Genomic DNA, 144,179 nt, shown 5'->3' with positions numbered 1-144,179 from the left:
TACAGATTTTTTTCAATAAATACAGTACCATCCTGTAAACATATTTTCTCTTCCTTATGATTTTCTTTTTCCTCTTGTTTTTTTTTTTTAATTATTCATTTTGGGAGCGTGAGAGAGGACAGAGCACGTGAGTAGGGAAGTGGGGGCAGAGAGCGAATTTTCATCAGGCTCCACACTGTCAGCGTTCAACTCAGGAAGTATAGATCATGACTTGAGCCAAAGTCAAGAGCCTGACCCTGAACCGACAGTGCCACCCAGCACCCCTTCCTTACGATTTTCTTAGTAACCTTTCCTTCAGTTTATAGTGTAAAAATACAGTATGTAATACATATAACAGGGAAAGCATGCATTAATCGACTGTGTATATTGTTGGTAAGCTCAGCATTCCGTTATCCTAACCCTGACCTCCCACGCTCAGTTTACAGAGTCAATGGCCAAATTAGGCCGAAAAGGTAGATTAGACCTAGAGAGCATATACAAGCGATTCTGCTTTAATGTTCTGGTTTTCAATACATATATACTTTTTGATTTTTAAGTGTGATTGCTTTTAAAGTAGGAAATTCAGTAGGAATTTTTGTTTTCTTTGATTTGGTTTTGAGGTTTCAAAAGATATTTGTGGATTGTCGAGGGCATGGCCATCAGAGCCCGTAACCCTTGCTTTGTTCAAGGGCCAACGGTATAGTGATTGGGTACTTTTGAGATCTTCTCAGTGAGATTAGTGTAAATGTTTTGACCTTAATTAATTGGTCCTTGTATACTGAGTACGTACCAAGCAGTTAGCTACTGAGTGTACAAGTGGAGGGTTTAGGTTGTTGTGGTCGGAGCAGAAAAGTAAGTCAACAGCAGTCTGTTAGAAGTCACTATAAAGGCTTCATCGATAGGAAATGGACAATGTTAGTTGAGAGAATATTGGGGGCGTTTGTAGTGAGGATGAGGATGAGAGTGGGAGTGGGAATTTTGGTAGCCAGAAAAGATCTGAGAGTGGCAAAAGGTGCCAAGTGAAAGATGAGAAGGCCCAGTCGTGTAGACCGTGGCGAGGGACATTCTGGACAGAGAGGACCACGGATCATCATTTTACTCCAACGCCTTAGAGTGACCAAGCTGTAGGAAGGCTCACTCCATCATCATAATCATTATTATTATTGTTGTGTGTAAAAAAGAAAATGTGCATAGTGAAATGAGTGCTTGGCACATTTTAGGTGACTGAGACATACATGTTCTTATACTTGCCGTTTGAATGCTTACTACACATTCTGAAGAGTTCCATACCTATATCTACATTGTTTCTGCTACTAGTTCATCACAATTTTAAGAAAAGTTTCTCTTCCAACTTTGCCGTTCGATCCAACCCTTCTTTCGTCAAGAAAAAGGTCAAGCCTATGTTTACCTAAACGAAGCAGCAGCTACGACAGTGTTTTGTTGATACACAACATGATATACTCCAAAGTTTCTGATCATGTGAGGTATGAATTGACACTGAAACAAATGTCGGCCATTTTATTAGAAGCAGTTTTCCTTTATAGCAAGTACACTTTTAAAGATTTTGTTTCAAAACTTATTTCAAGTGTCCTTTCATTTTGGTCAGGAATGCAAAGGAAGGGATTTTTGTTAGTTCCTTTTTGAAATCTGCATACAAGCCAGGCTTCTGCCTTTGAAAGTATTTATTCTGGCCTTCCATGATCCGTTTAGAGAGTCAATAGCCAAATGAAGATTCAAAGGGACGCTGAATCAAGAGAGCATATATGAGGTTTTGTATTTAAATGTTTTGGTGTTCAATACGGTTTTCTTATTTGTAAGTCTGATTGTTATTAAAGTCATAAATTCAGATATTTTCTTGGAAAAGGATTAGGAAGTCTTCACGCAACTCATTACTGATGCTACTTTTAACAGAGTATGTCTGAGAAGCCCAACAAATATGTTCTTCATTTCTCTGGTGCTGCGGATCAGAAAGTGCAAAGTATATTAAATGGACAAGTAGAAGGTAAGACCAGTATTTTATTCAAAGGTTATTTGACAGAATGTTGATTTAAAACAGGAACACTGATATATTCTAATATCTAAAGAAAACCGCCTGTTAAGTGCATAGGAAAGAGAAAGAGATGCGAAAAGGAGATAAGTTGCATATATGTGATGTCAGCAACAGATTAAATTGAGAGTGCCACCAAAGGAGCTAAATGACTAGTTCCCTTTCAAGACACTGGAAGGCCTAAGGAACCTCAGGAAAGAAGAGACGAGCCAAACAGGGAATGATGTGAATGGCGGAGACTACAGGGAGTAAATGAAGGAAAGTAAGCCGGTGTGTATTGTGTTCCTACTGGAAGGTGGTAAAATACACTAGTTCTTTAAAGGGAAGAGCAGACTATTTAAAATGCAGCAACACTATCAGGTGAGCTTCTCGTACCAGAATTTGCCAGAGTAGTATCCCCAAATGTTCCCACTCTTACTGTGATCCTCACTGTTGGCAAGACATTAAGGACTGACCTAGCTGATGATGCAGAGTTATGTCCTAACTACCATGGGTGAACATAAGCATTTGTAGTCAGTGATAAATGTATATACGTTAATGCCATATAAAATGGGTGTACTTCATACGGTAGTATCATTTAGGGCAAAATAAGAGAATTGGAAGGAGGGTCAGATAGGGAGACATCAAGATAACTCATCTGACATTTTGGATGCCGTATTTGTGGCTTTTGATTATTTTGGCAATAACTGCCTTTAATAGGTGAACTATATTTTTAATGTTCTAGGAACATAAGGGAAAGAAACAAAAGAACACTATAATCAGTAGTATGTTTTCATATTCTGTCTGACAGTTCTGATTGTTGTAGAATGATCCCTGTTACTTCTTTGATTCCTACCTGCCAGAAAAATGAACTAAGTCCTAGGTAGTTGGAGAAAATTAACTGATTTTTCATATTTCAGAGAACTTTTATATGGTAGAACATAGGGGCAATCACCAGGATTTGCTCTCTCCCTCTGTTTTTTTTTTTTTTCAGAGTAAAATAAGATCGTTGCTTGTTTCACACTTTCTGACATCATGATTTCATCTATTCCTTTTAAACCTTTCTTCAAATGGATAAATAGGGATGTAGGAATTTTCAAGGCAAATACCAAGAAAAGAGATTCCAGGAAAGGTATTCTGTGACATAACCTTCTGACTGTAACCACGTGAAAGACATCAACCGAAATAATAAAATTTCATATAATGCAGTTGTGTTAGAGGCATCCCAATGACACCCAGATTTGATTATTCACTAGAAGAGCTCACAGGACTCAGCATATAGTTGTAGTCATGCGTGTGGCTTGGTATGGGGACAGGCTAGAAAGGCCAATGAGCACCGAGCAATGGTGTATGGGGTGAAGGCCAGAGGAAAGCAAGCGCAGGCTTCCAGGAATCCTTTCTCTATGGAGTTAGCAGGATGTGCTAAATTCCTCCAGCATGAAATTAGGACAGCACAAGTGAAATGTTGTCTGCCAGTACGAGGCTTACGGATACTCAGTGCCCGAGGTTTTCATCAAATGCTAATCACATAGGCATCTTCTCCTTAGCATGTCCCAAAATTCCAGGTTTCCACCAAGGAAATCAAGTGTACAGCCTTAAGGACATTGCTTGTACCAGCACTTAGGCACAGGGAACCACTCTTAACCAGCTAGGGAATGGTGGGAACCCTCCTGAAATCCAAGATCCCAGGGAACAACCAAGGGCCAGTCATTCAAGTAGGATGTTGTGAGGGTAGCCATCTTTGGCCTGCTGGATGAAATCTGTTCTGCATAGGAATTATAGCCCTGACGTCATTTTTGGTGGTGTCTTCAAATTTTGTTTTGCTAGCATGTAACATGATGGCTACCATGGTACTGGTTTCAGTTTCATCATCCATATGAAGTAGGTATTTGTATAAAAATTACTAGGGCAATATGAGGTCATTATAATCTTTTTTTTTATGTGATTAAGCTTTCATTATGATTCTTACGTATGATCAACATAATGATTTTTGATTTAAAATTAGAATGAAAATCTCGTAATTATATGGAAAACCCAGGTTTGATTCCTATGGTGCTGAACCCCTGTTTATAGGTATAAGATTTTGGATCATATTCATCAATTGTTTTGTTGCCTAAGTACACAAATAACCGTTGTATTTTTGTGTTTTGTGTATGTATTTTCATACACTTCCAAATGGGAGACAGTACCCCTATTGTGTTACTTTGATCTCTATTTTAATGTTCAAGGTGACTGTATCATGAGTTAGTATATGCTAAGAGTAGCTTCAATGGAAACCATATTTTGTTGTTTTTGCTGTTTCATACATTTAATAAGCCTGATGTTTTACATCAGTTTTAAGTTCACAGCAAAATATAATAGGAAGTACAGAGAGTCTGCATATACCATACCATGCTCCCGGACACGCCTAGCCTCCCCTGTTGTTAACATCTTGCACGACAGTGGCCCATTTTTAGTAGGAATTTTTTTTTCAGTTCCTTGGTTTAGTTTTGAGTGAGAGAGCATGCATGCGTGTGAGCAGCCAAGGGGCAGAGGGAGAGGGGGGAAAGAATCCTGTGCTGTCAGCCCAGAGCCTGATGCAGGACTTGATCCCATGAACTGTGAGATCATGACCTGAGCTCAGATCCAGAGTTGGACGCTGAACCGACTGAGCCACCCAGGCGCCCTGACAACAGTGGTGCATTTTCTATGGACACGAACTCTTCATTTGGAGGCCAAGTCTCTAACTTGCATTAGTGTTCAGCCTTGGTGTCATACGTTCTATGAGTCTTAACAAATGTGTAATGATGTGAATCCACCTTTGTGGTATCGTGTGAAAGAGTTCCACTGCCTTAAAAGTCCTCTGTGCTGTGCCCGTTTCTCCCTACATTCACCCCAACCCTTAGCTCCATAGCCTTGCTCTTTCCAGGTGTCATATAGTTAGAATCATAGAGTGGATGTCTTTGAATGTTTAGAAAGTGAAAATATCCTGGTAATTGAATGTAGGCATTCAAGATATTCTTTGCCCTTTGTTTTGTTTAGTTGCTCATCAGTAGAGGATCTGATGACCTCTGCCTTCCATGACAAAAAGTATGATTTCTCTAGATGTGTGTCACCTAATGGGGAGGGTTGAGAAAAATGACCTCATGAACCACTACAGAGCACTCACATTGGGATCATCCTCCTCTGTGATGTGCGGCGGGTCTAGATAGACTCTCTAGCAATGGAAGGAGACAGCCTCAAGAGGTTAGAACTATATCAAAGTGGAATGCCAAATCTTTCCTTCTTACCTTGCCATTGGAAACAAGGCCAGGGAGAGGCTGTTTGCTATTGTTTGGCCACGCTGCCAAGTACAATAGCTATAGAGCACACGTTGTGAGGGGGTGTTTCCTCCTAAAACTGAAGAGTGTCTGCTGAAGAGCTGGGGAAGTTCTGCCGTGTTACAGCAAAATAAAGATATTCTCTTTCAATTCCTCTAGTAGTGGAAGTCCAGAAAAATCATGCTAGCTTCAGTCTGACATTGTCAGCTCATGATAATCATTCTCCGAACGATACCCGTTTCCTCCAGTGTCACAGTGTCGGTCAGCGATGGCCATTGTAAACATCAGTTCCCCTGTAGGTGTCAAATTCTGATAAAACCCATTCTTGGTTTTGGTCAATATAGAGGAGAAAGTAAGATTTCTTAGTGCTTTAAGCCTACGAATGGTATAATTACCATTCAGTGTAGTGTGGTTTCCAGGTGTGGTCCGAAAGCAATACTTTTTGACAAATCATAAGCCGTACACTTGTAATTTTCCTCTATTTTTCGATTGTTGATTTAACATGTATTTTGCTTTCTTCTTTAGGAGCAGATAAGAATGCTGAGGAAGATTCTAGAGCCAGGTAGGATTTTTATGGATTTGTAAAAATGACATTTGCTGGGGCACCCGGGTGGCTCAGTCGGTTAAGGGTGTGACTCTTGATTTCAACTCAGGTTTGTGAGTTCAAGCCCCACGTCGGGTTTCGCGCTGACAGCCTCCTTGGGATATCTTTCCCGATTTCTGTGGGCACTCACTCTCAAAGTATAAAGGAATGAAATGAAATGAAACGGATAATGAAAGGAAAGGAAAGGGAATGAATGAACTGAAAATTATGTGTCTCCTAAGGGAACGCAGAGAACAAAAGCAGTTGTTGCGTGTTCTACACTGGACCAGACACTATATCCTATGGGTAACATCTGTTCCGTTATATAGTCATTGTATAGCTTTGCCAAGTAGCTGTGCTATTGTAGCCTACATTTTATTCCTTTGTCAACTGTGGTTCAGGGAGGTTGATGACTCGACCATGATTCCATAGTTCACGGGTTGCTGAGGGGCTTTGCCCATCAGCCCGTGAAGCTTCCACATCCATTCCCTGGTTCCTCAGCAGCACTGAGATGAAGATACAGATCCTAGGGCAGATCAACTCAGAATGTCAAAGGTAATGATGTCGGAACACTAATTTAGGGTTTGCTTAAGAACCCAGGTTAGTCCAAGCATTTGGCCTCATATATTTGACCACTAGTGCCAACAAAAGTCATTAGTGCAGTGGTAACTAGTCCCTTGTTTTTACCATCCGAGATTTTAGGGTGGATGTCAGCTATGGCCATGGTGTCAAGGCTTTTACATAAAAAGCAAGATGTCGTCAGGCAACTCCTTAGATGCAGTGATATCCCCTCTTCTTGAGACAAATGAGTTTTCTGTAAGGGAAGGATATCTAGTTGTAGACCATGTTACATTAATTAAACTCACTCTCTATTTCGAGGATATTCCTATATGATTCTCTGTTGCCTAAGTTCCCAGGCTGGTTTCCCTTTGGGCTAGTATCCTTGTCTAGTTCTAGGAAGCTTTTCGGTTTTTTTGGAGTTGTTTTTTTTTTTTCCAATGACTTTTTGTACTGTGTTTTTGCCTTTTGACTTTGTTCTCTTTTTTTCCTTGGTATTTCTTCTTCTTTTTTTTTTCCAATAATTTCCCCACTTCTTCCAGCTAAGGACTCTCCATTTTTCCAGAGGCCAAATCAAAAGCACTTAGAGTCTCCAGATGTAGGGATCCTCAGAGATTAATTCTTCAAAACACCCTCTGGTGTGTCAACCTATGTTTAACCTCCTTGCCCAATGGTTGTTTCCCCGGAGAATTTGAAACTCAAAAGAGATTGAAGTGACCTATTTGGATATGATAAGTGACAGAAATGCGACTTAAATTCTGGTTTTCTTTCTTTCTTTCTTTCTTTCTTTCTTTCTTTCTTTCTTCCTTTCTTTCTTTCTTCCTTTCCTTCCTTCTTTTTTTGTCTTGATCTTGCAGGCAACTGTTTTAATAATAGAAGCCTGGGGAGTGGGTCTAATGAATACAATGAAGGAGGGTAAGAATCGAATTAGCAGAGGAGACCAGGTTTCCAGGAGAACTACACTGAGTTGGTTAGGAATACGAGTTTGAGAAAAGATGTCAGAATATGGGGGGTTATGCCAAGTGAGATAAAGGTGAATGACAGGAATGAAGGACCCAGGATTAGGGGAGTTGTTTATTAAGACATATTCAAATAGAGAGTTCAAGGGGGTCGTGACCAAGTTTCTGCTTTTGCGTGTGTTGGTTTCATTGAAGGTGCGAGCATACCTCAGATTTTCTGATGAGAGAGATTAAAAATCATTTGAGCTTCTGGGCAGAGTCTGTTTACAGCAGATAGAAATATGATATCCCCTACTTCCACCCCAACTGAGGGAGGATAGCTTAGATCCTCTCAAGGAATTGGGGGTGGGGGTGGAGATTCCGAACATCAGAGATGTATGGCCCAAGGCAAGCTGTCTCCTCACTCCACCTCTTTTCCTCAATCTGTGATGCCCTTCCCATGTACTTGTAGGGCTGGGCAGGGGTAGGTCTGACTTGTCAAATCAGTAAGGGAGCTTCATCTGGATCGGTGATAACATGCCTCTGTTGAGGTGACTGTGTGGATGAGTGAGACTCCCAATTCGCTTGTTCTCCAGGAGCAGGACATGGTTCCTACCCTCGGTCATTGGAGCCCATCCTTGTTGTAGGAGTGTATGGCTTCATAGGCTAAAGATTGAAAGGTTGGGGAATGCCACACAACCGTGCCGAAGAGTGATGTAGGAGTGGGAGCTCATAGGGAAGAAAATATTCAGGCAGCGTATAGAGAAATAGAGGCACAACTACCAGGACCATTTTGATCACAATCTCCCTCCTTGGGTAGCTGAATGCCCCTGAAGGCTTGGAGTGTCTTGCTAGTTATTATGGACCTAAATAAGGCAAGACCAGTGTGGGAACAAAGTTGGCCTTGGGAACTTTGAGTCTGTCAATCTCTAGTTAGTACTACCACTCATAACATAGAAGCCTAAACTTTGATACGTTTACTTAAACGGAGGTCTACGTGACACACAATGTAATATGTGATGCAACAACTCTGGATGTTTCACCGTGATCGCCATAAGCGTAGCTCCCATCTGTCAATGTATGAGGCTATTAGGATACCACTGACTAGATTCCCTATGCTGTACCTTTGAGCCTTGTGATTTATTCATTCTATAACTGGAACCCTGAACTTCCCTCTCCCCTTCCCCCATTTTGTCCATCCCCCCACCTCCCCTCCCTTCTGGCAAGAGTCAAATCTCTGCATTTATGGGTCTGTTTCTGCTTTTGCTCTGTTTGTTCATTTATTCCCCTTTTTACATTCTGCACAGAAGTGAAATCATATAGGATTTGTGTTTCTCTGTCTGACTTATTTCACTTACCCTCATGCCATCTAGGTACATCCATGATGTTGCAGATGGCAGGATCTCATTCTCATTTAGAGCTGCATAATATTTCATTGTGTGTGTGTGTGTGTGTGTATGTATGTGTGTGTGTGTGTGTGTGTGGTCTCTTCATGTATTGGTGGACACTTGGGTTGCTTCCATATCTTGTCTATTGTAAATAATGCTATAATAAAGATAGGGGTGCGTATATCTTTTCAAATTAGTATTTCCATTTCCCTTGGGTAAATAAATAGCCAGTAGTGGAATCACTGGATCCTATGGTATTTGTGTTTTTAATTTGTTGAGGCCCCTCCATACTGGCTTTCACTGCGGCGATACCAATTTACATCCCATGACCGGTGCACAAGGGTTGTTTTTTCTCCACACCCTGAGCCACCCTTGTTGTTTCCTGTGTGTGGAAACTGAGCCATTCTGACAGATGTGAGGTGAGACGTCATTGTGGTAACGTTTACACATTTAATTTTCAACCATTTCAGAGCAATCCCTGCCTGTCATATTTGGCTATGGAAACTGAGACTGGGTCTTTCCTGGAGATTTCACAGGTTAGGAGAGGTCGAGGCCAAATAGAGAACAGAAAGCTTTTTTTAAAACAGGGTCCAAATTGTGAAAGACCTGTACTCTGGAAACCGTAAAACACTGATGAAGGAAATTGAAAGTGACGGAAAGAAAGAGAAAGACATCCGATGCTCACAGATGGGAAGAATACATATTTTTAAAGTGTCTACACTACTCAAAGCCATCGACAGATGTCATGCAATCCCTGTCAACATACCAACAGCATTTGTCACAGAGCTAGACAAACAATCCTAAACGTTGTATAGAACCACAAAAGACGTTGAATGGCCAAAGCAATATTGAAAACGAAGAAACCTGGAGGTATCACAATCTCAGCTTTCAAGTTCTATTCCAAAGCTGTAGTATTCCAAACAGTATGGTGGGTACTGGCGTACAAAATAGCCTCATCGCTCAGTGGAATAGGACCGCAAAGCCAGACATAAATCCACCTCTGTATGGTCAGTTCATCTTCCACAAACAGGAAAGACTATCCAGTGGGGAAAAGGCAGTCTCTTCACCAAATGGTGTGGGGACAACTGGACAAGCCACATGCCAAAGAATGAACCTGGACCAATTTCTCTACCATACCCACAAATAAACTCAAAATGAATTAAAGACCTAAGTGTGAGACTTGAAACCATAAAAAAAAAATCCTTGACGAGAACACAGGCCGTCATTTCTCAAACTTTGGCTGTAGCCACATTTTACTAGTTATGTCTCTTGAGCCAAGGGAAATAAAGCAAGAATAAAGTTTGGGGACTATATCAACCTACGAAGCTTTTGCACAGTGAAGGAAACAGTCAAACCTGAAAGGCAACCTCTGGAATGGGAGAACAAATTTGGAAATATTTGGCAAATCCAGTAAAGGGTTAGTATCCACAATGTCTAAAAACTTGACACATGTCAACATCACCCCCCTCCAAAAAAGCCCAGTTTACCAATGAGCAGTACACATAACCAGACACTTTTCCAACGACAACATACAGATGGTCAACAGACACATGAAAAGATGCTCCCCCAAACTACAACGAGATACCACGTCACACCTGTCAGAATGGCTACACTCCAAGACACAAGAAGCTAGTGTTCGCGAGGATGTGGAGACAAAGGAAACCTCTTGCACCGTTGGTGGAAATGCAAATGGGTGCGGCCCCTGTGGAAAACAGTATGCAGGTTCCTCAAAAAATTAAAAACAGAACTCTCCTATGATCCAGTAATTGCACTACTGGATACTACCCAAGAGAATACAAAAACATGAATTCCACGGGACACACGCACTCCTGTGTTTATTGCGGCATTATTTCCAACAGCCAGCGCAAGCGTCCATTGACAGCTGAGTGAACGAAGAAGAAGCCCTATATGAATGTATGTGTGTGTGTATATGTATATCCATACACACACACACACGCACACACACGCACACACACATGCACACACACACACACTGTAATATTACTCAATCATAAAACAATGAAATCTTGCCATTTGCAATCACCTGGATGCAGCCTGAGGGTAGTATGGTAAGCAAAGTCAGGGAAAGACAAATACCATATGATTTTACTCATGTAGCACTTAAGAAACAACAAACGAGCAAAGGGAGGAAACAAAAGGGGAGACAAACCAAGAAATAGGCTCTTAACTACAGAGAAGAAACGGATGGTTGTGGAGAGGAGGTGAGTGGTGGGAAAGGTGAAAGAGATGATCGGGATGAAGGAGTGCCCTTGTCATGATGAGCACGGGGTGAGTATGGAGTTGGTGAATCACTATATTGTACAACTTAAACTACTATAACTCTGGATGTTTCTATTACTGGAATTAAAATAAAACTTAATGACAAAACCAGAGGCCAACTTTTCATTATACCAAGAAACTTCGTGGAATAAACAGATAGGTGACCTTTCCCTTAACTTTTTTAAATTTTGTTTTTAAATGAATGAACATGTTTTTGTTGTATTTTTTTGCTCTAAAGGCTTTCTGACAAACCTGGTCCTAACGATTCATGGTCTACCTCATCTAGCGAAGACTTAGATTTTGGTACCAAGGTAAAGTACCGTCCCGTGAAACTCACTTTCCTGCTCTGAATTGAGTTTTCTCCCTTATTCACTCTGAAAATTTAAGAGGAGCCTGTGTATCATCATTTTATGTGTGTCATGGAAAGTTAGCAAGGACAAACCACATTACAGATACATGACGCGTTGAATGTTTTGTTTTGTTGTGTTGTACTTTGGTAAATCCTACAGGTGGAGGCTGATAAATGAATGGGCTGGAAAATATATAATGACCGTCAAATTATATTGGGAAAAGCTTTCCCACAATGGAGGCAATATGACGTTTGCTTAAGGATAAGGATTCTTACTGTGATCATAACATGACTGATAATACTCATGCCTAAATGAAACCTGATTGGGTCCAAGTATCTATTGTAGGTTGCCCCCCGCCCCGGGCACGTTTTATTTTGGTGAGATACAGCATTTTCCTTTGGCTCTATCCTTTGTTCTCCATTTAGAATAAAATCATATTAGAAAATGTAGAAATTTACGGGCGCCTGGGTGGCGCAGTCGGTTAAGCGTCCGACTTCAGCCAGGTCACGATCTCGCGGTCCGTGAGTTCGAGCTCCGCGTCAGGCTCTGGGCTGATGGCTCGGAGCCTGGAGCCTGTTTCTGATTCTGTGTCTCCCTCTCTCTCTGCCCCTCCCCCGTTCATGCTCTGTCTCTCTCTGTCCCAAAAATAAATAAAAAACGTTGAAAAAAAAATTTTAAAAAGTAAATGTAGAAATTTAGATGTTTACATTATTTCTCAACATTTACCTTACAAAGGTGTTCCCCTGTAGTTTTGAAATAACTCCATGAAGAGTAAGTTAAAATTGTGCATCTCCCCGAAGAATACGTATTTTGCTGAAAAGAGTAGCTCTATGGGCAGAGGCTCTTCATAGCCAAGGTGTCAAATTTCCAATTTCAGAAATCTGGCCCATTCTAGCTTTGAACACTATCTCCTCCTAGTCCTTGTGTCAGATTCTAAAATTTAAAGTTTCAGACATCTGATATTTGTTTCAGTATTCATTTCAAAGCCCCTAAATCATGATAAGCTCCTGGAGGTTAGGGAACGCACTGGTTTGACTCCTGGAGCTCCTAAAATAAAGTCTTGCTTGGAAGAAGCAATGTCATGGTTTTTGAATGTGAACAAATGAGTAGGGAAATGGAATTCCGTAGAATGGAGTTTGAAAAGTAACCAAATACGCATGATATATCACAATTAAATATGTGAATTTAAAAAGTCAGGCTTCAGTTTATATTCCGTTTTAGTGTTTAACATGTATACACGCAAATGAATTCTATTGAGGAAATCAGGAGTTACATAAGAAAGAAGGTTACAGTCTATTTTTAGTATCCTCCCATTGTGAGCTTAGAATTGCAGAGAAAAAGTCCTCAGCCTTTGTTTGTTTAACCCCATCTGTGTCCCATTACCTACATCCTTTAAAGGTTCCCATTTCTTCCTAGAATTCTCATTCCCAATTCTTTCTCCATAGTGGATGTTGACGTGTTAGGAACCTCTCTTTTTCTGTTCTTTTGTTAGTCTAGTAATAATTTCTAGCTTTTCGGAAGCGAAAGATGCCAGGAATTGAACAATGTATTTATAGTGAAAAAAATTATATTCTTTATTACAGTATTTATAACCAGATAACTGTAGAGTGATAAGAGTCAGTATTATTAGGGATATACTGTGAGTCAAAGCCTCTCTTTTACATAAATATTATATAGACAGATACATAGGTAGATGGATATGGATATAGATAGATAGATAGATAGATAGATATAGATAGATATAGGTAGAGATATATATAATATACACATATATACACATATATATTTACACATATATAAATACACACTTATATGTATACATATTTATGTACACCTAAACATACACACACACACACACACACACACATATATATATATATATATATGTATATATCACACATATATAAAGACATATATTTTTAAAAGGTTAAAAGGGACTATTTTTCATAGTATATTCCCAATCCTACTCATGTACCTGTTGAAAAATGTATGTTGTTTCCACTTGCCTTCTTTGGCTCACATTTTTCCTTTTCTTTTTTGTCTTAAGCTCATGCTTGATTGATTGGTCATTTGTTTTTGTTTTTGTTTTTGTTTCCTTTTTCCCTCTTCTCACCCCGTGCTTTTTACGGTATTTTCAAAATTTTTTCAAAGTTTATTTCTTTTTGAGACAGAGACAGACACAGAGTGCAAGCGGGGTAGGGGCAGAGACAGAGAGAGACACAGAATCCAAAGCAGGCTGCAGGCTCCGAGCTGTCAACACAGAGCTCAACGTGGGGCTGATAACCACAAACCGTGAGATCATGACTCATGAGCTGAAGGTGGATGCTGAACTCACTGTGCCACATATGTGTTCCCCGCACCAGGCTCGTTTTTAATGGTTTACCCCTACCCTAATTTGTCCTTGCAGAAACGATTTCTTTAGTGTCTGTTCTTTTAGTACATCACTTTCTGTCAACTCCATTGTCAACATATTGGTTATGGAATTCTACTGTCTGTGTGTGGTTTCCATCCAGGACTCGTTGCCCCACAAGGTTTATTATTCTTGTTTTTTCTCTTTCTTGGAAGGGGCTGAGCTAAATGTTTTTGAAATGTTTGCATTTCTCTTGGAAAGGGAGGGAGAGAGAGAAAGAATGAGCAAGTGCTCGTTGTTGTGATCTGACAATATGCAAGATATGATCTCAGTCCTTTTATATTTGTGGAGGGCTGTTTTGTGACCCAGGATGTCACTTGGAGACATTGGAGAATGTTCTATGTGCACTTAAGAAGAATGTGCGTTCTACTGCTGTTGGGTGAAAAGATCTTAATATATCGGTGTTGATACCCATGTATATAAATGTATATATATGAGGCCAATATAGATCTATGTATATCTGAATACATCTGGTCCAGTGACACATTGGATCTGTGTTTCCTTACTGATTTTCTGCCTTGACGATCCGCCTTTTGCCATGAGTGGAGTCTTAAAGTCGTCTACAATCATGGTATTTGTATGTATACATTTAATCATGTTTGTGAGTAATCGATTCATATGTGTGGGCGTTTCACTTTGGGGCCATAAACATTTGCAATTGTTAGCTCCTCTTGATGGATAGACCCCTTAATTACGACCCAATGCCCTTCTGAATCTGTTACTACAGTCTCTGGTTTAAAATCTAGTCTGTCTGGTGGAGGTGTGGCGACTCCAGCTTTCTTTTGACTTCTAGTAGCATGATAGGTGGTTCCCCATACCTTCACTTTGAACCTGGAGGTGTCCTGGGGTCTAAAATCAGTTTCTTGTTGACAACATATAGATGGATCTTGTTGTTTGGTTTTGTTTTGTGTTTTACCCATTCTGATTCCCTGTGTCTTTTGATTGGGGCATTGAGTCCATTCACATTCAGAGTGATTAGTTAAAGATATGGATTTAGTGTCCTTGTGTTATCTGAAGGTTTCATGCTTTTGGTGAGGCCTCTGGTCCTTTGTAGTCTCTGCTGCTTTCCACTCACAGAGTCGCCCGTTAGGATCTCCCGCAGGGCTGGTTTAGTGGTCATGAACTCCATGAGGTTTTGTTTGTCTGGGAAAGCCTTTCTCTCTCTTTCTATTCTAAATGTCAGCCTTGCCTGGGAAGGGATTCTTCGCCGCAGATGTTCCCATTCAGCACATTGACCGTTTCCTACCCCTCCCTTCTGCCCTGCCAAGTTTCTTTGGACAGGCCTGCTGCTAGCCTTACATGTCTTCCCTTGTCGATAGTGAGTGTTCATGTCTTCTTGAAATTGCAACATGTAAAAGTAGTTTCCTATAACTATGTAGATAGTGGGGTTTTTAAAAGTTTATGTCTTATTAGTCTCTTAGTTTGCTCTTGCCGTTTACAACAGATCACGATCAACACAGCGCCTTAAAGCCACACACATTTATCTCACATTTTTATGGGCCAGAAGCTAAGCAATGGCTTAGCTGGGTCCTTTGTTCAGGTTCTCACAAGGCTGTAGCCAAGGTGTCTGCTAGACTACGCTTCCCCATTTGGGTGCTTCAATGGGGAAGAATCTGCTTCCAAGCCCATTGAGTTTGTTTTTAAGAGAATTTCCTTGTGACTGTATGACTGGACTCATTTCCACAGCTCTTTGCTAGTTGGAGGCTAGTTGGAGGCTTAGGTCCTAAGCGTTCCCAGACACTTGTCTTAGTCCTTTTGGCTGCTCTAACAAAATGCCATAGGATTATGAAAAAGAAAGTTTTATTTCCACCCTTCTGGAGGCTGGGAAGTACAAAATTAAGGCACTGGCAGATTCAGTGTACAGTGACGGCCTGCTTCCTGGTTCATGGACTCTGGTCTTCCTGCTTGGCGCAGGGCCAAGGGAGCTCTCACAACCCTCCTTCATAAGGGCACTAATCCCATTCAGGAGGGCTCCACCTTCGTGACTTCATCATTTCCCAAATCCCCCACTTCTAAATACTATCACGATGAACATTAAGAGTTAACACATGTATTCGGGTGAGTGGGGACACAAATATTCAGCCTAGAGCAAGGCTGTTCCTTGTTCTTGGCCACGTAGACTTCCTCAATACAGCCACTTAGTTTAGGAGGCCAGCAAGGAGAATGTCACTTCAGAGAAGGCTCAGTCCTCCTTGGAGGGTGTTCACGTGATTAGAACAGGTTTGCCTAGCATAATCCTCTTTTGACTGACTCTGAATTAACTGAATTATGTCTGCAACCTTCCTTTACATTTGCCATATTCTAAATTTTTTTCAACGTTTTTTATTTATTTTTGGGACAGAGAGAGACAGAGCATGAACGTGGGAGGGGCAGAGAGAGAGGGAGACACAGAATCGGAAACAGGCTCCAGGCTCCGAGCCATCAGCCCAGAGCCTGACGTGGGGCTCGAACTCACGGACTGCGAGATCGTGACCTGGCTGAAGTCGAACGCTTAACCGACTGCGCCACCCAGACGCCCCTACATTTGCCATATTCTAATAGCTAGAGTCAAGTCACAGATCTTAAGAGAAAAGAATTATAAAGAAAAGGTGACAACACTAAAGGACAGATATTATGGGGTCACTTGGGGTCTTTCTGCTACAAGTATATTAAGCAAGTTCCCTTATAATACTAGTTTTCTAAGTTCTGTCATGAATGAATATGGAATGTTAAAAGATGTTTATTTCACATCTATTGAGATAATTATTTTTAACTGTTTATTTTTAAGAGAGACCAAGGAAGCCAGCAGGGCAGGGGCAGAGAGAGAGGGAGAAAGGATCTGAAGCAAGCTCTGCACTGACAGTGGTGAACCTAATGCGAACAACACGTGGGGCTTAAACTCATATACTGTGAGATCATGACCTGAGCCTAAGTTGGATGCTTAACCGACTGAGCTACTCAGGCACCCTGAGATAAGTTTTTAAAATATTTGTGAATGGGGGGAGAGGCCAAGATGGCGGAACAGCATGGAAGTTTTGTGTGTGTCTCCCATCCATGAAATACAACCAGGCCAACACGAAACCATCCTACACACCTAGAACACTGATTGGAGGACTAACACAACAGTCTGCACAACCCAAACCACAGAATTCAGTAGGAATTTACCCCAAAAGAAAGAGCATGAATAAACGACAGCCAGGGATTTAACCAACACAGGTACAAGCAAGATGTCTGAACCAGAATTTAAATTCACGATAATAAGAATATTATCTGGGGTCGAAAATAGATTAGAATCCCTTTCTGCAGAGATAAAAGAAGTAAAAAATAGCTAGAATGAAATTAAAAATACTATAACTGAGCTGCAATCACGGATGGATTCAGTGGTGGCAAGGATGGACAAGGGAGAACAGAGAATCCGCGATATAGAGGACAAAATTATAAAGAATAATGAAGCAGAAAAAAAAGAGGGAGCTTAAGGCAAAAGAGCACAATTTAATCAGAGTAACCAGTGACTCATTAAAAAGGAACAACATCAGAATCATAGGGGTACCAGAAGTGGAAGAGAGAGATATAGGGGTATTAGGTTTATGTGCGCAAATCATAGCGGAAAACATTTACGAAACCTGGGGAAAGACACAGACATCAAAATCCAGGAAGCATAGAGGACCCCCATTAGATTCAACAAAAACCGACCATCAACAAGGCTTATCATAGTCAAATTCACAAAATACTCAGGCTAGGTGAGAATCATGAAAGCAGCAAGGGAAAAAAAAATGTTCCCTGACCTGAAAGGGAAGACATATCAGGTTTGCAGCAGACCTATCCACAGAAACTTGGCAGGCCATAAAGCAGTGGCGGGATATATTCAGGGTGCTGAATCAGAAAAATATGCAGGGGCACCTGGGTGGCTCAGTCGGTTAGGCATCCGATTTCAGCACTGGTCATGATCTCGTGGTCTGTGAGTCCGAGCCCCGTGAAGGGATCTGTGCTGACAGCTCAGAGCCTGGAGCCTGCTTCGGATTCTGTGTCTCCCTCTCTCTCTGCCCCTCCTCTGCTCATGCTCTGTCTCTGTCTCTCTCTCTCTCTGCAAAAATAAACATTAAACAAATAAAATAAAAAAATAAATGCAGCCAAGAATTCTTTATCCAACAAGGCTGTCACTCAAAATAGGAGAGAGAAAAAGTTTCCCAGACAAACAAAAATTAAAGGAATTTGTGACCACTAAACCAGCCCTGCAAGAAATTTTAAGGGGGACTTTCTGAGGGAAGAAAAGTTGAAAAAATATATACATACATACATATATATGCATATATATATATATATATATATATATATATATATATATATCTCAAAAGCAACAAAGATTAGAAAGGAGCAGAGAACACCACAGAAACTCCAAGTGTACAAGCATCATAATGGCAATAAATTCATATCTTTCAGTACTCACTCTAAATGTCAGTGGCCTCAATGCTCCAATCAAAAAGCATGGGGTAACAGAATGGATAAGAAAACAAGGTCCATCTATATGCTCTTTACAGGAGACCTAGTTTAGACCTAAAGACACCTTCAGATTGAAAATAAGGGGATGAAGAACCATTTATCATGCTAATGGTCAACCAAAGAAAGCTAGAGTAGCCATACTTATATCAGACAATCTAGACTTTAAAATAAAGACTGTATCAAGAGATGCAGAATGGCATTATGTCATAATCAAGGTGTCTATCCACCAAGAAGACCTAACAATTGTAAACATTTATGCGCCAAATGTGACAGCACCCAAGTGTGTAAATCCATTAATCACAAACATAAAAAAACTCATCGATAGTAATACCATAATAGTAGGAAACTTCAACAGCCCACTCACAGCAATGGACAGGTCATCTAATCAAAAAAAAAAAATCAACAAGGGAACAATGGCTTTGAATGACACACTGGACCAGATGGACTTAACAGATATATTCAGAACATTTCATCCTAAACAAGCAGAATATACTTTCTTCTCCAGTGCACATGGAACATTCTCCAGAATAGACCATATACTGGGACATAAATCAGTCCTAAGTAAGTACAAAAAGATTGAGATCATATCGTGCATATTTTCAGACCACAACATTATGAAACTCGAAATCAACCACAAGAAAATATTGGGAAAGGTAACACATACTTGGAGACTGAAGAACATCCTACTAAAGAATGAATGAGCCAACCAAGCAGTTAAAGAGGAAATTGAAAAGTATATGGAAGTCAATGAAAGGGATAACACCACAACCCAAAGCCATTGGGACACAACAAAGGTGGTTATAAGAGGAAAATATATAGCAATCCAGGCCTTCCTAAAGAAGGAAGAAAGATCTTAGATACACAACCTAACCTTACGCCTTAAGGAGCGGGAAAAAGAACAGCAAATAAAACCCCAAACCAGCAGAAGACAGGAAATACTAAAGATTACAGCAGAAATTAATGCTATCAAAACAAACAAACAAACAAACAAACAAAAAACAGAAAAATACCAGTAGAACAGATCAATCAAGCCAGAATCTGGTGCCTTGAAAGAATTAACAAAATTGATAAACCACTAGCAAGTCTGGTCAAAAAAGAAAAAAAGGAAAGGGTCAAAATAAATAAAATCAAGAATGAAAGAGGAGAGATCACAACCAACACAGCAGAAATAAAAACAATAACAAGAGAATAGTATGAGCAATTATATGCCAATGAAATGGGCAATCTGGAAGAAATGGACAAATTCCTAGAAACATATACACTACCAACACTGAAACAGGAAGAAATAGAAAATTTGAACAGACCAATAACCAGTAAGGAAATTGAATTAGTAATCACAAATCTGCCAAAAAACAAGAGTCCAGGGCCAGATGGCTTTCCAGGGGGATATTCTACCAAACATTTAAGGAAGAGTTAGCACCTATTCTCTTGAAACTGTTCCAAAACAGGGGCGCCTGGGTGGCGCAGTCGGTTAGGCGTCCGACTTCAGCCAGGTCACGATCTCACGGTCCGTGAGTTTGAGCCCCGCGTCAGGCTCTGGGCTGGAGCCTGGAGCCTGTTTCCGATTCTGTGTCTCCCTCTCTCTCTGCCCCTCCCCCATTCATGCTCTGTCTTTCTCTGTCCCAAAAATAAATTAAAAAAAAAAACGTTGGGGAAACTGTTCCAAAACATAGAAATGGAAGGAAAACTTGCAAACTCTTTCTATGAAGCCAGCACTACCTTGATTCCAAAACCAGTCAGAGACCCCACTAAAAAGGAGAACTATAGACAACGTTCCATGAGGAACATGGATGCAAAAATTCTCAACAAGATATTAGCTAACTGGATCCAACAATACATGAAAAGTATTACTCACCACGACCAAGCGGGATTTATACCTGGGATGCGGGGCTGGTTCCATATCTGCAAAACAATTAATGTGATTCATCACATCAACAAAAGAAAGGGCAAGAACCATATGACCCTCTCAATAGATGCAGAGAAAGCATTTGAAAAAATACAGCATCCTTTCTTGATAAAAACCCTCAAGAAAGGAGGGAGAGAAGGAGCCTACCTCGAGATCATAAAAGCCATATATTAACAACCCAATGCTAATATCATCCTCAGTGGGGAAAAATGGGAGTTTCCCCTCTAAGGTCGGAACAAGAGAGGGATGTCCGCTCTCGCCACTGTTACTCAACATAGTATTGGGAGTCTTAGCCTCTGCAATCAGACAACACAAAGAAATAAAAGGTATCCAAAACAGCCGGGAGGAGGTCAAACTTTCCCTCTTCGCAGATGATACGATACTCTATATGGAAAACACCAAAGATGCCACCAAAAAACTGCTAGAATGGATTCCTGAATTCGGCAAAGTTGCAGGATATGAAATCAATGCGCAGAAATCGGTTGCATTCCTATACACCAACAATGAAGCAACAGAAAGAGAAATCAAGGAATCGGTCCCACTTACAGTTGCACAAAAAGCCACAAAATACCTAGGAATACATCTAACCAAATAGGTGAAAAATGTATATACTGAAAACCATAGAAAGCTTATGAAAGCAATTGAAGAAGACACAAAAAAAATGGAAAAAAAAGATTCCATGCTCCTGGATATGAAGAACAAATATTGTTAAAATGTCGATACCACCCAAAGCCATCTACATATTCAATGCAATCCCTATCAAAGTAACACCAGCATTCTTCACAGAGCTAGAACATATAATCCTAAAATGTGCATGGAACCACAAAAGGCCTCGAAGAGCCAAAGAAATCTTGAAAAAGAAAACTAAAGCAGGAGGCATCACAATCCCAGACTTCAACCTATACTACAAAGCTGTAATCATCAAGACAATATGGTACCGGCACTTGAACAGACAGTCAGAACAATGGAACAGAATAGAGAACCCAGACATGGACCCACAAACGTATGGCCAACTAATCTTTCACAGAGCAGGGAAGAATATCTAGTGGCATAAAGACAGTCTCTTGAGCAAGTGGTGCTGGGAAACTGGACAGCGACATACAGAAGAATGAACCTGGACCACTTTCTTACACCTTTCTTACACAAAAATAAACTCAAAATGGATGGAAGACCTCAATGCAAGACAGGAAGCCATCAAAATCCTCAAGGAGAAAGCAGGCAAAAACCTCTTTGATCTTGGTCGCAGCAAATTCTTATTCAATACGTCCCTGGAGGCAAGGGAAACAAAAGCAAAAATGAACTAATGGGACCTCATCAGACAAAAAGGCTTCTGCACAGAGAAGGAAACAATCAGCAAAACGAAAAGGCAACTGACAGAATGGGAGAAGGTATTTGCAAATGACATATCAGATAAAGGGTTAGTATCCAAAATCTGCAAAGAACTTGTCAAACTCAACCACCCAAACAACAAATAATCCAGTGAAGAAATGGGCAAAAGACATGAATAGACACTTCTCCAAAGAAGACATCCAGATGGCCAACTGACACATGAAAAAATGCTCCACATCACTCATCATCAGGGAAATAAAGATCAAAACCACACTGAGCTACCCCCTTATGCCTGTCAGAATGGCTCACATGAACAACTCAGGCAACAACAGATGTTGGCGAGGATGTGGAGGAGGATCTCTTTTGCACTGTTGGAGGCAATGCAAGCTTGTGCAGCCACTCTGGAAAACAGTATGGAGTTTCCTCAAAAAACTAAAAATAGAACTACCCTACGACCCAGCAATTGCACTACTAAGCATTTATCCACGAGATACAGGTGTGCTGTTTCGACGGGACACATGCACCCCATGTCTATAGCAGCACTATCAACAATAGCCAAAGTATGCTAAGGAGCCCAAATGTCCATCGATCGATGAATGGATAAAGAAGATGTGGTATCTAGATACAATGGAATATTACTCGGCAATCAAAAAGAATGAAATCTTGCCATTTGCAACTACATGGATGGAACTGGAGGGTATTATGCTAAGTGAAATTAGTCAGTCATAGAATGACAAAAATCATATGACTTCACTCGTATGAGGACTGTAAGAGACAAAACAGATGAACATAAGGGAAAGGAAACAAACATAATATAAAAACAGGGAGGGGGACAAAACAGAAGAGACTCACAAATATGGAGAACAAACTGAGGGTTGCTGGAGGGGTAGTGGGAGGGGGGATGGGCTAAATGGGCAAGGGCACTAAGGAATCTACTCCTGAAATCATTGTTTCACTCTATGCTAACTAATTGGGATGTAAATTCTGAAAAATAAAAAAATAAATTTAAAAAGTAAAAATAAAAAAATAAAAGAAAGTATTTGTTAATGTGTGGAATTACATTATTTGCTCATGTTAAACCAACTTTGCATTTCTCAGATTAACTGAATATAGTTGTGATTTCATTCATTTTTTTTCTTTTCATGATTTTATTTTTTTATGTTTATTTTTGAAAGAGAGAGAGACCGAGTGTGAGCAGGGGAGGGGCAGAGAGAGAGGGAAACACGGAATTTGAAGCAGGCTCCAGGCTCTGAGCTGTCAGCACAGAGCCTGACGCAGAGCTCAAACTCATGAACTTCGATATCATGACCTGAGCTGAAGTGGTCAACCAAGTGAGCCACCCAGGTGCCTCTAGTTTATTTTATTTGGGAGAAAGAGAGAGAGAGAGAGAGAGAGCGCACACAAGAGTGGAGGGGGGCAAAGGGAGAGAGAGAGAGAATCTTAAGCAAGCTCCAGTCTCAATGCGGAGCCAGACGCAGGGCTCAATCCCATAACCCTGGACTCCTGACCTGAGCAGAAATCAAGAGTCGTATGCTTAAACCACTGAGACACCCAGGCACCCCTCAGGGCCTACATTTTCATTTGGCACTGGGCCCCACAAATTTATCACTGCAAAGTTCCCACCAGGGCACGTCCCCCCTCCCCCCACCCCACCCAACCTCCTCCCACAAGACCCTCCCCTCGACCCCACCGCACACTAGTCTCCCTCAGAATGAAATCCAACCTCCTCTCTGGGCCCACAGACCCCACCAATCTGGTCCTCAAATCTTTGCTGCCCTCGCCGCCCTCGTCCACTCGGCTCCAGTCACAGTCTCCACCTTTCCGTCTCAGTGTCCTCCCACTGGCTGCTCCTTGGCCTGGAATGTGGCTGCCTGCTCAGAGGGGCCCTCCTGGCCCTCCAGCTACAGCGGCTGTCCCCTGCCCAGGTCTTCTGCTCCCCAGCACTCACAGCGGAAGCTAGCAGTCTCCTTGTTTACCTGTTCGTGGTCTGTCTCCTCCACCCACACCCTGGCGCTCAGAGTGTCAACAGAACAGGGTCACCTTAAGCCTGCCAGCCTCAGTCAGCGGTCACCGGTCACAGTGGAGCCCCACCCCCTAGAACAAAGCCTGGCCCCGAGCAGACACTCCCTAAACAACTGGTGTCTGAAGACACACCTTGCCTGAGAAGTGATGACAAGTACCATCTAGTGTGGGGTGGCAGGCCCGGCCAGTGCGAGCCCATACATGGCAGGGTGTTCTCCCCTGATCCCAGCCCCAGAGAACCCGCACCCCCCCCCACTCCCCGCACTCCCCATCTGGATCCGCACTGCCACTGAGATCAGCACAGGGTGTCTGGCAGTGCCAGCCCCTCCCACCAGGCTCCCCCATCCTCCAGGGGGACAATGTACAAAGGGCCACTTCAGCACGGAGCTTCAGCTCCATCTCTAGCACACAGGCCTGAGGTGGGAGAGGGGAGGGGAGGGTGGGCCCCAGCCCTCTTCTGTCCTCTTGGAGCCTGCTCCAGCACAGGGCCAGGAGGGTGACAGATTCAAGCTGTAGTGCGGAGAGGCTTTGTTCCAGGAGCTGAGCCTTGCGGCCTGGGGGAGATGCCCTTGCACAGCGAGTGGATGAGACACATCAATGCACAGGGTCAGCGTGCTGGGGCAGAGGACAGTCCCTGTGTACCCAGGCAGCAGGAGTGGAGTGGCGCTCGCCCATGTGTACAGGGCACAGTTGTGAAGTGCAGCCGTGCACTCAAGAGGCTAAAGTGCCTGTAGGGTGAAGGGAGAGAGAGGAGCAGACCAGGCGGGGTCTGGGCCAAGCTGGAGGGCAGAGGCCTGGGCTCAGAGTCGGCTCCCATCCTGCCTGGGACCCTCCGCCGCAAAACCAGGCACAAAGAACTCGCTCAAATACTGTTTCCCAAAACCTGAGCTGATAACCCGAGATGTGACCATCCACCCAGTCTCCCAGGCCAGGAGCCCGGCAGTCATCCTGAATCTGGCTTCTCGTTGACCTCGAGCTCCCCATCGCCAGGCACATCTCTTCGATGCCCAGGTACTTGTCATCCCACCCGGCCCCCTGTGCCACTGTCCCATGCTGCCTGCGCCACCATCCCCGCTCACCTGGACAACAGCAGGAGCCTTGCCAGGGAAGGGGCTCCTGGCTTCAGCCCCAGGAGCCAAGCAAAAGCCACATCTGATGTTGTCCCTCTCAGCTTGGAACACCTGCTCCCAGGATAAAGTCCAAATCCTCTAGGAGGCTCCAAGTTTCTGTGTAATCTTTCACTCCCTGCCCAGGTAGGCTCAGCTGAACTGCACTTCCCCCAGACTGACGAAGGACTGAGCTCCCTCACCCCTGGCCTGCACATCAGGGCTCCTCACCCTAAACTGTACAGTGCTGACCAACTCTCCTGGGGCCCCAGGACAGACCCTGATACAAAGGAGGTGCTGACGACAGCCCCCCCTCCGCCCCCAAATCCACATACCTGCACCTGCAGTCAGTGCTGCTGGGCTCTCACAACTGGTCGGGGGTTGTAAAAAGTCTAGTCCTGCCTGGGCAAGGCACACCCCGATGAGGTGGCTCATGTACAGGAACTCGACAGGTCCCCCACAATGGGAGGGAAGTGGTGGAGAGCGGAGACATGGGGAAGGGCTCCAGCCTTCAAAGCGCTCTGAGCAGGACGGCTGATGGTCCGGAGGAGACCGGCAAGGAAGGAGGGGAAACAGGAAGGGATCTCAGTTCACCTCTGGGTGCTCAGTTCACCCCTGGTTCACCCCATCAGTGCCTGGCACCATGCCCGGCTGCTGCTGGCTCAAAGGATGGGCTGGGACCCTTGCTCTGCCCCCCGCCCCCAACTCTGGAATCCTACTCTCTTGGAGGCAGAAAAGCGGGGGCTGGTAATGCCGCCTCACGGGGATCTGGGGAAGTGACCAGGCTGCTCCTGGCCCAGATCCTACAGCTCCGGCTCTCTGGGAGCCCGATCAAGGTATTCCACCTCCTTCAGGAGAGGTGGCCTGGAGCAGGTGCGCCTGGGGAGCCTCCGTGTAGCTGGAACAATGAGCCCTTTCTCTTTTCCCTTCCCAATGCACCTCTGCCCACCCCTGCCTTCGAGGGTCCGTGGTGCCCTTGGCTCAGGACCCGACTGTCTCCACCGGGGGACACTCAAGAAGCCCTCACCAAATGGCACAGGGCACCATGCAGGGCTGTAGGTACCAGGGCCTGCTCCTTCATATGGAGCCGCCAGTCTGTTCTTGCTCCTCTGATTAGTCTTTTCCCTCTGCTAGATCCCGAGAGCATTCCAGAAAAGGGCTGCAAGTGCCCAAATGTCCCACTGAGTGTGAGAAAGAAGAGAAAGGAACAGCAGTGACCAGACCATCACCACAAGGGGACAGAGTCATTCAGGAGTCAAGTGGCCAGGGTCCAGGCCTTAGCAATGCCACTAAGCTTGCCGGGAGAGCCTGAGCACCAGGTGAAGTGCTCCATCTTGTCTCACCATCACGTGACCATTTCACAGAGGGGGAAACTGAGGTTTTCAGAGGGGACAGGACTCGCACCAGGTCAGGCAGCAGCGAGCTGTGGAGAGGTCCTGGCTCAGCAGAGACCACGTGCATGCCACTGCAGCTCACCAATGCTCAAGACCTCCCCGTTCTTGCCAGACCTCAGTTTCCCCCACTGACCATCAGGGGCACAGACTGGATCTTCCAGCTTCTGGCTGACTTGAGTGTTCCAGGTTCTAGAAGGCCCACATTCTAGGTCTGCTGCTCCATCTTCCTCCTCTGAGTTCCGTGATCCCGCTTCTCTGGTCTGGATCATGGGGTGCTACTTTCCAGGTGCTGTGTTCTGGTGCCTGGTCCCCAAGTTCGCCTCTCAGAAAGGTCTGCAGCCCAGGCAGTTTCTCCAGCCCACATGCTTCATTTTCATTCCCTGTATTCTCTCCCAGCCCCCAGCAGTCGGGGCCCACAGGTCACCACCTGAAGCTCCAGTTCCGTCGGCCTTCAGGGCTGCTTTAGGGCATGAAAATAGCTGGGGAGGCCTGTCCCAGGCCCCAGGTCACTGGGCTGAAGGGGATACTGGAGATCATACTCACAGCTGGGCAGGAACACTCTTCCCCACTCTTCCCTGTGTCTCCAGGACCACGTTTCTGACCACCCCCAGCCCTGCTGGCTTCTGCCCCCACGAGTCCGCACGGCGACAGCCCCCAAGATGGCACTTCCCGAGGACAGAGACCTTGGGTCATTTTTCTTTGGGGTCAGAGCCTGGTACTTCCTTAGTGGGTGTCTGTTAAACACTTGCAGAATGAATTAACCAGGTGTGCCCAGAGTCCCAGCAGGATTACACACTGTCACAGCCTCAAAGACAAGAGTTCACATATGACAGAGATGCTCACGCTGTGTGTGCGTGCAGGTGATGTGCACAAAACACGTGCTCAAAAACACAGACACGTCACATCCTCAAGTTAGCAGATCTGTGCCCCTGGCACCTAGCCTGGGCCCTGGCACTTGGCTGAATAATAGCTGATCGAATGAATGGGTGCTCTGTACTAGGTATATGGGGGAGATGGAGATCGAATCCTCACCCAGGATCAAGGCTCAGCTGTGATTCCAAAGACCATTTCCACGAGGTCGAACTTGACTACATTGTAGGAAGACCCCCTGGAAAGGCACTTCGGGGCCGGAGTCAGTAAGGAAGGCAGTCAACAGTGCTACACACCCACCTGGGCACCCAGATGGAGGTGAAGCAAATAGCCTTAGGGCCACCTCTGGCTGGGAGGGGCAGAGGGCAGCCTGGGGTGGGGTGGCTTTCCAGGTGGAGGTGGGAAGGCGAGGGCCCTGAGGCCTAACCCACACGACAGAAAGGACAGCAGAGGTTTGAATGGAATTCTGGGTGTGCTACATCCCAGTAGTCCCAGGTCTGGACTCTCTCTGACCCCAATTCCGAGAAAGAGAGACACATAGGCTAAGCTGTCTGCCCCAGGCACGCCTGTTCTGGGGGATGGGCCCGGGGCCAGGGTCCCTCTGGAAGCCACTGACACTTGGTGACCCCAGAGTCTCATGAATGGGGAGCTGGCTGTTCTCAGGGCACCTTTTCTTAGACCACTCTCCTTTACATGGTAACTTCATTTTTCTGGCTATAAAGGTTTCACCTACAACCTAGGAAATGTGAAAATCACAGCGAAAGAAGGGTAATATCACCCACCATCCCTGGCCTAACATTTGGGCCTAAGTTCTCACAGGCTTTTTTTCCCGTGCACCTTCTTGCTAGAATGAGCTATCGATGTGGATTTCCTGCCAGCTTTTGGACAGCAAGCCTTTTCTCTAAGGAGCTTTCTCCTCCACATGGGAAGACCTAGTGCAGACCTGAGCCCTGGGGACTTTGCTCTCCTGGGCTTCTTCCCATCCCCCTTAGACCTGACCTGGATCCTGCAGACAAATGTTCCAGCCGGGGACTGGAGTGGGGGAGGGGTACGGCCACATAGCCCTGGGCTCTCCTCTTACAAGCCACAAAGGGACTACCAACCACTCCCCAGGGTGCTCTGGGTCAGTCCCAAGCACCTCGCGCCTTCAATGTTTCCTCTGTGAAATGGACGTGTTTGGCTAGCTCCCCAGCGTGGTCTCCTCTCTGGGCTGCAGGGACAGTTGCCTGAACTGGGCTGCGCCTTACAGCTGTTTTCCCTGTCCACTCCACTGGCATCTCAGACCAGGCCCTCAAGGTTCTCAGCATCTTGTGGAGCAGCCAGATGGAAATCCTGTCAGGGTGGGTCAGCCTGGCCCTTGGGGTTGGAGTCAGGCAGGGCTTCCTGGTGGGGTCTTAAAGGATGATCCAGCACCTGCCAGGAGAGGAGGGGAAGGCCACTGCAGACAGAGGGATAGCAACTGCAAAAGCCCAGCGGCGGGGCGGGGCGGGGCGGGGCGGGGGTGGCGGAGGTGTGTGTGGGGGAAGCCAGCACCTGGATTCTAGTCTGGATGGGGTGCTGGTGCATTTCACCCTCCCCACATGACAGTGCCTGGAGGCAGACCACAGAGTCTGTTACATTCCCCACTGGTGGCTGTAGGACCACTGCCCCTACTCAGGTATGGCCCTGAACTTCCGTGACAGCAATAATATGCCAGGCCCCACAGCAGTCCTGGACACCCCTGAGAGGGGGTTTGCCTGGGGGCCCTTTGGGGCCAGGCTCTGTGGTTTAATGGCTCTGACAGAGGTCATCCCGCACACACAGAATGCCCCTGCCCCATTCCCTGGACCTCTCCGCCTTGGTGGAGGAGCCTCACACCCTCTGCTCTAGTCCTTATGGCAGGTATAACCTTGGACCCGTCATCCACACCCTGTGGGCCTTGGCTCAAAGACTGGAGACTGATCTGGGCTGTTCCAAGGTCCAGATGGGACCAGAGCTGGCTCTGCCTGAACTGACCACAGGGGTTCCCAAACACCTACTATGTGCCAGAGCCCTCAACACTGCCTCTTTGGTTTCTCTCTCCTGCCAGCCCGGAGGCAGGATCTCTTCCCACCACCACCCCTTACAGACACAGAAGGCCCCTGGATGCAGGTTTTCTGACCCTGGGATGTGGGCACAGGTGAAAATGTAGAGCCACACCTCCAAGCCACAGCTAGAACCAACTGAGATAATGTGTTACTGCTTCAGAAACTGTAGAGTGCAGACTCATTTATTTTTTTTTTTCACACAATGGGCAAGGCTCCGTTCTGCAGGACCCCTCCCAGCTGTGTGACCCTACTAAGTCACCTGTCTAGGGCTCAGTTTCCATTGAACGAAATAAGGATTACATCAGTACCCCCTCCCAGGGCTCCTGAGATACTGAAATGAAATCAAGCAAGAAAGCACCAGCCCCTCACTCCCATCCAAGCCATAAATGAGTTCGGACCATTAATATTCACGGTCCTCAGAGATGGCCCGGAAGGCACCTTCTCCATCTTTTGCCTAAACCGGCCAATCTGCACTGCTTCTGGAAGTGGCCCTCACCTGTCTCACGACCCAGCACCATTCATTAAGCAGTTAAGAAACAGTCATCAAATGCCTTTTGCATGTTAGGCAACGTGCCGGCCCCCAGAGAGTGCCTGTGTGCCCAGCCTAGAAGCCCCACGTGTCATGGGCAGCCCTCCCTTGTTCCGCCTTCCCCGGCCACCATCGCTCACCCACCATGATTCCCCCAGGCTGTGTGCCAGGCCCGGGTTAGCAAGAGTGGGGCCACGATCGACCTGCCCAGAGTATTAAACAAGCTCTGTGGGGTCTGTGGCCAGCTGCGACCTGTTTCCAGAAGGGAACAGCAGCAGCAGCAGGTGCCTGGATAAAGGCAAATTGGGGCGTGGGGGGTCAGTGTGGTGTGGTGTGTGCAGAGCTGGGTTAGGGTAGCAGGGGGCAGAGGCTGAGAACACAAGCGGGGGCAGGGTCATACGGATCTGGGTTAAGGGCAAGGGAGTCTCTTAAAGCAGCCTGAACTCCACTGGGCCGGGCAGTGGTTCTGGGAGTCTGCAAGCCTCTGTATCCCCAGGACAACATTTTAAAATCTGGGTTTCCAGCCCCCTCTCCCGTAGTGGGACTCTGACTCAGCGGGGTGTGGCAGGGCCTAGGAAGTCTGTATTTTCCCCAAGCCACCCAGGTGAGGCTACATGGGGCTTCCATAGACAGAGCCCAGGACTATGGGGAAGAAAGGAGTGGCAATCAGGGCCACAAGGAGGGTGGCCTGGAGGCCAGGACACCAGTGACGTGGTTGTCTTGGGCGTCCAGGCTTCAGAGACCGTTCCCTTTTGAGTGACTGAGGCGCCTATCCAAGGGGCCCCATCGGGCTATGGGGGTCCTTTAGGCTGGATACAATCCCAGCCCCACCACTTCCCGGCCCTGTGCCCCGGGCCCCAGGCACACTCAAACTGCCAAAAGGGGAGAATAATAGTACCTGCTTCAAGGGAAGTTAGCAGGCATAGCTGAGATGATGCCGACAAAGTGCTTGGCCCAGCGCCGAGCACATAGTAAGTGCTCGATAAATAGCAGCAAATTATTATGACTCAGAGGTTGAGCCTGGGAAGTCATCCTTTATGGGCCCCAGTCAACCAGAATCCTGGAGTCTGCCTCTGGCCACCCTCCCTTGCTCAGACCCCCATCTGGGTTGCTGCTTCTGGGAAGTTCCCAGCCTGCTAAGAGAGGGCAACTGGAGGGCAGACCCCGAGGAGGCCCCAGCATCAGAGCAGGCTCTGGTCTCCTGCCTTGGCCCTCACCCTGCCCCTCCCAGGGGATTCCTCCTTCAGCAGGAGCCAAAGTCTAGAACCAAACAGGCTCTAAATTCGTAAAGCAATGGAGTAATTAGGGTGTGTGAATGATTGTTTCCAACTTTATTTTTCTAGATAAAACAAAAATAAGTGGGCCAACAGGGGAATTTCCACATGGGGTGGTGCAAGAAAACGTATTTTGGGACCCCGTTAACTTCCTGGGTTACAGGCAGTGCTGTGGGCCCATGTCAGCCCCACTCGAGACCACAGGAGGGTGGTCCACTACCCTTCTACCATGCCTGCTTTCAGCCCCGCCCAAAGCCTCACTTCCCCGTCCCTTCTGGCAGGTGTGGCTAAGCAGGGTCCCTGTGACCATCCCTCCATGGTGTCAGGATGCCCTCTGGAGGGTCAGTCTCCTCCCACAGGGATGGAAAGGGAGGAGGAATGGGTAAAAGAACAGGGATGCTCCCTGGGGCTGAAAGTCATTCACTCATTCATTCATTCTTTCATTCATTCAAGCTCCCATAGGATAGGGAACTCACGGCCTAGTGGAACACGCCACAGCAAACACACTGAAGAAAGAGAAGTGGTGCTCTGCCCAGCCCACAGCAAGGAGCCTCTCTGCACAACGAATGGCTGCTCAAGCCGAGAGGCAAAGGATGGGTGGTCGATAACAAGACAGAGCCTCCATTGCCCCATCTGCAAAAGGGATTATCACAGTACCTCTATCACAGGTTGTTGTCCAGATGCAACGTTAGCTACTAATATTTTTATGGGCAGGCAGGGTGCACACGAGAGGGGCTGTAAGGCCAGAGAAACAGCAGAAGGGGAGGAGGGTCTGTGGGATTTGGGGTGGAGGCTTTTGAAGGGTGACAGAGTTTCAGGGCACATAGGAAGAAGTGGGTGGAACAGACATTCAGGCAGAGGGAACAGCATAAGCAAGGGAATAGAATCTGACATTTGAGACCCGTCTGGACCCTTTCTCAGAGCTCTGTCAGGTTAATGCTTGGGATCCAGTTAGGTCATGCTGTGCAGACAGCCCAAACCAGGCTAAGGTCAAGAGGATCCAGAACAGAAGTGACGCAGGGTCAGAGGTGCAGAGGTTCCCAGGAAGGGAGGCCACCAGTCCTCCTTCCCCTCTGCCCTCCATCTCACCATGGGTTACTTATTCAGAGTGGTCTCTTTTCCTGGCCTCAGCCTGTCGGATGCCTCCCTCTCTCAGCTACAGTATGGCCTGGCAGCTCTCCAAGTCTCTGGAGCCTTCTCTCCTTATTCAACCATCATTTATTAAGCACCTACTGAATGCCTGGGTGCTAAAGCTGGCATGGACCAGCTCCCACTGCGAGATGGTTAAGCTGTTGGTAACCTCAAATAGGCCTTGCTGGAAGATTTACACCATGGAAACCTGCCAACGCTGTTTATCAGGTACCTTTTTCTCCCAGAGGGCCTGTTGCCAGCACACCATTGCCCCCTGCCCAAGCAACGGACACAGAAAGGCAAGCCCCCGCCTATAGGGACTCACACACAAGAGGGAGATGATAGCCTACTGGAGCAGGCTGTGTAATCTTCCTGGACGCAGGGGTGAACTGGGAGACCCATTCTGGAAGAGGGGGCATAAATGCCCACTAGAAACAGAACCAAGCTGTTCAAATAGCACTAGTGTGACTTGTTCCCATTTTACAGGCAAGGAAATAGAGGCACTGAGAGGCAGAGTCACCAGTCCACATTCACACAGTAAGAAGTAGCAGAGTTGAGATTTGAACCTGGGCCACTGGATCTGGAGTCCTTGCTTTTAACTTCTGCCCTTGACTGTCCCATGGTGCAATTATTGCAACGCCCAGTCCCCCATCCCCCCAATCCCGGCCCCCCACACACACCCCTAAGCAGCCAGCACAGGGCCACGCAAGACCATGGAGGCCCGACTGGTTTTGCTGCCCAAATAGATTCCATTCTCCTGGGGCTAAGGTCTGTGTCCTCTCCACCCGGCTGCCCATGACAGTGCCCCTCGCAGGAAGATATTGTGTTTGTTGGTCTCAGTGTCTGAAGATCCTTCTGGAAGGGAGCTCTGGTCCCCCATGTGCAGGCCTAGGGCTGACTAGGAGGAAGGGGTGCATCGTGCAGCATGGAGAAAAAAGAGGCTTTGGCCTTGGGGAACACAGCAGGGTCCATTGAATGCCATGGCTAAGGTGCCTATAGGGGCACAAGGAGGGCCACCCCACCCCGGTCGCCGCCCACTGCTTCTCTCTTCTTCCAGAATAGCATGAGCACACGGACTTACAGTGCCCCCAGCCCTGGCTTCCCTGGATCACATCCAGCCCTCACAGGATCCTCATCGCCACAGGGTAAATTGAGACTGGCCCACCAGCTGACATCAATGCCCCCATTTTCCAGGTAAACATACTGGCACAGCGGCCAAGGATTTCCCGAGGCCTTCTCAGGGGCTGGGCTCCCTACACTCATCACCTCATGCAGATCTCCCCACAACCTTGTGGAGGAGTCTCCCCGTTTGACAGATGTGGACACTGAGACTCAGAAAGCAGACTTGCTTGGGGTGGTCCAGCCACCAGCAGATGTGGGCCAAGCAGCCCTGACCACAGCAGGGACCCTGGGCAGACTCCAGAGGGGCTGCTGAGCCAGATGGCAGCACTGCCGCCCCATCAGTTCCTCGCTGTCCTTGGGAGCTTGCTTGTGCCAGATCGCTGGGATGGCCTGACACCTCACCTCCACTTGGCCCTCCTTCCCTTCGTTCACATGGGTCACTCCCATACCTGACTAGCCCCCCCTTCCACAACTCTCCACCCCGACCAGGCGCTCACATCTCACAGCCTCTGTTCCAGCCATTCCCTCTACCTAGAGTGCCCTTCCCTTTAGTTCTGAGCAAGCCAACTCTTCCAGCAACTTCTCTCTCCTCCCTGGGCTGGCAGAACCTCTTCCAAACTTTCCCAAGACCCTGTGCCTATCTCCTCAGCACCCAGAGGCCTGGATCTTCAGTACCTGCCCTGCCCGGGTAGGTGACCCGCCAGTATCCACAGCTCCTCATCAAGGCAGGTCAGGACTGGTGTCCCAGGAGTGGCAAGGAGTGCTATGGGGATGGGGCAGTGCCAGTTCTGGGGGGCCATGGAGGGGTCTCTCTGGGGTAGTATTCCTGCCCACAGGCCTTCTAGGGAGTCTTCCAGAGCCAGGAGAGTCACGTGACCTCCAGCTACTAGGGCTGGCTGAGACTCACCTCTGCTTCTCATGGCACTCCAGCTCAGGTGTCATCATTCTGACTTACATCCAAGCTTCCCTCCCCAACTCAGCTTCCAGAACTCACTATTTGCAGATATTGATAGAGCCCTCCTCCGGCCAGGTTCCCTTCCCCACCCTTTGCAGTGCAGTGAAAAGCAACTGAGCCTCGCCACGCCCCCCCAACCCCAACGAAAGGACTAAGGGTGCCCTCTCCACGCCCCTCTGCCTGGTCCAGACGAGCAGCCACAGTCCCAGCCTCCGCCTCGCCCTGTTCCACGACCCCCAAGCTGGAGGCTTGGGGAGTGGGGGGCACAGCTCACAAAGAGCCTTTTGAGCCCAGCGCCTAGGGGACGCCCCTGCCCAGGCCTAGGGAGGGGATCTAAGGCATGAGGCTTTGCCCTCCAGGGCCTGGGAAAGGTCCTAGGGCCAGCCTGGTTGGGTGAGGGGGCATCAGAGCCCAGTAGTCTCCCTGGAATCCCGCCCCCACATCCTTGTCTCTATGCCCCCAATCCCTGTTTCTGGGGATCCCATTCCCTCCCATAGGGTGACGCTCAGGGAGGGAGTGGGCTGTGTGAGCCCTGAGGGCTTGGCGGGGTGGGGGTTGGGCCGGGAGCCCAGAGATGGAGGCGGAAGGCCAGGAGTGCGGGGATGGAGGGACTGCGGCTAGGGTTACCCTGGACGCCAGGGTCAACTCACCCATCTCCAGCCTGGTCTCGGCAGCGGAGGCAACAGCAGCAGCGTCGGCGATGGCTGCGCGGCACTCGAGGCCCCAGCGGGGAGATACTGGCGTCTGCTACAGCCTCTCACCCCACCTCGAGCTCCTGCAGAGTCTAGGGCGAGCGCAGGGCATCGTGGGCCTTGAGGCCCCGCGCCCGGCCCACATCCCCGCCTCACGCCCCCACTTCCACCACTTCCGCCTTCCAGGCACTGCCGCCAGGCTGCACCCTGGGACGCGGCGCGGGGGAGGGGCCCCCCCGGGAAGGGTGTGTGGGGCGAGAGGGGTGCCAAAGGGAGGCCGGAGCTAGGCGAGAAGAGGTGCCAGCTCCTGCCAGGCTCCCCGGCTCCGGACCCCACCCCATTCCCCCACCGGAGCCCCCTGCCTTTTGTTCGCAGTTCCCCTGTAGGCCCGGGGCCCTATAGTCTCCCTGGCATCCAATAGTCTCCCTGGCATCCGACCCTCACCTCTCTGTCTCCACGCCCGCAACCCCCGGGCCCGGGGCTCCCACTCTTGCCCCAAGGGTCACGCTCAGGGAGGGAGTGGGCTGTGGGAGCCCTGACGCTGTGGGAGGGTGGTTGTGCCGGGAGCGCGGAGATGGAGGCTGAGGGCCAGGAGGAGGGCATGGATGGAGGGGCTGCGGAGCGGGTTCCCTGGGATGCCAGGGTCAACTCACCCATCTCCAGCCTGGTCTCAGCAGCGCAGGCAACAGCGGCGGCGGCGGCGGCGGCGATGGCTGCGCGGACCTCGAGGCCCCCGCGGGGAGATGCTGGCGTCTGCTGCAGCCTCTGACCCCATCCCGGGCTCGGGTGGAGGCTGAGGCATGCGCCCGGCATCGCGGGCATCGCGGCCCCGCGCCCGGCCCATAGCCCCGCGTCCCGGCCCCACCTCCACCCCTTCCCGCAGTCCAGGCACGGCGGACAGGCTGCACCCTGGGACGCGGCGCGGGGAAGGGGCCACCTGGGACGGGCGTATGTGGCGAGAGGGGTGCCAAAGGCAGGCCTCAGCGCGGCGAGCAGAGGTGCCAGCTCCCGCCTGGCTTAGCAGCTCCGGACCCTGCCCCACCACCCACCGGAGCCGCCCCCCCTCCGTTCACAGTGCCACGCTGGGCCTGGGCGTGGGAGTGGGAGCCCAATAGTCTCCCTGGCATCCGGCCCCCACCTCCCTGTATCGAAGCCCCCAACCCCCGGGCCCGGGGTTCCCGCTCCCGCCCCTAGGGTCATGCTCAGGGAGGGAGGGGGCTGTGGGAGCCCTGAAAGCGTGGGGGGGGGGGGATTGTGCCGGCAGCGCGGAGTTCAAGGCGGAGGGCTAGGAGTGCGTGGATGGAGGGGCTGTGGCGCGGGTCCCCCGTGACGCCAGTGTCAACTCACCCATCTCTAGCCTGGTCTCAGCAGCGGAGGCAACAGAGGCGGTGGCGGCGGCGGCGGCGGCGTTGGCTCCGCGGCCCCCGGAGCCCCAGGCTGGGAGATGCTGGCTTCCGCCGCAGTCTCTCGTCCCATCCCGGGATCCGGTGGCGGCTGCAGCGGGCTCCAGGCTTCGCGGGCGTCGCGGCCCCGGCCCGGCCCCTATCCCCGCCTCACGCCCCACCTCCACCCCTTCCCGCGGTGCAGGCACGGCCGCCTGGCTGCACCCTGGGCTGCGGCGCGGGGAAGGGGCCCCTCGGGAGGCGCGCGTGGGGCGAGAAGGGTGCCGAGGCGAGACCCGAGCGTGGCGAGCAGAGGTGCTGGCTCCCGCTGGGTTCCGCGGCTTTGGACCCCGCCTCACCCCCCACCGGAGCCCCCTCCTCTCTGTTCGCTGCGCGGCGCTGGGCCTGGGGGGGGGGTGGGGGGCATCGGAGCTTTGGTTACCGTTGACAGTTAGGCCTCTGTGCGCATGCGCAGTGGATGCCTCTTCTGAAGTGCGCAAGCGCGCTTGTGTCTGGCGGTATTGCTTGTTGCCGGTTACTGAGAAGTGGCAGCTACCAAAAGGCGGATCCTCATTGCTGGGGTGTTGTGGCCAGGCGGGTTTGGCCTGTCTCCGGCGCTAGTGTTGGGCTCGGGGGGTAGTGGAAAGGGAGGGCGGGGTGAAGTCTCTGTGGAGCCCGCAGGCTTCACAATGAAGAGGAATTGGGGGTTCGGGAGGGAGAAGGGCATGTCGCCCTTGGGCTCCGCTTCTGGCTTGCAGAGGCAGGGCAGGGGCGTTGGGCAGAAGAACAATGGAATTGACAACTTGCTGCTGGGTTACCATGTCCAAGACAGAGATCTCAGAAAGATCCACAAGGCTGCCTGTGTGGGCAACGCAGCGCAAGTGCAGCAGATTCTGTTCTTCGCGGAAAATGGCGTGGATGATAGAGACAAAATGAACAGGTAATAGGGGCTTGGAGGCTGGCAGGGAGGAGGCGGGACGGACCTGGGAGAAGAGCACACCTGGCCTAGCTCTACCTGTGCATCCGAGCCCTCCCTCGGGGAGCTGGGTTCTCTTCCCTCCTGAGGTCCCGCTGCCCCTCGGTCGTGGGAACCCTATGTGGTCTAGCACCAGGCCAACAGCGTGAGCGGCAAAAACAGAGTCTTCAGCTGCCCTGGCACGTACCCCGTAATTCCTGAATAGACCACTTGACTCTCAAATTTGACGTGATTTACCCAAATTTCAATAGTAATACACACGAAATTAAGTGTCGACAACATGTTGTTTGTAATGGACTCATTTTCATACCATAACGTCACAGAAAAGTGCATAATGGGAGAAATAATTCCTGTAATCAACTTCTGGGCTAGAAATTCTTGGGACAAAATCCAGTATCCAGTTTATGTCTGTGTACACTTAGGTATGTGTGCTATTTCCTGAGGGACCTTGGAAGGACATTTTGAAGTGGAAGATGGCTCTGAATAGGAGGACTCCTTTTTCTCAAAATGTGTGCCCTTCCTGTATTTGTCAGTGTTAGGTAAAGCAAATGAAAGCATCCTGGTTTTAAGAATTTTGAGCTACACATGCTCTTCTTGTGATGTCATTAAGGAAAGTTTTGGACTCACTATCTTGTACATCTGAAATTTATAGAACACTGTATGTTAACAAACTGGAATTAACCTAAGAACTTATGTTTTTATATAGGAGGTAGATTTGCCCTTCCAGATATCAAAATATACCTGAAATTTCCACAAATTATTCATTTACACACAGCTGAAAAGACAGATAAAGGAGTGGTGCAGAGTAGAACATGACCAACGCTCAAATATACATAAGACTTTAGAATTTCATACTGGTGACATTTCATATTAGTAGGAAAAGGTGAACTATTCGTAAGTAGTGGAGAAACAGCCGATTTGGAGAAAACTTGTTAGAATTTTATCTCCCTAAATTAAGTTCCAGATGGGATGTCAATTTAAAAATTTTAATTGGCAAAATAAGAAAAGTAACAGAAAAAAATCCTACAAATGCCTATTTACCCATCCTAAGAATGACTTGAAAAGCAAGACTTTTGGGGGGTGCCTGGGTGGCTCAGTCAGTTAAGCCTCTGACTCTTGATTTCGGCTCAGGTCATAATCTCATGTGTTCGTGTTTTCAAGTCCTTCGACGGGCTCCCTGCTGTCAATGTGGAGCATGCTTGGGATTCTGTGTTGCCTCTCTCTCTCTCTCTCTCTCTCTCTCTCTCTCTCTCTCTCTCTCTCTTTCTCTCTCTCTCTCAAAAAAAAAATGGGGCCCCTGGGTGGCTCAGTCGGTTAAGTGGTCTGACTTTGGGAGTCATGATCCCGTGCTTTGTGGGTTCGAGCCCCGCTTCAGGCTCTGTGCTGACAGCTCAGATTCTGTGTCTCCCTCTCTCTCTGCCCCTCCCTTGCTTGCACGCTGTGTCTCTGTCTCCCAAAAATACATAAATATTAAAAAATATTTTTTTATATCAAGAATTCTGGAGATTGATTTAGCAACATAAAAAACTAAAAGCCTCTATCAGAAAATAATATTATTAAAATAAAAGACAATGCACTTGCAAATATTTACAACATATTTGTATCAGACAACAGAATCTATCTTCGTTTTACAGAGAAGTCTTTGAAATCAAAATGAACAAAAACCTGTAATTTGAAATCGTGCAAAGTATTTCTTTGCATATCTACAAGGGACCAGTGGACATAGGGAAATATAGTGTCCCTGGGAAAAAAGAAATTTAAGTGAAAAAGCGACTGAAATACAGTTTTCCATCTACAACCTTTGTGAAAATAGAGTGATGGTGCTTATACTGCCGCTAAAGTTTAAGTTGTTTTCAACTTTCCAATAGACAATTTCGTGTAAGTACCACATTTTAAAAATATGTATTCCTTTTACCCATCAATTTTATTTCTACTAAAATATCTTTAGGAAATCACTAGAGATAAATGACATACATTTTGCTTTTCTCAGCACTATTTAAAATAGCAATGTATTAAGAAGAACTCGTATAATGGCTTTTATAAGTAAATGTCATTACATCCATAAGATGGATATGTGATCATTGAAAGTGGCATAGATAATAGATATACACAGAGATGCAGAGCTGTGCTTTAGTTGATCATTAAGTGAGAACAAAAATCAGTGTGATCATAGGTACACACAAGCAGACTACGGTTTTATGTTAAGCCCAAATATGCACAAAATGGGATGACATTTGTTATTTCTGAGCCTTTGTATTTACATGCATTTTTCTTTGCCTTCAAAGAAAATCTGTGCTTTCTACAGGAAAAGGTGTATAAAGGTCCTATTAAAAGTTTATTATCAACAGAAAGGGTTTATTGTCGTTGAAGTAATCCTGGAGAAGAGCAAGAATATTGATCTTATATACATAAAAATAATTTCTCACTTTGTGTTAAAAAATATTTTTGGATGTAAAATAAGAAAAGTGAGTTAATTAAAATGATTTTTGAGGATTGGCATATTTGGACAACTTTTGGCCTCTTCAGAAGTAAAGGGAGTATTTTTATTTGCACTTGTAGATTTTATTATGCATATATTAAGCATATACATATGTTTTCTGTTATAGGTAGCTTTATTACGAGTAATAGGTAAATGGTTTATATTAATCATGAAAATAAAATATATTAGTTGTGTGCTTATGAAAAAAATAAGACTTAGCAGATATAAGTGATTATTTACTGTTTCAGAAGTATGCTTTCCTTTATATACCTTTTCTTTAAAAATATTGAACTCTCCAAATGTATTTATCCACTCTTTCCATCCATTTATTTATCACCTAGAACCTGCACATATATTATTTAGCGGACATACTCTACCCAAGATCCTTTTGTTCACAAAGACTTCATTTTGCACAGTATGAGCAAGATGAGGAATTTTATTTATTTATTTTCTAAAGATTTTATTTTTTTAAGTTTATTTATTTATTTTTTGAGAAGGATGGGGTGGGGGTGGGGATGGGGACAATGGAAGGACAGAGAGAGAATCCCAAGCAGGCCCCGTGCTGAAAGCAGGAACTTTTCCAATACACTTTTCCAAGAGTCCCAGCATGGGGCTTGAGCCAGTGAACATGAGATCGTGACTTGAGCCCGATCAAGAGCTGCACGCTTAACAGACTGAGCCACCCAGGTGCCCCAGCTTTTATCTTGTTTACTTTATGTTTTAAGTGTTATTTATTGTTGAGGGTGAAAGCATGAGCAGGGGGAGGGGGAAAAGGAGAGGAGGGACAGAGCATCTAAAGCAGGCTCTGCACCAGATTTTATTTTTAAGTAATCTCTATACCCATCGTGGGGCTCAAATTTACAACCCTGAGATCAAGGTCCTATGCTCTACTGACTGAGCCGGCAAGGCACCCCTAAGATGAGAAATTTTACATTGAAGTATTAGGATTTACTCTCAATGGGAAGTTTTCCTCTTTCCTGTCAAAGTTTCTGAATATAGGAAATTGTAAAAGATAACCTTTACCTGCCCTTCTGAAATTTACGATAGTAGTAGGTACTAATATTGATCACTGGAAATACTTGATTTTCGTACAATCTGTAGACCTCAATACCTAATAAAATGAGCTGTTCCTAGTCATTGGAATCCTGAGTTTCCTGTGGCTTAAACTTTCTTGAGAAGCAAAGTAAGGAGTCCTTAAAAAATGTTTTCCTTTTGTTAATTTAGTCCTCTTTTCCTATAATGCTTTTCAGAACTAAAATTTATTTAAGTGCCAATCATATGACTAGAACTGCAATAGACCTATTGTATATACCATCATTTCACATAATGGAAGGCACCAAGATTCTATGGTGTCCCACTATTTTATATGCCAATTATTTTTTTAAAGTCCTGCCATTTACAGTTGTAAGACATTTTGAGTTATAAATTGCATTCCAATATCAGAGATATTAAAATGTGACAAAATGAGCATCTTAGAATCATTGAAACGCAGTATTCTTGCTAATCCTTAAAACATATCTGCAAAGTAGGTGTAATTGTATCAAGGTACCTAATTGAAGTGTTGTTTATGTAAAGCAGTAGTAATGGTAAAAATTATATTATCCAACAACTATTGAGATGTTATTTAATTATATTATCCAACAACTATTGAGATGTTATTTGTGCTAGGAAATGTTCTAAATACTTGCATAGATCCTCATTTAAGCATCACAACGAGGTCTTGTGAGATAACTACTCAGTATTTCATTTCATTTCATTTCATTTCATTTTATTATCTTTTTTTTTTTTTTACTAATCTCTGCACCTACGTGGGGCTTCAAACTCACGACCCTGAGATCAAGAGTTACATGCTTTTCAGACTGAGCTAGCCAGATGACACGAGACAACTACTATTTTTATCCCCTTTTGTTGAGGACATTGAGGATAAGTCTAAGCAATAACTAGTGAGTGACAGAGTTAAACTAGGATTCAAACCCAAGTGGAGCTGAATCCCCAGGTCATGCTCTTTCTCTTCAAACAGGCCACTCTTTTATTAGTGTGATGAGTAATCACTACTAAATATTGTACTTTCTCCAGAGGAAAACTGAATCTTTGTTTTGGAGGCATAGGAATAACATGCTACTTAATGTTTACAATTTCCTGAATTAACTGCAAGTTTTGAGAGAGTGCACTATCATTTCCTAAAAAGTCCTCTCACTTTTTTAGGACTGCTCTCCATTTGGCCTGTGCCAATGGCCATCCAGAAGTGGTGAGCCTCCTAGTAGAGAGGAAATGTCATCTTAACCTCTGTGATCATGAAAACAGGACAGCTCTCATGAAGGTATGTAGTACCAGCTATGTCTGCCTGAGATAGATTTGATGTCATTACTTAGAATGAAAATGAAATTATTGCCTTGAAACAAAACGAATTGGTGAAACCTGTGGCATGCTTACTTTAAATTCTCAGAATTTACACTCTGTTTCTTGGCATATCACTGACAGGCCGTACAGTGCCAGGAAGAGAAATGTGTAAACATACTATTGGAAAATGGTGCCGATCCAAATATTAGGGATGTGAGTGGCAACACTGCTCTCCACTATGCGGCCTTTGGTGATAATATATCCATAATAGAGAAGCTGCTGCTATACAATGCGAATACTGAAGCAAGAAATAAGGTAAAGAACTAATTTATACATTATTTGAAATTTTATATATACACGTGAATATTTTAGCCACAAAATGTTTTATTTCACACACACACACACGCATGCACGCATGCACACACATACTCACTCACTGAATTCTATATATCAGGCCCTTTCATCATGGAAATAACTCCAATGCCAAGTCAGGGAGGGCTAGAAAAAAGTAGTGCCCACAGAAAGGGCAAAGTTGTATCTCCCAGCCACCCTTCCACCCCAGAAAGAAAATGTTTCCATTAGTGCCTACAAGTGGATGGTAGTCTCAGAGCCCATAAAGGACTAAAGGTCTAGAGGGGAGTGAGGCGACGATGGAGGCTGGGTGCTATGCAGGGGCTTAGGCAAGGGGTGCTGCTGGGGATAGGTGGGAGGAGGAATGGAGACCCAGACCCAGCAGGGAGAGCTTGGATGTGTGCAAGCGGGAGGAGAAAGCAACAGGTTGCAGGTGCTGGGCACTGCAGGCCCCGGTGCTCTGAAGATGAGGACATTGGGGTCAGGTCATGTCTGGACATCCAGCAAAGGCATCTACTTGTGTTGGTAGCCACTCGGCCAGCCATGTACCATGTTGGGGTGTCCCACTTCAGAGAGTAGCTCCTGCTCAACCTTGTGTAGCTCCTCAGCAGGGTTGTAGCTGTACATGGGGAGTAGATGATGGCCACACTTGCTGGCCCACCTTCCTTTTCTTTGACATGCATTACCTCTCACTGCTGAAGCCCCTAGAGGAACACCCTTGGTTGACATGGGCAGGGTCAATTTTACGTATTCGGAAGTTCAAGGGTTCCCTGAATGAAAATATTTGGCAGTAACTTATTTATCTAAGATTTCTTTCTTTCTTTCTTTCTTTCTTTCTTTCTTTCTTTCTTCCTATTATTTTTTATTTATTTTTGAGAGAGAGAGAGAGAGAGAGAGAGAGAGAGAGAGAGAGAGAACAAGAGGGGGAGAGGGGCAGAGAGAGAGAGGGAGACTCAGAATCTGAAGCAGGCTCCAGGCTCCCAGCTGTCAGCACAGAGCCCAATGCAGGGCATGAACTCATGAGCCATGAGATTAAGACCTGAGCCAAAGTTGGATGCTCTACCAACTGAGCCACCTAGGCACCCCTACGATTTCATTTTAAATAAGGATACTTCTAAAGAAACAGAGAATACTGCTTTGTTTTATGTATTTATGGCAAATATTTATGAAAACAATATATTTGTTAAAGGTAAAACTTATTTTTTTTCAAATATTTTTCCCATCCAATTTTTTTTATTAGTGAAAAACAACACAGGAAAGCAAAATTTGCCCTAGGCTTTGTCTTAAAACTCAAAGAAAAGAAATGCATTTTACAATAAAAAATATTGCTGCTGTTGACAAGTTCCTATTTGATAAAAAAGTGATTTATAAAAATGGGATTTATCTTTTATTGGCCAAGGCTTAAGAGAAAAAAGGGGAAAGGAGGGAGCAGTCAGAACTAAGTGGGCCAATTTGGAAATTTGACAAGTGAGAGAAAATATCAAGAAGAGGTTGTTTGTTTTATTGTTTTTTTTTCCCCTTCAGTTTATACGTTTAGTCAAGGAGTCTTCAATGTTTGAGGGGAATAATTGTTACTTAGGGAAAGAGTGAGTTGCAAACCTGCCTAGAGACCAAGTGTAGGAGGACTCAGAGGAAATCAGATTGGCAGTGAACAGGTGGTTGATTAAGTGGTCAAGGAGAAAAAAGAACAAATAATTCACTGTCATATAATCCTATTCTGGCAGAAACAGCCACTTAGGTAAGAGTCTAAACTCTGCTCTGAAATCTAGAATATCTTGATTGGAAGTAAGAAGTTTAAAAGTAATGCAATCAAGTTGCATTTGGACTTTACATTTAGTCCCTGTTCTACCTCTGCTCAGGGAAATTAAATGCAGTTTTGATAAGTCATTTTTTTGGCTAAATATTTAAATGATAGAGGGAGTTGGCCACATAGATGAGACTGATGTGATTGTCTGCTGCACCACCTCTCAGCTAGAATTGTGGTGGTGAATCCCCGTGCCCTGGGGAAGTTTCAATTTTTTTTTAACAAGCCTAAACTCTCCCCTGAAGAGTTTGAGTAAATCTAGTAACATGTATACATAGACATGGATATTTAGAAATATTTTTTTTGAGACTGTGCTACAACTCTTGGTTAAGAACTACTGGGGTGTGTGGGTGGCTCAGTCGGTTAAGTGTCTGACTTCAGGCTCAGGCATCATCTCACAGTTCACAAGTTCTAGCCCCGTGTTGGGCTCTGTGCTGACAGCTTAGACAAAGCGTGGAGCCTGCTTCATATTCTGTAGTCTCCCTCTCTTTTTGCCCCTCCCCTGCTCGTGCTCTTTCTCTCTCTTCCACAAAAAGTGCACATTTAAAAAAAATTAAAAAAAGCTAACTATTGAATGCAGGGGTACACAGGTTTTTCGGTTGATTAAGTGACCGACTTCCACTCAGGTTGTGATCTCATGGTTTGTGAGTTTGAGCCCCACATTGGGCTCTGCACTGATGGTGCAGAGACACATGAGAATCTCTCTCCCTGCCCCTCCCCCACTCGCTCATGCTTGCTCTCTCTCTCTCTCTCTCTCTCTCTCTCTCTCATATTCATAGCCATTTGGTTATTACAAGCAGTGTTTTCCTGATTGCAATAGGATAAAATCTTCAATCTTCTTTATTAGTTGAAGCTATGTGACCGACTGTCTTATGATGTCTGTTAAATTCATATCGCCCTGGTATAATCCAAATGGTAGTTTTAAACATGGAAATGTAGTTAGTGACAATGCAGTTGGGAATTGTTTTCATAATTTAGTTTCGGCATAGTTGTGAACTAATTTGTCTATTTGATTAACAGTCTGGGAGAATTAAACACAGATAGATTGCGGTTTTAAGAAGCGTTGGAAAAATTCTTAAAGTGGGTGTTACGAGTCTTTTTGTTGTGATTCTTTTAGACAGAGAGAGTGTGAGTGGGGGAGAAGGGCAGAGGGAGAGAGGGAGAACCTCAAGCAGGCTCCAAGCTCAGTGCCAAGCTTGATGCAGAACTCAGTCCCACAACTCTGGGATCATGACCTGAGCTGAAGTCAAGCGTCAGATGCTCAAGTGACTAAGCCACCCAGGCTCCCCTCTTATGAGTCTTTTTTTTTCTTGTTTTTTATTTATTTTTTTATTTTTATTTTTATTTTTTTATTTTTTTTTCAATGTTTTTTATTTATTTTTGGGACAGAGAGACACAGAGCATGAACGGGGGAGGGGCAGAGAGAGAGGGAGACACAGAATTGGAAACAGGCTCCAGGCTCCGAGCTGTCAGCACAGAGCCCGACGCGGGGCTCGAACTCACAGACGCGAGATCATGACCTGGCTGAAGTCGGCCGCTTAACCGACTGCGCCACCCAGGCGCCCCTTTTTCTTGTTTTTTAAAATATTTTTTTAACATTTATTTATTTTTGAGACAGAGAGGGACAGAGCATGAATGGGGGAGGGGCAGAGAGAGAGGGAGACACAGAATTGGAAGCAGGCTCCAGGCTCTGAGCCATCATCCCAGAGCCTGACGCGGGGCTCGAACTCATGGACTGTGAGATCGTGACCTGAGCCGAAGTCCAACGCTCAACCGACTGAACCACCCAGGCTCCCCTACCCTCTTATGAGTCTTAATAGCAATTTTTATTACATGTCGGGGCCTAAGTTTTTGCTAAAACGTGATACTGATACTTCAGGAAAGATTTACATACAAATATTTGCTTTATGCACAACCAAAATACCCGTGGGCTATTGACTAAATTTGTCCCCTGGATGTGTTTCGTTTCCTCCATAAATTGAGTCAACATTTAAAATTATGACACTCATGCAGAAATCTGGATCAGACACTTCTTATAGAATCATACCTGGTACTTTGAGCCCATACTACTGTTTGGTATGCATTTCAGCGGCTGACCTTTTTATATGAGGTATGTGTGTCTCCAGTTTGCTACTGTCCCCACTTAGGTTCTTCACTTACTCAAGTCACCTACTTTGCCTCCATAAGCAATGCGTTTACAATTACTGTTTTATTATATATATGTATATATATATGTATATATATATATGTATACATATATACACATATATATATCATATATTTCTGTGATATACACAAAAACATACACACATATATTTATACATATATATATATATATATATATATATATATATATATTAGACTGTGCTAATCAGATCTCTTTTGGACACAAAGAAATCTTGGTAATTTTTTTTAAAGTTAATTTTGAGAAAGAGAGAGACAATCCCTAGGAGGCACTGGGTTTGAACTCATGAATCATGAGACCATGTCTTGAGCCAAAGTCAGGAGTCAGATGCTTAACTGACTGAGCTACCCAGTCGCCTCTGTTTTATGGTCTATTTTGATAAAGATTTCAAGGGTTTCAAGGCAATCCATATTAATTTATAATATATATTTTGTATTTTATGTTAGTGTCTTCGGAATAGGATTGAATTTTCCAGGTTAGACTTTCTAAGTTGTTTTTGTATTCTATTCATTTTTTTTAATGTTTATTGATTTTTCAAAGAGAGAGAGCACGTGCATGAGTGGGGGAGGGGCAGAGAGAAAGGGAGACACAGAATCCCAAGCAGGCTCCAGGCTGAGCTGTCAGCATAGAGCCCAATGCAGGGCTTGAACTCACAAACCATGACATCATGACCTGAACCGAAGTCGGCCTTTTAACTGACTGAGCCACCCAGGTGCCCCATAAGTTAGTTTGAAAACAAGACACTTTTTCCTTCTGTATACTATAAATAATCGTATTCCTGGGGCGCCTGGGTGGCTCAGTCGGTTGAGCGTCCGACTTCGGCTCAGGTCATGATCTCGCTGTCTGCGAGTTTGAGCCCCGTGTGGGGCTCTGTGCTGACAGCTCAGAGACTGTAGCCTGCTTCGGATTCTGTGTCTCCCTCTCTCTCTGCCCCTCGCCAGCTCATGCTCTGTCTCTCTCTGTCAAAAATAAATAAGCATTAAAAGAAACAAAATTTGAATAATCATATTCCTATTGGAATATTTGCAAACTGTATTAGATTAATCATGGTTACAGTTGAATAGGTTATGCCTATTGCAGACAATATTCTCTTTCTCCTCAGCATTGTTCCCTAAAAATGCAAATAATGTAGTCACTTTCATTATGCTAAAAATGATCTGTATAAATCAGTGTTTGAGTTTTTATTGATAAGCCGTTATATTTTTATTTCCGATTTATAGTTTGCCTAAAATATAAAGTAAGTAGCTATTCCAGTGGAAACTGGAATACAACTAGAATACAAACAATTTTTTTAGAAGTAGATACATATTAGGGTCCCAGGATTATTATAATTGACAATAAAATTTCATATGGAGCTTCCTAACAGTTAAGATAAAAATTTAGCATTTTATAATAGGAGAAAGACCATGGGCTATTTAATATTAAGTAATCAAAGTTCATTTGAGGCTTAACTCTTGGAGTTCTGAGCCCATCTCCTTAGTGACCCATTTGGAGCAGTGATGCCTTATGTTGACATCTCGGATGTCAGTGGATCCTGATACCACTGACAGAAGACAAGCAAGTTTGTATAACTTGGGGAAAAGCTTCACCTTTATCGGAAATCTCTCCAAACTATATCCCTGAAACTCTGATTCCTCAAATGTGAATGTTTGCCACAAAAAGGATTGTCAAATGGGGACTGAGCAGATTTACATGGATTTGTCTAGCTCTGTGAGTTTCATAGTGTTCATAGTGTTGTGGTCTGAAAATATGCACGGTATGATCTCAATCTTTTTGTACTTACTTAGGGCTGATTTATGTCCCAGTATATGGTCTATTCTGGAGAACGTTCCATGTGCACTGGAGAAGAACGTATATTCTGCTGGTTTAGGATGAAATGTTCTGAATATATCTGTTAAGTCCATCTGGTCCAGTGTGTCATTCAAAGCCATTGTTCCCTTGTTGATTTTTTTTTTTTGATTATATGATCTGTCCATTGCTGTGAGTGGGGTGTTGAAGTCTCCTACTATTATGGTATTACTATCGATGAGTTTCTTTATGTTCGTGATTAATGGATTTACATATTAAGGTGCTGTCACATTTGGCGCATAAATGTTTACAATTGTTAGGTCTTCTTGGTGGATAGACACCTTGATTATGACATAATGCCCTTCTGCATCTCTTGATACAGTCTTTATTTTAAACTCTAGATTTTCTGATATAAGTATGGCTACTCTAGCTTTCTTTTGTTGACCATTAGCATGATAGATGGTTCTCCATCCCCTTATTTTCAATCTGAAGGTGTCTTTAGGTCTAAACTGGGTCTCCTGTAAACAGCATATAGATGGACCTTGTTTTCTTATCCATTCTGTTACCCTATGCCTTTTGATTGGAGCATTGAGGCCACTGACATTTAGAGTGAGTACTGAAAGATATGAATTTATTGCCATTATGACGCTTGTACACTTGGAGTTTCTGGTGGAGTTCTCTGCTCCTTTCTAATCTTTGTTGCTTTTAGTATATATATATATATATATATATATATATATGTATATGTATACATATATACATATATGTATATGTATATATGTATGTATGTATGTATGTATATATATTTTTTCATCTTTTCTTCCCTCAGAAAGTCCCCCTTAAAATTTCTTGCAGGGCTGGTTTAGTGGTCACAAATTCCTTTAATTTTTGTTTGTCTGGGAAACTTTTTCTCTCTCCTATTTTGAGTGACAGCCTTGCTGGATAAAGAATTCTTGGCTGCATTTATTTTTTTTATTTGTTTAATGTTTATTTATTTTTGACAGAGAGAGAGAGAGAGAGAGAGAGAGAGCATGAGCAGAGGAGGGGCAGAGAGAGAGGGAGACAGAGAATCCGAAGCAGGCTCCAGGCTCTGACCTGTCAGCACAGAGCCCGACAGGGGGCTCGAACTCACAAACTGCGAGATCATGACCAGAGCCAAAATTGGACGCCTAACCGACTGAGCCACCCAGGCGCCCCTGCATATTTTTCTGATTCAGCACACTGAATATATCCTGCCACTGCTTTCTTGCCTGCCAAGTTTCTGTGGATAGGTCTGCTGCAAACCTGATCTGTCTTCCCTTTTAGGTTAGGGAACTTTTTTTTTTTCCTTGCTGCTTTCATGATTCTCTCCTTGCCTGGGTATTTTGTGAATTTGATTATGATATGCCTTGTTGGTCGGTTTTTGTTGAATCTAATGGGGGTCCTCTGTGCTTCCTGGATTTTGATGTCTGTGTCTGTCCCCAGGTTTTGTAAATGTTTTCCGCTATCATTTGCTCACATAACCTTAATAACCCTATATCTCTCTCTTCCGCTTCTGGGACCCCTATGATTCTGATGTTGTTCCTTTTTAATGAGTCACTGGTTTCTCTAATGCTTACATCATGCTCTTTTGCCTTCATCTCCCTCTTTTTTTTCCTGCTTCGTTATTCTCTATAAGTTTGTCCTGTATATCATGGATTCTCTGTTCTGCCTTGTCCATCCTTGCTGCCACTGCATCCATCCGGATTGCAGCTCAGTTATATTATTTTCAATTTCATTCTGGCTATTTTTTACTTCTTTTATCTCTGCAGAAAGGGATTCTAATCTATTTTCGACCCCAGCTAATATTCTTATTATCGTGATTCTAAATTCTGGTTCAGACATCTTGCTTGTACCTGTGTTGGTTAAATCCCTGGCTGTGGTTTCTTCATGCTCTTTCTTTTGGGGTAAATTCCTGCTGAATTCTGTGGTTCGGGTTGTGCAGATTGTTGTGTTAGTCCTCCGATCAGTGTTCTAGGTGTGTAGGATGGTTTCGTGTTGGCCTGGCTGTATTTCATGGATGGGAGACACACACACAAAACTTCCATGTTGTTCCGCCATCTTGGCCCCTCCCCCCATTCACAAATATTTTAAAAACTTATCTCAGGGTACCTGGGTAGCTCAGTCGGTTAAGCATCCAACTTAGGCTCAGGTCATGATCTCACAGTATGTGAGTTTAAGCCCCACGTGGGGTTCACATTGGGCTCGCCACTGTCAGTGCAGAGCTTGCTTCAGATCCTGTCTCCCTCTCTCTCTGCCCCTCCCCTGCTGGCTTGCTTGGTCTCTCTCAAAAATAAACAGTTAAAAAAATTATCTCAATAGATGTGAAATAAACATCTTTTAACATTCAATATTCATTCATGACAGAACTTAGAAAACTAGTATTATAAGGGAACTTCCTTAATATACTTGTAGCAGAAAGACCCTAAGTGACCCCATAATATCTGCCCTTTAGTGTTGTCACCTTTTCTTTATAAATCTTTTCGCTTAAGATCTGTGACTTGACTCTAGCTATTAGAATATGGCACATGTAAAGGAAAATTGCAGACATAATTAATTCAGTTAATTCAGAGTTAATCCAAAGGAGGATTATGCTAGGCAACCCTGATCTAATCACGTGAACACCCTTCAAGGAGGACTGAGCCTTCGCTGAAGTGACATTCTCCTTGCTGGCCTCCTAAACTAAGCGGCCGTATTGAGGAAGTCTGCGTGGCCAAGAACAAGGAACAGCCTTGCTCTAGGCTGAATATTTGTGTCCCCACAAATTCCCAAATTCATGTGTTAACTCTTAATGTTCAACGTGATAGTATTTAGAAGTGGGGGATTTGGGAAATGATGAAGTCACGAAGGTGGAGCCCTCATGAATGGGATTAGTGCCCTTATAAAGGAGGGCTGTGAGAGCTCCCTTGGCCCTGTGCCAAGCAGGAAGACCAGCGTCCATGAACCAGGAAGCAGGCCGTCGCTGTACACTGAATCTGCCAGTGCCTTCATTTTGGACTTCCCAGCCTCCAGAACTGTGAAAAATAAAACTTTTTTTTTTTTTTCATAAGCCTATGGTATTTTGTTAGAGCAGCCCAAAAAGACTAAGACAAGTGTCTGGGAACGCTTAGGACCTAAGCCTCCAACTAGCCTCCAACTGGCAAAGAGCTGTGGAAATGAGTCCAGTCATACGGTCACAAGGAAATTCTCTTATAAACAAACTCAATGGGCTTGGAAGCAGATTCTTCCCCGTTGAAGCACCCAAATGGGGAAGCGCAGTCTAGCAGACACCTTGAGTACAGCCTTGTGAGAACCTGAACAAAGGACCCAGCTAAGCCATTGCTTAGCTTCTGGCCCATAAAAATGTGAGATAAATGCGTGTGGCTTTAAGACACTGTGTGGATGGTGATCTGTTGTAAACGGCAAGAGCAAACTAAGAGACTAATAAAAGACGCACACTTTTAAAAACCCCACTATCTACATAGTTATAGAAAACTACTTTTACATGCTGCAATTTCAAGAAGACATGAACACTCACTATCCTCACATTTACTCAACGTCATTCTTGTAGTAGGAAAGAAAAAAAATGAAGGCTCTAGGAATTGGAAACAAAAATGCCACTATTTATAGATTATATGTCACTGCATGTACCAAATCCAAAAGAATCTGCAGAAAAAACACTCGAGTAAGAAACAATATATTGTGGGGAATAAGCTTAGATAATTAAAAGACTAGTTGTTTGGAAAAATCAGTATAAGAAATGTCTTTCCTTACAAACTGTTGGCCGATTTGATGCAATTCCAATGAGAACCGGCTTTGGAGAGCTTGCCAAGTTGATTATAAAAGACCCGTGGAGCCCTTCTTCCTTTCTTCTTTCTCATCCCCAACATTTTAGTTCCCAGTCCTAGAAACAGAGGCATGGAGTTGTGGGGGTCCAGAGTGAGGTGTTAGAGCTTAGAATGGGGAAGGCATTATGTGTAGGACAGTCACCCTGCACAGTGTTGGAGCTCAAGTGAGAGCATCCCTGAAAAGTGAATGGTATAGAATAATGAAGTATCACAGACTGAACAGGGTAGGGAGGCATCTGCACAGGGGAAGAATAGCCCAGTGGGGGTTTTCAGAACCTGCAGGGGGGCAAGTCATCTGCAGAAGAGGTGGCCTGGCACAGGGTGTCTGAGAAAGGAGATATTTACATGTCTCAAAGTACTTCCCCATAAAATACTAAATAATTGGAAAGTGGAAAGTTAACATTCCAGGCGAGAAACCTGGCAGATACTACCTCCGGTGGCCAACATTAACATCACCAGTATGGGGACAAATCAAAATTGTAGGTCACATGATAGGATGCAAAGAGTAGGTTGTAGTGATACTCTTGCTAAACATGTATGGTCTGAATTTTACCATAAGGAAGCCTAAGAAAAATCCACATTGAAAGACATTCCACATTACTGGAATTTACCCGTCAAAAGGTTAAAAGTCATGAAAGTCGAGGAAAGACAAAGGAACTGTTCTGGAGTGAAAGAGACCAAGACACACAATTCAATATATGGCTCTAAACAGGACCTTCCTTGGTATAACGTATACTACAGATAAGTGACCAAACTTAAAGAGAATTATGAGGAATAAATGATAGAATTATACTGAACCCTTGAACAAAAGAGTTTTAATGGGTGCACTGACTACACACAGATTTTTTTTTTCAGTACTGGAAATGTAATTTCTTTTATAATTTTCTTCATGGTATTATTTTCTGTAGCTTACTTTAAGAATATAGTATGATACGATAATATACAAAAGATTACTGGTAGTAGTAGTGGTTAAGTCTTTGGGGGTCAAAAGTTGTTCATGGCTTTTTGACTGTGGGGGGGCGTGGTCAGAGCCCTTAACCCCGTTGTTTAAGAGTCGAGTGTATTAGAGTTAATGTTCTGATTGTGAAGGTTGTGTGGTAGTTATGTGGAATGTACTGACTTGTAGGATTTAAATGCTACAGGAATCAGGCATCCCATTAGCAGTTTACTTGCAAATGGCTCTGGGGCGGGGGGGGGGAGGTTTTTTTGTTTTGTTTTCTCTAATTTTTCTTGTCTCTAACTTTGTTTCCAAAAAGCAAATCAAAAATAAATAAATAAATAAATAAATAAATAAATAAATAGAAAAGTTGAAAAGCCTTAGGCAAATCTTATTTCTCCATGTGGAAAGAGCTACGAATCAGTGTTTACAATTAAAATTATAGATAGGTTTTATGGTAGTATAAAAAAAATTGTAATATGTACACACATTGGCAATAGGCATAGCAGGAATATATCAACATAATGTCTAAATCTTTAGGCCCACATATAGTCATAAAAATTGGAAAATACAAAAAGCCATCCATGAACACTACTGAAGTATTAATGACAACTTGGTTGTTTGGGTGCTGTTCAAACCGCTGGTAGTGGAGTGGTCTGATGTATGTAAAACCCTCTAGTGCTGGTTTCCACGTACAAAATGTGCTTAAAAGTTAATGAGATGCCAAGAAACATAGTTTAAAATATTATAAAGATTTTCATTACACACATATGAAACAAAAACTTTTTCCTTTAATCAAGATTTTGCCGTATAGTGTGTTCAATTGGGAAGCAATGAAAATGTTTTGTAAGCATCCAGTAAATTTTTTCTATTTATTTTTCAAATTGTATAATTTTTGTTCAAAATCTGTACATATTCTCGTGACGCTTTCCATACTGGATCTTGATTTAGAATTGAATCATCAGTAGATACTAAAGGATTTCTACAGGATCCTCATTCAAATTCGGTAGCAGCTGAAAAGGAAAAGAAAGAATTATTTTCTTTCTCCAAAATAATTTTCAACTACAAGTGATTAAAAAAAAAAAAAGAAGAAGAAAAGAAAAAAAAAAGAAAAAGACAAAAAGAAAGTTGGGGCCTTTATGATGTTAAGAAAAATGAAAAATACCTATGTACAACTGCAATATGAAACCCAAGATTAGTATTAAATATATTTTGCTCAGGGTTGCACACTGAATTAATTGCTATTGTGGATACATATCAGAGTTTCTGGTTTTTTCATTACAAGGTGAAATTACAAGATGAGGACACAGTCCACCCTGAACAATCATAAACTATAAACTGAAAAATCAAACAGGCATTTCCAAACAGAGCCAAGTAAACAGATGTAAGTGACAGGTATAAAACACAGCACTACTGGAACATACGGAAGGGACATCCCAGTTTTGTGTCAATATTGTCTGCTCTTTGGTGAAGGTGATATGTCAGCTGATACCTGAAGGACAAGGAAAAAGTATGCTAGGTAGAGGGAAGAAGCACATACAAAGAGCTAGAAGTGAGGAAGAACACTTGTGCAATTATGAGTAGTTTAGTTTGACAAGGTGCTAGAGCAAAGCAGCAGAGTAGGGCAAATAGTGAGAGACAAGGCTGAATCATCTGGCAAGAAGCAAACTGATTTGGGTGTTTTCATTCCATGCTAAGGAATTTGAAGTTTTACCCGAGGGCAAAAGCAATGACAAAGTCAATGAGTGAAGATTGAAACCCGTTACCTGTCAAGTGACAGCTATATGACCTCTAATTACTTAACCAAGCATTACTAAGACGACTTTGGATTTTTGGGTCTTCTATCACTAGCAGAAACAACAATTTGATAAAGCACACCTTTTCTGAGACTTGTGCAGGTTGACAGTTCCACAGGGATGGCACCAGTGAAGGAAGATTGTCGCCAGAAATAATAACAGATATATAGACTTAGGGAGATTGAAAAAACTTCTTTAACGTTTATTTTTGAGAGAGAGACAAACCACAAGCGGGCAGGGGCACAGAGAGAGGGAGACACAGAATCTGAAGCAGGCTCCAGGCTCCGAGCTTTCAGCACAGAGCCCTCTGTGGGGCCTGAACCCACCTGAGCTGAAATCAGTCGCCCAACCGACTGAGCCACCTGGGTGCCCCTAGACTTGTGGGAGATTTTAAAAGAGCTATGAAACATGAGGACTAAATGAGGAGGAATTGTGTTCTTCATTATGCTCATGCTTTTACATTTTTTATTAGATATGTACAAAAAATGTGAATGTAGTATCTATTATCCAAACAATGGAAAGGGATGACATTTACTATTTATAGTTTAGTTCAGAAATCAATGATATATAACTTCATACATTTTGGCAACATACCTTCTTCTAGTGCTCTGGTTATTCTTTTTCCAACTCCCGCTGCATCTGAAATAAGCCAAATATTATTTAGAATGTGTAAGGTAAACAAGACATGGTAAGAATTATATATAGCTTACGACATGTGGTCTTGAAATAATACTTGTAGAGATTAAACCAAAGTTAGGGATTGCTTAAATAGAAAAACTATCACATGAATAAAATAAATTCCTACCTATTTTATTTTAGTTTTAGATAACGGAGAACAGATACATACACACACACACACACACACACACACACACACACACACACACGTGAATATGTATACACGTGTATATGTATGTATAATACATATGTATTATATATATGTATACATATACACGTGTGTGTGTATACATATATATAATATGTGTATATTATATATATAATACATTATGTGTATTATACTAATACATATAATATGTGCATATTATATATATATGTATATATATATATATACATATATATATAATACTATTTAAGTGAATGTGATAAAAAGCACAATCAATATTGATCTATTGAATGTGTATAATCTCTGAAACGTGATGTTTGGTCTTACTGGTACAAAAAGTTTAAACAAGAATCATATTGTATACTGAATTATTACTTGGAAATGATTAGAAAAACTGCCATTTATGAAAGTTTAATCAGTTTTTTACCTTAATGAATAGTTCCTTAAAATGGGCTTTCCATTTTTTCACTTTTAGAAAAACAAAATTTGAAGGAATGCTTTTTGCTATTAATTTTTCAGGACTGACTCTTAAATACATATAAAATGAAAAAAGTGGGACTGTCTTACTGTCATGTGGAAATTCTACTGGCAAAAAATTGAGTAAAAATATTTTGCTATCTGTATTATGACTAAAACACTTATTTCTTTTCATATGCACACAAAGATTTCAGAAAATCTCTTTGAAGAAAGGAAAAATAGAGGGTTACAACAGTTTTCAAAGTTAGCTTCTGATGTATAACTTTCTCCATTAGAGATAAGGAAAACAATATACAATTTTCAATTGTAACTTTGTTTCCTTTCTCCAAATTAGGACCAAGTTTTGAAACACTTGACTTATTAAAGTTATGGTTATCCACTTACTTATGAAATGTGTACGAATATTTAAAACTATAGGTGACCCTTGAATAACACAGGGGTGGGGTACAGTCAAAAACCTGTATATAATTTTTCATCCCCCAAAACTTAATTACTAATAGCCTACTGTTGACTGGAAGCATTACCGGTAACATAAACAGCCGGTTCATACATGTTTCGTACAGTAGAATAAGCTAGGGCAAAAAATGACATTAAGAAAAATGGAAGGAAGAGGAAATACACTTACAGTACTGTACAGTATCCAAAAATAATCCATGTGTAAGTAAAGTAGACCCGCACAGTGCAAAACCATGTTGGTCAAGGGTCAACTGTATATTACAACTGTTCCTGTCTAGAATGTTCTTATTTAGATCTTTCTTAGACAAGGTAGCCTCTCCCTGAATGCCCCAAACAGGCTCCAAAATAGTGTACAGGACATAATCAACACTGTGGTGATAAGGATTCCAATGTCTTTACAAATTTAGGTGTGAGGACAAATGTTTTGGCTGACATATTTCCCAATATTTTCAAAGACTGTTTTCCCTAATACCTTTTTTATAATTGAAGTATAGTTGACATACAATGTTACACTAGTTTTTCAGTATACAAATTCAGATTGGACAATTGTATACACTATGCTAAGCTTGCTACCATACGTGTAGTTACCCTCTGTCACCATACAACATTAATACAATATTATTGAGGATATTCCATATGCTGTATTCTTCATTCCTGTGACTTATTTACTTTATAACTGGAATTTGTACCTCTTACTCCCCTTCACCTATTTTGCCCATACCTCTCTACCCACCTCCCCTTTAGCAACCACCAATTTGTCCTCTGTAGTTATGATTCTGTTTGTTCACTTGTTTTGTTTTTTTTTTGTACTCCACATGTAAGTGAAATAAGATAGTATTTATTTGTCTCTCTCCGAATTATTTCACCTAGCATAATACCCTCTAGGTCTATCAATGTTGTCACAAATGGCAAGATCTCATTCTTTTTGATAGCTGAGCTATATTTCATTGTATGCATATTACACATTGTCTTTATCCATTCATCTGTCCATGGACACTTAGGTTGCTTCCCTATTTTGGTTATCGCAAACAATGTTTCCATAAACATAGGGATGCATACAACTTTTCAAATTAGTGTTTTCATTTTCTTTGGGTAAATACGCAGCAGTGGAATTAATGAATATCTATTTTTAAGTTTTTGAGGAACCATAACACTTTTTTGACAGTAGCATTATATTCAGGCCTTATAAAATGAATGGGACAACATGACTATACCAGACTTATAAAATTAATAACTCAATACCAGATGATGGGAGAAGGCTTTATTCAAACAATTTTATATTACCATTAATAAATACGATATAAAATATAAACCTCGTTTTCTATATGACATGACTTAAGGAGCTACCAAGGTAATGTTGCATCTTTTCCCCAAAAGCTTTTTTCCTAAATATTTACCTTTGTGACCTTTATATTTTTATCTAAGTAAAAACTGTGTTTCGATGGTGAAAATAGCTTTCAAGTCCATGAATAAGAACACATGTGTACTTTTATGTATACCTTTCCATTGATCAGAAATATAAGAGGGTGAGAAAATTATACACAGAAAAACTATATATCAGCAAATTTTAATTCAAAGAACATTTTTAAAGGATTTTTAATTAGAAGGATTTTCTCATTAACTGTTAACATTCAAATATGGCCCATAGAAATCTAAGGTTCGGTTGGGGACACTGCAGGATTGAGGGACAAGGAAGTCACAGCCGTAGTCTCCATCTCTCCTTTAGTTAGACAGCTCTACTTCTCTCTGTTTTACACAATACAGTTTAATGCAAAAAGCAAAAAGCAACGTTCTATTCTTTGAAAAAAATTATTTTGAAGGTATAAAAGTCACTAATTTAGTCAAAATCCCGAATTTTGCGTAATAGACAAATAGGGCTCAGAGAGAGTGTACTTTGCCTGAGGTCATGAAACCAACTAGATGCAGACCAGGAATACACTTGTGGTCTTACCAAGCCTAGAGTTCTATGCCAGTTACTTCCTCATAGTCAGGAAAAATACGTGTATTTTAAGTATGACTCAGAGAAAATGAATACATAAAACTTTGTCATGTGGTTCAGTAATGCTTAGGTATGAGGTACACAATAGTAGCTCTCTAACTAAATTACAAATTTTAAAGTCATGAATGAAAATAAAGGAACAGAAATTATGTTAACTTCTTTTAGTAGCAGTCAATTTTTAAGCACAACTTTTCTTTAATTTTTTTTAATGTTTATTTACTTTTGAGACAGAGAGAGACAGAGCATGAATGGGGGAGGGTCAGAGAGAGGGAGACACAGAATCTGAAACAGGCTCCAGGCTCTGAGCTGTCAGCACAGAGCCCGATGCGGGGCTCGAACTCACAGACCGCGAGATCATGACCTGAGCCGAAGTTGGCCGCTTAACCGACTGAGCCACCCAGGCGCGCCAAGCACAACTTTTTTAAACCACAGGACAGAGAACTTGAAAGAGAAAATCTTTAGGTGAAGCAAGCAAGCTGAAACTGAGGAAATTCTTCCTGAAAGCATTATTTATTCTTTCCAAAGAAAATTTGGTTTATCAACATCAATCAACCAATGAGTGAACCCATGGTGTGGTTATTTATAGCAAAATTTGAAACCCAACACAGATTTCTCTTTCCCATCTAGCATGCTTCTGCCTAACCTCTCATCATTCGTTGGTATGTACAAAAGACACAATTGACTTTATTAATAATTTAAATCCAGTCGGAAATTATAGGTGAATCTTCACTTCTCACATGTGGACTTATCTCTCTCTCCCTCCCGACGGGAAAGGAGACTTACCTAACAGGTGAATTTGGGAGAAGGAGCTAAGCAGTGCTGATGTGTTTCTGAATCTCCTCTTTGAAAAGATGTGCCTGCCCACAGTAACATGAATTTGGGTCTGCTCTCAGCTCTGTGGTAAGCACCCTGCCCCCGGGGTGGGTGTCAAGCATTTGTTTCCTCAATTTACAACTGTGTGGGGAAGTGCCCAATTTGGGAGGAAGCCCAATGTGGCTAACATAACCTAAATCATATCCTCCAATTTGTTAGTGTGTATTAGTAATAAAGCTACTAAGTTTATCTCCATCTCCCTGTCTCCTGTGTTCTGAATTTAGAAAGAAAAGACCAGGGTTACTTGCCACCTACCCAGTGTCACCTGTCACAGCTCCACCAAGAAAAATGACTAGACAACACTTACAGAAACATTCTCTTCTTCCTTGACTTCATAACTAACGTACATTGTTCAAAAGCAACGCCCACTCGAAAGAGAGAAAAAGTTGATAGGAACCATTTTAGGAACAAACATGGAAGTCAGACAAACTGAGGACACAGAGAGTACATTCCAAATGAAAGAACATGAGAAAACCTAAGAAAACAACTAAGTGAAACAGAGATAAGTAATGTACCTCATAAAGAGTTCAAGGTAACGGTCATAAAGATGCTCAGTGAACTTGGGAGAAGAATGAATGGATCCAGTGATAACATCAACAAAGAGACAGAAAATATAAAAAAGAACCAATCAGATCTGAAGGATACAATAACAGAAATGACAAATACACTAGAGGGAATCAACAGCAGATAAGAAGATGCAGAAGAACAGATCAACAATTTGCAAGACAGGGTAGTAGAAATCATCCAAGCCAAAAATAAAAAATAAAAAAAAATTTAAAATGAGGCTAGGTTAAGGGACCTGTGTGACAACATCCAGTGTAATAATACTTGCATTCAAGGGCTTCCAGAAAAAGAAAAGAGAAAGGGGCAAAGAACTCATTTGAAGAAAAAAAGGTTTCATTTTAAAAATTCAAATATTTGCTTGATTTAGCTATTTATAAAATGCTCTACAATCACTCATCAAGATATTTTATAAAAATAGAAACAAAGGTGGTATAAGTCAAAAAAAAGGAAAAAGAAAAAAGAGTGCCATAAATAAGAAAGCAATTAAAGATGTATTCTCGTGTAAGAAAATAGCAAAATTTTAACTTAAAAGAGAAATTAATCTTTTTAGTGTTACAAGTTGATTTAATTCATAAAAAGGACTTACCATGGATTCTTTTTTTTTTTTTAAGTAGCCTCCATGCTTAGCGTAGAGCCCAATGCAGGACTTGGACTCATGACCCTGAGATCAAAACCTAAGCTGAGATCAAGAGTTAGACGCTGAACTGACTGAGCCACCCAGGCACCCCCATGGATTCTTTTAAATAGTAAACATTCATGTCGTTAAGTGTTTGGAGGACGAACATTCACTGACATACAGGGGTGCAAAAACTGGATTATAACAAAACGTTCAAATGTTTATGAACCACTGCCAACTGAAAATAAGTCCAAGCATCTAAGTGTACCTATGGTTAGCAGGCAATCACATTTACTTTCTAAAATCAAATTTAAATGAAAGCTTTTCAGGAAATTTTACATGGGTCAGTTTAGTTGTATTTACTGAATACAGTTAATACTAGGTGTCTCTTGTGGTGCATCTGTGTGGCTCAGTTGTTTTTAGTGTCCAAATCTTCATTTTGACTCAGGCCATGATCTCATGGTTTTGAGACAGAGCCCCACATTCAGCTCTGTGCTGAGCATGAAACCTGCTTGGGATTCTCTTTCTTCCTCTCCTTTTGCCCCTCCCCTGCATGCACTCACTCATTCTCTCAGTAAAATAAAATAAAAATAAGTATCTCTTAGAAATGAGAGATCAAGGGACTAATATTATATATATTATATATTATATTATAATATATATTATATACATTATATTAATATTATATATATAATATATTATATATATTATATTATATATATATATATAATTTTACCTCAGTTCTTTCTTAGCACATATAATTATGACTTTTACTTCGTATGTATTAGTTACTTAAACAACTCAGAATTTCACCAAAATAAAAGTAACTATTATATCAGATATCTGAAACCCAAAGTAAAACAGATAATATAACTAACCTTCCACAAGGAAGTCTCTCAGTAGTCATATGACGGCCGTGGGTTCAAGGTAGGAATCACTAAGTTTCCTCCTGGAGTAAAGTTTCCATTGAGCACTAAATTATTTTCAAAATGTCCACAATAAGGTGGTTCCAGGCCTGGGCTCATAGTAAGGGTCCTGAGTAAAGTTTGGTGCTGCTGTCTCTCCACAAGAAGTTTTGTATTGCTCTCTGACAGTCTCTCATTACTCCTGTGAAGATTAAAAAACACAAATACATTTTCTTTTTCCCTAAATCATTCCTAAATGACATACATTTTTTTAAGTTTCCATAATAGTAAATAGCATTTGCCATTGAACAGTGTTTTAGCACTGAACATGTGACAGAGCACACCTACTATCTAAAATTGTACTTTTAAAACTGTTCTAAAGAAATACTTTTGTTTCCAGGGGGATTCCTAACAATTCAAATTAGGGAAGGGAAATAAGTGGCTATCAGTGATGTACATGGCTTAACAAATAATACTTGCTGTCTTCTGGGATGGCTGTACTGACAGGATGCTTCAGGATACCATTATATATACACACTTATATTTAGTAAACCTGTTTACAGATATAAAACTAAACCATCCCTCAAAGACATTTTCAAGCATTTTCTTTCACCACTCTTGTACATTTCACTTATTATCTCAAAGAAACTGAGCATTTGACACTGAGGAATCATGAGACCAACAATCTCTAGGGGAGATAGTAGATGACAGACGTGTGATCAGAAAGAACTAAAACAGCTACAGAGGCAATTAGCTTATAACAGTTACCAAGGCACTGGAGGCAGAATCTGCCCTTTCTGTCTTCAGTCTTCCACATATCTCCCTCCCACCATGGTGCTCTTTTTAGCCATTTTGGGAATTATACTACCCTTCAGCCCTGTGTGAGTCTTTCTGTATTTCACCTGTATGCCTTTATGTAATGTAGAAAAAGCATAAAGGATAGTTTTTCTCAAGGCCCACTCTAGTAATCATACCAAAGATCACAATCAAGAGAATAAATGTACCAAGCTGCCAGGATGAATAGTAGTAGTAGTACTTGACCTTTTAGGTTAAAGATGTAATCTTCCAAAAAGAAACTCATCGACATTTCTATTTAGGGTAATTCTGACAATCAATTTTATACTAATATGCTTCTAAATGAGAAAGCTTCAAACAATGCACTTAAAGACTAGCAGATCCGATCAATGGAAAATATACAGGGCGGGGGGTGTGGGAGGGGGTGGGGGAAGAGGTCCTGTAAACCCGAAAAAAAGAGGAGGGATTGAAACTGTCCTGGACTAACATTTCAAAGGTAAGTTCACTTAGAAACATCATTTCTCAAAATGACACGATCTAGTTGGCTTTCACTTCCTACTCATCTCATGATCTTGGCTCCACAGAAATTATGCTTTAGAAGCAAATTAATAAGCTAAATTTCTTGACTATGATTCTGTTTTGACTTACGTGTTCAGCTTATTTCTCAAGGACTTTCTAACTTTTAATTCTTCTAGGTAGAGTTGCCTGTAGGTTTCCAACTCTGTTTTAGTCGAATCTTCTTGAGAAGTCTTCATTGTAGAGACCTGAGATTCCAGATCTCTAATTCTAAGTTCCATTTGACTTCTCGTTGAAGCATGAGCATTTTCTCTTAACTGGTCCAAGTCTTCTTGAGCTGCTGCTTGTGCCTAAAGCAAATTAACAGGATAGTTTTAAAATAGCTATAAACTGAATAACTAATTATACCTGTTTCCTTTAGTTCGGAGTCAATGATTCAGAGAGCAATTTTAAATGAAAAAAAGCTCAAATGTAAAATATTTATCATATCATAAATATCATATCATATTTATCATATGATTTATAAAATTAAAGTTGAATCATTCTTGTATTAGTATTCACACAATCTGATAATTCAAATAGTAGAATCAATGACAAAATTTTAAAAGTCAACAATAAACTTAAGAATAATCCAAGTACAGTGCAATTTTTAAATCATTTTTCTTTTCCTCTTCATAGTGAGACTAGTTGTTTAAATCATCATTTTTTCTTATCCTCTCGATTTAGTAGGAATAATGATGAAAACTGAAATCTTTAAAGGGGGGAACAAATGCCTCCAGAAATCTACAAATTACCATAAAGCAAGTAGAGGAAACCCCTACAATACATCTATCCAAAATGTAATTTGCAGTGAAATGAATTACAGCACATTACAGATCAATCAATTAACCTGTAAAAACAGGTTGACTTCGTGTAATTTTTCTTCTATGTCCAGTCGTGCTCTTTCTTCAATCTCCCGTTTATACTGTTCCACTTGACTGCGTTCTACCATATTCATTTCCATAAATTGTTTCAATTTTACTACTTCTTGCTGTAACTTCTTGTTATTGCTCTCTAGTTTTTCACGTTCTTCTTCGAAAGATTTCATTGATAATAACTCTTGTTGAAGAACTTGATTTTTTGCATCCAGGTGTAGACATTTTGAAGATGTAGTTTCCAGTTCTGTTGTAAGGACATCAGCCTGCATGAATAAAACACTATAGTTTGGAAGGGAGTGAAAAGAGTCTAACTCAAAACTACTATGAAAAAAAATTTTTTTTTCAGATTTTAAGTAATCTCTATGCCCAGTGTGATGCTTGAACTCACAATCTCAAGATCAAGAGTAACTGAGCCAGCCAGGCACTCAAATTTTAAATAAACTCATTTGCAATAAAATGTTACCTGTCTTAGAATGTGGAACCTTAAACAACTCAGAAAATCAAGAGCCAAGTTAAAGCCATCAGGTGTTACTGAAATAGATCTTTGCTATCATTCTCTTTACTACACAACATTTGCACTCAATTCTATACTTTTATTTTCTATGATTTTTTCATATCTTTCTTTCATAAGTCCCCTCTTAGGAGAAAGTCTCTTGGCCCTTCCCCCATCTTAACACTCCATAACTTTTAAAGAAGTTTTAGCAATATCATATTGACTTATGTATGCCCACGTCAAAAAATACGTCCCAAGATAAGACTCTGGAAATAAGACTCTAATTCATGAATCTATAAGTAATGACTCTAACACCATGGTCTGTTTCTGAACTGCAAATGTTTTATGCTAATTTGAAGTGCATTCGCAGGAGAAATGATTCTCCAGGATGTGTTAAGAAATCACATCTCCCAGTATAAAACATTAATTGGATGATCCACATATTTTTTGAAGCAAAAAAATATTTAATTCAATACTGTTATCTTGTAATCCGTTGTTACTTTCCAGAAAATAAGAGATCATACTAAACAAAAACAACCACAACAACAAAACTGGTGGAGTTTCAGTGATGCTGAGTTGGGAAGGACTTCCATCCATTCTATATGATTGGTAAGACAAGGTGAATGGATGTGGTGGTTTAATAAATTCGTTGATACTTCTGTGAAAATTCCTCCCCTTAAATATATGCTGGCTTCAGTAACTGGTTTCTAGTGAACAGAATATGCAGAACTGCTGGGATTTTTTTTAAATTTTTTTTTTAACATTTATTTATTTTTGGGACAGAGAGAGACAGAGCATGAACGGGGGAGGGGCAGAGAGAGAGGGAAACACAGAATCGGAAGCAGGCTCCAGGCTCTGAGCCATCAGCCCAGAGCCCGATGCGGGGCTCGAACTCGTGGACCGCGAGATCGTGACCTGAGCTGATGTCGGACGCTTAACCGACTGAGCCACCCAGGCGCCCCAACTGCTGTGATTTTTAAGGCCAGTTTAGAAAATGTGATACAGCTTCCATCTGACTTTCTTTCTCTAGGGAAGCTCACCCTTAGAACCCAGCCACCACGTTGTGAGGAATCCTAGGCTACCTAGTGAGTCTTCGTGTAGATACTCCAGCTGAGACTAGCCAACGTCCTAGCCAAAGGCCAGCCTCAACAGCCAAACACGTGCGTGAACAAGCCTTTAGATGATTCTAGTCTCCAGCTTCCAGTTATGCCAGCTGATGCCAAATGAAGAAGAAATGAGTTGCCCTACTCTGCTTTGCCTAAAATAAGATTGGTGAACAAGAGAAATGCTGTTTTGAACTACTAGGTTTTGAGGTGGCTTATTATGCGGCAGTAAATTGCTACCACAGATACTGATACTAAAAATGGTGTGCTGCTATTCAAAAAACCCTAAAAGTAAACTTCCTTTGAACCAAGAGTAGGTGGAAGTGGAAAGATGTAGAAAAGCGTAAGGATGAGACCCAAAAATGGCCTCCACAAGACTCTTAGTGGAACCCTGAAGGCCTATGAAGAGGCTGACAGCAAGGGTCTCTAAGCAAGTGAAGAAAATGACACCGGAAGAAAGGAAAGTCATGCTACAAAATACCTGAAAGTGAAACGGATAGGAAAGAGAAACTAAAGAAAGACTATGCAACTGAAAGGAACCAGGACTTACAGGGTTCAAGTATCTGTTTCTCCTTTACAGCCTCTCTACATGTTGAACTGTCAAATAATGCTAAAATAAAGAAATGGCTTTTGGGTTAAGAAAAAATCCAGGGTGCTACCAGGAAAACAGGAAGATTTAAGGTATGCCTCCAATTTCTTTAAGGATCTTAAGAGTGTAAGATTTTTTTTTAAAGTAGGTTCCACACCCGACATGGGTGTGGAATTAGCATAAACTCAGCACCCAGAGATCAAGTGTCACATGCTCTACCAACTGAGCCAGCCAGGAGCCCCAAGAGTAGACGAATTTTAAAGGCATTTTCCTATAAGAGCTTCACAGGAAACTGAAGCGAAAAACTTATCTCAAAAGGACTTGCGAGGGTCGCTTTGCTAAAACACGACATGAAATCCAGTAATATTTACAGAAAACTAAAAAAGGTAAGAGATTTATAGTAGCAAACATACTATTTGCTACCTTGGACTAAAAGGGGCCAAATAGTGTAAAATGAAAAGAGGCCTTTGGGTCTTAGAAATCCCACAGGGAGGAAGCAGGATGAAAAAACAGCTGCAAATACAAGTCATTCCTTATGAAAAGGAAGGAACCAAGAGTTTAAAGAGTAAAGAAAGGGAAGAGACATGGAGGAAGTATTCCCGTGGTTAGGACTAAGTCCTAACTTAAGAACTGACAGCATGCATCAGGCTATATTTCAAAACTCTTATGGACTATGGTGCTTCCCATCTTCTTTTTCTGAATGGGAGAGTCTTCAGCAGTTGACTAGAATGTTCCATTTGTGAGTGGTAAATAACTGTCTCTTTCGTTCTCAAGTCCTCATATTGAGAACCCTTGCAATCAAGGGGCTATACTTGAGATACCATAACCCAGGCAGCTTATCCCCACTGCACCTGATTAAGATGGTAAGATCTTGGACTCAAGCCCTGAAGCTGATGCCATGATAACTGAGACTTGCAGGAGGTATTCGAGGAGGAGGGGAGTGAATGTATTTTTCAGGTGGGAAGAATACAAACATTTGTGGCCAGCGGGTAAATTATACTACTTTTTAAAGGTGTCCATAGGTTTTATTTTTTTTTTAAATTTTTTTTTCAACATTTTTTATTTATTTTTGGGACAGAGAGAGACAGAGCATGAACGGGGGAGGGGCAGAGAGAGAGGGAGACACAGAATCGGAAACAGGCTCCAGGCTCCGAGCCATCAGCCCAGAGCCTGACGCGGGGCTCGAACTCACGGACCGCGAGATCGTGACCTGGCTGAAGTCGGACGCTTAACCGACTGCGCCACCCAGGCGCCCCATAGGTTTTAAATATTAATTCCATTAAAAAAAAAAAAGGCCATGGAACAACCTTAGTGACTTGCTCCTAATGAACAGAATATGTGACTATGATCCTGTGTGTATTCCAAGCCTAGATGACAAAAGGCGATACAGCTTCTGCCTTGCTCTGTATCTCAGGCTGCTTACTTGGAATCTAGCTCCCCATCTAGTGAGGAATCCTAGGCCACAAAGAGGGTCTAGGTGTGTCAGTTTGTTTCTGCTGCCTCCTGAAGTCCCAGGCAACAGCCAGCATCAACCACCAGACGTTAGTGAACAAATCTTCAGATGGATCCAGCCCCAAACCTTTCAGTTGCCCCACCTGAAGCTGAGCAGGGCAGAGACTACCTGTCCTGGCCACACTTTTCCTAACAGATTTGTGAACAAAATAAATCTAACCTTTGGGGAGTTTGTTAAGAAAAAAACCAAAATGATAAATTGAAAAGTGGATGAAAAAAAAGACACATAAACTTGTATAGGAGAAATTGGTCTCCATTAAAGTAGGATATAATAAATGTTAAGATTAATTTATTAACAACCAATGGTGCTCATGAGAAGCAGATAACTAGAAGCAAGATCTAAGAAATTTTTCTCTCAGTTTTTCCCCAGCTAGGATCATATTAGCTGTTCATTTTCCATATATGGCCTTTATTATGTTGAGGTATGGTTCCTCTAAGCCTACTTTGTTGAGGTTTGTATCATGAATGGATGTTATAGTTTGTCAAATTCTTTTTCTGCATCTATTGCAATGATATGACTTTATGCTTTTTTGAAAATTAATATGAGATATCACATTCATTGATTTGCAAATATTGAACCACCCCTGCAAACCAGGAATAAATCTCATTTGGTTATAGTGAGTGATTGAATGATTTTTTTAATGTTTATTTTTGAGAAGGAGCACAAGCAGGGGAGGGACAGAGAGAGAGGGAAACACAGAATCTGAAATAGGTTCCGGGGTCCAAGCTGTCAACAGAGCCTGACACTGGGCTCAAACCGATGGACCATGAGATCATAACCTGAGCTGATGTTGGATGCTTACCTGACTAAGCCACCCAGCTGCTTCTGCCCCCGGTGAATGATTTTTTAATGTATTGTTGGATTCAGTTTGCTTATTTTGTTGAAGATTTTTGCATGTTCATCAGAGATGCTGGCCTGTAATTCTCTCTGTGGCATCTTTATCTGGTTTTGGTATAAGGGTAAAGCTGGCATAGAATGAATTTGGAAGTTTCCCTTCCTTTTATGTTTTTCTGGAACAATTTGAAAAGGGCAGGTTAAACTTTTTTTTTTTTTTTTTTTTGGATTAGCTCTTCTTTACATGTTAAAATTTACGTCTGAAGGCATCTGGTCCTAGACTTGTGTTTGTTGAGAGTTTTTTGATTCTTGATTCAGTTTCCTTGCTGGTTATTGATTTTTTTTCAAATTTTCTATTTCTTCTTGTCTTACTTTGGTAAGTTATATATTTCCAGGAATTTATTCATTTCTTCTAAGTTGTCCAACTTGTTGGCATACATTTTTTCACAATATTCTCTCATAAATGTTTGTATTTCTGTGGTGTTGGTTCTTATTTCTACTCTCACATTTGTGGTTTTATTTTGGTCTTTTCTAGTTTCTGGTTGATTACTCTGGCTAACACCTTATCAGTTTTATTAATTTTTACAAAGAACCAGCTCTAGGTTTCATTGATCTGTTCTAGTATTTTCTGTTTTCTGTTTGTCTATCATTCATTTCTGCTTTAATCTCTTTTTTTAAATTTTATTTTGAGAGACACCACACGAGTGGGGGATGGGCAGAGAGAGAGAGAGAGAGAGAGAGAGAAAGCAAAAGAGACAATCCCAGACAGGTTCCATGCTGCCAGCAGAGAGCCTAACACGGGGCTCGATCTCACAACTGTGAGATCATGACCTGAGCCAAAATCGAGAGTCAGACACTTAACCAGTTAAGCCACCCAAGGGCCCCTGTTCTGATCATTATTACTTGCTTTCTTCTGCTGGCTTCAGGCTTCATTTGTTGTTCTTTTTCTAGCTCCTTTAGGTATAAGGTTAGGTTGGTTGAATTTTTTCTTGCTTCTTGAAGTAGGCTTATATTGCTATGTACTTCCCTCTTAGGACCACGTTTGCAGCATGTCAAAGGTTTCAGACCATTGTTTTTTTTTGTTTTTGTTTTTGTTTTTTTTTTTAATTTCCATTTGTATACACGTAATTTTTTAAGTTTCTTCTTGTATCTCTTGCTTAACCCATTCCAGTGTAGTAGCATGTTATTTAACCTGCATGTATTGTTTTTAATAATTAAGGCCTGTTTTTTGTTTGTGATCCATTCTTGAGAATATTCCATGGACACTTGAAAACAACGTGTATTCTGTTTCAAGATGGAACGTTCTGAAAAAATCTCTTAAGTCCAATCTGGGCCACTCTGTCATTCAAAGCCATTGTTTCTTTTTCTTTTTTTTTTTTTATTAAATATATGAAATTTATTGTCAAATTGGTTTCCATACAACACCCAGTGCTCATCTCAACAGGTGCCCTCCTCAATACCCATCACCCGCCCTCCACTCCCTCCCACCCCCATCAGCCCTCAATTTGTTCTCAGTTTTATTTAAGAGTGTCTTATCCTTTGGCTCTCTTCTACTCTAACCTCTTTTTTTTTTTCCTTCCCCTTCCCCATGGATTCCTGTTAAGTTTCTCAGGATCCACATAAGAGTGAACACATATGATATCTGTCTTTCTCTGTATGGCTCAAAGCCATTGTTTCTTTGGTTGTTAAGATCTGTTGATGTAAATGGGGTGTTAAAGTACCCTATTACTGTCTTATTATCAATTAGTTCCTTTATGTTGGTTATTGTTTTATGTACTTGAGTGCTCTCGTCGTGGGTGCATAAATATTTACATTTGTTAGATCTTCTTATTGGATTGTACCCTTTATTATGATATAGTAGCATTCTTTGGCTCTTGCTGCGGTCTTTGTTTTTGGTTGTTTATTTATTTTGAGAGAGACAGAGTTGGGGAAGGACATAGAAAGGGGGAGAGAAAATTTCAAGCAGCCTCCATGCTGTCAGCCTGGAGCCCAACATGGGGCTCAAAGGCACCAGCCATAAGATCATTACCTGAGCCAAGACCTAGTCAGTTGCTCAAATGACTGAGGCACCCAGGTGCCCCACAGTCTTTCTTTTAAGGACTCTTTTGTCTAACAAAAGTATCGCTATTTTTTTTCTTTTAACGTGATAAATTTTTCTTCATCCCCTCGCTTTCATTTTTTTTTAATAGAATTTATTGTCAACTTGGCTAACATACACTGTGTATAGTGTGCTCTTGGTTTTGGGAGTAGATTCCCGTGGTTCATCACCTATAGACAACACCCAGGGCTCATCCCAACAAGTGCCCTCCTCAATGCCCACCACCCACTTTCCCTTCTTACCCACCGCCCCCATCAACCCTCTCTTTGTTCTCTGCATTCAAGAGTCTCCTATGGTTTGCCCCTCTCCTGCTCTGTTTGTAACTGTTTTCCCCTTCCCTTCCCCCACGGTCTTCTGTTAAGTTTCTCAAGTTCCACATAGGAGCAAAAACATATGATATCTGTCTTTCTGTGACTTATTTCATGTAGCATAATACCTTCTAGTTCCATCTATATTGCAAGAGATAGCACGATTTCACTCTTTCTCCTTGCCAGGGAGTATTTCAGTGTATATATAAACCACATCTCTTTATCCATTTATCAGTTGATGGGCATTTAGGCTCTTTCCAGAATTTGGCTATTGTTGACAGCACTGCTATAGACATTGGAGTACATGTGCCCCTATAAATCAGCATTCCTGTATCCTTTGCATAAACTCCCAGTAGTGCTATAGAGGGGTCGTCGGGTAGTTCGATTTTCAATTGTTTTGAGGAACCTACGCACTGTTTTCCAGAGCGGCTGCACCAGTTTGCATTACCACCAACAGTGCAAGCATCCCCTCACTTTCAATCTGCAGGTGTCTTTATGTCTAAAATGAGGTTTTTATAGGCAGCATACAGATGGGTCTTTTTAATCCATCCTGTCACCCTAGGTCTTTTGGTTGGGAGTGTTTATTCCATCTATATCCAAAGTAATTATTGACAGGTATGTATTTATTGTCATTTTACTACTTGTTTTGTGGTTGTTTCTGGAGATTTTCTCAAATCCTTTATTGTTTTTCTCCCTTTGATGTCTTTCTAATTTGCTTTAATGATATATTTGGATTTCTTTCTCTTTATTCTTTGCATGGTTATTAGTGGGTTTTGGTATATGATAAGCATTAATTTGTATATCACCTCTTCTGCGTGTAGCAGTCTATATTAAGTTGATGGTCACTTAAGTTAGAGCTCATTTTTTTTCTCCTCCCCATGTTTTGATAAGCTATTATATTGTATATCCTTTTGGGGGGCATTCCTTGATATTTTTTTTACAGAAATATACATTTTTACTGCTTTTACATTTCCTTCCTTTATACTGTCACTTTTGATCTCTCCTTTCCACTCAGAGTCCCCGATAATATTTCTTACAGGCTGATTTAGTGGTCACAAACTCCTTCCATTTTTGTTTGTCTGAGAAATTCTTTATCTCTCCTTCTATTATGAATGATAGCCTTACTGGATAGAGTATATTTGGCTGCAGATTCTTCTCATTCAGCACTTTGAATATATCATGCCATTTCCTTCTGCCTTACAAAGTTTCTGTTGAAAAAACTCCTGCTAGCCTTGTGGGTTTTCCCTTGGAAGTGAATGACTTGTTTTGCTGCTTTTAAGATTTGTAGCAGTGGGGCGCCTGCGTGGCTCAGTCGGTGAAGCATGACTTGATCTTAGCTCAAGTCGTGACCTCGCAGTTCGTGGGTTTAAGCCCTCCAGTGGGCTCTTCATTGACAGCACAGAGAGTGCTTGGGATTCTCTGTCTCTACCCCTCCCATGCTTGTGTCTGCGTTCTGTCACGGAAATTAAAAAAAAAAAAGCAAAAAACAAAACACTAAAAAAAAAAGATGTTAGCAGTATATTTTGCAAATTTAATTACAACATGTCTTGGGTGTTGATTTTGATGGAAGTTCTCTGTGCCTTCTGGATGTGTATGTCTGTTTTCTTCTCCACATTAGGGAATTATTCAGTTATTGTGTCTTCAAATCAATTATCTGTCCCCTTCTTTCTGTCTTCTTCTTCTGGGACTCCTATCATATGAATGTTTTTACATTTGACGGAGTCATCGAGTGTCTTAAGTCTATTCTTGCATTGGATAATTCGTCTTTGTCTTCTTCAGCTTCACTGCTTTCCATTACTTTGTCTTCTAGGTCATTAATTTGTTCCTCTGCTTCTTCCAGCTTGCTGTTCATTTTTACTGCCCTCTTCATCTCTGATTCTTGAACTCTTTTATGTCTGTGGTAAGGGTCTCTCGGATGTCTTCCATTATTTCCTCAAGTCCAGTGAATATCCTTATGATCATGGTTTTAAATTCTCCATTAGGCGTGTTATTTACATCTGTCCCATTTAGGTCTCTGGCCATGGCCTTATCCTGTCCTTTCATTTGGGATAAATGCCTCTGTCTTTTTATTTTGTCTAAATATCTGCCAGCTTCTGTGTGTTAGAGAAGCCAGTTATGTCACCTGCTCCCGAAAGTAATGGACTTAGGAAAAAGACGTCATATAATGCCCAGGGTCTAGCACTTCAGGGAGTGTCACCAGTGTGTGCTGCATGCGGTCTGCTGTTGTGTTCTGGCTATGCTATCCTTCAGGCCAGTCATCTGCAGAGGCTCTCTTTGCCTGGTCTGGTGAGTGTTTGGTCCCTGGCCTGAACATAGCGAGTTTTAACTAGGTGTGCTCTGGTCTGCTTAGGAAATGAGACCTGTCACCACCTCTCCTGGAACTGAGGCCAAGGGAAACTCTCTGGTTGGGAGATGTGGTGTGGGCAGGCATTTGTCCTTGTCTTCTGGGGGAGGGGTAGCTGTGCTGGAACTCAAGCAAGAGTGATTGAGAAAGGTAGTTCCACCAGAGTGCAAGGGGGTGGCGTTTGGTGTAAGCAAGTTAGGTACCCAGTGTTAGCAATGCACTGCTTCTTACAGGTGGCTTTATGTTTGTGGTGAGGGGCAGGAGAAGGAGATGGTGCCAGCCAGCGGCTTTGTTCCTACAGACAGGTCTCTCTGAACGTTGCCTCTGAGGGACGTGCTCTGAGAAGAGCAAATAATCTCCCCACTGTGTGCCCCAGGCACTCTTCAGACCACTCTACCCATGCTATATGCTCCCACGTTGTTTGCCTGCCCTCTGTCCATGAGCAGTGCAGTACCTCAGGGCTCTAAACCAGCTAAACCGGATTCCCTTTAAAACTCCAGACTTTACGCACTACTGGTTGCAAGAACTCACGAAATTTTTCCAAGCCAGTGGCTATGGGGAAATGTTCTCTTTGTGCATTCCCTTGTGCGTTCCTCTCTCTCACCCTTACCCACAACCTCAACTCCCTCCCCTCTGCAGAAGCCAGGATCTGTTTCTCTTCTAGACGACATTTCTGCATCAAGGACATTCTTTGATGTGGCCTCTTCTCTCCCTTTTGTTGTGGAGTTTGTTCTGTCAGTCTTCAGGTCAATTTCTGGGGTATTTAGGGTGAGCTGATTGTTATCTAGTTGTATTCGTGGGATGAGGCAAGCCTAGAGTCCTCCTACTCCTCTGCCTTCTTCCTATCTCTAAGATCTTTTTCTAAGATTCCCTTCAATTCCAACAATTCTTACAAGTAGGAAGGAATGCCTCTTTAGAATGTCCCCTCAAGTTAAGGTAGAAACACAGAGACATACGATTTGAAGCACAATAGTTGAAAAACTAGAAAGAGTCAATTTGATAACCAAAATTGGGCCTTTGATCTGATTTAAATTAAAGGAAATAGGCAGTTTTGAGTATTTTTTAAACCATTGAATGCTCAATCTTCATTCTCCTTTCCTCAGTGAGGAAATAAAGAGAATGTTATGGAATCATTTTTCATCTTTTCAGTAGCAAAACAAATGCACTGTCCTTTAGCACTACTTAAATTAACTCCACATTCTCCTTTACCTTACTCCAACCTTCTTTGTGTGGGGAGGTAAGATCACTTCATCTTTGTGTTGTCCCACAATGCTTCTCCATATCATACAAGTTGGCTTCAAAAGTTTGTTGTCATTCAAATTACCAATCTACTATTTGTCTCTGATAAATCAACTTAATACTACCTCACTTTGTACAGCTGTATTATTTGAATGATGTAATGTTTATTCCATTAATTATACACTGAGCTAAAACATATAGCTATGCATATCTTTCTATTTAAGTGAAAGAAGGGGAAACAGGCTACTGTGTTTTCCAAGAATGTAGGTTCTGTGCCAAGAACAGGATTAACACCAGTGTTACACACAAGAACTAGGTCAGAAGAGGATCTCATTGTGAATTGTAAGATGATGGGTTAGCAAGATTGCTTAACAGGAAAGAGGAATAGCCCAGAGTTAATCTTTTCCTTCCTAGATGGTGAAAACTATGGATGAGTCTATGCATTATAATGAGATAATAAAACATAATGAAGTAAACGGTAGACTGAGTCAAGAGATCCTATGGCCAAGATTTGATGGAAATGAAAGTGGGCAGCACTGACTGAGACACTAAAAGTTTGCACAGGCGGGGAACCTGGGTGGCTCAGTCAGTTGAACCTCAACCTCTCAGGTCATGATCCCAGGGTCATGGGATCAAGACCCCTGTCAGCCTCCACACTAAGTGTGAAGCCTGCTAAAAATTCTCTCTCTTCTCTTCTCTCTCTGTCTCTCTCTCTCTTTCCCTACACAGCCCCTCGTCCTGCTTGTGCACGCTCTAAAAAATATATAAATATAAATAAATAAATAAATAAATAAAAGTCTGAACACACTAAAGAAAGAGCATTTTATGTTTTTGAGCCTGACTTCACATCGAGTCATGGGGTCAGCAAGGCATAGGCTGGCGAAAGGGTCCTTCAAGAAACAAAAATCTCTATAGGAGCAAAGTTAAGTTCTACTACATTGGCTTTTTATTATTACATAAGTGACTGGTAATTTGCAAGATAACATGGAAAAAGTTTTCATAAAATTTGATATGGTACTGGCATAAGGACAGACATACAGATCAATGTATTAACATTGAGAATCTAAACATAAACTCTCACATTATAGTGAACTGATTTTCCACAAGGGTGCCAGACAATTAAATGGAATAAGACTAGTCTTTGTAACAAACGGTACTGGGACAAATGGATATCCACATGCAAAGCAATAAGATCAGACCTCTACCCCATAGCATATATAGAAAATTAACTTAAAATCTAAGAGCTAAAATGATAAAACTCTTGGAAAAAAGCTTACGTGTATGTGTTTGTGACTGGATTTGACAATGATTTCTTAGACATGACACCAAAAGACAAAAGCAGATTAAGTTTATTTCATCAAAATTAAAAACTACTATGTTTCAAATATCACCATCAAGAAAGTGAAAAGGCAAGTGACTAAATAGGAGAAAATACCTGAAAATCCCATATCTGCTAAGGGATTTGCATGTAGGATATTTAAATAACTCTTCCAATAATGAAAAGACAATCCAATATAATAACGGGCAAAAGAATGGATTAGTTCTTTAAAGACGATACAGAAATGGATAATAATCACGTTAAAAGGGAGATGTTCGGGGTGCCTGGGTGGCTCAGTCAGTTAAGCTTCTGACTTGGGCTCAGGTCACGATCTCACGGTTCATGGGTTTGAGCCCCGCATCGGGCTCTGTGCTGACAGCTGGGAGCCTGGAGCCTGTTTCAGATTCTGTGTCTCCCTCTCTCTGACCCTCCCCTGTTCACGCTCTGTCTCCCCGTCTCAAAAATGAGTAAAACGTTAAAAAAATTAAAAAAAAAAGATGTGATATATATATATATATATATATATATATATATATATATATATATATTCATTCCATGGAGTATTACTCGGCAATCAAAAAGAAGGAAATCTTGCCATTTGCAACTACATGGATGGAACTGGAGCGTATTATGCTAAGTGAAATTAGTCGGAGAAAGACAAAACTCATAGGACTTCCCTAGTATGAGGACTTTAAGAGACAAAACAGATGAACAAAAGGGAAGGGAAACAAAAATAATATAAAAACAGGGAGGAGGATAAACACAGGAGACTCATAAATATGGAGAAAAAACTGAGGGTTGCTGGAGGGGTTGTGGGATGGGGGATGTGCTAAATGGGCAAGGGGCATTAAGGAATCTACTCCTGAAATCATTGCTTCACTAAATGCTTACTAATTGGGATGCGAATTAAAAAAAAATAAAACTAAAGATACAACAAAAGAGTAACGCCCCCCCACACACACACACACACAATTTTTCAACCCAGGAAGCCTCTGGTTGGGGATTCAGGAGATAAGGACCTTCTAGAGAAGTCAGAGCTATGGACTGAGTTGGCTGAAAGCTATCTAAGTTTTTGTTTCACAGGGAAGACCTTAAAGTGGCAGACAATTTCATGCCATAATCTAAATTCCTTTCTAAAGGGATACACAGAAAATCCCTCGTTATTCTTTAATAAGCTTCACCAGTTTCGGATATTCTTACAAATTTTAGTTTTTGAGACTTTAAAGATTTCTTTAGGACACAGTAGCAGGACAATGCCTAGCACTCTCATTCATAGAAGACTGATCAACAGAGAGTCATGTTACTCGCATGAAAAGTTCCCTATTACTATGTGACTCATTTATAAGACGTCTAGAAAAGAAAATAATTTTCAATGCCTCTTCAGCAACAAAAAGGACCAGTCAAGAGAATGTTCTAATTCCTCTGACGGGTATAGCTGTCTAATGAAACTTGCATGTATATTATATAGCTTTTGCGACTGACAGAAACGAGTTGGTCAGTGTATCTCCCTCATTGCTCCCACTTAGGATTTACAATGAGAATCCTACAAAGGAGGGTGTGTGTTCGAGGACATTAACTGTTCTGCTTGGAAAACAGTTGGGGTTTCACTACATATCAATAAATGAGAATCCTGAATGGCACATTAGTCTTTTCTGAGATTGAATTGTGAAATCTGTGAAAGGCTGATTAACTCAAGTGAGTGGAAAAAGATAATGAGTTTCTGAACTTGCAATGGTAGGAGCACTATGTTACTAGGTAAGGCCCTGACAGAGCAGCCATTTCTCCTTTTTCACTGGCATTTCTTTTCCTTTACAAAATCCAACAAAGAGAAAAGTCCATTCCTTTGAGAAGGACGTTTGCATAACGACCTGCTAGTCATTGTTGATGAAGAGAATAAGTTGCAAACTTGTAATTACAAATTACAACAAATCATCATTAAAATAACCCGTTCTCAAACTCTCACTGAAGGGTTGAGACTACAAGAGAAAGTCAGAATTCAAGATGACATGATCACTCAAAGCGTGCGGAAGTTTGAAACACGCTGAAAAATATTAGCAGGGACTCTCACACATCTGTATGCCAACGTTCACAGCAGCATTATTAACAGTAGCCAAAAGGTGGACTAAACCAAACGCTCACTGTGGTATATATAAAATGTTGCTTTTTTAGACTCACAATGTTTTTATGAAAATGTCACTATAAACATCATTACTTTATGAGTTCAATCAACTTCATCTCTATAGAAAAATTCCATCGCTAATAGCAAGTAGGAACAATATCAACCTAACATTTTGATCAGTGAGATTTTTCCATATGATCCAAAACATTCTTATGTACTACACCTATTGAAATAAGGATTCCTTTTCAGTAGGACAGACATCAAGAGACTGACTTACTAAACTTGTCCTTAACAAGTTGCTCGGAAGATTGTGAATTGGGGCCGCTTGCTGTTTGATGGTTCCTTCTGGCCTGGCATGTTGCACTTCTAGCCTAAAATGCAGATCTTAAGGTAATTATTCTCACAAATAAATTTACAAAAATACCATATAATTTCTGACAAATGAGGGGATTACAGAAATTCTTAAAATTGTATCAAGAGGAAGATTTGGCAATTGAGCCATTTTTCTCATTGTCTTTTGTGGATAAGGTGCAAAATTGAGATATAATGTGCCACAATTCTGCATTTCAAAATAACTAAAAGCTGGAATTTGTATCCAGTTTAACAAGGATATACTGGCATAATGAATACATTTCTCATACTACATTGCTTATCTGTTTTATAAAAATCAAGCTATTTTCTTTGAGGATTAAATTATACTTTTCCATATGATCTTACATCTTCTCAGCATATCTTATGGCCTCTGCATGTTGATCCTTTGCTTCTTGCAACTAAAATAAAGAAAACAATATAATTTTAACTACTGACAATCTAGTAGAAACAATCACCTGTTTCTGTAACTAAATGTTTTTATTTTTTTACTTGAGAGAGAGAGAGAGAACACACACAAGTGGGGAATAGAGGCAGAGGTAGAGACAGAGAAAATCGTAGGCAGGCTCCAAGCTCAGGGTGAAGCCTGATGTGGGGCTCGGTTTCATGACCGCTTTCATGATGTGGGGTTTAGGATCATGACCTGAGTGGAAATTAAGGGTCAGGACACTCAACCACCTAGCCGCCCAAGTGCGCCTGTAATTAAATCTTATTGGACCCAGCCAGGCTCTCCGCTACATGCTGATTGATGGCTACTGTTAGATCGTAACAATAAAGTTGAGCTGCTGCAACAGAGACTATGGCCTACAAAGCTGAAAATGTTTCAATACTCTTCTAGAATAATGTACCAACCTTACTCTGCTACAAAATCAGAACGTTTTTAAATTTATTTAATTATATATGAGCAGATAAATGTACAAATGTATCTACTGGTGAAATGGAGGAAATATAGGAATTAACCTTATGGTAAACATTTCTGTTTTCATATTACAAACACTGCATCAACTATGATTTTACATATTCACATAGGTGAATGACATTTCTATTCTTGTGATGATAAAACTGAACATGCTGTATTCAGTGACAACAAGATATTTCATGGAAGAGTTTCAGAAGCAGCATCCTAGTAGGAGTCAGAAAGCCTGGGTATGAATTCCCAATTCTGCTCGTTATGAGCTGTATGACCTTGAGCACACTACCTAAAACTTCCGTGTCTCAATCTCTGCATCTGTAAAATGAAGTTAATGACAGCACCTACTGGGGCACATGGGTGGCTCAGTTGGTTGAGCGTCTGGCTCTTGATTTCGGCTCAGAACATGATCTCAGGGTCATGTGATTGAGCCCCACATCAGGCTCTGCGTGGACAGCGAGGAGACTGCTTGGGATTCTCTCTCTCTCTCTCTCTCTCTCTCTCTGTCCCTCTCTCTCTCTCTCTCTCCCTATCTGCCCTTCCCACAATCTCGCTCTCTCTCTCAAAATAAAGAACCTTTAAAAAGTTATTTCAAAATAAATAATAATAGTATCTACCCCACTGGGATGTTGGGAAGCTTAAATTAGGAAATAACAGGTGAAAAACTTAGAAGGGTACGTGGCACATAGTGAGCTCTAAGTGTATGCATTTAGCAAGATTACTTTTGCTGTATTTTGCATTCCAATACATTGAGATAGTTAAGGCAGGTGGCATGCCAATACAAGTGGTCCCCTATACAAATTATACTGAAGTCATTCTTCATACCACTGCAAGTGGCAGCAAATGGGGACCATGAGGCCCAGAATCTCTCCTCAGTACTTCACACAACTTTCGCCAATGCCACTAGCAAACAGTACTTTTTTTTCCCCCACTTATAATACTTTTAACTAACTCCCTCTCTATACTACTCAGTGGACAATACTCACGGACTACAGTACAAATAGCACCTCTTAGATTGAGTAATAGATGATTTACATGACCATCAGAGGCAGGGGAAAGCCGCTGACATGAATATAATGGAGTCTTGCTAAACCAAAGTTCCTCAATCATTTCATGCCCATACTGTTTATGTTAGGCTGCTTTACTGGGTACTCTGATGAGGAGATTAAGGCTTTGTGGTAACAGCATAACAGAAAAGCTGGCCCCAGAGCTTTACAGTTGGTAAAGTGCTATAAATCTGTAAATCCTAGCACTGGGTGCATAAGGAAAAAAAGATTTCAATTTCTCCTTTTCTAGTAACCATTTGCTTAACTTTTGAAGCTCTGTCCATCTATCACGCTGCTTCTCCCCTTGCAGTGGACTCGAACATTCTTTAATATATCGTCTCATCCACAGAATCAACTTTTCTTCACTTATTTCCTTCTTTTACACTAAAATCTAACTTTCACTCCTATCATTCCACTAAGACATTTTGAGGGTCATCAAGAACCACTTTTTAAAAAAATTTTATTGGGGCGCCTGGGTGGCGCAGTCGGTTGAGCGTCCGACTTCAGCCAGGTCACGTTCTCGCGGTCCGTGAGTTTGAGCCCCGCGTCAGGCTCTGGGCTGATGGCTCGGAGCCTGGAGCCTGTTTCCGATTCTGTGTCTCCCTCTCTCTCTGCCCCTCCCCCGTTCATGCTCTGTCTCTCTCTGTCCCAAAAATAAATAAAAAACGTTGAAAAAAAAATTTAAAAAATTTTATTAAGGTCTCTATCCTGCTTCACTTTTCAGCAGCAGCTGAGAAAAATGACCATGCCCTCCCTCTGCTCTTTTAACCACACCTTTACCTAGGCCCTTTTACCTAGGCCATGTGTCCTTTTCGCTCTTCCATGTAGGTGCTCATAGACAACATCCTCAACCGCACACTCAAAAATCATTACTTGACATGGAGTACCTTTGTAGACAGCTAATCGTGTACATTTTATTTGGACTCTTTTCTGTGTTACTTTGAGTGTGTTTTTCTTATTGAGTCTTAGGGAGCACCCTTACCCTTAGGATACTGACCAGCATACTTTGTCTCACTTTTCTTTGTAACACGACATTTATCACAAGGGCTGGATGATCACTGGCTTGCCTTTGTTTCCTTTTGAGTAACTTCTTCGTCCATAGAGATTTCAACTTATGGAAGTCTTCTGAAGTTCCTTTCAGATGCATACTTGACTATATTGTTAGGAAGGTTAAGTTGGCTAGAGCTACCTCTTCTTCCCAATCCAGATTCTTCACCTCAAAATTGTGTGCATCAAATGCCTTCACCCAGGTAGCCCCTGGTTTGGGGATTCAGGAGATAAGGACCTTCTGGAGAAGTCAGAGCTATGGACTGAGTTGCCTGAAAGATAACTAAGTTTTTGTTTCACAGGGAAGACCTTAAAGTGGCAGACAATTTCATGCCATAATCTAAATTCCTTTCTTTACGGATCTACACTAAATCCCTCGTTATTCTTTAATAAGCTTCATCAGTTTCAGATATCCTTACAAATTTTAGTTTTTGAGACCTTAATGATTTCTTCAGGACACAGTAGCAGGACAATGCCTTGCACTCTCATTCATAGAAGACTGAAAACAGAGTGTCATGTTACTCGCATGAAAAGTCCCCTATTACTATGTGACTCATTTATAAGACGTCTAGAAAAGAAAATAATTTTCAATGCCTCTTCAGCAACAAAAAGGACCAGTCAAGAGAATGTTCTAATTCCCCTGATGGGTATAGCTGTCTAATGAAACTTGCATGTATATTATATAGCTTTTGCGACTGACAGAAACGAGTTGGTCAGTGTATCTCCCTCATTGCTCCCACTTAGGATTTACAATGAGAATCCTACAAAGGAGGGTGTGTGTTCGAGGACATTAACTGTTCTGCTTGGAAAACAGTTGGGGTTTCACTACATATCAATAAATGAGAATCCTGAATGGCACATTAGTCTTTTCTGAGATTGAATTGTGAAATCTGTGAAAGGCTGATTAACTCAAGTGAGTGGAAAAAGATAATGAGTTTCTGAACTTGCAATGGTAGGAGCACTATGTTACTAGGTAAGGCCCTGACAGAGCAGCCATTTCTCCTTTTTCACTGGCATTTCTTTTCCTTTACAAAATCCAACAAAGAGAAAAGTCCATTCCTTTGAGAAGGACGTTTGCATAACGACCTGCTAGTCATTGTTGATGAAGAGAATAAGTTGCAAACTTGTAATTACAAATTACAACAAATCATCATTAAAATAACCCGTTCTCAAACTCTCACTGAAGGGTTGAGACTACAAGAGAAAGTCAGAATTCAAGATGACATGATCACTCAAAGCGTGCGGAAGTTTGAAACACGCTGAAAAATATTAGCAGGGACTCTCACACATCTGTATGCCAGCGTTTACAGCCGCATTATTAACAGTAGCCAAAAGGTGGACTAAACCAAACGCTCACTGTGGTATATATAAAAATGTTGCTTTTTTAGACTCTCACAAAGTTTTTATGAAAATCTCACTATGAAAGTAATTACTTTATGAGTTCAATCAACTTCATCTCTATTGAAGAATTCCATCGCTAATAGCAAATAGCAACAATATCAACCAAATATTTGGATCAGTGAGCCTTTCCATGTGATCCAAAACATTCTTATGTACTACTACTAGTGAAATACGGATTCCTTTTCAGTAGGACAGACATTAAGAGACCGACTTACCAAACTTGTCTTTAACAAGTTGCTCTGAAGATCTTGAATTTGGGCCGCTTGATGTTTGATGGTTTCTTCCTGTCTGGCATTTTGCACTTCTAGCCTAAAATGCAGATCTTAGGATAATTATTCTTACACATAAATGTAAAACAATACCATATAATATCTGAACAAATGAGGGTCTTACAGAAATTCTTTAAATTGTATCAAGAGGAAGATTTGGGAATTGTGCCATTTTTCTCGTGTTTTGTGGATAAGGTGCAAAATTGAGATATAATATCCACAATTTTGCATTTCAAAATAGCTCAAAGCTGGAATTTGTATCCAGCTTAACAATAATATACTGGCATAACAAGTATATTTCTCGTACTACACTGCTTATCTGCTGTATAAATAATCAAGGTATTTTCTGTGAGGTTTAAATTATACTTTTGCATATGATCTTACGTCTTCTCCGCATATCTTATGGCCTCTGCCTCTCGATCCTTTGCTTCTTGCAACTAGAATAAAGAAAAAAATAATTTTAACTACTGACAATCTAGTAAAACACCATCACCTGTTATTGTAACCAAATGTAATTTTTTTTTGACTTAGTGAGGCAGAGAGAGAGAGAGAGAATGCCCAAATGGGGAAGGGAGTCAAGGGAAGAGACAGAGATACTAGTAAGCAGGCTCCAAGCTCAGGGTGAAGCCTGATGTGGGTCTCAGTCTCATGACCGCTCTCATGATGTGGCGTTTGGGATCATGACATGAGCAGAAATTAAGAGTCAGGACGCTCAACCAACAAAGCCACCCAAGTGCCCTTGTAACTGAAATCTTTTTGGACCCAGCCACACTCTCCCCTACATGCTGATTGATGGCTACTTTTAGGTCAAAACAGCAGGGTGGACCTGCTACAACACAGACTGTGGCCTACAAAGCTGAAAATGTTTCAATATTCTTCCAGAATAGTTTACCAAACTTACTCTCTTACAAAAACATAACGTTGTTAATATTTATAAATTATATATGATCAGATAAACATACAAATGTATCTACTGGTCAAATGGAGGAAATATAGAAAATTACCTTATGGTAAACATTTCTGTTTTCACATTACAAGCACTGCATCAACTATGATTTTAAATATTCACATAGGTGAATGACACTTCTATTCTCGTGATTGAAACTGAACATGCTATTTTCAGTGACAATGAGATATTTCATGGAAGAGTTTGACAAGCAGTATCCTAGTAGGAGCCAGAAAGCTTGGGTCTGAATTCCCAATTCTGCTGGTTATGAGCTGTATGACCTTGAGCACACTACCTAAAACTTCCATGTCTCAGTCTCTGCATCTGTAAAATGAAGGTAATGACAGCACCTACTGGGGCACCTGAGTGGCTCAGTCGGGTCAGCGTGTTGCTCTTGATTTCTGCTCAGGACATGATCTCAGGGTCACGTGATTAAGCCCCACATTGGGCTCTGCGTGGACAGCAAGGAGTCTGCTTGGAATTCTGTCTTTCTCTCTCTCTGCCTCTCTCCCTCTTTCTCACTCTCCCTACCTTCCCTTCCCCACAGTCTGTCTCTCTCTCACTCTATCTCTCTCTCTCTCCCTCTCAAATTAAGGAACCTTAAAAAAGTGATCTCAAAATAAATAATAATAGTATCTACATAACTGGGATCTTGGTAATATAAATTTAGGAAATAATACAGGAACAACTTAGAAGGGTACGTGGCACATAGTCAGCTCTAAGTGTATGCATTTACCATGATTACTGTTGATGTGTTTTGCATTCCAATACAATGATATAGTTTAGGCAGGTGGCATGCCAATACAAGTGGCCCTGTGTACAAATTATACTGAAGTTATTCTTCATATCACCGCAAGTGGCAGCAAATGGGGAGGATGAGGCCCAGAATCTCTCTTCAGTACTTCACACAACTTTCGCCAATGCCACTAGCCAACAGTACTTTTTTTTCCCCTCTTATAATACTTTTAACTTACATCCTCTCTATACTACTCAGAGGACAATGCTCACAGAGTACAGTACAAATAACACCGCCTAGACTGAGAAGTAGATGCTTTATATGACCATCAGAGGCAAGGGAAAGCCACTGATATGGAAATAATGAAGTCTTGCTAAACTAAAGTTCCTCAATCATTTCATGCCCATACTGTTTACGTTAGGCTGCTTTAGCAGGTACTCTGGTGAAGAGATTAGGGCTTTGTTCTAACAGTATATCAGAAAAGCTGTCCCCAGAGCTTTGCAGTTGGTAAAGTGCTACAAATCTGTAAATCCCAGCACTGGCTGCATAAGGAAGAGAGATTTCAATTTCTCCTTTTCTATTAACCATTTGCTTAAGTTTGAAACTTTGTCCATCTATCACGCTGCTTCTCCCCTTGCAGTGGACTCGAAAATTCTTTAATGTATCATCTCATCCACAGATTCAAGTTTTCTTCACTTATTTCCTTCTTTTACACTAAAATCTAACTTTCACTCCAATCATTCCACTAAGAAAATTTGAGGGTCATATAGGACCTTTTTAAAAAAAAAAATATTAAGGTATTTATCCTGCTTCCCTTCTCAGCAGCAGCTGAGAAAAATGCCATGCCCTCCCTCTGCGCTTCTAACCCCACCTTATTTATGAAGGAGGGCAACCCCTGACATTAAATCCTTGCCCCTTGCTCTCTGTGTTTTGAATTGCTCTTAAGGCTTCACAACCAGATTCTCTAATTCACATTTCCAGCTTTGGCCCTTTTACCTAGGCCATGTGTCCTTTTCGCTCTTCCATGTAGGTGCTCATAGACAACATCCTCAACCGCACACTCAAAAATCATTACTTGACATGGAGTACCTTTGTAGACAGCTAATCGTGTACATTTTATTTGGACTCTTTTCGGTGTTACTTTGAGTGTGTTTTTCTTATTGAGTCTTAGGGGGCACCCTTACTCTTAGGATGCTGACCAGCATACTTTGTCTCGCTTTTCTTTATAACACGACATTTATCACAAGGGCTGGATGATCACTGGCTTGCCTTTGTTTCCTTTTGAGTAATTTCTTAGTCCATAGAGATTTCAACTTATGGAAGTCTTCTGAAGTTCCTTTCAGACGCATACTTGACTATATTGTTAGGAAGGTTAAGTTGGCTAGAGCTACCTCTTCTTCCCAATCCAGATTCTTCACCTCAAAATTGTGTGCATCAAATATCTTCACCCAGGTAGCCCCTGGTTTGGGGATTCAGGAGATAAGGACCTTCTAGAGAAGTCAGAGCTATGGACTGAGTTGGCCTAATGCAATCTTAAGTTTTTGATTCGCAGAGAAGACCTTAAAGTGGCAGGTAATTTCATGCCATAACCCTAATTCCTTTCTATAGTGATGTACAGAAAATCGCTCGTTATTCTTTAATAAGCTTCATCAATTTCGGATATCCTTACAAATTTTAGTTTTTGAGACCTTAATGATTTCTTTAGGACACAGTAGCAGGACAATGCCTAGCACTCTCATTCATAGAAGACTGATCAACAGAGTGTCATATTACTCGCATGAAAAGTTCCCTATTACAGTGTGACTCATTAATAAGACGTATAGAAAAGAAAGTAATTTTCAATGTCCCTTCAGTCATAAAAAGGACTAGTCAACAGAATGTTCTAGTTCCCCTGACGTATATAGCTGTCAAATGAAACTTGCATGTATATTATATAGCTTTTGTGACTGACAGAAACGAGTTGGTCAGTGTATCTCCCTCATTGCTCCCACTTAGGATTTACAATGAGAATCCTACAAAGGAGGGTGAGAGTGTGAGGACATTAACTGTTCTGGTTGGAAACAGTTGGGGTTTCACTACATATCTATAAATTATAATCTTGAATGGCACATTAGTCTTTTCTGAAATTGAATTGTGAAGTCTCTGAAAGGCTGATTAACTCAACTGAATGGAAAAAAAAATGAGTTTCTGAACTTGCAATGGTAGGAGCACTATGTTACTAGGTAAGGCCCTGCCCGAGCAGCCATTTCCACTTTTTTACTGGCATTTCTTTTCCTTTACAAAATCCAACAAAGAGAAAACTCTATTCTTTGGGAAGGACGTTTGCATAATGACCTGCTAGTCATTGTTGATGAAGAGAATATGTGGCAAATTTGTAATTTTAAATTACAACATATCATCATTAAAAGAACCTTTCTGAAACTCTCACTAAAGGGTTGGGTTTACAACAGAAAGATAGAATGCAAGATGAAATGATCACTCAAAGACTGGGGACATTTGAAATACACTGGAAAATATTAGCAGGGACTCACACATCTGTATGCCAATGTTCACAGCACCTTTATATACAATAGCCAAAAGGAGGACTAAACCAAATGCTCACTGTGGTATATATAAAATGTTGCTCTTCTTAGATTCTCACAATATTTTTATTTAAATCTCACTACAAACATCATTACTTTATGAATTCAATCAACTTCACCTATATAGAAGAATTACATCACTACTGGCAAGCAGGAACAATATCAACCAAATATTTTGATCAGTGAAATTTTCCATATGGTCCAAAACATTCTTATGTACTTCTACTAGTGACATAAGGATTCCTTTTCAGTAGGACAGTCATTAAGAGATCGACTTACCAAACTTGCCTTTAGCAAGTTGCTCTGAAGACCTTGAATTTGGGCCGCTTGATGTTTGATGGTTTCTTCTTGCCTGGCATTTTTAACCTTTATCCTAAAATGCAGATCTTAAGATAATTATTCTCACACATAATTTTAAAACTGTATCGTGTAATTTCTGAACAAGTGAGGGTATTACAGAAATTCTTAAAATTGTATCAAGAAGATGATTTGGCAATTGTGCCAAGTTTCTAGTTGTGTTTTGTGGTAATGGTGCAAAATTGAGAGATAAGATGCCAAAATTTTGCATTTCAAAATAGCTCAAAGCTGGAATTTGTATCCAGCTTAACAATGATATACTCGCATAACTAATACATTTCTCATAGTACACTGCTTATCTGCTTTATAAATAAACAAGTTATTTTCTGTGAGGTTTAAATTATACTTTAGCATATGATCTTTAATCTTCTCAGCATATCTTACGGCCTCTGCATGTCGTTTCTGTGCTTCTTGTAACTAAAATAAAGAAAAAATAATAATTTTAAATACTGACAATCTAGTTGAACACCATTACCTGTTTCTGTAACTAAATGTTTTTGTTTCTTGTTTTTTTGTACTTGAAAGAGAGACAGAGAGGGAGAGAGCACACACAAGTGGGAAGGGAGTCAGAAGGAGAGACAGAGAAAAAGGCAAGCAGGCTGCAAGCTCAGGGCGAAGTCTGATGTGGGGCTCGGTCTCATGACCGGTCTCATGATGTGGGGTTTGGGATCATGACCTGAGTGGAAATTAAGAGTCAGGACGCTCAACCAACTAAGCAGCCTAAGCACTCCTGTAACTAAAATCTTATTGGACCCAGCCACACTTTCCTCTACATGCTGATTGATGGCTACTTTTAGGTCATAACAAAAGAGCTCAGCATGTACAACAGAGACTATGGCCTACAAAGCCGAAAACATTTCAATACTGGTACAGAATAGTTTACCAATCTTACTCTCCTACAAAAACATAACGTTGTTAATATTTTTAAATTATATATGATTAGATAAACATACAAATGTATCTAATGGTCAAATGGAGGAAATATAGGAAATTACCTTATAGTAAACATTTCAGTTTTCATATTCCAAGCACCATATCAACTATGATTTTCAATATTCACATAGGTGAATGACATTGCTGTTCTCGTGATTATGAAACTGAACATGCTATTTTCAGTGACATCGAGATATTTCATGGAAGAGTTTGACAAGCAGAATCCTAGTAGGAGCCAGAAAGCCTGGGTCTGAATTCCCAATTCTGCTGGTTATGAGCTGTATGACCTTAAGTACACTACCTAAAACTTCTGTGTCTCAGTCTCTGCATCTGTAAAATGAAGGTAATGACAGCACCTACTGGGGTACCTAGGTGACTCAGTCGGGTCAGCGTCTGGCTCTTGATTTCGGCTCAGGACATGATCTCAGGGTCACGTGATTGAGACCCACATCCAGCTCTGGGTGGGTAGTGAGGAGCCTGCTTGGCATTCTCTCTCTCTCTCCCTCCCTCTCTCTCTCTCCCTACCTGCTCTTCCCACAATCTCTCTCTCTCTCCCTCCCTCTCTCTCTCTCCCTACCTGCTCTTCCCACAATCTCTCTCTCTCTCTCTCTCTCTCAAAATGAAGAATCTTATAAAAGTGATCTGAAACATAAATAATAATAGGATTTACTTCACTGGGATCTTGGGAATATAAAATTAGGAAATAATACATGAACATCTTAGAAGGGTACATGGTACATAGTCAGCTCTAAGTGTATGCATTTAGCATGATTACTGTTGCTGTATTTTGCGTTCCAATACAATGAGATAGTTAAGGCAGGTGGCATGCCAATACAAGTGGTCCCCTATACAAATTATACTGAAGTCATTCTTCATACCACCGCAAGTGGGAGCAAATGGGGAGCATGAGGCCCAGAATCTCTCCTCAGTACTTCACACAACTTTCGCCAATGCCACTAGCAAACAGTACTTTTTTTTCCCCCCACTTATAATACTTTTAACTAACTCCCTCTCTATACTACTCAGTGGACAATACTCACAGACCACGGTACAAAAAGCACATCTTAGACTGAGTAAGAGATGCTTTACATCACCATCAGAGGCAAGGGAAAACCACTGACATGGAAATAAACGAGTCTTGCTAAACCAAAGTTCCTCAATCATTTCATGTCCATACTGTTTACATTAGGCTGCTTTAGCAGGTACTCTGATGAAGAGATTAAGGCTTTGTGGTAACAACATATCAGAAAAGCTGGCCTCAGAGCTTTGCAGTTAGTAAAGTGCTACAAATCTGTAAATTCCAGCACTGGCTGCATAAGGAAGAAAGATTTCAATTTCTCCGTTTCTAGTAACCATTTGCTTAACTTTTGAAGATTTGTCCACCTATCACGCTGCTTCTCCCCTTGCAGTGGACTCGAGCATTCTTTAATGTATTGTCTCATCCACAGAATCAACTTTTCTTCACTTATTTCCTTCTTTTACACTAAAATCTAACTTTCACTCCTATCATTCCACTAAGACATTTTGAGGGTCATCAAGAACCTCTTTTTTTTTATTTTATTAAGGTCTCTATCCTGCTTCACTTTTCAGCAGCAGCTGAGAAAAATGACCATGCCCTCCCTCTTCTCTTTTAACCACACTGTAATTCTGAAGGACGGCAACCCCTGACATTAAGTCCTTGCCCCTTGCTATCTGTGTTTTGAATTGCTCTTAAGCCTTCACAACCAGATTCTCTAATTCACATTTCTAGCTTTGGCCCCTTTACCTAGGCCATGTGTACTTTTCACTCTTCCATGTAGGTGCTCATAGACAACATCCTCAACCGCACACTCAAAAATCATTACTTGACATGGAGTACCTTTGTAGACAGCTAATCGTGTACATTTTATTTGGACTCTTTTCTGTGGTACTTTGAGTGTGTTTTTCTTATTGAGTCTTAGGGGGCACCCTTACCCTTAGGATGCTGACCAGCATACTTTGTCTCACTTTTCTTTATAACACGACATTTATCACAAGGGCTGGATGATCACTGGCTTGCCTTTGTTTCCTTTTGAGTAACTTCTTCGTCCATAGAGATTTCAACTTATGGAAGTCTTCTGAAGTTCCTTTCAGACGCATACTTGACTATATTGTTAGGAAGGTTAAGTTGGCTAGAGCTACCTCTTCTTCCCAATCCAGATTCTTCACCTCAAAATTGTGTGCATCAAATATCTTCACCCAGGTAGCCCCTGGTTTGGGGATTCAGGAGATAAGGACCTTCTAGAGAAGTCAGAGCTATTGACTGAGTTGGCTGAAAGCTATCTAAGTTTTTTTTTTTTTTTTTCCCACAGGGAACACCTTAAAGTGGCAGGTAATTTCATGCCATAACCCTAATTCCTTCCTATAGGTATCTACACTAAATCCCTCATTATTCTTTAATAAGCTTCACCAGTTTCGGATATTCTTACAAATTTTAGTTTTTGAGACCTTAAAGATTTCTTCAGGACACAGTAGCAAGACAATGCCTAGCACTCTCATTCATAGAAGACTGATCAACTGAGTATCATGTTACTCGCATGAAAAGTTCCCTAATACAATGTGACTCATTAATAAGACGTCTAGAAAAGGAAGTAATTTTCAATGTCTCTTCAGCCACAAAAAGGACCAGTCAACAGAATGTTCTAGTTCCCCTGACGGGTATAGCTGTCTAATGAAACTTGGATGTATATTATATAGCTTTTGTGACTGACAGAAACGAGTTGGTCAGCGTATCTACCTCATTGCTCCCACTTAGGATTTACAATGAGAATCCTACAAAGGAGGGTGAGAGTGTGAGGACATTAACTGTTCTGGTTGGAAAACAGTTGGGGTTTCACTACATATCAATAAATGAGAATCCTGAATGCACATTAGTCTTTTCTGAGATTGAATTGTGAAATCTCTGAAAGTCTGACTAACTGAAGTGAATGGAAAAAAAATTGAGTCTGAACTTGCAATGGTAGGAGCACTATGTTACTAGGTAAGGCCCTGACAGAGCAGCCATTTCTCCTTTTTCACTGGCATTTCTTTTCCTTTACAAAATCCAACAAGGAGAAAAGTCCATTCCTTTGAGAAGGACGTTTGCATAATGATCTGCCGGTCATTGTTAATGAAGATAATAAATTGCAAACTTATAATTACAAATTACAACAAATCATCATTAAAATAACCCGTTCTCAAACTCTCACTGAAGGGATGAGATTACAAGAGAATGTCAGTATTCAAGATCAAATGACCACTCAAAGATTGGGGATGTTTGAATCACGCTGAAAAATATTAGCAGGGACTCACACATCTGTATGCCAATGTTCACAGCATCATTATTAACAGTAGCCAAAGGTGGACTAAAACAGATGCTCAATGTGGTATATATAAAATGTTGCTTTTTTTAGATTCTCACAATGTTTTTTATGAAAATCTCACTATAAAGGTCATTACTTTATGAATTCAATCAACTTCATCTATATAGAAGAATTACATCACTAGTAGCAAGTAGGAACAATATCAACCAAACCTTTGCAGCAGTGAGATTTTCCATATGGTCCAAAACATTCTTATGTACTACTACTAGTGAAATACGGATTCCTTTTCAGTAGGACAGACATTAAGAGACCGACTTACCAAACGTGTCTTTATCACGTTGCTCTCAAGATCTTGAATCTGGGCCACTTGATGTTTGATGGTTGCTTCTTGCATGGCATTTTTAACCTGTAGCCTAAAATGCAGATCTTAAGGTAATTATTCTCACACATAAATTTAAAACAACAACACATACTTTCTGAACAAATGAGGGTATTACAGAAATCCTTAAAATTTTGTCAAGAGGAAGATTTCGGAATTGTGCCATTTTTCTCATCGTGTTTTGTGGATAAGGTGCAAAATTGAGAGATAATATGCCACAATTCTGCATTTAAAAATAGCTCAAAGCTGGAATTTGTATCCAGCTTAACAATGATATACTGGCATAACTAATACATTTCCCATACTACACTGTTTATCTGCTTTATAAATAAACAAGTTATTTTCTGTGAGGCTTAAATTATACTTTTGCACATGATCTTTCATCTCCTCAGCATATCTTACGGCCTCTGCATGTCGTTCCTGTTCTTCTTGCAACTAAAATAGAGAAAAAATAATTTTAACCACTGAAAATCTAGTAGAACACTATCACCTGTTTCTTTAATTTTTTTGACTAGAGAGAGAGAGAGAGAGAGAGAGAGAGCATGCAGAAGTGGGGAAAAGAGACAGAGGGAGAGACAGAGAAAATGGTAAGCAGGCTGCAAGCTCAGGGCGAAGCCTGATGTGGGGCTCTGTCTCATGACTGGTCTCATGATGTGGGATTTGGGATCATGACCTGGGTGGAAATTAAGAGTCAGGACCTCAGCCAACTAACCCGCCCAAGCGCCGCTGTAAGTAAAATATTTTTGGAGCCAGCCACTCTCTCCTCTACATGCTGATTGATGGCTACTTTGAGGTCATAACAAAAGCGTTCAGCTTCTACAACAGAGACTATGGCTTACAAAGATGAAATGTTTCAATACTCTTACAGAATAGTTTACCAACCTTACTCTCCTACAAAAACATAACATTGTTAATCTTTTTAAATTATATATGATCACATAAATGTACAAATGTATCTATTGGTCAAATGGAGGAAATATAAGAATTTACCTCATGGTAAACATTTCTATTTTCATATTCCAAGCACCACATCAACTATGATTTTACATATTCACATAGGTGAATGACGTTTCTATTCTCATGATTATAAAACTGAACATGCTATTTTCAGTGACAACAAGATATTTAATGGAAGAATTTGAGAAATAATATCCTAGTAGGGGCCAGAATGCCTGGGTCTGATTTCCCAGTTCTGCTCATTATGAGCTGTATGACCTTGAGCACACTACCTAAAACTTCCATGTCTCAATCTCTGCATCTGTAAAATGAAGGTAATAATAGCACCTACTGGGGCACCTGACTGGCTCAGTTGGTTCAGTGTCTGGCTCTTGATTTCAGCTCAGGACATGATCACAGGGTCATGTAATTGAGCCCCACATTGAGCTCTGCATGGATAGTGAGGAGCCTGCTTGGGATTCTCTCTCTCTTTCTCTCTCTCTTTCTCTCTCTCTCTCTCTCTCTCTCTCTCTCTCTCTCCCTTTTCCTCTCTCTCCCTACATGCCCTTCCCCACATTCTCTCTGTCTCTCTCAAAACAAAGGACCTTAAAAAAGTGATCTCAAAATAAATAATAATAGTATCTACCCCACTGGGATGTTGGGAAGATTACATTAGGAAATAATAGATGAACAACTTAGAAGGGTACGTGGCACATAGTCAGCTCTAAGTGTCTGCATGTAGCATGATTACTGTTGCTGTAGTTTGTGTTCCAATACAATGTGATAGTTTAGGCAGGTGGCTTGCCAAAACAAGTTTTCCCCTATACAAATTATACTGAAGTTATTCTTCATTCCACCGCAAGTGGTAGCAAATGGGGAGCATGAGGCCCAGAATCTCTCCTCAGTACTTCAAAAAACTTTGCCAATGCCACTAGCCAACAGTACTTTTTTCCACTTATAATCCTTTTAACTTACTTCCTCTCTATACCACTGAGTGGACAATGCTCACAGACTACGGTACAAATAGCACCTCTTTGACTCAGTAGTAGATCCTTTACATGACCATCAGAGGCAAGGGAAAGCCACTGACATGGAAATAAACGAGACTTGTGAAACTAAAGTTCCTCCATCATTTCATGCCCATACTGTTTACGTTAGGCTGCTTTAGCATGTACTCTGATGAAGAGATTAAGGGTTTGTGGTAAAAGAATATCAGAAAAGCTGTCCCCAGATATTTGCATTGGTAAAGTGATACAAATCTGTAAATCACAGTTCTGGCTGTGTAAGAAAGAAAGACAAATTTAGCGTGCTTTTTCATAGTGAGAGGGAAAAAAAAAAACTAAACATTTGATTGAACACTTCTCCTCTATTTGATTAAGTGCTTTCATTAATAGTTTTACTTATATAAGTGTGTGTGTGTGTGTGTATAGAGATATACACACATTTTTTAACGTTTATTTTTTGATACAGAGTACGAGTCTGAGTGGCTCAGAACGTGAGGGACACAACGAATCCAATGCAGGCTCTGCTGACAGCAGAAAGCCCAATTCAGGGCTCCATCTCAAGAACATGGAGATCATGACCTGAGCCAAAGGCAGACTCTAATCCGACTGGAGCCAGCCAGGCACCCCTCAATTTAGTATTTCATTTCTTAGCATACATTTAGAATAAAAGCTTTGCTATACCAATGTTTTCAAGAAGAATTTATTGATACGGTATAAAGTAATTAATTTTATTGGAAAAACTGTTAAGTTAAAGTATTTTCAATTTATACAAGGATAAGTATCACCCGTGTCAAATATTACTATCCCTTAAATTTATACTTAGGAAGATGAAATTACCTGTCATGAAAAAAATAAAAACAATGTCAAATAAAGGACTAAATTGTTCTGCACAGGCTAGATGACAAGTGTCAAGAGAGTTAAAGCTAATGGGAGTTAGAACAGTCAGAGAAAATTCATTGGAAAGGAGACTGTGAGCCAAGTCTGAATAACATAGGTTTACTCAAGAGGAACAGAACTAAAAAGACAGGACAGCATGAGTAACGGCTGAGAGATGGTAAAATCAACCCGATTAACTCAGAGGATAAAATCTGATGGCAGAGACATTAAAAACGGATGTCCACACAAGAACTACGTAAATGTTCATAAGCAGCCATATTAATAGGCAAGAAGTGGACACAACCCAAAGGTCCATCAACTGATGAATGAACAAGGGCCTTAGCCCACAATGGAGTACTGTTTGACAATAAAAAGAAATGAAGCACTGATATAAGCTGTAACCAACACAGATGAACCCAGAAAACATTAAGTAAAGCTAGCTAGTCCCAAGGGACCACACGTTGTGTGACTCCATTTATATGAAATATTCACAAGAGGCAACTCCATTGAGAGACCAAGTAGTAGACTGGTGGTTGCCTGAGGCTGGGGGCAATGGTAAGGGTTTCCTTTCAGGATGAGGAAAACATTCTACTTGATGGCAGTGATGGTTGCACGAGTGTACACAGAGACAGTGAACTGTGCGTGGCAAATGGGTGACTTTTATGGTATGTGTATTGTACCTCAAAATAGCTTTAAAAAAAACCCAATGGCAGGACACAGAGAATGTTCTTAATTCTCGCTTTTGGGCGTCCATACTACACATGATCAGAGTATTTCCGTGCTTTGACAATATGTCTAAAAGGCAAAGAAAATGAAGGAAATGCCGAAGTTCAAGTGGTTTGTTAAGTGATCTTTCTGTACAAGTCATCCTGAAATCAATATACATTCTTCTCAAAAGTGAAGATGAGAACTAAGATAATTATCTGAATCATTCCATTAAACATTATCTTCTGATTTGATCCAGCTTGCCTCATCATGGTAATAGAGATATCATTAAAAAACATTGTTTAGTAGGGGACAAAGTCTCTTGGGGCACCTGGGTGGCTACGTCAGTTAAGCGTCCAATTCTTGCTTTCAGCTCAGGTCATGATCTCACGGTTCATGAGACTGAGCCTCACATTGGCTCTAAACTGACAGCATGGAGCCTGCTTGGGATTCTCTCTCTCTCCTCTGTCTGCCCCTCCCCTGTTAACATGCATGCACACACTCTCTCTCACTTTCTCTCTCAAAATAAATAAATAAACTGTCAAAAAAATTTAAATTAAAGAAAGAACGAAAAAAGTCTCTCAATTTCTCTGAGGAAGGATACAAAAGCCTCAACTTTCCTAAAAGTAAGTATTATAAGAAAACAATGTATAACACAAATAGGAGAAGGAGAGGCAGAAGTTTATGAAATAAATGCATTGTAAAGATACTAAAATCATAATAAATTAATTATAATGAAAATACCAAAGAAAGCGGTCCATGGAAATTGGTATCCTAAAACACTTTATATTATTTAACTAGCTATAAGTTAGCTGTTGACAGGTTACATTTACTACATACCTGACTTCTGATTTGACCTAATTTCTTCTTGAGATTCCGTGTTTCATCTTCCAGATGAAGATGTGACATAGACTGTTTCTTCAGAGTATCAGCCAGTTCTTGTTGAAGTTGTCTCACAACTACCTAATAAGACATTTCTGTTACTGATTTTCTAAATCATCTTATTATTAAATTATGTTAATAATAGACAACTCTCACATACGTACTTTGAGAAATATCAACACATACATCAATTCACCGTCTTTTTGTAACACATACACATTCCTGTTCACTGAATTCAGTTAAAGACACTAAAGGTGTTATCTCCCTGTCTACTTCTGATTGTTTATGGTGTCTCTTTCCAGTCTCAGCACGACAATTTTATCCTGCAACATGTGGTTTTTATGCAACCGATCTTGTGTTTTCTCATGATCATCAGAAAGCTAAGTAAAACCAAAAACATTTTCAGATAGCACTCAATAAAATGGCATTATCATGATTTTCTTTTAAATGAAAGCATAATCTATGTTTAAACAATGAAAAGGTTTCAGGGGGTGCCAGGGTGGTTCAGTTGGTTGAGTGTCTGACTCTTGATTTTGGCTCAGGGAATGATCTCACATTCTGTGGGTTTAAGCCCTGCATCAGGCTCTGTGCTGACAGTCAGGAGCCTGCTGAGGATTATCGCTCTCCCTCTCCCTCTCCCTGCCCCTCCCCTGCTTGCATTCTCTCTCTCTCTCTCTGTCTCTCTCTGTCTCTCTCTCTCTCTAATGAATAAAGAAACATAGGAAGGAAGGAAGGAAGGAAGGAAGGAAGGAAGGAAGGAAGGAAGGAAGGAAGGAAGGAAGGAAGGAAGGACGATTACAGTAAGTGAATATCCAACTGGAAAAAAAATAAAGTTGGCTCCAAATCTCAAATTTTATACAAGCGTAAGTTCCAAAAAGTTCAGAACTTTAACTGTAGAAAATGAAGGCATGAAAGTAAAAAAGAATTTGTGAGAAAAGTGTTCAGAATCTCAGAATTGGAAAAGCCTTTCTCTGATTTACAACAAACCAGAAGGCCTAAAATAAAAGATTAATAAACCCGACTACACTTAAAAATTGAATTTACAGTAGATATCGAACACAGAGACCCCACAGTAAAATCCTTAGCTCTGCATATACTCGGACAGATTAAATTTCCTAAAATTCTTCTTTCCTGAGAATATTTCATAGGTATCTACTTTGCTACCATTTCTATAGTCAGTTATAAGAATTATATCTATTGATAACTGAAAAATCTAGGCACTGTACTATAATAGAAACACTTCTACACACATCAATGAACTCATTTGGTTATCACAATTCTAGAATGGAGAGATTAAAATGGTGAGCTGTAGGACTCTCCCCAGGTCTTCTCACTCCACAACAAGTGCTCTTGCACCAACCACTGCCACTTCTCTAGTGTAAATACACAAGTACGAAAGAAGTCTTGTATTTCAAAATACTCATAGGAAATAAGGTGAAATTTATACATCTCTTAGAATACCATGAGATTATTTACTGCTACAATAACTTGTATTGCCTCTTGTTGAAAACAGTAATAAATATAAAAGAGGGGAAATACACTCAGCTATTTTATTAGGAATAAAATACCTATCAATAAATTATCATTAAGTATATACCACAGCATACCATTGTTATCAAAAGTTCCTTGTAATGAAATAGGATGCTTCTTGAAGCAAAACTGTTACTTTTCTCAAAAGTAGGAGACTTGATACCGAAAATATGATCAGTGAACTGGCTACACTTGCCCTCCTGTCCATTAGCGGAAGTGTTCAACTAACCTAGTAATATATCAAGGCAGTGAAGTAACTGTTCAAAACCAAAACACATGTTGCTAGTAGCAATAGTTTTGAGATTAGGGAGAGCTCATCAATTCCTACAGAAAGTAATAAAAGCCTCTCCCTTGGATGAGGACATTATGAATGTCACTATTTGTTGCAGACAAATGCATTTAATCAAGAATATTATTTTATCCAGTGAAGCAAAAATGCCACCATCCCCCATGACCCTCCTCAAAATATATGTGCTTTTAAAATCCTCTATAGTTTCCATGATGAACACAGTTCAGTTTCATATATACATACATATATATGTACACATATATATACATAACACACACACACACACACATATATATAGATATATATATATACATACATACATACATACATATATATATACATACACACACGGAGAAAAAAGTAATAATAACTAAAAAATAGAATATATACAAATACATACACACATGTACTTCAAAATAACTAAAGAAGATACCTTAGAACTAGTTTTCTTATGAGCCATTTCTAGCTCCTTTTGCTTGTAAAGGTGATTGTTTAGACTTCCATCTTGTAAGACTCTGGCCTTCTGATCTGGAGAAAGTTGCCACTGAGTGTCACTGCGCTCTTCTACAACCTGGAGACACATTTCATTGTGATTCTGGTCTCATACCGTTAAAAAAAAAAAAAGGTCAAAAGCTGAAGTGGAGAACTTTAAAAAAATGTTCAAAAGAACATAATCCCATGTTTTAATTTATTTTAAACCTAAATAATATATCTTGAGTCAAAGGGATACTATAAAATATATATGTATAATATTACACTATGTAATATGGATGGAAATACAGTTTTTATCAAAAACTGATTTACCTGATTTTTGGTGGCCTTCAATTCCATGTTTAGCGTTCTAAGAGCGAGTTCAACTTGTTGTTTTGTTTCAACTTCTTTCTTATATTCGTCTTCTTTTCTTCTTAACTTTTCCCTAATATTTTCATATAACATATCAGCATTTCTTCTTTCTTCTTCTTCTTCTTCTTCTTCTTCTTCTTCTTCTTCTTCTTCTTCTTCTTCTTCTTCTTCTTGTTTTAAGGTACATCTGCAATTACATGTGCTTCTTTTAAAATTTGCTTTGTTAGACATAAAAAGTTCATTTGATGATCTGGTTCCACAAATGTTGGCTTATTATCCAAATGAAAAATTTCTATGTTTTCCGATTGTTTTTCTTGTAGGGCTCATGTTTTTAATTTGTCACTTCAATCTCTTCCAAACCATATATACAGTTGAAAAAAAGCCAGGAGAAAGCATTATGCAACTTCGTTAGTTTCAGTCAGTAATAACTCTGGTAGATGTTGTAGGAAAGGAAGTTTGAAATTATTCAGGAAAGTTAGAGTTGAAAATTACCCCCTTTCCCACAGGTATAATTATTCCTCCATAGGACAGATAATTCAGTTTCTCATTAAAAAGAGAAGTTGCTGTTTATAAGCAAGTTTATCAACTCACTGGAAATGAAATCTCCACTTGATGAAACCTTACAGGTACCTCCAAAAATGATGTGCAGTGAAAGAGAGCATCTGTGGATGTTGTTTACACAACATACATGTGCAGATTACTGTCGTCCAAGACTACGCTGACTAGTCTAATATCTGTTGCCTATGCTTTTTGTTTCTTCTTCCACAACACTTGCAACTTACCTTGTTGATGCATACCTACTTTAGGAATCACTTAAACATCCATTCTAGAACACGACAGGATACGTATTAATTAAGTAAACAATAAAGAGTAATATGACCTTTCAGCATACACTTTTGAATTAATTTTATCTACCTATGACAGAGATGTTGAAAAAACTTATCAGTAATCACTTTCTGTATTACTTTTTTTTAGTTTATTCATTTTTGAGAGAGAAAGGGAGAGCCCATGCAAACAAAGGAGGGGCATAGAGAGAGAGAGGGAGGCAGAAAATCCAAAGTGGGCTCTGCACTGACAACACACAGCTCGATGTGGGGCTCGAACTCACGAACCCTGAGATCATGACCTGAGCCAAAGTCGGATGCTTGACTGACTGAGCCACCCAGGCGCCCCCATTTTACTTTGTTTAAATTTTTTATTGAGAGAGAGATGACGCAAGTGAGCGAGGGCAGAGAGAGAGAAAGAGAGACAGAATCCCATGACGGGCAGACCGAGAGGGAGAGACAGTGAGAGAAGAGGAGCTCACCTGAAGCGGGGCTCGTGCTCACCCAAAGCCGGGCTCGAGCCCACCCAAAGCAAGGCTCAAACTCACGAGATCATCACCTGAGCCGAAGCCAGATGCTTAACCAACTGAGCCACCCAGGCACCCCCACTTTACCTTTTAACCCCTGCATGTTAAGAAGCAAACGGAATCAATTTTGGGGAATTTTACTGTCTTGAGAAAAATGACCATTTTATACTCTGTTGGTAGGTACAGAAAGTAATATAAACTTTCCTGAGAACAATTTAAAAATATGGATCAGAGACCTTTTTTAAAATCTTTATACCTTATCCAGATAACATTATATTGAAGAATTGATTCCAAGTAAGTAACCAGACATGTAGAAACAGATTTCTATAAAAGACATTCTTGACAGCATTAATTAAAATACAGAAAGATGAAAAACAGGCAGAATTCAATCTCTTAAATAATGATGTTTCTTGGACTATGGTGGACTTTTATATGGCCATTAAAATTGTGATTTGGAATATACATTAAAGTATTAGAAGTATTCACTGTTAAGAACTTGCTGTGTTTTTTCCAAGAATCGCACACCTCACAACACTAAACAAGTATTCTTTCCAGAAAAATCCCATAAGGTAAGTCAGCAATTACAAAATTGCCTCTACACATCTTTGGAAAAAAAGGAAACAGTTGAAATATTTCCTTAAAGCCAAGATGCTGTACCTCAAACTGCAGAATTCACGTTCCCATTCAACTTTTTGATGCTCTAACCGTGATATCATGTCTTTGGTTTCTTGTAGCTCGTTTTGTAGTGCACTAACCATTTTTTCCATTTTTGTCATTTTTCCCATAAGAAGTTTACAGTGATTTTTGTTAAGTTTCCTTAATTTCTCATAGGAAACACGTATATCTTGGATTTTCAAGAAGCCAGCATAATCTGCATCAGAGAAGAAACAGAAATAAAATAGATGAGTACTTTTTGCATATACAGGCCTGTGCATCTTCAATTCACTCATTCAAACATTGAATAAATATATACCTTCATTGGAAGATGTTATACTCAGCTCTACACATACAATAGAGAAGACCCCTGGCTCTTGATTAGCTTAAAGTCTAGTGAAGGAGAAAGACAACTCAAACGGTAATTCTAAATTCAGATAGTTCCTATTAGAAGACAGAGTTCTGTGATCATAACTTGATCTAGATTGGGCCCAAGGAAGATAGATGTCCCTGAGGAAGAGATAACTATACTGAGGAATGAAGGAGGAGCAGGAGGCAATTAAGCAAAGGAGGAAGACAAGCACTCTCGACAGTCTAGAGCATGTGCTGAAGTTCCACTGTAATCTACTTCTGGACAAGATGGGGTAACACATACTGATTGATCTTCCTATCTTCCTACCTGAAGCAAGCAAAAACAAAACAGACAAAATACAATTTTAACATGATTTTCAAGACACAGATCTTCAGAAAATGAAGGACAATGATCCCTGAAAACAAAACACGTTAGCCTAACACGTATGCCCAAACTCATTCCCTTGAGAGAGTTTTCAGGCTACGACACAGGAGACATAAATTATTTAAGTAGATTTCACCATACTCCTTGTGTCAAGGTGGCAAAACTGAGAGTGTGGTGAAGTCAAGACAGATAGAGACGACAGGTCAGCATCCAGGAGAGGAGAAAGCAGGACACAGAAAGAACCCTGGGCATCTGCACAGGGTCCCCTTTGGCTATTCAGCAGAGTAACAACCAGTGCATACATGGTTGTTACTTCCTAGTCATCAAGGGAAAAAAATCTGAAAAGAGTAGAGGAAACACTGCCTGGTGCTCCCACAGCACGAGGGACAGTGTCTATTCACATTAGCTAAGATAGAAAAACTCATAATTTGCCTTAGGCTGATCACCACTCTGGATTCAGCCAATAATTCGTAAGAGCAAGATTAAAGGATCCAATTGTTTGTAAGTAACTTAACTATATCTCCAAACAAAGCATGAAAAGATAACTAGAGGCATAGAAGCTATAGTTTTAAAAACCAAATAGCACTTACAGAGATGTAAATTATGTTAGCCATGAACAATACGATGGGTAGGAATAAACACATATTAGACATCACAAAACAAAAGACTGAAGTTTAACATTGGAAACCTGGGAGAAAACTTCAACTGGGAAATATACAATTGCCCAAAGAGGCAGGGGAAAGGGACAGGAAAAAAATATGGCCCAAATCTTCCTAAATTTCATGAAAACTATAATCCCGCTGACCCAGGAAGGATCTGTCTAGGAAAGAAGAAATGGAAGTCAACTCTTGTAATTTGCCTAAACTATATACGATGTGGTATAACATTACTGGAAGGGAGACTGTGATGCTGAAGCCATAGACTATAAACCCTAAACCAACAACTAAAGCAGCAAAACTGAAAAGTTCTAGCTAGGAAGCCTAAATAAATAAGTGAAAAAATGAATACATGAATAAATGAATACGTGAATAAATAAATAAATGGATAAAACTGAATCATAAAAATTACTCGATTAAAAGAAAGCAGAAAAAGAAGAGAACGGGAACAAGGAGCAGATAAGACAAATGCAAATCAAACAGCATGATGACAGATTCAAATCAACTATCTCAAAAATCACAGTAAATGGCCCTTTGTAGCAACGTGGATGGAAGTGGAGAGTGTGATGCTAAGTGAAATAAGCCATACAGAGAAAGACAGATACCATATGTTTTCACTCTTATGTGGATCCTGAGAAACTTAACAGAAACCCATGGGGGAGGGGAAGGAAAAAAGAAAAAAAGAGGTTAGAGTGGGAGAGAGCCAAAGCATAACAGACTCTTAAAAACTGAGAACAAACTGAGGGTTGATGGGGGGTGGGAGGGAGGGGAGGGTGGGTGATGGGTATTGAGGAGGGCACCTTTTGGGATGAGCACTGGGTGTTGTATGGAAACTAATTTGACAATAAATTTCATATATTGAAAAAAAATCACAGTAAATGAAAACGGTCTAAAAGCCTCAACTAAAACGCAGACTGTCAAAATGGATAAAAAAGGAAGACTCAACTATATGCCACCTATACAAAATGCACTTTAAATGTCAAGACAAATTTGTTCAAAAGATAGAAATATGATATGCCACACTAACACTTGACCAAAGAAGGCTGAGCTAGAGTGGCTATATGAATAGCAGACAAAACAGTTTCAAGCAAAAAAATCATTACCAGCAGTAAACAGGTCATTATATAATCATAAAAGGGTCAATTAAGAGCAATCTTAAATGTTCATGTATCTGTTAATAGCTTCAAAGTACATGAAGTAAAAATTGATAGAACTGAAAATAGAAATAGGCAAATTCACAATTATAGTCTGATATTTCAATAGGCTCAACATCAGCAAGGGCATAGTAGACTTGGCCACCACTATTCTTCTCAAGGATCTATGGAACACTTACCAAAAAAGACTATGTTCTGGGTCAAAAATAAGCCTTAATAAAAGGAAGAAGTCAATAGGCCTGAAGTCATAATAGTGTGTTCCCTGACCACAAAACAATCAAATCAAAAACAAGCACAAAAATATCTCTGGAAAATACTCAACTGTTTGTGAACTACAGAACACTTCGAAATATCCCCTGGGTCAAAGAAGTAATGAAAAAAGAAAAAAAAATAGAAAGGATTCTGAACTGAATGAAAATGAAAACATAGTAGAATTTGTAGTGCTACCCTAGTAGCACTCACATGAAGACTGATAGCACTGAATGTATACATTAAAAAAGAAGAGGGAAGTGCGGTGCTCCTTGCTGCCTTTGTGGCTCCTCCCCCAGCTTCCCAAGTGCCCCGCCCTGCCCCGCCCCACCCTGGCAGTGGCTGGAGAGCAGGTGTTTTGTTCACAGGCTCACAGCAGGCACTTGGCCTTGTGGGGGCGGGGTCCGCCACCTGCCGGGAATTGAAGGTGGGGGAGTAGCTGTAGGAGGCGACCCCCCTAGACTGAGGTGGGCATGGGCCGGGCCCCAGGCTCTGCTGGAGCGGGAGGCGGCGGCAGTGGCAGAGGCATGGCCTTCTGGAAGGGAAATCCCAATGCCTGTGCACCTGTCTCTCCTCCCTTCATCTCCGCCCCTGCTATGAGTTTTGTGTTCTAGCTCCCCACCTTTTTCTCACTACCTACATCATCAGCCTTCTTCTGACTTCGCTTCCCAGCTTCTTGCGACCCTTTCTCTCACTTAAGCTTCAGTTACTCAGGCTCTTTTCACCCTAGTCCTGCCAGAGACTTCATATGCCAGCATTCTCTTTCATGGGATGTCCCCATCCTTCCCCTCTCCCCACATCCTATTCTGGGCTGATGGCAGCCAGAAATCCTTCCTATTGCATTTACCGGCAGTTTCTACCTGGCCCTGAAGCTTGGCGCAGATCAAGTCCACCACACCCACGCTGAGAAGGACCCCTAGGAGAACCACTTGTCCCATGGTGGTATTGGACAATATGTTCTCAATTTTCCTCTGGTTGCTTATTTTAGTCTGAATATTTGTTACCTCCACCGCTATACTTTACAAACGTATGTTTTGGCTGCATGACAAGGAGTTAGAAATGAGCCAGAGACCATTCTCAGGTAAGGAGAAGATTTAGACATTTAGGATTAAAGGAAGAAAGGAGAAACAGAATGTTAAGAAGGTTAGATTCCTCAAAGTATTTTGATATCTTTTGTGATCTGAGGAAGTGGAGATTACTGAGCCTACACAGATTGACATTTTGGGAGAAAATTTCATGATGCTTGATTCGCTCTTGGAGTAACGTGAACACAAGTTCTCAAACCTGCATATCCTCTCAGTTGGAACCAGCTGTATATATGAATGTTCACTTTCATCAGAACTTGTATCAGAGAAAGAATGGGAGTCTGGTTCAATGAAAATGACTACGTCCGGGACCTGAAAAGGGTCATTCTGTTTCCTAATAGTGTATATGGCCATTTTAGTGGGCACAGATCTGGATGTTTACAGTTTACTTGGAGTATCCAGGACTGCAAGCAGTAGAGAGATAAGACAAGCTTTCACGAAGTTGGCATTGAAGCTACATTGTGAAAATGTCGATAATGACCCAAAGCAATCTACACATTCAGTGCAATCCCAATCAACGTTGCACCAGCATTCTTCTCAGAGCTAGAACAAACAATCCTACAATTTGTATGTAACCACAAGATCCCAGATAACCAAAATAATGTTGAAAAAGAAAACCAAAGCTGGAGGCATCACAATCCCAGACGTTAGCCTCTACTACAAAGCTGCGATCATCAAGGGAGTATACTATTGGCACAAAAAGAGACACAAAGGCGAATGGAATAGAATAGAGAATCCAGAAATGGACCCACAAATGTATGGCCAACTAAACCTTGGCAAAGCAGGAAAGAGTATCCAATGGAAAAAAGATAGGCTCTTTAGCAAATGGTGCTGGGAGGGCTGGACAGCAACATGCAGAAGAATGAAACAGGACCAGTTTCTTACACCGTGCATAAACTCAAAATGGATGAAAGACCTCAATGTGAGAGAGGAAACCATCAAAACCCTAGAGAAGAACACAGGCCACAACCTCTTTGACCTTGGCTACAGCAAATTCTACTCAACACATCTCTGAAGGCAAGGGAAATAAAAGCAAAATTGGACTATTGGGACCTCATCAATGTAGAAAGCTTCTGCACTTCAAAGGAAACGATCCACAAAATTAAAAGGTACCAACGGAATGGGAGAAGATATCTGCACATGACATATCGGATAAAGGATTAGTATCCATACTCTAGAAAGAATTGGCCAAACTCAACACCCAAAAAACAAATAATCCAGGGAAGAAATGGGCAGAAGACATGAATAGACACTTTTCCAAAGAAGACATCCAGAAGGCCAACAGGCACATGAAAGAATGTTCAACGTCACTCATCATCAGGGAAATACAAATCAAAACCACATTGAGATACCACCTCACACCGGTCAGGGTAGATAAAATTAACAACACAGGAAACAACAGACATTGGTGAGGATGTGCAGAAATGGGAATTCTCTTGCACTGTCGGTGGGAATGCATGGGTGGTGCCACTGCTCCGGAAAACAGAGTGGAGGTTCCTCAAAAAGTTAAAAATAAAATTATCCAACAACCCAGCAATTGCACTACTAGGCATATATCCAAGGGATACAGGAGTGCTGATTCATAGGGGCACATGTACCCCAACATTTATACTATCAACAATCACCAAATTATGGAAAGAACACAAATGTCCATCAACTGATTTATGGGAAAAGAAAATGTGGTTTATATATACAATGGATATTACTTGGTAATGAGAAAGAATGAAATCTTGCCATTTGCAACAACATGGATGGAACTGGAGGGTAGTATGTGAAGTGAAATAAGTCAGTCAGAGAAAAACAGATATCATATGTTTTCACTCATATGTGGATTTTGAGAAACTTAACAGAAGAACATGGGGGAATAGAAGGAGGAAAATAGTTTCAAACAGAGAGGGAAGCAAACCATAAGAAACTCTTAAATACAGAGAACAAACTGAAGGTTCATGGAGGGGTGGGGGAAGGGGAGAATAGGTGATGGGCATTGAGGAGGGCACTTGTTGTGATGAGCACTGGGTGTGGTATGTAAGTAATGAATCATGGGAATATACTCCCAAAGCCAAGAGCACGATGTATACACTGTACGTTAGCTAACTTGACAATAAATTATATTTAATTAATTAATTAATTAAACTACAGCCATGTGTGTTTGTGGGGGGGGAATCTAACAATACGCTAAGGGATAATTTGTTATTACCAAATGGGGTTTATCCCAGAAATGCAGAGTTGGTTTAAGATTCAAAAACCGTATCTATCTCTGTAGATAAAATAAGTTCCTTGTCAAAATTCAACATCCATTCCAGATAAAAACTTTTGGCAATCCTGGAATACAAGGGAACTTCAATATGATTTAAAACAAAACAAAACAAGTCATGATAACTCTATAGCTAACATTATAAACAATGGTGAAAAACTGAATGCATTTCCTATAAGATCAGGAAGAAGACAGGAATGACATTCACTGAATGACTTCTTCTGTTCAGCACTATACTAGCAGGTCTAGCCAATGCAATCAAACAAGATAAAGCAACAAAGGACATCCAGATAGAAAATGAAGTGAAACTGTCTCTACTAGCAAGGACATGGTCACAAAATAGAAGTTGGCAATCTCCAGCCTATGGTCCATGTTACTTGTTTTGGTAAATTAAATTTTATCAAAATACAGCCATGTCCATTAATTTATGCAGTATCTATTGGCTGCTCTTATAGTACAATGGAAAAGCTGATTAGTTGTGACAGAGAATGTATTGGCTACAAGTCTACAATATTTACCATTGTTAGTAAAATAGTAGTTAAAAATGAATTTTATGACCTTTGCTTATGTAGAAAATCTGACAGGATTAAGAAAAACGCTACTAGAATTAATAAATGAATGTATTATGGCACATGGATGACTCAGTCGGTTGAATGTCTGTCTCTTGATTTCAGCTCAGGCTATGATCCCAGAGTCATGGGATGGAGCCCTATGTCAGGCTCGCACTGAGCATGGGGACTGCTTAAGATTCTCTCTCTCTCTCTCTCTCTCTCTCTCTCTCTCTCTGCCCCTCTCCCCTGCTCATGTATTCTCTCTAATATTAAATATATCCATACATATAAACTTATCAAGGTTGGAGGATACAGAATCATTACACACAAATCAACTGTATTTCTATATATTAGCTATAAAGAATCAAAAATTAAAATTTCAGGGCATCTGGGTGGCTCAGCTGGTTAAGCACTGGGCTCAGGCTCAGGTCATGATCTCACCGTTGGTGATTTCAAGCCCCACGTCGGGCTCTGTACTGATAGCTTGGAGCCTGGAGCCTGCTTCAGATTCTGTCTACCTCTCTCTCCGCCCCTCCCCAACTCATGCTCTGTCGCTCTCTCAAGAGTAAGCATTAAAAAAAATTAAATTTAAGATGTATTATTTACAATTGCACTTAAAATAAAAAAATAATCACAGTTAATATCATAAAAGACAGAAAGACCTATACATTAAACACTACAAAATATTACTGAGAAAATTTTAAAAGACCTATATCAAGGGAGAGATATATACTCTGTTCAGGGGTTAAAAGATTCAATAGAGTCAAGAAGCCAATTCTCCCCAAATAAATCTGTAGATTCAACATAATCTAAACTTAATTTCCAGAAGACCACCAGAGTTGTGGTTTGTTTGTTTGTTTGTTTGTTTGTTTTAAGAAACAGACAAACTGATTCTAAAATTCACGTGGAAATGCAAAGGATCCAGAGTAGCGGAAGAACACTGAAAAGAACAGAGCAGGACGACAAACACTACCTGATTTCAAAAATCCTTATAAACTGGCAGTGATTTAAACAGCATAATATTGGTACAAAGATGGACAAAGAGATCAATGAGACAGAATAGAGCCCATACATAAAGCCACACATATGTGGCCAACTTATTATGACAAAGGAACAATGGCATAAAGTGGAGAAAACACAGCCTTTTCAATAAATGGTGCTGGAACAACTAGATATCCATATGCAAAAGAATTAACTTGTATCCATACTCTGTTTCACAAATAAAAAAAGAATATAAAATAGGTCATAGATCTAAATGTAAGACCTAAAAACTATAAAACTTCTAAAAGAAAGCATGAGATAAAAGCTTTGTGACCTTGTGCTATGCAAATATTTCTTAGATATGAAAACCAAAAGCAAGAATCATACAAGAACAAATGAATGTGTAAACTGGACTTCACCAAAAAGAAAAACTGCTCTTTAAAAACACTGTTGAGGGGCGCCTGGGTGGCGCAGTCGGTTAAGCGTCCGACTTCAGCCAGGTCACGATCTCGCGGTCCGTGAGTTCGAGCCCCGCGTCAGGCTCTGGGCTGATGGCTCGGAGCCTGGAGCCTGTTTCCGATTCTGTGTTTCCCTCTCTCTCTGCCCCTCCCCCATTCATGCTCTGTCTCTCTCTGTCCCAAAAATAAATAAAAAACGTTGAAAAAAAATTTAAGAACACTGTTGAGACAAGGAAAAGTCACAGAGTGGGAGAAGAAAAACCTTGCAAAAAAAAGAGAGGTGAGAAAGGAACTGTACCTAGCTCTTTCCACCATCTTTCTGTGCCACCATCATGATGCAAGTGAATGTCGTGGCAGATGCTTCCCAAAGCATAACAATACTGAAAAGAGAAGCAAACGCCAGGTTCTTACTAGGCCATGCTCCAAAGACATTGTCCACTTTCTAACTGTGATGATGAAGCATGGTTACACTGGTGAATTTAAAATCATTGATGATCAAAAGAGTTGGGTAAATTGTTGTGAAACTCACAGGCAGGTTAAGCAAGCATGGAGTGACTGGCCCCAGAATTGATGGAAAATGCAAAGATCTAGAAAAATGGCAGAATAATCTGCTCAGTTTGGTTTCATTATACTGACCACCTCAGCTACAGTCATGGACCATGAAGAAGGAAGATGAAAACACACAGAAGGGGAAATCCTGGGATTCTTTTTCTAGGGATGTAATACATATGTGAAAATAAAATGCCTCAGTGGAAACAACAACAACAACAACAACCACAAAAAAAAGAAAACAAAATAAGGAACTGTGTCTAGAATATACAAAGAATTCTGAAAACTCAACAAGTAAGAAAACAAACAAACAAATTTTTAAAACAACCAAAGATTTGGACAATTCAAAGAAGATACACAGATGGCAAACAAGCACATGAAAATATGCTCATCAGTTATTAGGGAAATGTATATTGAAACCATAATGAGATATATACTAAATATCCATCCGAATGGCTAGGATTCAAAAAGCTGACAATACTAAGTGTTCATGAATATGTATGTAGGAATTGGTGCTCTCACAGACTGCTGTTGGGAATGGAAAACCGTACAACTCCTTTAGAAAACAATTTGGCAGCTTCATAATAAGGGAATATGAAGGGACATGAGATTTTTAAGGGTGATGAATATGTTAACTGTCTGGATTATGGTTATCGTTTCATACGTGTAAACATATGTCAAAACTATCAAATGACACACTTCATATATGAACTAAACTTCATATATGAACTAAAAATGTTGGAAACGAAAAGCTCTTTCACAGGAAGAAATGTCTAAAACAGTGGATAAGACACAGACGGAAAGAAGGATGTAAAACAATACAAGATGAAGCCAGAGGACTGTGGCCTTTAACCTAATAGCAATGAGAAGTACTAGCTAAGCTTTAAGCAAGGGGGTACCATGATGAAAGACACATTGTTTTAAAACATATACTAATTATGGTTGCAGTGTAGACCAAGGTCCTGGGAGGTAGAACAGCAGGGAAAACAGTCCTGAAGTTATTTCAGTCATCTAGGAGAAAAATAATGACCTGAACTGGGTGAAGGCACAGAAGAGAAGCAGAGTTAACAAACACATTAGATGTGCCATTCCCTCTAAGAAAGGTACAGTAGAAATGATGACTCTTTGGCTGAGAGGATACAATAGTTCTGCTTTTATTTTAATATAAAACATATTTCTGAGATGAGCAGCTCTATAATACAGCAGTGTTCTATGGTGCAGTAGTAGGCAAGGTGTGCACATATTACTACAGCAATATACGTACCTTTACAATCCATGCCAAGTTGTTCAATCAGCAACATGAAATTCTTAGAGTAAGGCAACTCACAATGCTCTGAAGCTGCTTCAGATGACTGAATGAAGTCGACAAGATCATCCATAGAAGTAATTTGCTTTTTGACCTACCAATGAATAATACCATTTCAAAATGTCCCCCAAATATTTATAAAATATACTAGTTGTAGAGAAGTGATAAATAGCCATCTTTTTATAAAAGCAAAAACAGGGGCACCTGACTGGCTCAATCGGTTGAGCATCCGACTCCATTTTGGCTCAGGTCATGACCTCAGGGTTCCTGAGTTTGAGTCCCACGTTGACCTCCACAATGACAGCATGGAGCCTGCTGGGGATTCTCTCTCCCCCTCTCCCTCAGCCCCTCCCCTACTTGTGCGTGCTCTCTCTCAAAATACATTTTAAAAATAAGTGAATGAACATTTAAAAGCAAAACCATAGAGACTTTTTAAAAGAACGGATTTTTATCAAAAAGACACTGTTATCCATAGCTAGTATTTCTAAATAACTTTTTCACAGCAAATGTCTCTACAACAAAGGAAGATTTTCTATTTTTTCACTACATCTTTCATAAAGTAATTTTTTGCCACTGAACAATATTCCTAACAAATATGTATCAAAATAATATAATAAAATAAAAATAAAACAAATAATAAATAAAATAAAATTACATTGTCTCTTTTGCTTACCTTGTTCTTTTTCTTAGAAATTTTCTTTGCAGGTCTGAAAAAAAAAACAATTCTTTTCAGGCAAATATTAAATACTTAAAATACAAAGCGTATCTAAACCTATTGTTTCTGATATAAAATCTCTGCATTTGAATCTAATTTTCTACAAAGGGGATTAAACAACAGAGTAACATTAAACAACATAGAAAACATACTACTGCTAATATTAACAAGGGATTAGGTGTATCCAGTTGTAGTATATGTGCTGCTGAAGCAAGCACAACAAAGTACTAAAGTTAGGTACTAACTAACAAAAGCAAAGGAAAATCCTAATGCTACTTGCATTATTTGATAGGAATGATACCATTGTTTGTGTTGTTGTCATTTTACTAAAAATAAACTTTTACTGGCACTAAAACCTACTTGGAAAGTGCAAGTTAAGTCCCTATATGAAAGAACCCCTTTTTAACAATCATGATATTAACGTGTTGAAGACTCACTATGCAACTACTCTCTAGGCATTACTATGAGCACTTTACATGTCTTCAAGGTATTTGAAGCCCCACAACAATCCTATGAAGTAGGTTATTATATTAGGTATTTTACACAGGAAGAAAATGAGGCACAGAAAGTCGAAGTGACTTTCCCAAGAAGACCTCGTCGCTGGCCAAGAACAGACCCTGAATTCAAACCCAGGAATGTGCCTTCAAAGCATGTGTTTTATACTATGTGGTTAAAGTAATACTCCAGTGTTTCTAACTAATATGACAGCAAATGAATCTATATTATGATTCGATTTCTAGCTATAGTGATACATAACAATTTCTGAATCTTACACATTTTTTAAGAGACTTTATACTTGGCAAGATGAGAAATCTACTTTCAATAAACTAAAGATTTGCTTCTTCTAGAGAAGTTCCTCAACAGGCATTCATTCATTCATTCATTCATTCCACTGTTTAATTCCACATTTAACACATACTTATTGAGCATACAATCTGTGTCAATGGCACTGTTGGTACAGGAAGCATGGTTTTGGTAATTTAGAGCTCTCTAGTCCAAAAGGAATAATCTGTTATGGATTACTAGTTTCTTTTCCAATTGTAAATAAACAAAATCTTCCCCTTTCCCCAGAACCTAAATAATATTAATTTAATAGAACCAGATACTTTAAAGTCCCTAACACAATCATAGCTATTTGTGATACTATCAAAGGCACTGGATATCTAAAATCATCAAGGAAGGATTAGTTTTATTCAGAATGGCCTCAGTGTTTGCATACATTTATGATAAGGGTGTGTGTGTGTGTGTGTGTGTGTGTGTGTGTGTGTATACAAATATATACATATAGAACTTATACACATATACTTATATATACATATATAAGAAATTATACATCTAATTTGAATATTATGCATATACATATACATATGTATATTATACATATAATATACATATAATAAATATACATATACATACATATAAGAAATTATATAGCCATATATATATAAATATATATATAAATATATATATGTAAATATATATATAAACATATATGTAAATATATATATATATATATATATATATATATATACTTGCATACATACATATATATTTTTAAATCTGCATATTCAATTGTATGAGAATACCCCATTGTGGAACCAATTCAGAATAAACCAACTTCTTGCACAAAATCACATGAATAAGAGTACTAAAGACAATTACTATAATCTTTAAAAGATAATGTAATACAATCAACAAACTTCCTAATGTTTGGAAATGCAAACAATATTAAATTAACTAACCATGTCTATCTCTATTGATCATTTCCAACAGAATACATACTCTAAAAGCTCCCATCTTAAAATAAAAAGAGAAAGAAAATGCCTTTGCAATTCACATTCTTTTTCAGTTATCATCCATTTCTCTATTACCTTTCCCAATTAAAATGCTCTAAGGAGTTGTTTACACTTACTCATCTTCCATGCTTCCATGGTGACTACTGAAACTGCTCCTTGACAAAGTCACTTACCCTCATCACAACTTTTCAAGCAGTGTGTTTGATATGTTGAGTATTTCTTGCTTTAGCTTGGACCTACCTGCACTACAGCATTTTATTTCCACAAAAGGTAATCACTGCTAAAATTCCTTCACAGGCACATAAAGAATTTATAGATTTTACCTGCTTTCATGCTGATCCTTTTCACTGAAATGGCTGCCATCATTCTTTTGTAGTGGACCACCAGTTAGGGAATCTGCCTTCTGCAACACTGGTGTGATCACAGATCCTTTTGATGTCCCTTTTTCATTTTCACCTTTCTTTAACTTCTTCACATGTAAACCAGGTTCCCTCCTTAAAAAAAAAAAAACAAAGCCATTAAAAAGCCATAAAAAAGCCAATGTTTTCTAATAATTTTACTGATAAAGAATAAAAAGACCATTTTCATCAAGTTCTGAATTTTACCTATCTGACTTAATTTGATTAATTCAGAGAACAGTGCTGAAGTACCAACCGTACAAAAGGAAATACTCATCTGTTGCTTCAAACACAGGTAAATATACAATTAGAATACAATGTGATTTGTAAGAATTGACATGTGAAAAGCTGTAAGTGAGGACGAGAAAGGCTTTACTGAAGAGGGAAAATAAACAGCAGAGGTCACCAGGGAAAGAAACGGGAGAAAACCATTTTCTTAGAGATTAGAATGTGAGCACAAAGATTACACAGATGGCATCTAGGTGCCTTGAAAGGAAAAAGTATAAGCTTATAGGAACTTGGAAAAAAAACCATAAAATACATGGAAGCAAGTAGTAAGAGATCAGTCAGGAAAGAAATTCTGAAGAACCTTGAAGGTTACACTAAAAAGTTAGAGTTCATTTCCTAAAGGCAGTGACTCTTAGACATGGGAGTGATAACTAGATGTGTGCTCTATTTTTGGCTTTGCTTTTAAATATAAGAATGCTTAATTTCAACAAAGTTTTAAAGTAGCAGGAGGTCCATATAACATGAAAGAAGAAATCAGGGAAATATCTTAGGGGAAAAACTACTTTTAAAATACCCATATGTCAGAGCGATATCAGTATCATAGCTGAACAAGATGTACGTTGTTGCGTCTCCCCACCTACAACAAACTGGCATCTTATCCACCCACGGGCAAAACTGCCTTTGCAGGAGCTGTGGGGATCTAGCACTATATTCCAAGGGACCGAGGAAAAGTCTTGCCTACCCGTGCATCAGGTAACAGGCAGACATACTACAGTCTAATCTGTGGACCTAGCAATAGCCCATAAAGCGCCTCCAGCCCCTCCCTCTCAGCCACATCGGTGAGCCCCTCCCTAGAAAACACTCTCTAAGATAATCACCCGTGGATGAGAGAGCCTTTTTGGAAAACCAGGTGTCCTGCAGAGAATTTCCAGCATCCCACTGGAGCAAAAAAATCAGGTTTGGACACACTGAAGAGGTAGTCATTAAAGATTGGAGGAGGTGACTGCTACTTCAAATGCAAAGACAGCAATGCAAAACTGCAAAGAATATAAAATATCAAGGAAATATTATACCATCAAAGGATCACAATAATATTCCAGTAATCAATCGGAAACACAGGGAGATCTGTAATTTAATCAAAAGAGAATTCAAAAATAGCAGTTTTAAGGAAACTCAGTGAGTTACAAGAAAAACACAAAAAGCCAATTCAATAAAATCAGAAAAACACTCTATGAATAAAATGAGAAGCTTAACGAAGAGCTGGAAATAGTAAAAGCTAACTAAACAAAAATCCTGGAGCTGAAGAGTATAATGAAGGAGATGAAAAAAGCAAGAGTGATCACTGACAGGAAATGGGTCAAGCAAAAAAAAAATGTGAATTGAAAGACAGGAACTCTCAGATTATCCAGTCAGCAGAGAACAAAGTCAAAAGAATGAAAAAGAGTGAGGAAAGACTATGTGACTACAAGTGAACCCTCATAAGGCTATTAGCAGTTTCTCAGCAGAAACCTTACATTCCAGGAGGCAGTGGGATTACATATTCAAAGTGCTAAGAGAAAAAAGACTACCAATCAAGAATACTTTACTCAGCAAAATTATCCTTCAGAATCAAATCGAATAAATACATTTGATACACCGCATTAACAGAGTAAAAAAAAGTCATATCATCATCCCAGCATGGGAGGAAAAAGCATTTGACCAAATTCAACATCTTTTCAGGATAAAAACTCTCAACAAAGTGGGTACTGAATTATCACACCTGGACATAATGAAGCCCAATATGATAAGCCCATAGCCAACATCATATGCAGTGGTAAAAAACGGAAAGCTTTTACTCTAAGTTCAAGAACAAGGCAAAGTTGCCCACTTGACCACTCCTATTCAACAGGATAGAGGAAGTCCTAGCCAAAGCAGTCAGGCAAGAAAAGGAAATAAAAGGCATCCAAATCAGAAAAGAAGAAATAAAACTGTCTTTTTTTGCAGATGACATATTCTTATATATAGAAAATCCTGAAGATACCACCAAAAAGCTGTTCCAAGGATGAAGGATACAAAATCAACATTAAGATGCAGGGGTGCCTGGGTGGCTCAGTCAGTTAAGCTTCTGACTTCGGCTAAGTTCATGATCTCGTGGTTTGTGGTTCAAGCGCCTTATTGGGCTCTGTGCTGACAGTTCAGAGCCTGGAGCCTGCTTTGGATTCTCTCTCTGTCTCTGTCTCTCTCTCTCTACCCCTCCCCTGTTAACACTCTGTCTCTTTAGCCTCTACTACAAAGCTGTGATCATCAAGACAGTATGGTATTGGCACAAAAACAGACACACAGACCAATGGAATAGAATAGAAACCCCAGAGGTGAACCCACAAATGTATGGCCAACTACTCATTGACAAAGCAGGAAAGAGTATCCCATGGGAAAAAAAGACAGTCTCTTTCTTCTGGGAGAACTGGACAGCAACATGCAGAAGAATGAAACTAGATGACTTTTCTTACACCATACACACAAATAAACTCAAAATGGATGAAGGACCTGAATGTGAGACAGGAAACCATCAAAACCCTAGAGGAGAAAGCAGGAAAAAAAACCTCTTTGACCTCCGCTGCAGCAATTTCCTACTTGGCACATCTCCAAAGGCAAGGGAATGGAAAGCAAAAATGAACTATTGGGACCTCGTCAAGATAAAAAAGCTTCTGCACTGCAAAGGAATCAATCAACAAAACCGAAAGGCAACGGACAGAATAGAGAAGATATTTGCAAATGACATATCGGATAAAGGAAGGGCTAATATCCAGAACCTGTAAAGAGCTCACCAAACTCCACACCCACAAAACAAATAATCCAGGGAAGAAATGGGCAGAAGACATGAATAGATACTTTTCCAAAGAAGACATCCAGATGGACAACAGATACATGGGAAGATGCTCAACGTCACTCCTCATCAGGGAAATACAAATCAAAACCACACTGAGATACCACCTCACACTGGTCAGAGTGGCTAAAATGAAAAAAATCAGGAGACTACAGATGCTGGCGAGGATGTGGAGAAACAGGGACCCTCTTGCACTGTTGGTGGGAATGCAAACTCTGGAAAACAGCGTGGAGCTTCCTCAACTAAGTAAAAATAGAACAACCCTATGACCCAGCAATAACACTGCTGGGAATTTACCCAAGGGATACTGGAGTGCTGATGCATAGGGGCACATGTACTCCAATGTATACAGTAGCACTTTCAACAATCGCCAAATTATGGAAAGAGCCTAAAAGTCCATCACCCGACGAATAGAGAAAGAAGATGTGGTTTATACATACAGTGGAATGATACTTGGCAATGAGAAAGAGTGAAATCTGGCCATTTGCAACAACGTGGATGGAACTGGAGGGTATTATGCAAAGTGAAATAAGTCAGGCATAGAAAGACAGATACCATATGATTTCACTCACATGTGGATCCTGAGAAACTTGACAGGAGACCATGCGTGGGGGGGTCGGGGGAAAAAGTTACAGAGAGGGAGGGAGGCAAACAATAAGAGACTCGTAAACACTGAGAATAAACTAAGGGTTGATAGGAGGTGGGGGAGAGGGGAAAGTGGGTGATGGGCATTGAGAAGTCACCTGTTGGGATGAGCACTGGGTGTTGTATGGAAACCAATTTGACAATAGATTATATGTAGTAAAAAAAAAATGACAAAATCAGCATCAAGAGATCAGTTGCATTTCTAAACAATAACAATGAAATAGCTGAAAAAGAAATATAAGGAAAAAATCCCCTTCCCCAAAGCATGAAAAAGAGCATAATACTTTGGAATGAATTTAATCAAGGACTTTCTGAAAGATAGGTACAGTAAAAACTACAAGACATTGGTAAAAGAAACAGCAGAGACACAAACAAATGGGAAGATACCCTGTTGTTTATGGATTCGAAAAATTAGTATCATTAAATATCCACATTACCTGAAACCACCTACAGAGTCAATGCAATCCTTGTCAAAATTCCAATGACGTTTTTCACAGAAATAGGAAAAGCATTCCTCAAATGTGCAAGGAACAAGAAAGACCCCAAATAGCCAAAACAATCCTAAGAAAGAAGAACAAATCTGGAAGCATCACACTTGCTGGTGTCAAACTATTACAAAGTTATGGTAATAAAAACCGTATGAAGTTGCACACACACACACACAAAACAAAACACAAAGATGAATGAAACAGAATCAAGAACCCAGAAATAAACCCATGCATAAAGTCAACTAAAAACCCGTGCATAAAGTCTCTTTGTTAAGAGACCCAAGAATACTCAAAAGAGAAAAGGTAATCTCTTCAATACATGATGGTGAGAAAACTGGATATTAACATGCAAAAGAATAAAACTGTGCCTCTACCTTACACCACTCACAAAAGTCAACCCAAACGCAAATAAAGACTTCTATATAAAGTCTTAAATCATAAAACTCGTAGAAGAAAACATAGGATAAAGGCTCCTTGACATAGATCTTACCAATGATTTAGGATAGGACATCCAAAGTACAAGCAATGAAAGCAAAACCAACCAATGCAATCAACAATGTTTCTGCACAGCAAAAGAAACAAGCAACATGACGGAAAGGCAACCTATGGAAAGGATGGAAACATTCGCAAGCTACAAATACGATAAACGTCAATATCTAAAAATGTGTAAGGAATTCGTACAATTCAACAGCTAAAAATAAATATAATTAAAAACTGGGCAAGGCACCTTAAAAGACGTCTCTCCTCAAAACATATTCAAATGGCCAAGGGTACATAAGAAAGTGCTCGATATCACTATTCATCAGGAAAATGCAAATCAAAACTGCAGTATATAGATATCACTTTGACCTATTAAAATGGCTATTGTCAAAAAGACAAGAGATATCGTTGGCAAGGATGTACAGGAAAGGAATTCCTTGTACTCCTGTAGGACTGTAAATTGGGACAGCCACTATGTAAAACAGTATGGTGGCTCCTCAACAAACTAAAAATAGAACCTCCATATGAGCCAATAATCCCATTTCTGGGTATATATCTTAAAGACATGACATCCTTACCTTGGAGAAATATCTGCAGCCCTATGTTTATTGCAGCATTATTTACAATAGTCAAGAAACAACCTAAGCATCCATCAGTGGATCCATCGATTAAAAAATATGGTATACATTTACAATGGAATATTTTCAGCCACAAACAAGAAGGAAATCCTGCCATTTGTGGCAGCATGAGTGAAACTTGAGGGCTTTATGCTTAGTGAAAATAAGTCAGACACAGGAAGTCAAACACTGTATGATCTGACTTATATGTGGAATTAAGAAAAAAATGCGTGAAAAACAGAACAGACTGGTGGTTGCCGGGGTTAGGAGGCTTTGAGAAATGGGTAGATATTGGTCAAAGGGTACAAACTACCTGTTACAAGATTAATACATTCTGGGGATTTAATGTGCAGGATGGTGATTACAGTGAACAATACTGTATCCTATCATTGGAAAGTTGCTACAAGACTAGATCATCACAAACAAGAAATGATATTTATGTGAGATGATGGAAGTATTAACACTATTGTGGTAAGCATTTGACAATATAAAAGTGTATCAAATTAATACAGGTACACCTTACAGTTACACAGATGTGTGTTACTTATATCTCATAAATCTGGAAAAACTTCAAAAATTCAAAAGTACTCATATGTCATTATCTATCGCTCAAAAATAAAAATCATCGGATTAGTTATGCTTTTGTTTAAAAAAAAATGGTTTGCGGCGCCCGGATGGCTCAGTTCATTAAGTGTATGACTTTGGCTCAGTTTGTGATCTAAGGGTTTGTGGCTTCGAGCCCCACATCGGGCTGTGTGCTGACAGCCCAGAGTCTGGAGCCTGATTTGGAATCTTTGTCTCCCCCTCTCTCTGCCCCTCCCCAACTCTCACTTTGTCTCTCTCCAAATGAAGAAACATTAAAAAAATTTTAAAAAATGATTTGTTAACTTTTGTATACTTTTAGCCTAATATCTAATCCTAATAGAAAAAAATGGGGGATTCCCCAAAAAGAAAATTATAATTCTGTTTTCATGGACTAAATGCATGCAACAGAATATTATTACCATACAGCTATGTACATTTCCAAAAAATAATGAAATTTCCCACAGATTATTTAGGACTTAAACATGAGCCCCGAAGAGCACCAAAAACAAAAACAAAACTAACAATTGTTTTTTTTTTTTCAAAAAAAACTGTTATACAGATAACTTTTCTCATGGAAATAACATCCAAGAAAAGAAGAATCTTTCTGAAAGCAATTATCAAACAATTCCTCTTGACTCAAACTTCAAAAATGAATCTGTAATTATAGAATTTGAAATAGCTTTCATTTTGAACCCAGTCAATAGAAGCAACCTTTAAGTAGAAAACATCTGGTGAAAGCCACCTCAAACTTAGAAAAAACAAAACAAAACAAAACAAAAAGAAACCCTAACACGTAGCTGTGGTAACAAGAAGCCACCAGAATCAGTTTTAAATGTGTTAATCAATGTGCACCAGCCCTACTCACCAACCAATCCATTTCAGCTCCTTCCTTCTGAAAGACAGCGAATAAAGGACAAAAATCACTCCAATACACATGCTTCAGCGTGCCAACCAATCCACAACAGTCTCACCCAAATAAGCATGGTGCTTCAGATGATGACAAACCATTTAATTTTCTGAAAGTTCCCCAATCCTTAAACTCCACTCTTCCCCAAACCCTGTATAAGAATAGCAGACTGCTCTGTTAGAAAAGACTACACCTAACCAGCATAGCTCGCTCTTATTTGGAAGTGATCAATTCCAACTTCATCTTTTTATTTCAGATATTGAGGGCTCATAATCCTTTGGCAAGAATTTTTAAAGTCCTATAAAAAATTGCCACCATATTTTAGTTTCCTTAATAAATATAAAGGAAGTTTGCTATTCCTTTGATACATTTCACCATAATGAAAACTAACATAAATACAACTAAAAGAATAAGTAGCAAGTAAACACAATATTGGGTCCCCCAAAATCCAAAAACTGTATATAACTGGCAGGTTTAGTTGTCAGAATGAACCCACGCCAAACTTTGTCAAAGTGGGGACTAGTATTAGGTTAAAAAAATTACACACAAGTTAAACTCCGTTCACTCAGTAAACATTATTGAGTAATGTTTACTAGTACTATATAGTACTAGTACTATACTATAGTTTACTAGTACTATATAGACTAGAACATTTTCTAGGCATTGGGGACATGGCAATGAACAGATAACAATCCTATTCATGAGTGAAGTAAACATACAATAACAATAAGCTACACAGGCAAAATATACAGTATTAGAGGAGAAAAACTAAAGCAGAGAAATCACATTTGATGTGTTATAGGGAAAAGGGTAGTTGAAGTACTAGTCAGGATGGCCAAGAAAGGCCGTGCTGAGAAAGTGACTTTTAAGCAAAAACCTGAAAGGAAAAACAAACAACAAAGGAAAAATCAAGCCATGAGGTATCTGAGGGAAAGCATTCCAGACAGAGTTAACAGCAAGTACAGAAGTATGTCCAAAGTACTTAAAGAGTAGTGAGAAATCGGTATGGCTGGACAGAATGAAAGGGGTAGAAAAGAGTTCAAATCAGAGAGAGAGAAGGAGACACCTGATCATATACAGGCCTTGTCGGCATTAGGAAGAGTTTGGGCATGTACTCTGAGTGAAATGGGAGGCAATTCGGCTTGGAGCAGAGGAAGGACACAATCCGACTTATGTTTTACTAGATCCAATGTGTTTAGAATTAACAGAAATCGGAAAAACAAAAGGAAGAAACAAACAAACAAGAAGACCATTTAGTTACCTATTATACCAATATAAACAACAGATGACAGTCTATTGGTCATGGAAGATGTGTTTGGATTCTGGATATATTTGAAGGAAGACGTGACAAGATTTGCTGACAGATGAGATGTGATGTGTATGAAAAAGAAAAAGAAAATAGAAGGAAAAAGTGAAAGGAAAAGAAAAAAAGACAGGAGTCAAAGATGACACCAAGTTTTTTAGCAGAGCAACTCATAGAACTGTTATTAACTCAATTAGGAAAGACATGAAAGGCAAATATTAAGAAGGAATATCAGGAGTTCAATTTGGGACATGTTAAGTTTGCAATAGCTATCCAGAAAAAGATATCAAGTAGGCAGTTTGATATGCGGGCCTGGAATTATGGAGAGAGATCCGGGATGGAGATATAAACTTGAGGATCATTAGAATATACAAGATAGTAAAAGTCAAGAGAAGGAAAATCAAAGGCAAATTCCTGGAAGACATCAATGGGTTAAAAGGTGGGGGACGAGAAGAAACAAGCAAATCAGGCTGAGGTGTACAGACTAGAAAGGCAGCGGGAAAATCAGGTGAGTGAGTGATATCCTACAAGCAACATGGAGACAGAATTTTGGAGGAGAGAGTTTTCCATTGGGTCAAATATTGCTGAAAGGTTAAGTAAAATGAGATGTATGAAATTATGTTTAGATTTATTAAAGTGAAAATCGGTGGTAACCTTGAAAAAACAATTCTGGAGGAGAGGGAAAATTGCTACAATGAATTCAAGAGTGGATGGGAGGGAGGGAAATCAGGATCAAAGAGTGAAGAAGGCTCTTGAAGGATTTCGTAGCTAAGTGGAATGGTCATGGTTGATCTAATTTTCTATTATTGCTGTAGTTTTCAATTGTTACATAATGATTAGGTAGTATTTTTGTAATATTTGGAAGTCTTAAAAATTGCATATATGTAACAGTAGTTTTTTTTTTTTTTTTTTTTTTTGCTTTTTTGAAATACCAGACCAAGGTAGTAAATAACTCACAAAATTATACACTGAGAAGACTCCTTAAAAATTTTCTAGATATATGATATTATATAAGCTGATTACCATTTTTCTCATGCTTAGAAAGACCACAGAAAAACTAAGTTTCAAGGGCAGTATTTCATGCTTGATAAAAATTATTGAACTCTAAGGGCACCTGGGTGGCCCAGTCCTCGAAACATCCATCCCTTGATTTTGGCTCAGGTCATGATCTCTATGTTCTCTAGCATCGAGTTCTGCACTGACAGCATGGAGCCTCCTTGGGATTCTCTCTCTCCCTCTCTCTTTGCTCGTCCCCCACTCACGTGTTCATGCTCGCTCTATCTCTCTCTCTCAAAATAAACAAACATTTTTAAAAAGTCACCCAACTCTAGGATATTTTATACTATCCAAAGTAATGAGTCATATTAAAATTTTATACACAGAAGAAAAGGGGTTGGGAATGCAGAAAATAGTCCTACTTTGTAAACTGAATTGTACAAATTGTATAACATGAAGGTACTGTTGAAAAATTTGGTGTGGTTCATGTTGAAATATATTCTCTACAAAGGCAGGATAATGGCATGCAAGCAAGGTACCTTTATAAAAACGATTCATTGCATTACCAGCATCTTGGTTTATAGCACAGGGGTCATGAAATGTTTATATAGAATATGAGACATGTTGCCACATGAATCCTCTTGACAATATTCAGACTAAGTTGAGGGTCCGACGTTGGAGCACTCATGCACTGGGAAACAAAACCAAAAATCTAAGAACTAGGAATTTTGTTGGTAGACTGCCAGTGTAGCAGGGAACTTCTGTTTGCAATTCAGTAGATATTAAAAGTATTCTAACAAAATGTGCATAAGACATGACACCAAACCAAACCAAATGCTTTAAATATACTTTGTTAAACCATCAGTACACATAGACCTAAATTCATTTTTTATTTTTTATTTTTTTTATCGTTTATTTATTTTTGAGACAGAGAGAGACAGAGCATGAACGGGGGAGGGTCAGAGAGAGGAAGACACAGAATCTGAAACAGGTTCCAGGCTCTGAGCTGTCAGCACAGAGCCCAACGCGGGGCTTTAACTCTCGGACCGTGAGATCATGACCTGAGCCGAAGTCGGCCACTTAACCCACTGAGCCACCCAGGCGCCCCTAAATTCATTTTTTAAAATGGTCACATGCCCCATTACTTTATAGAAGTGAAACTTTACTTCCTTATTAATGAATTGATATTTAGCCTATCTCTGGGGCACCTAGGTGGCTCAGTCTGGTGAGCATCTGCCTGTTGATGTTGGTTCAGGTCATGATCTTGTAGTCGTGAGATCGAGCCCTGTGTTGGCCTCTGCACTGTTAACGTGGAGTCTGCTTGGGATTCTCTCTCTGTCCCTCTCTGTCTCTGCTCCCCCTCGATGCTTGGGCTCCCGAGTGTGCACATTCTCCGTCTGTCTCTCAAAATAAGTCAATAAACATTTAGACAATCTCCAAATGTTTGATATGGGAATGCTATAATAAATATCCTTCACATATACATGTAACATATTTATATAAGTAACCTTAATATATCTGTTCTATTTTGTATATGTAATAATATATAATAAATGCCCTTAGAGTGTGGTGTGTGTGTGTGTGTGTGTGTGTGTGTGTGTGTGTGTGTTTGCACGTGCAGGAGCATGTGCTTGCTTATAGAAGTCACGTATTTCAGAAGGACCCAGTCCTGGCAATGAAACCATTAGAATAAACGGATGACCTACCTGAAATATTTTTCTCACGTTATATTATTTATTTCTGACAGTGACAGAGACAGAACACAAGCAGGGGAGGGGCAGAGAAAGAGGGAGACACAGAATCTGAAGCAGGCTCCAGGCTCTGCTCTGTTAGCACAGAACGTGATGCAAGGCTCAAGCTCGTGAAGTGCAAGATAATGACCTGAGCCAAAGTTGGATGTTTACCTATCGGTGCCATCCAGGTGCCCGACATATTTGAAATTTTGAAATACACTGCTAAATCACCTTTCAGAAAGGAGTTACCAATTTCATCCAGCCACAGGGTCTAAGAAGGTCATTTTCCTCACATTTCCTAACTTGGGTTATTTTTTTTTTTAATTTTTTTTTCAACATTTTTTATTTATTTTTGGGACAGAGAGAGACAGAGCATGAACGGGGGAGGGGCAGAGAGAGAGGGAGACACAGAATCGGAAACAGGCTCCAGGCTCCGAGCCATCAGCCCAGAGCCTGACGCGGGGCTCGAACTCACAGACCGCGAGATCGTGACCTGGCTGAAGTCGGACGCTTAACCGACTGCGCCACCCAGGCGCCCCTTTTTTTTTTTAATTTTTTTTTTCAACATTTTTTATTTATTTTTGGGACAGAGAGAGACAGAGCATGAACGGGGGAGGGGCAGAGAGAGAGGGAGACACAGAATCGGAAACAGTAAAATAAAATATTATTACTATGACTGCAAAAATCACTATCTCACTGGTATTTACATTTTTCTCATTAGCACGTAGGATGAAATATCTCCACGAAAAATACAAAATTTGTTCATCATGAACATTAACTCAAACTAGGAAAGTTTGTTGCATAGGAAAATAACAATTACCTACTATTTAAATATTGCTATAGGCTTACCTATCAGAATCTTTATTTTCTGTAATAGGCAATTGATGGTTATCAGTTTTTCCATTCTGTCTTTGTGGAATTAATCCAGCAGCCGCAGCATCATGTATGTTTTCTGATACTTCTATGTCACTTCCTCTGTGCTTCTTTTTTTCTTCAACCTTTAATGGAACTTGATACTAAAGGTAATTGTTACTTTAGTCAATAAAAAGAAATTTTTTTCATTAACTTTATCAGTTGACACTTAGTTTGTCATAAATTCAATGGAGGAAAATATTTTGTGTTTACTTTATCATTACAAGTAATTGTAATTTTTATAAACTCGGCTTCATTTCTGATGGAATTTAAAAAAAGCAGAAGTTACCAAAATTTCTAAAAGGGCTTTCTTAATTTTGTACTCTTATTCATATCCACACGTTGCTACTGAGAATTCCCCACCCACCCCCACCCACCCCATCTGACCAAAAGATACAAAGAAATAAAAAGACAAGAGACAAAATTTGTCCTTTTCTATCCTTACCACCTGGGTTTAACACAACAGCCAGATTTAAAACATGTGACATGGAGGTGCTCCTGTAACAATACCAGGAAGCTTTCCCCTTTCTGCATGGAGCTATTCTTTCCCTGAATGCCTTTTACAATTCTTTTTCTTTTGGAACTTAAGGTTCTCAAAAAAAGTGACAGTGTCCCCTAAATTTATGAACCAAAGTTTGCCACAACACAAAAGGAACAAAGTGAAATGGACGTTAGGGTGGAATTCTGTGAAATTAGTAATGCTCTCCAAATCTCACATTCAATAACCATAAAACTTTATAGGGAGAGGGTATAAAAGTAATGATCACCTTTAATCCCATTTGCTACTGATAATGCGAGTAAAACTCAAAAAAGTTAAACGATTTGTCCCAAGTTCCTAAAGTGTCATTAGCTAGCATTTTATGGCACCAAAAGAGACGATATAATTCTTGAATGCTGAATCAGAGAAATGACCACAAATTCATTAAATTAGTCAGATGCATGAAAAGTGTGACTTTGGCACAGTAAATTAATACCTTGATAAGGGACAAGGAGATTAGCTACTTATTCTTTTTAAAGGAGGGTATCTCTAGGTTTTGTCTAAATAGACAAAGTCCACACATCTCAAAACTCAGTTTTCTCCCTTAGAGTTAAATACTGAAGGTTTGCTGAAGGTTTATGCTACCTACATGGTAAAAATCATACAGGCCAAAAGGTATCATACGCTATTGAACATAAAGTGAAGGTTTGACTCAACAGAAACATCTGAGAATGAGATTAAAAAATGTGAAAAAAGGGGTGATAACACAAATCGCTGTTATTAAGCCTATCTCAAAGGGGTCATGTTGAAATTCTAAGTTCCAAGATTTTGAGTAAAGCAGACAAGACTGCCTATATTTGTGGGCAATAAGCTTAGGAATTCCCTGAGCCTGCACTGATGGGTTAACCAGGCATAGAAAATTACAAAGCCATAGGATGCTCACACCCAAGTTTGGGTAAACAATATTAGGTATCTAGGTATAGAGAGGGCGGGGCAAAGTCTCCAAGACCAAGGTGTGAGAGGTAAACAAGATTAGATATTCAGGAGGACACACTCCCCAATTTAGTACTATGGCAGAAAGCTGCTTTCACAGGAAGGAAGGACCAAATGAGGTAAACAGGTAAGTAGGGCTATAGGCTGTAGGCTGCAGGGTGAAGATGCCCAGAGGGGAGCTAATTAGCAAAAGAAAGGTGCCTTGTGGATCCTGAGGTAGCATCTGTCTTCTCCCCTAGACTAGCTAAGATAAACAGAGAAGCTGCCTCAGGTCAGCTGTTAACAACCATCTACCAGGCACCAGGATTTTGTTTTATATTGACCCTAACACCTAACACCCTATATCTTGAAACCCCCTTTCCCTCATGCCCATGAGTTCATGTTCACAGATTGATTTTCTCTTTGTGCACGTCCATCACCATGTTTGGAAGCCTTCTGATCCTATTAAAAACAGAGCAAGGACCCTTAATCCGGGCTCGTGTGTGCTCTGGGACATTAGCTGTCTCTCCCATTGTAATCCTGCGTCCCACTGCTGTCTTGCTAGACAAGCAAGAACCCTAGACCCAGAGTCTACAGACACATACTGAAGCAATACATAGATTGCTTTAGCTGGGAATGTGTTTGTATTCCTTCTCTTAGTTATTGCTTCTTTCTCATTTTATTGTTTATGGAAAGGCAATTTATATTTAAGCCAATATATTAAAAAAAACAACAACCTGGAGATAATTATGTTTTTTAAGCAGTTTCTTTATGGTTATTCTGGTTCGTGAGGTCACATGGTACTTATATAGCTAAGTTAATTTCCCAGTTCTTATACTACTTGGAAGACTGACACAGAAACTTTAAGGTAAGCAAATCACAAGAATGTTTCCCTGAACTCCTATTTGTTAGATAGCAGAAATAATCTATTTCCAGACACAATTACTTATTTAGACAATTCCATTGTATGCACACTCTTGTTCTCTTGAGTGGAAAATCAGAATCGATCAGATAATTGCTAAAGAGAAAAAAAAAAAAAACAAGAGTAACAGCAAGGCGGACCTCCTTCTCTTTTGGAGGTTGAACTTTCTCTCTTTCCAAAGACAGGAACTCTACTTGAGACATGCCTATCTCATTCTTAAACCTTTGCATATCTTGATGTGATTCTTCACTTAGATGTACTTCAGATGCTGGAAAACTAGATGCTGAAAAAGAACTCACAATTTCTAATTCAGAATCAGTACTTTTACAGTTATGATTACTGTCATTCTCTGCATATAATGGCTTCTGGAAAAAAGTCTTGTACTGGTTTTGTTTTCTCGTGTTTGTGACATCACAAATATCATGCTTTTTTGTCTGAACCATGTGCTTCATCACATCGCAGCAGGCAAGCCACAAATGAAAAAGGCTCTCTGAATCACTAGACTGAGGTCTAATTTACAATCGGTGGTATTTTGGTCCATATTTTTTGCCATTTGCATGTCAAACTCTCTTGGCCTTCTTTCACTTTAAATGTAACTAGTGGGTTCCTTGCTTTTTTATTTTCTATATCATTTTAAAAATCCTCATTGTTGTTAAAAAGGTGCTCAATGTCTGGTTTGTTCTCATTTCCATAGTCTGATTTACTTACTTTCTTTCTTTCTTTTATTTGAAGTTTATTGTCAAATTGGTTTCCATATAACACCCAGTGTTCATCCCAACAGGTGCCCTCCTCAATGCCCATCACCCAGCCTCCCCTCCTTCCCATCCCCCATCAATCCTCAATTTATTCTCAGTTTGTAAGAGTCTCTTATGGTTTGGCTCTCTCCCTCTTTAAGGTTGTTTTTTTTTTTTCACTTCCCCTCCCCCATGGTCTTCTGTTAAGTTTCTCAGGATCCACAAAAGAGTGAAAACGTATGGTATCTATCTTTCTCTGTATGACTTATTTCACCTAGCATCACACTCTCCAGTTCCATCCATGTTGCTACAAAAGGCCATATTTCATTCTTTCTCATGGCCAAGTAGTATTCCATTGTGTATATAAAGCACAATTTCTTTATCCATTCGTCGGGTGATGGACATTTAGACTCTTTCCATAAATTTGGTGATTGTTGAAAGTGCTGCTATAAACATTGGGGTACAAGTGCCCCTACACATCAGCACTCCTGTATCCCTTGGGTAAATTCCTAGCAGTGCTATTGCTGGGTCATAGGTTAGGTCTATTTTTCATTTGTTGAGGAACCTTCACACTGTTTTCCAGAGTGGCTGCACCAGTTTGCATTCCCACCAACAATGCAAGAGGGTTCTTGTTTCTCCACATCCTCCCCAGCATCCATAGTCTCCTGATTTGATCATTTAGCCACTCTTGACTGGTGTGAGGTGGTATCTCAGTGTGGTTTTGATTTATATGTCCCGGATGATTTGCTTTCATTTAAAGAAAGCTTAGAAGAGGGGCGCCTGGGTGGCGCAGTCGGTTAAGCGTCCGACTTCAGCCAGGTCACGATCTCGCGGTCCGTGAGTTCGAGCCCCGCGTCAAGCTCTGGGCTGATGGCTCGGAGCCTGGAGCCTGTTTCCGATTCTGTGTCTCCCTCTCTCTCTGACCCTCCCCTGTTCATGCTCTGTCTCTCTCTGTCCCTCTCTGTCCCAAAAATAAATTAAAAAAAAAAAAAAGAAAAAAGAAAGCTTAGAAGATGACTGGAAAGCATATTCTGGGGACGCAGAGTATGAATGAGAGAGAATGACATTTTCAAGACTAGGCTCTTTTTGTTCAGGAAATGCCTGAAATACTACCGAGACAGACACTCCAAATGCATCTTATTCCTCACAATCAAGTACAGTATTTGTCCAATTCGAAGGTATTTCCTTTCAGTTGGATCCTCCTTAGAGTGACCCCGTGGTGGTTCTTCTTCAAGATGAGTAGGAATGCTGTATTGTTAACAAATTTCACCAAACTTCAGCTTTCACTCACTGGTGATGAGTTTTAAGCTATTTTTCCAGTCTAATTTGCCTCATTTGATCCACATTTCCTCAAAGTTTTGCATAGAAGCATGTCTTAAATATAGACATATATCATGCTCCCTATCACATTCCTTATTCATTTCTGGTCCTTGAGTCATTCTCTGCAGTTGCAAAAACGGATGGTAATTTCCTTGTTTTGATTTTCACATGTCTTTTCTGCCAGGATACATGTTTGTAAAAACACCTTGTCCTTAAGTAATCAAGTACGGACAAAGAAAAATGAGAAAATAATTACAATTGTACTGTTAACTTTCTTCATCTATGTTTAGCTGTTCCCAAGTCACTGGATTGTAACTTCCTGTAAGAAGTGAAAACTAACTTGCCTTAGCCTAAGACAGAAGAAAAATATGAACTCATAAACTTAAGCTTGTCAGTTTTTGGAACTAAACAATTCATTACGTGTTAAATCAACCAAAAAATAAGTTAGATGATTTTTACTGTTACAAATCTTAAAAACTATTTAGCTTACCATCCCTTATAACGAGCACTAAAGTGTATTTGAGTGCTTTTTAAAGATTAATAGCTAGAGAATTAGAAAACTTTAAATTATTAGCAGCCAAATCAATATCAAAGAGAAAGAAATATGCTGGCAGTGTGAATCAGCTTAAGATTCTCTCTCTCACCCTGCCCTCACTTACCCACGTGCTCTGTCCTCACTCTCTCTCTCAAAAGTAAAAATTAATAGAAAAAGAAACCATAAGCAACAGAAAATACATTTACATGATGGTACTCTATTTATTGAAAAAATTTGTGTGTAAGTTGATTCCCACAGTACAAACCCACATGGTTCAAGGGTCAACTGTATACCTATATGATGTCTCCTCTAAGAGATTACCAGAACTTAACATAGTGTCAAATTAGAAAATCAAAAACCCATTCCTACTTTCCCATTCTTTTCTGGACCCCACGACCATTTTATTGGCCTTCAGACATCTTCACATTTAAAACAAATATTCTTGGGGGGTCTGGGTGACTTAGTCGATTAGGTGCCCAACTTTGGCTCAGCACATGTTCTCACGGTTCATGAGTTCAAGTCCTGCATTGGGCTCTTTGCTCTCAGTGCAGAGCCTACTTCGGATCTTCTGTCCCCCCACCCCACTCTCAACAATAAACAAACATTCACCAAACAAAGTATCCTCAATATTTAGTAAGTCACTAAAAGCCACTGTGATCATTTTGTCTTCTATTTCTATACCACCCTTTACAGGTTACAAAACGTTGCCACATTTGTTCATTACGCATAACCAAGAGGTGGGTATTGGTGCCATTTTTAGGAAGGAGGTCATTGACCTTGAGGCAAGTTTTTCCAAGATCCCACAGCTAGGAAGTGACGGAACCAAGATGCTACCATGTCTTTGATTTCAAATACAGTGCTTGTAGCATTATGCATCAGCAGCCTGGGCCTAAGAGATCAGGACTTTTTTACCTCCTTCCCTAGTTGTCATCTTAGAACAGGTCATCATTACTTTACTTATATCACTACAAGTATGACTGCGATGTTATTTTAATCATTCAAAAGTCAAAGTCAAAGCATCTCTTGGATGTTTTAACATCGCTCCATGACTATACTTAAAAATAAGCAGAAGAGGGCGCCTGGGTGGCGCAGTCGGTTAAGCGTCCGACTTCAGCCAGGTCACGATCTCGCGGTCCGTGAGTTCGAGCCCCGCGTCAGGCTCTGGGCTGATGGCTCGGAGCCTGGAGCCTGTTTCCGATTCTGTGTCTCCCTCTCTCTCTGCCCCTCCCCCGTTCATGCTCTGTCTCTCTCTGTCTCAAAAATAAATAAAAAACGTTGAAAAAAAAAAATTTAAAAAAAAAAAAAAATAAGCAGAAGAAAGTACCTCAGGAAGAGAAGGTGATTCTACATCTTCCTCTTCTCCTAATTCTAATGCTGACATGATATCTACAGAATAGGGTCACAGATAAATTAATGAAAACATGTGTTACTATGAATTATAAACACATACACAAGTCTATCTCCATTCATGAATATTTCAATAAAATAAAAGGAATAGCAGAAAAGATGTTCAGGGGGTTCAAGATTTTCTGGAAGTAAAAGGGGGTAGTACTTGGGATACTTCTAAAGAAAGATAGCAACAGAAAAATACCTTCACTAAAAAAGGATAATATATTTGGAACTACATACTTTCATATTTTTTTCAACTAGAATTTAATCATAGGAAAACAACTCACAGAGATTCACTAGCTTACCACTTCTGTCATTTTTATGCACTCCACCAGCAGAAGTCAAACTGCCATTAACTGTTTGCTCTGGTGGCACATTTTCAATAATACCAACACCATCTTCCTTTGCTTCCGTTGCTGACTTTGCTGTTCCTTCCTAGAAAAACAGCACAAAACAAAAACCCAACTTCAGAAAAATATCACATTAATTCATTTGGTCACACACTCACCCACTCAGAAAGACAGGCACATCCTGTATCTGTCAAGTAATAGCCACGATCCGGGGCAGAGCTGGAAACAGAAATAAAACAAGGAGTCTGTTCTATATGCTAGTAGCGGTAGAGATGCATGAAAACAGGTAAGGACAGAAAAATACCATCCACTAGTTCTGCAAGGGAAGTGAATAACGTACAGTGAAGGCACAAAGGAGGAAACACTTACATTTGGGAAGCTCAGCAAACACTGGGAAGATAGGGCTGTATCTTAAAAGACACACAAAGTGCACAGGGAGGGTGTGAAGGGCATTCTAGAAGGAGCAAAAGGATCAAGTATGAAATAACATAGTAAGTGAAAACACCTATGCGATATGGCAAAACTGGAACAGAGTTCTTGGCAATGGGATAGATAGAGATTACTGGAACATGAGGACGAAACAAAAAAAAAAGGGGGGGAGCAGTGTTATGCTAGAACATGAATTTTCTCCTTCAGATAATGGGGATCCATTGAATAAGCAGAAGAATGACACTGTCACAAGTATATTTTAGAAAGGTCACTCTGGAAGCAATGTAGGAGGAATGTCAAGGAAGCAAAACCAGAAGAGTACTGCAAAATTATAGGTGAGAGACTGAATTACAGGACTAACATATGAAAAATGGTAAGCAGGTACAAACTATCGAATGTGGTGAGTGACAGCATGCGGTCATTTCAGGGAAGTTCGGAGTCCAGGACTTTTCCTGTTTCAGGGATGCTATTTATCAGACTAGGGAACACAAATGACAGAGCAGATTACAAAGAGTCAGGAAAGAGGAAAGGGAAAGCATCAGAAACAATGTCTTTAAACTAGGGCGTATTAAATTTAAAGTACCCAGGGGACGTAGGAAGAACATGTTAGGGCCGCCTGAATGCCTCAGTCAGTTAGCACCTGACTCTTGATTTTGGCTCCGGGCATGATCTCACAGTTCATGGGTTCAAGCCCCCCATCTGGTTCTGCGCTGACAGTGCAGGGTCTGCTTGGGATTTTCTCTCTCTCCCTCTGTCTCTCTGCCCCTCCCCACTGGTGCTCTCTCTGTCTCTCTCTCCAATTAATAAATGAATAAACTTTAAGAAAAGAAAAAGACAGAAAATTCAGATCAATACAGTCCAAGTAAGAAAAAAGCCCATCATAAATATCTATAAAACATATTAAACTGATATAATGCAAACCTACACAGAACTCTGAAGTTGTGAAAAGGAAAGTAAAAGGAGGCGGGAGGAGTTAAGATGGCAGAGGAGGGGGATCAGAATTTCCCTTGTCCCTCAAACACAGCAGTATTGAGGTCACAACACTCGGAATACCAGGAGTACAGGCTGCAGAGGGACAGAAAAATCTCCACAGGTGCAAACAGACAGCTTGGCGGGAGGACAGAAGGGTGTGTATGCGAATTGGGAGACATAAAATGGGCAGCACAGGCATGGAGTGGGGGAAGCCCTTTGGTGGAGAAACCAAAGGAAGATAGAGAGAGGGGCTGCGGGAAGTGCATTTGGATATGAGAAAGCCTGTCTGGACCACAGACCAAGGAGAGGTCCAGAGAGCCAGTTTCTACTTTGGAAAACAGCCTTAGAGGCTAAAAAACAGGATTTTCAAGGTTGCCAGACTTTCTCTAGAAAAGAGCTACCACCTCCCATGCCTGGTGGGGAGGGAGCCGCCCCTAGGCTTGGTAGCAATCTCAGGGCTACCCTGGGAGAGAACACCTTGAGTATGGTGGAAAGGGGAGGTATTGCCCTGCCCAAGGGAAAAAGACCCTGCAGGCACGAGCCAGAGGCCCTCTGTCCACTGCACAGAGTGGCGCTACTCCAGAACCAGGTCCGAGCAAAGCGGGATCCTACAGGGTTTTGAATCCCAACTCAGTGCTCAGGGAGCACAGGAGACTGTGCAGCAAGGCAAGCCGGCCCCCCAGGCTATTCCGTGAGGACGGCCTGAACAGTGAGTTTTGAGACACCTCGTGTGGGCAGGAGAGATTGGGGTGTCGCCATTTCTCTCCCCATGACCTACATCGTGGGGCTTCAGGGAACGGACAGTGAGCCTCAGTGGAGGCAGGCCCATTACACCAAACCCTGCCTCTCTGTGCCTGGTAACTGCTTCTCTATGGGAGTGACACTGACACTGATGGGACCAGACAGCCCCTCCCCTACACCAGCACAGCCACCAGTCCCAGGCACCAACAGACAACTCTCCTCTGGTTTCGTATCTGAGTTTGTTTGTTTTCATTTGAATTATTGTTCTTTTCATCTTTTCTTTTTTAATGTTTATTTCTGTATTTTGAGAGAGAGAGTGAGTGATCAAGCAGGAGAGGTACAGAGAGAGGGAGAGAGAGACAGAATCCGAGCAGGATCCATGCTCTCACTGCAGAGGCTGGTGGGGGTATCGAACCCACCAACAGCGACAACATGACCTGAGCCAAATTCAAGAGTCGGACACTTCATCAAATGAGCCGCCCAGGCGCCCATCTTTTCTTTCCTTTTCTGTCCCTTTCTCCTCTTTTTCCCTTTTTTGTCTTTCTACTCTCCTCTTTCCTCTTCTCCCGTTGGAATCAGCCTAGTAGTCTCGAGTTGATTTTCAGTCAAAGCTAATTATATATATATATTTTTTTCTCTTTGTTCCTCTGTTCTGATTGTTTGTTTGTTTGATCGGGCATTTTCTCCATACCTTTCCAGATCTCCTTCTTCCTTTTCCTCCTTCTCTTTCTGCATGAAGCCCTAGAGCTCCTTTGAGTCACTGCCTGGTCTTTTTTTCCACTCCTGTCATTTCTCGCTTTGTTTGGGCTAAGGATTCTTCACCACCCTCTTCTCCTTTTTCCCAAGATTACATCAACAAACAAATCAAAGCACACTGGGTGGAAGGCCCAAACTACCACTCCAAGTAGTGTGAGAAGCAAGCAAAGGTGCACCAAAAGAGTGCACACAACACACTCCAAAAACACTCGTTCGACCGCCAGGCCCTGGACAGTGTATGACCCCTTTTTATTATAGTAGTACTCACAGGTGTGGGACACAGAACAAGCTATTACAACACATAAAGGACAAGAAACTAGCCAAAACGACAAAACGGAAGAATTCTCCTCAAAAACAATTCCAGGAAGAAAGGACAGCCAGAGAAGGGCTCAAAAGAGACAGAAACAATATATCTGATCAAGTTTTTGGAACTGTCACGTTGAATGCTGAAAACGAAATGTTGTCAAGGAGATACAAAATAAACGGGATGCAGTGACAGCAAGGATGGGAGAAGCAGAAGAGAGAATCGGTGAAACAGAAGATACAATTGTGGACAAAGATGAAGCAGAGAAAGAAAGAAAGGAAATTACTAGACCACGAGGCAGGTACTAGAGATCTAATTGACTCGGTGAGATGAAATAACAGCCACATCATAGGGGTCCCAGAAGAAGAAGAGTGAGAGAAAGGGGCAAAGGTTTATTTGAACAACTTGTAGCTGAGAGCTTCCCTCATCTGGGGAAGGAAACAGGCATCCAAGTCCTGGCGGCACAGAGAATTCCCTTCCAAATCAACAAAACCCGGTCAACACCATGACATGTCATAGCGAAACTGGAAAAATACAAAGATCAAGAGAGAATTCTGAAAGCAGCTAGGGACAAACGGGGCTTAATCTGCAAGGGAAGACACATAAGGGTAGCAGCAGACCTGTCCAATGAAACTTGGCAGGGCAGAAGGGAGGGGTAGGAAACAGTCAATGTGTTGAACGGGAACATATGCAGCGAAGAACGCTTTCCCCAGCAAGGCTGTCATATGAATAGAAAGAGAGAGAAAGGCTTCCCCAGACAAACAACACCTCATGGAGTTCATGACCACTAAACCAGCCCTGCAGGAGATCCTAAGGGGCGACTCTGTGAGTGGAAAGCAGCAGAGACGACAAAGGACCAGAGGCCTCACCAAAAGCATGAAACCTTCAGATAACACAATGACACGAAATCCATATCTTTCACTAATCACTCTGAATGTCAATGGACTCAATGCCCCAATCAAAAGACACAGGGAATCAGAATGGATAAGACACAAAACAAAACCAAAGAATAAGATCCATCTATATGCTGTCAACAAGACACTGATTTTAGACCCCAGGACACCTCCAGATTCAAAGTGAAGGTGTGGGGAACAACCTATCATGCTACTAGAAGTCAAAAGAAAGCTGGAGTCGCCATACTTCCACCAGACAGACTAGATTTTAAACCAAAGACGGTAGTAACAGATTCAGAAGGGCGTTTTATCATAATTAAGGGGTCTATCCATCAAGAGGACCTAACAATTGCAAACGTTTATGCCCCCAAAGTGAAACGCCCACATATATGAATCGATGAATCACAAACATGAATAAATGTATACATACAAATACCATGATTGTAGACGACTTTAAGACTCCACGCATGGCAATAGGCGGATCGTCAAGGCAGAATATCAGTAAGGAAACACAGATCCTATGTGTCACTGGACCAGATGTATTCAGATATACATACATATATATTGGCCTTAAGATATACATTTACATACACGGATATCAACACCGATATATTGAGATCTTTTCATCCAACAGCAGTAGAATGCACATTCTTCTTTTTTTTTTTTTAATTTTTTTTTCAACGTTTTTTATTTATTTTTGGGACAGAGAGAGACAGAGCATGAACGGGGGAGGGGCAGAGAGAGAGGGAGACACAGAATCGGAAACAGGCTCCAGGCTCCGAGCCATCAGCCCAGAGCCTGACGCGGGGCTCGAACTCATGGACCGCGAGATCGTGACCTGGCTGAAGTCGGACGCTTAACCGACTGCGCCATCCAGGCGCCCCAGAATGCACATTCTTCTTAAGTGCACATAGAACATTCTCCAGTATAAGTGACATCCTGGGTCACAAAACAGCCCTCCACAAATATAAAAGGACTGAGATCGTACCTTGCATATTTTCAGATCACAACAACGAGCACTTGCTCATTCTTTCTCTCTCGCCCTCCCTTTCCAAGAGAAATACAAACATTACAAAAACATTTAGCTCACCTTCTTTCAAGAAAGAGAAGAAAAGAATAAACCTTGTGGGGCAATGAGTCATGGATGAAAACCACACACAGAGAGAATTCCATAACCAATATGTTGACAACAGAGTTGACAGAAAGTGATGTACTAAGAGAACAGACACTAAAGAAATGTTTTCTGCAAGGAAATATTAGGGTAGGGGTAAACCATTAAAAAAGAGCATGGTGGGGGGGGGGACACGTCGGTGGCTCAGTCAGTTCAGCTTCCAACTTCAGCTCATGAGTCATGATCTCACGGTTTGTGGGTGTGAGACCTTCATTGAGCTCTGTGTTGACAGCTCGGAGCCTGGAGCCTGCTTTGGATTCTGTGTCTCCCTCTGTCTCTGCCCCTACCCCACTTGCTCTCTCTCTCTCTCTCTCCCCAATATAAATAAACTTTTAAAAAATAAAAATTACATTAAAAAGTATGGGGGGATAAGAGGAAAAAAGGAAACAATAGAAGACACGACCAATCAATCAAGCATGAGCTTAAGACAAGGAAGAAAAGGAGAAATGTGAGTAAAATAAGGTAAGTGGAAACAACATACATTTTTCAGCAGGTACATAAGTAGGATTGGGAATATACTATGAACAATAGACTCTTTGAAAGCTTTTCAAGGTATATATATATATAATCTATACGTAAAACAGAGGCTTTGATTCACAGTATATCCCTAATAATACTGACTTTTATCACTCTACAGTTATCTGGTTATAAATACTTTAATATTTAAGTTCTGTCATTATAAAATAAATTGTTCAATTACTGGTATCTATTGCTTCCTAAAAGCTATAAATTATTACTAGACTAATGAAAAAACAGAAAAAGAAAGGTTTCTAACACATCAACTGTCACTATGGAGAAAGAATTGGGAATGAGAATTCTAGAAAGAAATGTGAACCTTCAAAAGATGTATGTAATGGGACACAGATGGGGTTAAAAAAAAACAAAGGCTGAGGAATTTTTATTTGCAATTCTAAGCTCACAATGGGAGGATACTAAAAATATACGGTAATCTTCTTTCGTATGTAACTCCTGATTTCCTCAATAGAATTCATTTGCGTTTATACGTATGAAACACCAAAACGGAATATAAACTGACCTTACTTTTTAAATTCACATATCTAATTGTGACATATCATGCGTATTTCATTACTTTTCAAATTCCATTCTACGGAATTCCATTTCCCTACTCCTTTATTCACATTCAACAACTATGACATTGCTTCTTACAAGCAAGACTTCATTCTAGGAGCTCCAGGAGTCAAACAAGTGTGTTTCCTAACCTCCAGTAGCTTATAATGATTTAGGGGCTTTGAAATGAATATTTAACTAAATATCAGGTGTCTGAAACTTAAATTTTAGAATCTGACACAACGATTAGGAGGAGATATTTTTAAAAGCTAGAATATCAAAGATTTCTGAAATTAGAAATTTGACAACTTGGCTAAGAAGAGCCTCTGCTCATAGAGCTACTCTTCTCAGCAAAATACGTATTCTTCAGGGAGATGCACAATTTTAACTTACTCTTCATGGAGTTATTTCAAAAATACAGGGAAACACCTTTGTAAGGTAAATGTTGAGAAATAATGTAAACATCTAAGTTTTTACATTTTCTAATATTATTTTAGTCTAAATGTAGAACAAAGGATACAGACAAAGGAAAATCCTGTATCTCTCTCTCAAAATAAAAATTGCCCGGGGCAGGGGCAACCTACAATAGATAATTAGATCCAATAAGATTTCATTAGGCTTCAGTATTATCAGTCATGTTAGTATCACAGTAAGAATCCTTATCCTTAACCAAATGTCATATTTCCTCCATTATGGGAAAGCTTTTCCCAATATAATTTGACAGTCATTATATATTTTCCAGCCCATTCTTTTCTCAGCCTCCACCTCTAGGAATTACCAAAGTAAAACAAAACAAAACAAAAAATTCAACGTGTCATGTATCTGTCAAGGGGTTTGTTCTTGCTAAATTTCCATTACACACATAAAATGATGATGCACAGGCTACTCTTAAATTTTCAGAGTAAATAAGGGAGAAAACTAAATTCAGAGCAGGAAAGTGAGTTTCACAGGAGGGTACTTTACCTTGGTACCGAAATCTAAGTCTTGGCTAGCTGATGTAGGCCATGAATCATCAGGACCAGGTTTGTCAGAAAGCCTTTAGAGCAAAAATATACAACAAAAACATGTTCATTTTTTTAAAAACGAAATTTTCAAAAATTATGGGAAAGGTCAGCTATCTGTTTATTCAACGAAGTTTCTTGTTATAATTAGAAGTTGGCCTCTGTTTTTTCTACTAAGTTTTATTTTAATTCCAGTAATAGTAACATCCAGTATTATATTAGTTTAAGTTGTACAATACAGCGATTCATCAACTCCATACTCACCCCGTGCTCATCATGACAAGGACACTCACTCCATCATCCCCATCACATCCTTCACCCCGCCCACCACTCACCTCCTCTCTGGGAACCATCTGTTTGTTCTCGGCAGTTAAGAGCCTGTTTCTTGGTTTGTGCCCCCCTTTTTTCTCCCTTTGCTCATTCGTTGTTTCTTAAGTGCTACATGAGTAAAATCATATGGTATTTGTCTTTCCCTGACTTTGCTTAACATACTACTCTCAGGCTCCATCCAGGTGATTTCAAAAGGCAAGATTTCATCGTTTTATGGTTGAGTAATATTCCAGTGTGTGTGTGTGTGTGTGTGTGTGTGTGTGTGTGTGTATGGATATACATATACACACACGCACATACATATAGGACTTCTTTTTCGTTCACTCATTTGTCAATGGACCCTTGTGCTGGCTATTGGAAATAATGCTGCAATAAACACAGGGGTGCGTGTGTCCCGTGGAATTCGTGTTTTTGTATTCTCTTGGGTAGTATCCAGTAGTGCAATTACTGGATCATAGGAGAGTTCTGTTTTTAATTTTTTGAGGAACCTCCATACTGTTTTCCACAGGGGCCGCACCCATTTGCATTTCCACCAACGGTGCAAGAGGTTTCCTTTGTCTCCACATCCTCGCAAACACTTGCTTCTTGTGGCTTGGAGTGTAGCCATTCTGACAGGTGTGACGTGGTATCTCGTTGTAGTTTGGGGGATCATCTTTTCATGTGTCTGTTGACCATCTGTATGTTGTCTTTGGAAAAGGGTCTGGTTATGTGTACTGCTCATTTGTAAACTGGGCTTTTTTGGAGGGGGGTGATGTTGACATGTGTCAAGTTTTTAGACATTGTGGATACTAACCCTTTACTGGATTTGCCAAATATTTCCAAATTTGTTCTCCCATTCCAGAGGTTGCCTTTCAGTTTTGACGGTTTCCTTCCCTGTGCAAAAGCTTCGTAGGTTGGTATAGTCCCCATACTTTATTCTTGCTTTATTTCCCTTGGCTCAAGAGGCATAACTAGTAAAATGTTGCTACAGCCAAAGTCAGAGAAATGACGGCCTGCGCTCTATTCAAGGATTTTTTATGGTTTCAGGTCTCACACTTAGGTCTTTAATTCATTTTGAGTTTATTTGTGTGTATGGTAAAGAAATTGGTCCAGGTTCATTCTTTGGCATGTGACCTGTCCAGTTTTTCCAACACCATTTGGTGAAGAGACTGCCTTTTCCCCGCTGGATAGTCTTTCCTGTTTGTGGAAGATTAACTGACCATGCACTTGTGGATTTATTTCTAGGTTTTCGGTTCTATTCCATTGAGCTATGTGGCTATTTTGTACGCCAGTACCCACCATACTGTTAGGATTACTACAGCTTTGGAATAAAATTGAAAGCTGAGATTGCGATACCTCCAGTTTTCCTCTTTTGCAATATTGCTTTGGCCATTCAAGGTCTTTTGTGGTTCTATACAATGTATAGGATTGTTTGTCTAGCTCTGTGGCAAATGCTGTTGGTATGTTGACAGGGATTGCATTACATCTGTAGATTGCTTTTGGGAAAAATATGTATTCTTCCCATCTATGAGCATTGGATATCTTTCTCATTCTTTCCGTCACCTTCAATTTCTTTCATCTGTGTTTTACGGTTTCCAGAGTACAGGTCTTTCAAAATTTGCACCCTGTTTTAAGAAAGCTTCCAGTTCTCTATTTTGCCTCCACCTCTCCTAACCTGTGAAATCTCCAGGAAAGACCCAGTCTGAGTTTCCATAACCAAGGGTGACAGGCAGGGAATTCTCTGAAATGGTTGAAAATTAAATCTATAAACGTTACCACAATGACGTCTCACCTCACATCTGTCAGATTGGCTCAGTTTCACCATACAGGAAACAACAAGGGTTGCTCAGGGTGTGGAGAAAAAACAACCCTTGCACACTGGTCGAGATGTAAATTGGTATCGCCACAGTGAAAGCCAGTACGGAGGGGCTTCAACAAATTAAAAATACAAATACCATAGGATCCAGTAATTCCACTACTGGGTATTTCGTTACCCAAGGGAAATGGAATGCTAATTTGAAAAGATATATGCACCCCTATCTTTATTATAGCATTATTTACAATAGACAAGATATGGAAGCAACCCAATTGTCCATCAATACATGAACAGACCACGCACAGACACACCCATACACACACACACACACACACACACACACACACACACACACACACTGGAATATTACACAGCTATAAAACAGAATGAGATCTTGCCATCTGCAACATCATGGATATACCTAGACGGTATGAGGCTAAGTGAAATAAGTCAGAGAAAGACAAATCCTATGATTTCACTTCTATGTAGAATCTAAAAAAGGGAACAAATGAGCAAATAGAGAAAAAGCAGAAACAGACCCATAAATGCAGAGAATTGGCTGTTGCCAGAAGAGAGGGCTGGTGGGGGGTTGGACAAAGTGGGTGAAGGGGAGAGGGAAGTTCAGGATTCCAGTTATAGAATGAATAAATCACAAGGCTCAAAGGTACAGCATAGGGAATCTAGTCAGTGGTATCGTAATAGCATCGTACATTAACAGATGGGAGCTACGCTTATGGCGAGCATCGTGGAACATCCAGAGTTGTTGCATCACATATTACATTGTGTGTCAGGTAGACCTCCGTTTAAGTAAATATACCAAAGTTAATGTTTCTATGATATGAGTGGAAGTACTAACTAGAGATTAAAAGACAAAAACTTACCAAGGCCAACTCTTTTCCTCCACTGGTCTTGCCTTATTTAGGTCCATAATAACTAGCAAGACCTTCCAAGCCTTCAGGGGCATTCAGCTACCCAAGGAGAGAGACTGCGAACAAAATGGTCCTGGTAGTTGTGCCTCTATTTCTCTATATGCTGCCTGAATATTTTCTTCCCGATGAGCTCCCACTCCTACATCACTCTTCGACACGGTTCAGTGGCATTCTCCAACCTTTCAATCTTTAGCCTATGAAGGCACACACTCCTACAACAAGGATGGGCTCAAATGACCGAGGGTAGGAGCCATGTCCTGCTCCTGGAAAACAAGCTAATTGGGAGTCTCAGTCATCCGCACAGTCACCTCAACATAGGCATGTTATCACCTATCCAGATGAAGCTCCCTTACTGGTTTGACAAGTCAGTCCTACCCCTGCCCAGCCCTACAGGTACATGGGAAAGGCATCACAGATTTAGGAAAAGAGGTGGAGTGAGGAGACAGCTTGCCTTGGGCCATACATCTCTGTTGTTCAGAATCTCCACCACCCACCCCCAATTCCTTGAGAGGATCTAAGCCATCCTCCCTAAGTTGGGGTGGAAGTCGATGATATCATACTTCTATTTGCTGTAAACAGACTGTCCCAGCAGCGCAAATGATTTTTAATCTCTCTCATCAGAAAATCTGAGGTATGCTCACACCTTCAATGAAACCAACACACACAGGAGCAGAAACCTGGTCAGGACCCTCTTGAACTCTCTATTTGAATATGCCTTTCTAAACAACTCCCCGAATCCTGGGTCCTTCATTTCTGTCATTTACCTATATCTCACTGGGCAAAAACCCCCATATTCTGACATCTCTTCTAAAACTCTTATTCCCACCTAACTCAGTGTTGTTCTTCTTGAAACCCGGTCTCCTCTGCTAATTCGATGCTTACCCTCCTTCACTGTATTCATTAGACCCACTCCCCAGCTTTCTATTATTTAAATTTTGCCTGCAAGGTGAAGAAAAAAAAACAAAGAAAAGAAAGAAAGAAAGAAAGAAAGAAAGAAAGAAAGAAAGAAAGAAAGAAAGAAAGAAAGAAAGAAAGAAAGAAAAGAACCCAAATTGAAATCTCATTTCTGTCACTTATCATATCCAAATAGGTCACTTCAATCTCTTTTGAGTTTCAAATTCTCCATGGAAACAACCATTGGTCAAGGAGGTTAAATGTAGGTTGACGTACCAGAGGGTATTTTGATGAATCAATCTCTGAGGTTCCTTAAATCATGAGATTCTAAGAGCTTTTGCTTTGACCTCTGGAAAAATGGAGAGTCCTTCGCTGGCAGAAGTGGAAAAATTAATGGAAAAAAAAAAAGGAATACCAAGAAAATCAGAGAGAAAGTAAAAAGGCAAAAACACAGTACAGAAAAGTCATGGGAAAAACATCTCCAAAAAAAATAAAAGCTTCCTAGAACTAGTCAAGGGTACTAGCCCAAAGGGAAACCAGACTGGGAACTTAGGCAACAGAGAATCATATAGCAATATCCTCGAAAGAGAGGCTGAATTTAATTAACATAACATGGCCTACAACTAGATATCCTTCCCTTACAGAAAAATGATTTGTCTCAGAAGAGGAGATATCACCATATCTAAGGCGCTGC

General features: G+C 40.8%; 3 protein-coding genes and 2 long non-coding RNA genes across 5 annotated transcripts; 2 read left to right on the top strand and 3 right to left on the bottom strand.

Moving 5' to 3' along the window:
- Positions 1 to 35,985: 35,985 nt before the first annotated feature.
- Positions 35,986 to 42,220, top strand: LOC131496461 (poly [ADP-ribose] polymerase tankyrase-1-like). The gene is made up of 4 exons (XM_058702020.1): positions 35,986 to 36,484; positions 36,615 to 37,008; positions 41,729 to 41,843; positions 42,005 to 42,220. The coding sequence occupies exons 1-4, from the start codon at positions 35,986 to 35,988 to the stop codon at positions 42,188 to 42,190; spliced, it is 1,194 nt and encodes a 397-aa protein (XP_058558003.1). The 3' UTR covers positions 42,191 to 42,220.
- An 11,324-nt stretch (positions 42,221 to 53,544) lies between these two features.
- Positions 53,545 to 61,496, bottom strand: LOC131495947 (uncharacterized). Its single transcript, XR_009254193.1, has 3 exons — positions 61,277 to 61,496; positions 55,164 to 55,208; positions 53,545 to 53,786 (listed from the first exon to the last, which is right to left on the bottom strand). It is a non-coding gene; the product is annotated as an uncharacterized LOC131495947 (long non-coding RNA).
- Positions 61,497 to 62,727: 1,231 nt separating this feature from the next.
- On the bottom strand, positions 62,728 to 87,116 carry LOC131495902 (ankyrin repeat domain-containing protein 26-like). Its single transcript, XM_058701080.1, has 7 exons — positions 87,075 to 87,116; positions 82,916 to 82,968; positions 82,478 to 82,571; positions 78,207 to 78,259; positions 77,767 to 77,860; positions 63,504 to 63,794; positions 62,728 to 62,964 (listed from the first exon to the last, which is right to left on the bottom strand). Coding segments are annotated over exons 4-7 (609 nt in total). The 5' UTR covers positions 78,209 to 78,259; positions 82,478 to 82,571; positions 82,916 to 82,968; positions 87,075 to 87,116; the 3' UTR covers positions 62,728 to 62,742.
- Positions 73,886 to 74,533, top strand: LOC131495989 (uncharacterized). Its single transcript, XR_009254244.1, has 2 exons — positions 73,886 to 74,368; positions 74,467 to 74,533. It is a non-coding gene; the product is annotated as an uncharacterized LOC131495989 (long non-coding RNA).
- Positions 87,117 to 87,174: 58 nt separating the features above from the next.
- Positions 87,175 to 98,968, bottom strand: LOC131495895 (ankyrin repeat domain-containing protein 26-like). The gene is made up of 6 exons (XM_058701068.1): positions 98,811 to 98,968; positions 98,440 to 98,577; positions 96,146 to 96,268; positions 92,149 to 92,219; positions 91,725 to 91,818; positions 87,175 to 87,569 (listed from the first exon to the last, which is right to left on the bottom strand). The coding sequence occupies exons 1-6, from the start codon at positions 98,940 to 98,942 to the stop codon at positions 87,399 to 87,401; spliced, it is 729 nt and encodes a 242-aa protein (XP_058557051.1). The 5' UTR covers positions 98,943 to 98,968; the 3' UTR covers positions 87,175 to 87,398.
- Positions 98,969 to 144,179: the final 45,211 nt, after the last annotated feature.

The sequence above is a fragment of the Neofelis nebulosa genome, chromosome 15 (assembly GCF_028018385.1).
Source record: "Neofelis nebulosa isolate mNeoNeb1 chromosome 15, mNeoNeb1.pri, whole genome shotgun sequence".
Taxonomy (NCBI): Eukaryota; Metazoa; Chordata; class Mammalia; order Carnivora; family Felidae; genus Neofelis; species Neofelis nebulosa.
This window is presented reverse-complemented; position numbering and strand designations above follow the sequence as displayed.

What these genes read in the sequence shown, in the direction of transcription:
- LOC131495895 (XM_058701068.1), bottom strand. Translation starts at nt 98,942, where the DNA reads ATGTTATATGAAAATATTAGGGAAAAGTTAAGAAGAAAAGAAGACGAA. An exon ending in TGAAGGCCACCAAAAATCAG is followed by an intron (nt 98,578 to 98,810) that starts GTAAATCAGTTT and finishes ATGTGTCTCCAG; the next exon opens with GTTGTAGAAGAGCGCAGTGA. An exon ending in ACGTGATAAAGACACGTTTG is followed by an intron (nt 87,570 to 91,724) that starts GTAAGTCGGTCT and finishes TCTTTATTTTAG; the next exon opens with TTACAAGAAGCACAGAAACG.
- LOC131496461 (XM_058702020.1), top strand. Translation starts at nt 35,986, where the DNA reads ATGGAGGGGCTGTGGCGCGGGTCCCCCGTGACGCCAGTGTCAACTCAC. An exon ending in GCGCTGGGCCTGGGGGGGGG is followed by an intron (nt 36,485 to 36,614) that starts GTGGGGGGCATC and finishes GTTACTGAGAAG; the next exon opens with TGGCAGCTACCAAAAGGCGG. An exon ending in ACAGGACAGCTCTCATGAAG is followed by an intron (nt 41,844 to 42,004) that starts GTATGTAGTACC and finishes TATCACTGACAG; the next exon opens with GCCGTACAGTGCCAGGAAGA.
- LOC131495902 (XM_058701080.1), bottom strand. An exon ending in ACTTGTTAAGGACAAGTTTA is followed by an intron (nt 63,795 to 77,766) that starts GTAAGTCAGTCT and finishes TTATTCATGCAG; the next exon opens with GCTGATGTCCTTACAACAGA. An exon ending in AAGTCAACCTGTTTTTACAG is followed by an intron (nt 62,965 to 63,503) that starts GTTAATTGATTG and finishes AATTTGCTTTAG; the next exon opens with GCACAAGCAGCAGCTCAAGA.